At 44.2% G+C, this 144,179-nt stretch overlaps 3 long non-coding RNA genes across 5 annotated transcripts; 1 reads left to right on the forward strand and 2 right to left on the reverse strand.

Annotated features, from left to right (window-relative positions):
* Positions 1 to 22,574: 22,574 nt before the first annotated feature.
* LOC134483070 (uncharacterized) lies at positions 22,575 to 23,153 on the reverse strand. The gene is made up of 2 exons (XR_010059934.1): positions 22,977 to 23,153; positions 22,575 to 22,812 (listed from the first exon to the last, which is right to left on the reverse strand). It is a non-coding gene; the product is annotated as an uncharacterized LOC134483070 (long non-coding RNA).
* Positions 23,154 to 23,198: 45 nt separating this feature from the next.
* On the forward strand, positions 23,199 to 75,683 carry LOC102552707 (uncharacterized). Of its 3 annotated transcripts, none has more exons than XR_005496260.2 (5): positions 23,199 to 23,505; positions 30,006 to 30,149; positions 44,144 to 44,344; positions 72,166 to 72,263; positions 75,558 to 75,683. It is a non-coding gene; the product is annotated as an uncharacterized LOC102552707 (long non-coding RNA). The 3 variants fall into 3 exon arrangements; XR_005496258.2 differs by having other exon boundaries at positions 23,239 to 23,505; positions 75,357 to 75,683; XR_005496259.2 differs by lacking the exon at positions 30,006 to 30,149 and having other exon boundaries at positions 23,239 to 23,505; positions 75,357 to 75,683.
* On the reverse strand, positions 68,041 to 99,988 carry LOC120098191 (uncharacterized). Its single transcript, XR_005496262.2, has 5 exons — positions 99,928 to 99,988; positions 90,728 to 90,797; positions 84,151 to 84,286; positions 72,139 to 72,298; positions 68,041 to 69,970 (listed from the first exon to the last, which is right to left on the reverse strand). It is a non-coding gene; the product is annotated as an uncharacterized LOC120098191 (long non-coding RNA).
* Between the last annotated feature and the right edge of the window lie 44,191 nt (positions 99,989 to 144,179).

A 144,179-nucleotide genomic window follows, 5' to 3' on the forward strand; every position in this document is an offset into this window, starting at 1 on the left:
GTGTGTAGGGGGGGAGTGGGTTGGAGTGGGGAGCACCCTCACAGAAGCAGGGGGAAGGAGAATGGGATAGGGTGTTTCTGGAGGGGAAACAGGTAATGGAGATAACATTTGAAATGTAAATAAAGAAAATATTCAATAAAAAATGCCTTTGGCTAACCCATGGACAGCAGCAAGTTACACAGAGCACTGCAAGAACATCATTCAGGTAGAGGAAGCACAGCCTCTCTGCGTCCTGTGACTAGGTGTGGCGTTTTCACAGGGCTTTCTCTACTCTTTGTGCTTACGGTGTAAATGTTCCCTCTGAATTCAAACACAACTCTGGGTGCTTATGAAATTGCTAAGGCTCAGAAATTTGCAAGATCCACTAATCACCCCACCCTGCCTCCCACATACCCCTGAGTTAAGAAATTCATGAATGATTACCAGGAAGAAGAGAGGGCCTTGCAGAGCTGCCTTCTAGTTGTTCACAGAGCTCTAGGGAGCCAGCTGTCAATCACCACGAGCGCTGGGCTTCCTGATGATGCAGCTGCCTCTTCACAGATGCGTCAGTGAGGCATTTCAATAGACCGGCCATTTCACTACCCGGGGCTGGTTGGAACTGTTACATGGTCTGTAACTAGTGCGCTCTCTGCGTTGCAGGGACATATCTGTGGAACTGTGAAAGGCAGCCTGGTTCCTGGTTGAGCTAAGGCTAGAAACTCCAGTGACCCTGAAGGGATGGTAGGCGTTTCGCCTGTCTCCTGGGAAACCAGGCCCCATCACTAGCCGCAGCCCTCCATAGATTTGTGGCCATTACTCATGTAAGGGCAACACCCCAAGCCCCTCCACAGGTAGAGGACCGGACTACAGGTTGCATAGGCTCAAGACAGATCTCCAATATAATGAGGCACCTAAAAGCCTGGAGGCTTAGCCAATGACCTTTTCCTCCCAGACACTCCTCCGTGTAAAAGGTATTTAATTACCCTGAGAAGTGGGGTACAGTTTTACTCATCTACTTTCTGCCATGACAATGTATGTTTTAAAATCATGAACTGGTTCTTTTCATCGGGTTCTGCCATGGGGAGCCATAGAGAAAGCCTTCGCCTATAGAGCCGCCATCTTATCTCCCGTAGAAGACCTCTCCACGCTTCCAGCCACCTCCACCACCAAGCCTTCGGCCTACATTCATCAAGCCAAGGACTCCCCCGCTAATGGGACCAGCTGGAGATTCCCCTTTTCCCCCTTCACCCAGGGCTAGATCCCCACTCCTTTCTCAGTTCTTTCACGACTTCCCACAGCCCGACACCTGCCCGGCCAATGGTGTGGGGCAAGCGCGGTGAAACTTCCCGTGTCTGGCCTACAGTGGCCGTGTCCTGTGGCGGAGTGGACGTGGGACCCCAATCATCCTACACATATCCTCCCAGGAAAGGTAACACAACGGCGTTTGTTTCTGTGCTTTTCACAGTGATTCCTCATTACCTGGTCCCATGCCACTGCTTGGAGATTCGTCACTGGGGCTCACAGTGACTGTGACCTTAACCATACCAGGCGCTCTGGCTCTGTGACTGCTCCCCTTCAGCGGTCTTTAGAATCAGGTGAGCTGCCCTTCCCCACCATTGAGCTCTGACCTAAAAGTACACAGAGAAGGGTTACTCAGGAGGAAATAGAAAAGTGCTGTTTTCTCTCCTGCCTCAGTAAAAGTCACTATAAAAGCTTAGCTGCTTAACCCATCGCTCAGAATCCCACAGCTCCGACGGTCAGATGCCTAGGTGGGTGCTTCTCTCTGCACCCAGTCTTGCCAGGTACTGGCTAGCCAGGGCTCCAAGCTGAATCTTTGAAAATACACCTCAGGATCCTTTGGTTTGCCCCAGGGTGGAGACATCCGTCTCCTTGCCAGGTAGTTGTTGGAGCCACCTCTGTTGGTCAGTTGGCTGTCCCTTCAATAGCACTGTACCCTCTCAACCTACCAGGTTAACTTGTCTTTCCATTATCTCTGTGCCTCAAGATACTGAAACTTCATGTAGTTAAGAACTCACAATGGATAGATGGATGGATGGATGGATGGATGGATGAATGAATGAATGAATGAATGAGTAATAAATTTTAGTTAAAATAAAGCAGTTACATGGTTGGATACCTTGGATGATACAACACAGTATTTTTATTTTGGGGTATATCACCAAAATCATGTTTTATAAGCCCCTTCGCCGGACGAAACATTGAGTTTCCAGGGATTATGATGTGGAAATCTCCTGGGGATTGCTCTGCTTACTGCAGGATGCTCGAAGCAATAAACAGTATCCCCGAGAGACATTTAGGTTACTTATTTTAGGGAAGAATTATATATTAATGGAAAAGCTTGGTAACGTTCAAAGCTACTAAGTTACCTTGTACAAACAGCTTTCTAAGAATGGATACATAGAACACCCCCGTGGTAACACAGATAGGTCGATCTAAAGCAAGGGATTTGATAAGCTGTTTTTGATCCAGTGGTTGAGCATTACAGACCATGAATGAAGCCACATCTACTCAGGCACACTACAGGCCATGTAGTCTCTCTGAGACAGTTCCCATGAATTCTCAGACTTCCTCAGCTACCCTCTCCTTTATTTAACCCGGCTACGGCTGGTTTGAGGACACTGATATTGTTGTTGCCTATTCATTAGACTAAACGTTTTGACTTTCTCAGGAGTGTGTGTGTGTGTGTGTGTGTGTATGTGTGTCCTGTTGGTATGTAGTTGGTATATTATGCAGAATGTTGATACGTGGCCATTTTGGATGTGTCACTAGGGCCCAGACCTTCGAAGCCTGCTCTGTTGTTGGCTTGGGTGGTCATTCTGCACAATAAGGCATCTACGTCCATCTTCCTGGCTGCAGTCACTTATTTGCTTCCTCTTCAGTGGGTTGAGGAAAGTTCTCTTCAGAGTCTACCAGGGCTCCCAGAGGTCATCAGGGTATTCTGAGGTGTGCTTTACATGTTTCACAGGGAGCATCCTCAGGACTTCATAAACAGCAGGTGAGGTGCACACCTGCAGAGAGCTCTTGATATGCGTTTCCATATACATATTTATAAGAGCATCAGGAGGGAGGGATGAATACACAGCTCCTCTTCTTAAATGCAAAAATGTGGCACTCAATCTACATATGAAAAAAGTTCTAATTATAAAGCGCTACTAAGGTTTATATACTTTCCTAGGAGAAAATTTTCTTCATGGAAAGTAAATTAGGAGGAGACTTGGGGCATTTCAAACCTCACAGAACATGGCAACCATCACCTTGACAAGTGTGTAACTGATAACATTTTGCTGTTTTGGAAGAAATAGCTGGGCATAGGGGAAGGCATGATGAAATTGTTTGAAATCTTTGTAAGTTAATTAGTTTTATCACAAGGTACACATAGTGAGAGAGGCTCAGAACACAGCAGTCTTAGATTTCCATTCTGTGACATGATATATTTGAGGGCTTAGGACACAGCAATTTCATGTTACTCTGAACTGATTTTGATACAGCTATCCTGACAGCAAGTATTTATCAGGTTTTCAATTTAAAATGTCCAAAAAAAAAAAAACAACACAAAACATTATTTTGAGGGTGTGGATTTGACATGCTAAAACAGTCACAGACATTAATAGAATTATGGACTCAAAGAAGCCTGCCCAGACACCATTAGGGCAGTTAGGGACTTCAAGACCAGACACCACAGGGACAGAGAGAGCGGACAAGTTTCTCCCTGTTTCCCAAGCGTTCCTTACCAGGGGCCTTGACACCACGCTTCTTTCCAGACAATGATGGAAGAACGACAGAAACTCTTGACCACGCAAAAGCTAACCGTGTAAAAGAACATAGCAAACTTAAGGGATATTTGAGTCATACAACTTACGAAGAAAAGAAACACAGTTTCTCTGTCAATGCTGTTTGTCACAATGCGTCCGGTGCTCTGAGTTTTGATGGCTTCCAGTGCTGTTCTGTTTCTGAGATTTATACCTTTGAAATAAAATTTCAGTGTACTAAAGTACAGTAAGTTTCATGTCATGTGTGTGTGTGTGTGTGTGTATGTGTGTGTGTGTGTGTGTATGCTCACATGATGTGCTTATGTACTTATGTAATTATACAGATATATAGATGGTCTGAAAATAGGAGCAAAACTGTCTAGGGGAATAATAGACACAAGGTTGAGAGTGAGGAGCAAAAATGGAGAAGGTAGCAAGAGCAGTATAGTGTATTCTGTTCGAAGGACTTTAGTTACCTGCATGAACATGGCTTGATGCTTGTAACCCTGCTTAGTGAAACAGGAAAGTAATGGGATGGTAAGTATGCAACATGCAATAGCAAACACACACACATGCACACATACATGCACACACACATACATACATGTACACACACATATATATACATACACACATACACACATACACACACATATATACACATACACATACACAAACATATATATACACATACACACATATGTGCACACATACATACATGCACACGTATACACACATACACACATATATACACATACACATACATATACACACATACACACACGTACACACGTACACACATATACACACATCCACAGGCATATACACATACATATACAAACATACACACACATATACACATGCATATACAAACATACACACACATACATATACACATATACACACATACACATAAATATACATGCACACACACATACATATATACACACATATACACACATACACACATATACACATACATATACACACATCCACACATATACGCACATACACACATATACACACATCCACACATATACGCACATACACACATATACACACATCCATACACATACACACACACACACACACACACACACAGACACACACACACACATGCAATGCTATCTCAGCATTTAAAAGTAGATTGCTCCCTGCCTTGAAGAAAGGTGCACACATGACCGGGCCATCCGAGGATCTGCATTAGCTAATGCCCATGAAAAGTGATGGTGGCTCTATTGCACCCCTGCAGGACACATACAGCCCCAGCACACAGGTCCTGAGAACCTAGGTCTGTGCTCTCTCATACCGAGCTGCACTGTAGCATGGCTGTCACTGGGCATTTGTACTTTTGTGGAAATCGAGCAGCTAACGCTGAAGGATGAAGGAATTTGCTACCAGGCACAGGCCCTTTGCTTTGTTCTAACTTCAGGTTCCTTTCCGTGCTTAATTTATCCACTGACTCGTAGGATCATGTTTTCCTCTTCTCCTTTATCCTGTTTACCCTACCTCTGAAACACAGTTCCTTTTAAGTTTCCCTTCCCACATGCTGTAGATCAGCGATGACCAGGAAGACACTGTACTGATCTAGTCCTGGAACCCTGAGGTGGTCCATCCAGCCATCCCTGTTAACTAGTCGTACTGTCTGGTTTTGTGTCAACTTGACACAGGCTAGACTCATCTGAGAGGAAGGAGCCTCAGTCGAGGAAATGCCTCCATGAGATCCAGCTGTAAGGCATTTTTTTTTTCAATTAGTGATCACAATGGTCTCTGCATCAGCTCCTGCCTCCATGTTCCTGCCCTGTCTGAGTTCCTGTCCTGACTTCCTTCCTTTGAGGATGTGCTGTGGAAGTGTAAGCAAAATGAACTCTTTCCTCCCCAGGTTGCTTTTTCCTGGTATTAGTCACAGCAATAGAGCCCCTACCATGTACTACATGCAAACCTGGTCCCCCGAAATGTCATAAGAAGGCATCAGGTGCCAGGGACTGGAGTTTCAGATGGTTGTGTGCCACCACGTGGTTCTGGAGCTCAAAGAGGGCACCTCTGTAAGAATAAGTGTTCTTAAGCCAATACTCCAGCTGCGTGTGTAGATTTTGACACAGGTCTCCTTATGTCGGTTGGAACTCATGAAGCCAGGGCTAGTCTTGAACTTGCAATGATTCTCCTGCTTTTCTTCCTGAGTGCTAGGCTCTGGCCATTTTTGCTCATTTGGAACAACAGCTTATGTCACACAGCCCACCCGACTCCTGTCTTTGGCTCTGAACACCCTTTGCTCAGGTTGGGAAATCTCATGTTCCTTCAGATCAAACGACACCAAGACTGACTTGGCACAGCTGCAATCCACCCACGTGTTTTCTAGAGCAGGCTCTCCCTCTTCAGAAGGCACAGAATTGTGACAGCTGTCACTGACATACATACATAATGGCATTATTATATAAGGTGGAGAGTCACATTTATGTCCCCCCATACCTCCCCACAGCTCTGCCCAAGCCTGAGTCAGTTGGCACCAGTTGGTACCTCCTCAACACTGTTCCTCTTTACAGGAGACCTGCATGTCTTTTACCCTCTTCTCACGAGTCTAGTTCTCAAGGACTCTGATAAGATTGGTTCTGTGAATGTCTTCTTGAACTGCTCTGTAAATTATAAACAGAGATGAACAGAGTGAGAGTCAGGCCTTCTGAAAAACGTTTGCTTAAACGGCTTATGGGTGAATGACTCCCGCCACCCTAAATAAAACTCCTCAGTGTCACCAACATAGAATCCTCCACTGCCTAAGTTACTTTTCTAGTCACTGTGACTGAATACCTGACAAACACAGCTTAAGGAAGGAAGGTTTATCTGGACTCCCAGTTTGTAAGGGTACAGTCCCTCACCACAGGGAAGCATGGTGGCAGGGGCGTGTAGAGCGGTTAGTCACATTACATCTTCATTTAGGAACCAGAGAGAAGTGAAGGGCTCACCCGTCTTCCCTCTTTCCCTTCTCCATTGTATTCAACCTGGTCCACCTAGGGATGGAATGGTGCCAAGCATTTCAGCGTGGTCCTTCCCTCTGCCATTGATCTTCTTTGGTAACCTGTTACCTCAGACCCAGAGCTGTGTCTCCTAGGTGATTTTAAGTCTAACCGAGTGGAAAATGAGGACTAGCTGCCGTGCCCGTGCTGCTCACAGACGCTGGGTCAGAAAGGCTGTTTAAGAGCTGGATTGAGCCTCAGAGGAAAAAAATGTGTGGCAGGTGTTTTGTCTAAAATTGGTGTTCCAGAAACGGGGAAAGGAGATCCAACATTAGGAGCTAATATTCAAATAGATGTCTCTCTGCTTGGAGCACTGCTTGTTTGGGTTGTGGGGGAGGTGTTGGTTTTTCTTACTTATTTCAACTCTCTAAGGCTCATAATTGAGATTCTCTCTCTCTCTCTCTCTCTCTCTCTCTCTCTCTCTCTCTCCCTCCCTCCCTCCCTCCCTTCCCCCTCCCCCATCACATCATGCATATTCAGTTCAACATGAAGAAGCAAAGGGAAGCCAACTCTACCTCCTTTATTTCACTCATCTTCCCACAAAACACATACTCAGGAGGACACTAGAATGGGAAACAGATTCTTAGTGCTTCCTCTGCCCACACACATCAGATTTCCGTGTCTCTGCCTTCACGTTCTTATTTTTTAATTTCTACAAACTTATGCTCTTTCCCAGCCTGCTCCTTAATGATCTGGTCTGATTTCTAGTTCTTTATGGCCTCCTAATTTGCATTTCAGATCTCTGATGGGTCTACCCTAATTAAGAATCCTCTAAGGGAACTTAGCAACTCCTACTGTAAAAGTGTCCCAGGGTGAGCCGGGTCAGAGGCAGGCGCCTACGAGATGCCAATTACTTACTCCATGAGAATCTTTATTAGGCCCAGAAAGCAGCATTTGAGAAATCACAAAAACCTAAGCTCCTGGGATTAACGAGACTATAAAATGGGAATAAAGGCCGGGGATCACCCTTGGAATGGCTGGTGCTCTCTGTCCATTGGTCTGGTCATCAGGGCCAGCACTCCCTCCACCCTCAGGGGAAAGACTATCATCCGATGGGAGAGCCACTTGTTGCGGTGGACTCCCAGAAGCCTCTTGGCTCGCACCAAGGACTATGTCAGGAATAATGAGTCCCTTGGTGCCGACGAACAAAGTGACAGCAGCTAATGAGGCAGAACAGGGGATGTGATGAAGCAATGACATTTTTTTTGAAGTCAGCAATCTGAGGCGGGGGATCAATAAGTGCTTTCCAGGGTTAATTCACCGGCCACACCACTGACATGCTATTAGGGCTAGGGATGAGCTCGGGGCTCGAGATGGGGGCTTCATCTAGATAAGTGTCCAGAGTGTGAGATACTTATTTCAATAATCCCAAGCATCAAGGCATTCATCCTAACTGCCTCCACGGGGGACCCGGCACCCTTCCATCAATTAACTTTGCCCAGCCTGCAGCCACCTGAAACATCTCCCGGCTTGGATGCTTGGATTCTCTTCTCCCCGGCTGCAACGACAGCAGCTTTTATCCACCTGCGGTTATGCGGGCTTCAGGGTTGGGTGGTTTCTATTTCTATTTGTTTGGGGAAATGGCAGCCAGGAGACTCATTCAAGCCTATAATGGATATTGTATTATATCATAGGGTCGGGCCGAGAGCAAATCAGATAAAACTTAGAACAACTGGGCTTTTTCTTTTTTTTCTTTTCCAGAGAATCACATCCTCGTGACATTTAGTCTCTGACCCTTATTGTGCCTCAGTTTATCTATCCGTCATGGTCTCAGCGAAAGCTCTGACAGTCATCTTACTCACCGAACCCTGGACGCTAACGTAGGCGTCGTCAGTTAAAGCACATGACACCCAAGGTAATTGGGCTAGAGTAGATTGGGTTCTGTTTTCTGCTCAGACCCTTTGTAACCCCCCTACTCTTTGATCTCCTAATGATTCCTGTGGCCTCAGAGACTCATTGTAGTACTTGCTACAACATCTTTAAGTGTTGGGATAACCGGCGACATCCCCAACTATAACATACAGGTGGTGGGATGACTAATCTTAATCATAAACTTGATCACATCTGAAATCAACTACATCTAAGCAGCCAGGCACACCTCCGGCTATTCTTCAGCTGCTCATTTGAGGTCGGAAGAGCTACCAAGAGTCTGAGTCACACCTGCTGGTAGCAGCCCACGTAAAAGGTCTCGGAAGGAGGAAGTTGAATTTTGCCTGCTCACCTTCACTCTAACTGACAAGTTCATCTATCCTGCAGCTGGAGCACTCCTTCACTGGTGGTCCTGGACCTGCCTCTTTGTGATTCCAACTTATACTGAAGACGAGCTGAGACACGCGGCCTCACGTACTACTGAGCCACAATTAAATTCTTGGCTTTTCTGTCTGGAGAGCTATTGTTGGACTAACTGGATGACAGCCTATAAGTTGCTTTAATAAACAATATATATATATATATATATCTGTAAAATTATATTAAAAATGCTGTCTTTTACCCTGCACTATGTTTGGCATGGCAGTGCCCCAAGACATCTGTTGGAGTCTTCATCTCAGTCAGCAAAGCGTCTCACCCACTAAGCTCCAACTCATATCACACTGCCTATAGCTACTCTCTGAGCCTGGCAACAATCTCTCTACCCATCTAGTTCCCAAGGCAGGTTGCCACCATGCCAGACAAATACATCCTAATTCCGTGGCGGCCCAGTGTCTCCAACTACCACACACTCTCTTGAATTCAATTAAATCGCCACATGAAAGAACACACAACACAATAACCTCTGATCCAATTGATAAGATAGAATTGCCCACCTAGACATACAAAGCCCTGTACACATCCATCCCTTAAGAATATTCATAACAACCTGTAAATGTGCAGAGAGGAATCTTAACATCCACCTCCATGTTCTCTTGGCTGCTCCTCTCCCCTTTTGGTCCAATCTCCTCCTCCTCTCTAAAACTTTTCTCCCGCCCATCCTTCCTTCTCAACCAATGACAGACTTCATCCTATCTTGTACCTGCCTTCTCCTGTATAATGGCATCATCCTACATATATACATAATTTATATTCATTTTATGAGTTCTGTTTGCCTAAAGAACCCCAACTAATAACATAAGTGGCAACATAACATTGCATAGAGGAATCTAGGTTTAAATGGTTTAAAAATGGTTTAGATTTAGTCTTACAACACACACTGTGATCCTTCAAGCTTGTGAGACACCGGGGAAGGGTGAGGAGAGTTCTGTAAGAGAAAAATTAAACCTACCACCTGACTTCGAGAATAAGAGAAAAATACCTGGCATCCTACACAGACTTTCTGAGCCACTCAAGAGTAAGACGTATATTGAAAGCCGTCAAAAATGGAGATTAATAATAGGCATCTTTACTCCTTTAGAACAATAATTCACTGAACTTTAAGAGTAAAAAGAGAGGGGAAACACTCTGTCTCAAGCTAGCCAGCACTTTCAATGACTGTGACATTTCCTGCAAGCAAGCACTGAGAGGGGCCGGTGGAGAAGTCTGCTTGTCAACACAGGCAGACAAACAGGGAGGTTGTTCTAAACAGAGGGATTTTTAAAAGAAGCATCAAGTCTCTTATCCAAGTTTATTGAGTTAAAAAACCTTAAATATGTAATTTATATCTACATATATCTCTATCCCTATATAATTATAGGTATAGACATATGGAGAGAGAGAGACAGACAGACACACACACAGGGAGTGGGTAGAGAATAGCTTAGTTACAAATTAAACTATTTAAAGAACTATCAACTATTATTTTTATATCTTCACAGATGCATGGGAAGCCATTATGCTTGATCAGATAGTTGTACTGCTCCAGGATATGAATGAACACCCTGTGACAATTCTTTTGGAACTAAGGCTATGTTGGGCCCAAGTTAGATGATTCGTTTTCATCAGCTTTTCCCGAACATCCACAGTCAAATCGCTTTCAACTCATCAGAACTATCACTGGGTGGAGACGTAAGGCTTTGAGGGTGAGCAGGAGGTGAAAATTCGAGACTTCCCGACTTAGACTTGCAATAGGGTAACAGTTTTGTCTGGTCAGGCACAGAAGCGGACAGCCCTGATGACAACAGCTGGACTTTAAAGAATGGTTATGAACCCGTAGGGTCATAGACCTAAACAGCTATAACTAAAAACATTGCAAAACACTATTAGAATTGTTAGAAAAATAAGTACCTAGGAGAATTTAAAAAAAAAGGTAAAAATTATTTCATTACATAGCCTACCTATAAAGCAAGGTGGTTATAGTATACAAAGAATGGCCAGCAATGGAAGCTGGAGGGGTTATTAGTTATGGTACTTTTGTAAAAATGGATTAATGGAGCCAAAGTAGAGTCAAACACATTCATCCAATGGCCATGTTCAAATAAACATGAGGAAGACGAGTTGTCCTTTCTCGTGGGGTGTGTGTCAAAGGCTGTGATGGCCGTCTGGTGTCCTCCTGACCTTTAGTGTGTCTGCATGGTGGTGTATTTGCCAGGCAAGGCCAGCGTACGATGGTAATGCCATCTGGTGCCATGGAGCTACGAGTCAGAAGAATCCATTCGATAGATCATAAGGGAAAGGCTGTTGGAATTACACACCACTGCTGGGAGCCTTAAAACGAGCCTGAGCAGGACTGGGTTTGATAAAGAGCGAATTGTGCCTGGGAAAAGAGCATCGATGAGATTTGCAGAAACTGCTTCCATGGAAGCAAATCCACCAGACTCTTCTACAGGGTCACCTTTATAACCATGGGAAATAGACACAGTTCCTGGCTTTCAAGGGGCGGTGTGGTTATTATGGGATGGCCCGTACTGAAATCTGTTCAAAAGTCGGATGTCAGTCAGGACTCAGTGAGCCTGGATCCATGGCTGGGCTGAGTTAACCGAGAGTGTTCAGATCCGTAAGAGGGGGTCCCTGAGATGCTTCTTACTTGGGGTTACGAGGGCCTGGAAGGGTGGAGTGCTGCTTTCTATCTGTAACAAGTGTTAAGTCTTCTGACTGCATTCTGTGTAGAGGAATAAAGCGTTTAGAAATGCAGATTTAATGGCGCATTCCCAGGGACTTGGGGGAGGGGGTTATCTGAGCTGGTAAACAGACAAAAGGTCTCTGGCTTCGAGGTTGATAAGAAGGCTAAGCGTTGGGCCTGGTATTCACCCTCACACCCAGACCTCCTGCCATTCTGCTGAGGGGGGATCTGGCTGCACTGCAGACACAGCCTTCCAGACCCTTCCAAACATTCCTAAATCACTGCCTGCCACAGTTACCATCCTCAAGGGCCGAATTTCATCCTGAAAATTGGTACCAGGCCACCTTGGCTGATGAGCTTGAGGGGTATCCAGGCAACCATTGTATACTGTGATAGCACGGATACGCAGAAAGGATGTGCTCACACTGCCTAGAGCTCAGGGCCCTGCCATAGGCCAGAGTCCAGAAAAGTCTCACCTCAAATTGACAGATTCTATCTGAAGATAATCTCTCTCACCATGTCTGATTAGCACTGTTTGGTGGGACCTCATCTGATCTGCTGGATCGAGCTGGGCCTGCGATCTGTGAGCCCAGGCTTGGGGCAAGGAGCAGGGCTTGTCCGTACATTACAATGAAAACCATTCTTTCAGTCCAGTGTCTGCCAGCTCCTCTCCTGCTCCGGTCGCTTGTCCAAATGCTTGCTTCGTACCAGCAGAGCAGTGAGCTCAGCATCGATGTGAAGTGCACAGGCTGGCCTACTTCCTCCTGCCGGTGGGCGGTTGAGAGCGAGTCACGGCATTCATCGGGAATACCCTGGGTGGTGGCACTGAACTGGGGTCCTCTCGAAACTTTCGAGGTGGCATCCTAACCCGTGGTGGCCCTTCGATGGAGACAAGGTTGTTGTAGAGGAGAAGTTAAAAGGAAACGGCCCTCAAGGCCGTTGCGTTAGTAATGTGCCACAATGCTTAAAACAGATTTGGACATGACTCGTAGTAGAGACATGGAGACCAGGCAATCTGCAAGTCAGAATGCCCGAGAAAGCCTGTGACTCCTAAATGAAGGTGTAGCATTTCTTATTCACAGGCTCAGAGGGGTTTACTACACCCATACCTCAACAACAGACCAAGGCTCCAGGATCAGAACACGCACGGTCCTGATATTTAGGGGTTTCTGGGTATAGACTCAAGAAAGGGATATAACATAGCAAATGCTATGGGTGGGATTGTGGTTAGCAAAGTTCTAAGGCTGAAAACCTGGTTCCTAACGCTGCAGAAAGAGACCTGCTTTGGTTAAGCATAGGCTTCTACTTCAAGGGAAGACGGTGGGCACGCAGGTCTCGGGGGCCAGAAAAGAGACATCGCTTTGCCTTAAATTATGATTGTGTGCTGTGTTGTGGATGAGTTTTCAGAGAGAAGAGAGAGAGGGAGTAGAGGGAGAGAGGGGAGAGGGGGAGGGGGAGGGGCAGAAGGAGAGAGAGATAAGTTGGTAGCACAAAGGCTATGGCAAAGCTGGGTAGGTCAGATGGAGCTAACAGCTGTGGAAATGGTGGAAGGGGCTCTCGCTGTACATGAATGGACCAGAGAGTTTCCTAAGTCACACAGGGTCCTAGAGAGGAAAAGGTCCTAAGGTCTGAATCCAGATCATTTGACAGATGGGGGTGAGGGGGTGCCACTGTGGGAGCCAAGGAAGGCTGTGGGTGACAGTTTCCATGGGGAAACCTCCATGGCAGAGTCAGCAGTGCTGGGCCAGGGGCATCCGAGGAGGAGGAGGTGCTGACTGGAAGCTGCCCGTATAGGCTTAGAGCCAGAGAGAGAGGCTTGTGAGTCACCACACAGCGTCGGACAGAACGTTGTGGAGTGACAGGCAGAGAAGACAAGCTGTCTCTATCACTCTTGAGGGTTGAAGGGACTGTAGCAAGGCATATTAGGTCCCAGTCTCCTGTTCTTTTCCTACTTCAAATGCGAAGATTCTGCCTGACCGCCACTCCCAGTACTTACTAAGGCTCTGAGACTTTGGGGCCTCTTTGATAGATTCTGGGGTATTACCCAGTGGCAAGAGTGGCCCAAGCATTCCTTGATGTTCAGGAGCAACTCCAAACCCTTTTTAGAATACCAACTGGGCCTTCTAGACTCATACAATCTCAGTGGAATTTCCAAAAACAACCGTGCAGGCAGCCTGTGAATGCAGAACCACTTCTGGGTAGTTCCCATGGATGTGCCCGCTCCTGTCCATACAGCAAAGGGACTAGTCCCACACTGGCAGGGTCTCTACATGGCCTGGACTTCTACTGGTAGAAGGAGGTGCAAAGGCAGGTCAGGCTGTGCCTCTTGGGCTCTAGGGATCCTCCCTAGGGACACTCAAGGCCCTGCTTATTCAAATGCAGAGTTTCATTCCTGCAACTCCTGAGGGCTGTGCAACCTTGCAGAACCGGGGAGAAGGCACTTAGCATATTTCGTATTTATAGAGAGCCTCTCCACCAACAGGCTTGCTTCACGGGGTCTCATTTCATTAATCCTCACAGCAGGGTGTGGATGGTGGGTAAGAATTGTCAATTTTACCTAATGTGGGGGCAGAGCTGCAAGAGGCTAAAAGACTTGCCTAAGGCTGTTGGATGAGTCAGTTTCCCCATGCCTAGGCGGCCCTGATTTCCTGACTCCTGCCCACCACCTCACACTTCCCTTCAGAAATAACATCGTAAAAAGTGTACTAAATCTGAGCCGGAGATCAAATCGTCGTGATGCTCAGCACACCACTTAACCTTTCCCTGCCCCGATGTCTGAATCCATAAAATGGGGCTAATAATCCCTGCCTTCTACCTTGTCATCGGAATATTATGAATATTAATCTCAGTGATCAAAGTCCTTGGGAAGAGCTGCCACATAAATTCAAGGTTCGGGTTAAGATCAACTACTTGTATATTATTCAATGATTAGAGAAACACACCGGTTTCATATCACAGGAGAGAGCTCTGACAACAGGAGTAAGATTTTTTGTGTCTACATTTTATATATCCATGTGGAATTTTTTTCTTCTTATGTGCAAGTACATGTAAGTGTGTGTGTGTGTGTATGTGTGTATATGTGTATGTGTATATGTGTGTATGTATGTATGTGTGTATGTATGTGTATATGTATGTATGTGTGTACGTATGTATGTGTGTATGTAGGCATGCATGCATGTATGTGTATATGTATGTGTAATGTATGTATGTATGTGTGTGTACGTATGTATGTGTGTATGCATGCATGCATGCATGTATGTATGTGTGTATGTATGTGTGTATGTATGTGTATATGTATGTATGTGTGTGTACGTATGTATGCATGCATGTATGTATGTATGTGTGTATGTATGTGTATATGTATGTATGTGTGTATGTATGTGTATATGTATGTATGTGTGTATGTATGTGTGTATGTATGTGTATATGTATGTATGTGTGTACGTATGTATGTATGTATGCATGTATGTATGTGTATATGTATGTATGTGTGTATGTATGTGTATATGTATGTATGTACGTATGTATGTGTGTATGTATGCATGTATATATGTATGCGTGTATGTATGTGTGTATGTATGTGTATATGTATGTATGTATGTATGTATGTATGTATGTATGTGTATGCACCTGTGTGTGTGTGGGGCACTTGTGTATGTTAGAGGACAACTTACAGTGTGGTTTGTAGGCGCTGTTGATCTTGGTTTGTTTGTTTGGTTTTGGTTTTGGACAGGGTCTCTCACCAGGCTGGAACTTTAAAATAACCTAGGCCACCAGGCTTGTCTGATTGCAAGTGAGCTCCCACGCCTGTTTTTATTTTAGATTTTAACACGGACACTGAGGACAAGCACTTTACAGCTGAGCCTCCTCCCCGGGTGCGACATGGTGCTAACTTCCTATAATTGTATGTAGGCATGTTAAAACGTAAAAACGTATGTATTTATGTTTTTAAATGCCCAACAGTTTTCTAAAGGTGTCTTTCCAAGCCTTTTCTTTCCTGCAGATGATGGCAACTCTTTAAGATGCTCTCGCACTTATGAGAAGATGGAAAGGCCTTGCGGTTTCGTTCTCCTGTGCTTGGCATTTCTGTTCAAAGTCCAATATCCCCCGGACCCACAGAAATGGTGCTGAGACTCGGATTTATTTCCTCTTCCCAATCTGGTTTAGCTCTCCACATGACTAAGAACAGTATACCCCAGAGTTAATAGTGTCTGAGGTGGGGTGTTTGCCACTTCTGTTTGAAATCAAATGTCTGATCTTATCTGCTGTGACAGCTTTAGTGCCCCTCTTCTCTGACAAATTTTTCAGTTGGGAGGAATGCAAACACTGGCCTTGGTGCAGTTACAGGAAGGGCTAATCCAAGCAAGCTCATATTGGCAGCTTGATTTTTAACGAACTGCAGAGCCCTAAAGTAGCCACTTGCTAGGAGGAGGGGAAAAAAACAGAATAAACAAATCTCTATGGACTCTTCCAGCACTTCCTTATCTGTCCTGGGACCTGGCATAGGAGAGGCACAGAGAAATTTTAGTCTAGCAGCATCACCACTGACCTGGGCATTGAGCGTATGTGTGGCAGTGGGTAAGCAGGAGAGAGAGCTGAATTATAAGCATCCCTGCAACTTAATTTGAGTTACCTGGGCTGGAGATTATTTCCAGTATTTGCAAAGGCTGGATTCTATGCTCCTTTCTGGGAACACAGTGCTGTGAAGACATGTTTGCTTAGCATTTGTGTATAGGCCTTATGCACAATGATATTCATTGACTTGAGATGCACTGAGCACCTGACCATCCACTCTCTAAGACAGTGGTCGGTTCTCTCAACCTGTGAGTCAGGACTCCATTGGGGGTTGAATGACCCTTTCACAGGGTTTACGTGAGACCATCAGAAAACACAGATATTTATATTATGATATATAACAATAGCAAAATTACAGCTATGAAGTAGAAACGAAAATAATTTTACAGTTGGGGTCACCACAGCCTGAGGGACTGTGTTAAAGGGTCACCGCATTGGAGAGGTTAAGAACCAGTGCTCCAAGGAAAAGCAGAGCATAAATCACTGTAGAGTTAGAAGGAGTAGCCTACACAAAGACCAGACCTATATGGTAAAAAGTATGGGATTATATTGTATCTGTAGACTGGAATAGTTTAAACTGATTCCTTTAAAAGGTTATCATTATTCTATTTTATGTACATGAGTGTTTTGCCTGCATGCCTATCAGTGTGCTGTAGTGTCATAGAATCCAGATAGTGTGGCAGACTTACTAGAACTGGAGCTACATACTGTTGTGGTCTACCATGTAGGTGACAGACAGTTGTGAGCTACCATGTAGGTTCTGAGATCCAAACTTGGGTCCTCTGAGCAACAGCCTTGCTCATAACTACTGAGTCATCTGTCCAGCCCCTAAGCTGACTCTCTTTTGGTTGAGGTAAAAATTTGTATGTATAGAGAAAATTGGAAAAAAAAATACGTCACAGAAACTTCTGAGTGTGACTTATGCAGTAGGGAAAATTGAAATTCTCCCCAGATAGTATGAAAGTTTCTAGTTGAGCATAATCTTTAGTGAACTGTAAATACTGTAAATATTAAATGAAACTTTGAAAACAAAGTTGTCTGTGGGCTGAAATATTAAAGCTCCCTGATGACGTTCGCTCTCTTGGTAGTGTGATTTACTTCATGAGTGGCCAAATTACTGGCTCAGTACCTGCAAAGCCAACTGTTTGATTTCTTTGGGAAGGAGACACGGTAGGTGAGTCATGGGTGGCTCACTCTCTCTGTGGATCCCAGTCTCTAACTGACCTTCCTTTTCTTGGTAGGGACATCTGGTAGACCTGAGAGTCTTGAGATTTTATTTCCAACAGATAAGCTTTTTTCCTCCTTTTGTGTCAGTGACTTTGGCAGCTTGTCCCTTCTTGAAAACTCTTGGTTAAAGTAATGAGTAAATTCCAAAGTCCTTGATTATTTTTTAATGGCTGCAAAATGACTCTCTTCCTCTAATTGAATCACATCCCATGTCAGACTAATTGGGAACTAGTCCTCTCCCGCTTGTCATCCTTACCGGCCAGCAGAGTTAGGCTGCTGCAGCCTGCTCTGCCCTCTTTACTGCTCCCACTCAGACCCTCACTTCTGCCATCACTTAGAGTCCATTGCCTCAAACTCTGGGTCTGTGGTCTCTTTGGAAAGGTCAGGCATTGGCCTCAAAGGAGGCTCTCCCTGGCTCCTTTCACACGCAGCCAGCTCAGATGGACCTCCCTGAGAAGTACATCATGCTTAGTTGATCCTTGGTTTGCTAGTAAACAAATCCATTAAGCTACCCAATAGTTGGGAGTGTTTCAGGAGCCAAGAGGCTCCCTTCTTGTGTGTGTGTGTGTGTGTGTGTGTGTGTGTGTGTGTGTGTAAGAAACCATTGATTAGTGGGCTTTTAGATTTATACTTTTTATAAAATGGTGGCTTCATAGTGAGATTTTTTTAACTAGAACATGTACTCCAAACATGTTAACTCCCCTTTGACCATCTCCTGTTCCTCTCCCACCCCAAATATCCTCTCTTCATCCTAAATAGTCCCACTTTTATTTTCATTGCATTTACATGTGTGCGTGTGTACTCAGGCGTGTGTGTGTGTGTGTGTGTGTGTGTGTGTGTATGTGTGTACTCAGGTGTGTGTGTGTGTGTGTGTGTGTGTGTGTGTGTGTGTGTTATCTAGGTTTCCCATATGCAAATGTGTTTGCCTTTCCCAGTCTGGCTTATGTGTGTGATGCTCTCCAGTTCCATGCATTTCTGACTTAGTTTCACTCTTTGCTGCTGAATAAAACTCCGTTGTGTATAGAAGCAATATTTTTTTTATTCATTTGTTGTTGATAGTCACCTTCGGTGATTCCATAGCTTGCCTATTGTGGCCACTGATTAATAAATAAAGTAAACTGGTGTCCGGATGCCTCAGATTCTTTGGGTATTTTCCCAGGAATGGATTAGCCAGGTCATTCAGTGGAACTACTTTTAGCTTTCTGAAGAGCTTCCATTCTGATTTGCATATTGGCTTAACCCATTTACATTCCCACCAGCAACTTAGAAGCGTTCTCTTTCCCACGACCTCAGGAGCGGTTCTTAATGCCTTCCTCCCCCACCATAGGTAGAGCAGAAGGAGGGCTGTCCATCTGTTGAGAATTTCCAGTGTCTCCTGGTGCGGATCCACCCAAACTCCAAGATCTGGTGCTCCTACCATGCAGGTCCTGGGATGGATCTCAGGTCCCCAGGCCTGGCCGCATCGCAGAGGTAAATCACCACCAACCCTTTATATTGACTCTTTGCTCAACTATTAGTATCCTGATGGCTTCCTTGCCTTGACTAAGAGATTTTGTTTGGCAGGATCCTAGTTCTTAATGCCCCTCCTGAGATCTCCCCAGCACAACCCTCATCTCCACAGTCTTTTGCCAGCCTTGCACCAGGGTGTTTCATCCTTGACTTAGAGATTTTATTTGTCAGGATCCTAGTTCCCCAATGGCCCTCCTGAGATCTCCTCAGCACTACCCTTATCTCCACGGTCTCTCGCCAGCCTTGCACCAGGGTGTTTCATCCTCAATTCAACCTCTCCAAGCTTAGATGCCAAATATTTTGTAAGACTCATCAGTACCCTTGCTTCCTTTTCTCTCAGAAACCTGGTTAGCTTGAGCCTCTGTCACACTCATTCCTGGCGATGAGTCATCTGGCCACGCAAACTCTGGTTAAAGCCACAGCAAACTTGAGGGGAGGGCTCACAACTCCATATGATCCCTGTTCCCCAATGTCGCTTTCACAATTTAAACCTCCCTATATCTCTTGTACCCCACATCATGGCCCTGCCTCACAGATCAGAGAGAAAAGAGGGATTTTTGTGGGTAAGTGACTGGGTCTCCCTGTAACAAATGTTCATTCATTGCTGAGGTACTTTTTGCGTAAGAGGGGGCTGAACCGAGTCCATCTGCACCTGTGTTTTTCCTTCTCTCCCAAGACCTCTTTTCCTCTGTAGGTCCTCTTTTCTTCATTGCTATCTCCTTCTTCACAGGCAAGACTTCTTTACAAGGTAGAGCCTTCCCTTGACAACCTGTCTCCTTCACCCTTCCTCTGGCTCACATACCTCCCTAGTCAGTATCACTGCATCTGGTTCTAGACTCCACTTTCCCTTCAGCCTATACCATGAAGACTTTTATCCTCACACTGTGCAAACTCACCACCTTACAGAAAGCTTGAGCTCCTCTTTAGTTCTCAGAGCACATGGCCCTTCAGCCGTACTTAGTGGGGCTGACCATCTAGAGATGCCCATTCTTCCCTTGAGCTTCCAGACACCTCACTCTTTGGATCACCCCCATGTCTGTGATCTCAGCTCCTGCTATCACTATGCTTGGATCTCACTGCCTTGCAGACCGCTCACTCATACCACAGGTTCTCGGGTTTCTTTTGGATCACTTCTGCTTTTTCATCTGTGTACGTAGGATGGCATCCTAGTCCACCTTTAACTCCTGACTCCCAACATTATATCTCAAGCCACAGTGGCCGATCTGTTCTCCAAACAGTGGAGGGGCTCTGTAGCTTCACCAGAGCCTCTGTGTGATCCTTGCCTAAGCCCTCACCACACTCATATTCTGACTCCATCCATTCTGTGACTATATCTTCATCATCTTTTGTTTTTGACCAGCAGTCAAAGGATCAGTCATATGATAGCAGTGTCTATACCTTCAAGTGGCTCCCTAGGGTGAAGGGAACAACTGTGAGGCTTCATCTACCCCTCAGCGAGTCACTTGAGCTGTAATGTTCATGGATCTGTAGACACATGGCCTCTGGTATTTCTTTCCACTGTTTCAAATGGCTCCTCTACCAGCTGTGCTTGCTTGTTCGTTTTTCCTTCTCCTGAGGAGATCCTACCCCCAGGTCTTCCTTCTACAGGTGGTGCATGTAATGCCCCCAGCTTGAATTATCCACCACCTCCCATCCTATCAGTCCATTCTGTGTCTCCTTAGCCACTTTCTGAAGCTGTAGCTTGATTGGGTATCCATTAATCACCCCTTTCACTAATATGTAGCTTCTCGCAGGGTGGGTCTCTGTTGCTTTGCTCACTTGCAAACTACATCCTTGAAGCCTGATACAGTACCTGGCATTGGTTAGGGACACAACAGTACACATTAACCCATGCACCGTCTCCTCTTTCTGATGAGGACATTGGGTTTGGAGACACCTGGAAGGTTTTGTGTATTAATGGATCTTGTCTAATCATTAAACATGGGCATTCTTCTGAGGTCAGCAGAAATAACATCTTTAGGCGACAACACGAACAGCAGTTAAAACTTCCAAACAGAACTTAATCTAGAGACGGTGTTCAATTCCTCATATCTGTGCTGGAAATGTTTATATTTTGTATTTAGATAGCAGCTCTGCAATATAGATTAGGAGGACTAACATAGAGCTCTGGGAATACCACGTCTCCACAATCACTCCAGGTTTTGAAGTTAGTTTTGACTCTAGGTCTTATTTTGCTATTTTGGAAGCTGAACTAAGTCATGTCTTGTCAGTCTTTCCCCGACTGCCTTGTCCTATCAGCAACTGTATTATTTACTTACAAAAACAGCTTGCAACACTCTCCTGTCAGTCTAACACTATAGAGGGAACTCTGGAATTGAACAACAAATTCAGCAGAATGTTGCAAACTAAAGGCACTGACTTAGAAATGCCATTTTGTGGTAGGATTAGCCCTTCTGGTTTTAGCTAATTTTGTAACATTTGGTAAATTTCCAAGTTATTCTGTATCAGAACACCTACCTACAAACTGAAAAAGTATGTAAAAATAAATATTTATATACCAGAGAGGGCAGTGCTCTAATTGATCTGTAGAGTTGTAATACTACTTTGGTAATAATACTTTTGGTAACTATTGTTATCTTCATTGACTTTTATGTTTTGATAGGGCTTACTGCTGAATGAGTAGCATGATTCTTTCTTATGTTTTTTAAAAATATATTATAAGTTTAGATAGATTTGAATAGCTACTGAGTTTTCTAAAATAGGGTTTAGTTCCAGTGTGTGATATGTAGAAAAACCTTACAGGGTAAAAATTTGTCTGTGTTGAGATTTATGTGGTCAGACACTCCCAAGTGACTTCTGAGAAAGGGGTTGAGGGCAGCTTACGCAACGTATCTCATTCTTCTGAGCTCTTGGTATATGGCCATTTTTGTAGCCCCATCACTACCTATGTTTCTCTCTGCACCAAAAAGTAAAGTCTTTTGTAAAAATTTATTTTGTGTATGTGTGTATATCTGAAGTGTTTGCCATTTGGGTTCAGGTACCCATGGTTGGCAGAAGAGGGCATAGTACCCTCTGGAGCAAGAGTTGCAGGCTAAGGGCTGCTTTACTTGTGCTCAGAACTGAACTAAGTTCCTCTGTAAGAGCTGCAAGTGTTCTAACTGCTGAGGCTTTTCTCCAGCTCCAAACAGAAATCTTTTTAAGGTAGGCATATTGCTCTTGTTAAAATATACGTAAAACATATATTTTATTGTTTGCTTTATTTATATGATTGTTTTTAGCTGTAAGCGTAGTGGCCATTTAGAATTGTATACCCACCACTATCAACCAAGTGAGGAACTTCTTACCCCTGCAAACAGACACTCTATCCATTCCATACCAACCGCTTGCTGCCCCCGGCATCCTGCCTCCTCCCTCCATCTGGAGACCTCATGGTGATGGACTCTCACAGCACAGCTCAGTGTGTGGCTGACATCACTGGTGTCTTCCTGGCTGACCTGCTCTGTGGAGGTGTTTGTTTTTGTTGCTACATTAAGAAGATTACGAGTGAAAGGAGAACACAGAGTAAAGACTCACAGAGAACCCAAGTCCCCATAGGATTTGTTAAGGACTGTTCACAGTTCTTCCTTGTGTGAGACACACATCAGGACACACTCTAACTGAAGTCTCTGTTCCTCAGAACCTTCTTGAAAACTCCTGGATGCTGTCAAGTGGCTTCACACAGCCCTTCGGCCTGCAGGATTTCAAGTGCTGGCTACATCTGCTATGCTGTTTGAAGGCTGGCTGTGAGCGTGAGGTAGCCGCGGAGATCCTGGAAGCACAGCACCTTCAGGGCTTCTAGACTCCATACCAGTCGCAGAGGTGTATTGTAGAACTCTGTCCCTTCAGTAGGTGTCTTAGGGTTTTACTGCTGTGAGCAGACACCGTGACCAAGGCAACTCTTATAAGGACAACATTTAACTGGGGCTGGCTTACAGGATCAGAGGCTCAGTCCATTATCAGCAGGGCAGGAACATGGCAGCATCCAGACAGGCATGGTGCAGGAGGAGCTGAGAGTTCTACATCGTCATCTGAAGGCTGCTAGCAGGATACTGACTTCCAGGCAGCTAGGACTAGGATATTATAGCCCATGCCCACTGTGACACAGCTACTCCAAAGGGGCCACACCTTCTAATAGTGCCACTCCCTAGGTCAAGCATACATGAACCATCATAGTGGGTGATTGGACACACAGCTCAGAATGATCATGACCAAACTCCCTGCACCACCTCTGCGTGGTCAGCATGTACATGTCACTATCCTGAGCCAGCTGGCAGGGCCATTTTTGTTTTTTTTTTTTGGTTGTTTTTTGTTTTTGGGGTGTTTTTTTTTTGTTTTTTTTTTTTGTTTTGTTTTGTTTTTTTCTTTTGTTTTTTGCCTCTGCTGATACCAACTCTCCAGGTGAACCTTCTCTTACTTGGCTCCTCTGGAGGCAGGCATGCAGGACTCTGGACTTCTACCCTCTGTAAGTAACACATGCCTTTTCTTTCTGTGTGAGGCTCAAGTTCTTTATCCTTCCCCAGTTTCAAAACCTGGAGAAATGGGAGGTTTATATCAATCTGTTATTGTGATAAAGCATCAAGACCATGGCAACTTACAAAAGGGATTGTTTTCTTGGCTCACTGTCACGGTGGAGAGGCATGGCAGCAAGTGGCAGCAGGCAAGAGAGCCTGAGCAGAGAGTGGAGAGCCCACACATCTTGACTCCTAAGCAGGAACTGGAGAGAGCTGGTATGACATGAGTCTTAGTGTTCTCAAAGCTCTCTAGTGACAGGCTTCCTCCAGGAAGGACCTCAAACAACTGAGGACCAAATGTTCAAGGGCCAAGACTAGGGGATATTTTGCATCAGCACATTACAAGGCTCCTCCTTCCTTCCTTTAGTGAATGAGTCAGAAGCCACCTCCAGACTGTCTTCCATCTGTACTTTCTGAAGAGGACTACAGTCACTACAGGGTGACCAGATTTGTTGTTGAGGCTGACAGGATAGACTCCATTCCTCCGCGGTCTGCCAAGCCCTTGGGTTCCCATGTTCAGACTTTTTAAAAACTAAACCATGTCCAGACTGCCTGTAAGGGAACTCTCTAGAAATATCCCCTAGCATCACAGGCAGGGTAGATAAAGAAACCGGCTGACGGACGGATCAGACCCAGAAACATGGTCAGCAGCAGGCAGGTTGCGGGAGTGCTGGACCACAGGGTTCCAAACAATTCCTCTCTGTTGGTGAGTTTTCAGAATTGATCTACAGAGCAATGCTGACAGTAGATTTTCTGCCAGCAATAAAGGTGGCTTGATTCACAGAATAATTACTGTATGCAAATGAGTGTGATTCTCCTCTGCCCTTTTATGGATGACTCTGCCCTGCCATTCATCAGGGCCACAAATTTCACTTGGGAGGAGATGGATTTAAAGAGACAGGCGCCCCTGGAGCTTTGTGGTGAACTTACTAAATCCACGCTAAGTGTCTTCATAAATAGAAGCACATATGCCGAGACGAGCTCCTGGGCTTTGACATTTTTATCTACGTATTGTTGCTTGGAAAATGGGGAGGTACTCTCCCCTGAGCCCGATGCTGGAGCAGACTATCGGGTCCTATGAACCCAGGGGGCTTCACTCTTCAGGGGCACCTCTCGATAAAAGAAAGTCAAGAGAAAAGAGTTCTTTCTAACAGGACTGCGATCCGGACACAAAAGAATACAGGGAGTCTGAAATAAAGTGAGCTGTGCTTGAAGCTAAAATGTTGCGATGGAAAGCACAATGAAGCCAGGAGTGGAAACAAATCGTTAAAGCGCTGGCCTGACTGACAGGGCTGGGGAGATAGCTCAGCGGAGAGGATTACTCGCTGCCTTTGCGGAGAACCAGGGTTCAGTTCACAGCACCCACATCGATCAGTTTACTGATCGCTGCCCCTGTAGCTCCAGTCCCAAGAGATCCGGGGCCCTCTCTTGCAATTACTAGACACCCATGTGCAAGTGTGTATACTCACACACATAAATAATAAAAAAATTTTTTTTCTAAAACAAAACAGAAACTATCCCCTGTTTCATATAGTTGGCCTTGATGCTCCGAGACCTCGGGATGATGCACCAGGCAGATTTCCCACATGGGTAGGTCTGTGTGCCGTATGCCTTCTGCGTGCTTCGCCGTCCTTAGAAACCGAGCATACCGTTAGACCTGAGAGACTGCAGCATGAGAGCCCTTAAGAACCTGCAGTACACGGCATGTTGCTACTTCCCAGCAGCTTTTGCCTTTGCTCCCCACATGCAATGTTTATCCACACACATCTCTCATGAGGTGGGGGTGAAGAGGGAATGCAACAGCCTCATCTGTCGCTGCTGTCTTGTTACTCATGTTGTAACAGTGTATTGATGTCAGGACATGCCAAAGCCACGGTCTTTCCCTGTCAACCCCAGAATAAAGAAGACACAGCAATGCTCTCATGTCCACACAGAGCATACACCACTGGAGGCCCTCACTCCCTTTCTCAAACAAAGGCCAATTAGTATTTAAATGTTCTCAAAGTACCAAACTAGTGAGCTGGATTTCTAGGATTTCCTCATGTCCCTGATACTTCACTTCTTCCCAGCGACTGACTTGAAGAACTTGGGTTGCTTTGAGATCAAAGAAAACGTGACAATGTTTCAATCTGGCACAGTCCCCAGTTATATCCTTCAAAGTAAAAAGAGTCTTTCTATCCTTCAGAAATTAGAAGACTGAGTAACGTAACTAGGTGGCCATTTATTTTTATCTGCAACTTCTCAAACCCATTGTGATATGACACAAAAGCCAGAATGTTCAAAGGAGATGCATTGTATGACTCCAGGATCAGTGCAGTTTCAAGCTTGTGTGTGGCAATGGTCACCTATATGCACGGTGGATGGATGAGCGAATGAGTGAGCGCCCCATACTCCCTTTAAGAACTACCATCAAGGGGCTGGCAAGATGGTTCAGCAAGTAAAGGTGTCTGACCACCAGAGTGCGATCCCTGGGACCCACAGGCGGGAAGAAAGCATCAACTCTGTCAAGCCCTGCAACCTCCACACATGGCTGTGACACATGCATGTGCACACACAAACACAAATAAAAATGTAATAAACAAATTTAAGGAGGCATTCTCAAGAAAGCTCTTGTTCAGTGGCAGACATTCCAAATGGCATTTGCACGATGTTCTTCCTGTTCATCGTGAAAAGACAAATGTGTACTTCCTGTTTAGTTGCGAGAGACTAAATGAAGTCTAAGGCAGTAAAGGTGCAGTTGGCTGCAGGGGGTCGCAGGACTTCTGTCCAGATGACAGTCGTTACTCCAGCTGGCAAGAATGGTCTGTGAAGCATGAGGGTCAGAGCTCTGATCCCTGGAAGCCATGCAAACACAGAGAGGGTAGGGGTGGCTTACCTGTAATTCCAATCTCAGAAGGTGGAGAGAGAGGATCTCCAGGGCAAGCTGGCTAGCACGAGGAGCCATATCTGTGAGTTCTGGCTTTCACTGAGAGACCCTGACTCAATGCATAAGGTAGACAAGCAATCAAGGTTGTTTCCTGGAATCAGCCCCCAGTGTCCACAAATAGGCACACATATGTGCGTGTGCATTTAAAGTCATGTATGCCCGCACAACTGCACATATGCACAGATATATATATATATATGTATGTATATATATATATATATATATATATATATATATATATATCCTCTACACACATAAAGAAAATAAATCCTAAGAGTTAGCATTGCTAAAGTGCACAAGGACGTAACCCAAAGCAGTTGAAGAGGAGGCAGTGTCCAGGCAAGGTGACATAAACAGCATTAATTCTCCACGTGTCCATTATTTTAACTTTTGAAAATGTCTGCTTTGTTTTTTATGGGCTGAATTTTTCTTGTCTACCTTATCATATCACTAGAAAATTAATTTGATTTTTAGCGTTTCTGAGTAATAAAAGGGTATTTTGAGTGATGCCTGTTAAATCTCAACACTGTGAGGAGAAATAATGAATCCACAGTTGTCCAGTTAAAGCAAGTTTTATTTAATATTGGCTAAGTGGATGGACACTGGCCAGGTCCTTATGCAGGATTCCCAGAGAATGGCACCAAGCTAGGTCAGTCAGGTCTCTGTAAAGGCCAAACCCAGAAAGCTTCCCACCTTTCACATTCGTCCAGTTGGGGGCAATCCAGACCTCCTTCCTGCCTACACATCTCCTGCCTACCTGTGATCAAGCACATCCTATGCAACTGGGGATTAATTGCAGGGAAAACACACAGCTTGTTATCTTATGTGAACGATGGTCCCCAGCATGCCAGGAGGTTATCTGCCCTTGGGCTTGCAGGTTAACTTTAGCCTTTACACACCTAAGTCAACATCATAGACTGAAGAAGAGTCTGAGTGAGCACCTCAGGGATTGACAAGGGCATCCTGGGAAAGTTTTCACTAGACTGGAGAACAGCATGGTAGGGTTCAACAGGTGGCCAAAGACATAGGAATTCTACACTTTGTTTACTTTTATAAATATTTGTGTGAGAGAGCATGCATGCTCATGTGTCTGAATGTCATTATACACTTGTCACTGCGTGTGGACACCAGAGAACCACCTTACAGTTTATAAACGTTGAACTTGTGTTTGTTCTGGGGACTAGGTCTCCCACCAGCCTGGAAATCACCAAGTAGTCTAGGGTGACTGGCTAGAAATGTCCGCGAATCCTCACATCTCCATTTCCTTAGGCAGCTTTCTTAAAGGGATGCTTGGCTTTGTTGCAAAGCAAAAATGTTACCAACCGAGCCCTCTTCCTGGCTACAGTAACTTTTTAAAATACACTCACTGGAGCCTGTGACATTATTATCCTTCATGCTTGGTCAGAGTTGTTATGAGTACAAAGTCCGGCCTTTTGCTTGCTCACTTTCTCTTCTCTCACCCCCAAAGGTAGCCTTGCCTGTAGTGAGTGTTTGCAAACCAAGCTTACCACAGTATCCCTCAGCTAGCACAAGAAGCATACAGAGGCTCAACTTGAAGATTAAGCTGGCATTCATGGAGATGGCCAAAAATATGAGACTAAATTGCCACAACTTCTGCAGATATCAGGAGGAGGATTATAGCATGGAGGATATCTGGCTGGTGGCCTGGAGGATAGTTTCTAAGAAGCCAGCATGAATCAGTCCTAAGTCTGGTAAAGGTAGGCTTCCAGATGGGCTGGCAGCAAGAAGGAATGTGTAATTCTTTTCACCCTTGGAGAGCCAATCACATGACCTAATGACTTCATCTCACTGGTTCATGAGCCCACACCTAAGTCACCCCATTTAGGTTCTGTCAATCAGAGGATCTGATTAGAGACTCTAGGGAAGTTTTTAACTGTATGCTCTTCACAGTTAAAGATCCAAGAGCTCAGCTTCCTCTCTCAGACAACAGGTAGAGGTACCATCCATGTTGTTGCCCACCCTTCACATCCAACGATCACGTTTGACACTCTTGGGTGTATATGACCTAAGACCCCTGGCGGCATATGCAAGAGAATTCAGCTTAGCACAAAATCATAAATGTAGTTAAAGAATTATAGATGTGTATTTATATTTGTTTATTTAATCAACTGTATGATTCTACAGTGTACACTTTGCAGGTGACAGGATCAAATCACAAAGTCATGAGGTTAGACACTACTGTTAGATACCACATTCCCATCTACCTGGCTTCTCTGTTACTTCTTATAGAAAATAACAACACATGTCTATCTCTTGATAGTTGCTTTCACCAAGTGACTTGCTTTACCCAGTGAGCTGTGCAGAGGCAGTGGGCTTCATATTGTCCCAGCCCTTCAGCAGCCAGCTACATTGCAAACACCAGCACCTAATCCACTAGAAAGGCACCGTGAAGTCATTAAGGCAGTGCACTTGATAGTCTAGTGTGCACTAAATAACAGACTCCTCTGTCCCTCAGTGTCACCCACTTCCTGACAGGATCTGTTGACTTGAATCCAAAACCTGTCTAGACTCTACCTATCTCCCTTTATTACTCCCAGCTCAGCCAATATACCAGTATATCCCTCACTATACCAATGTATCTCTCAATATACCAGCATGTCCCTCAATATAGCAACGTATCTCTCAATATACCAGTGTATTCCTAATATCTAGTGTGTCCTCAATATACCAGTGTATTCCTCAATATTCCAGTGTATTCCTCAATATAGAATTGTATCCCTCAGTATATCAGTGTATCCCCCAATATACCAGTGTATCCCTCAACATACTAGTGTGTTCCTCAACATACCAGTATATTCCTCAGTATACCAATGTATCCTTGTACTATACAAGTAGCCCTTGCCCACAGCCCGCATCTTTGTTTTAGTTTGTGCCTCTTAATAATTTTATGCACATAGATGCTGGAATGATTATGTTAAAATTCAAATCAAGTCCAATCATCTTGGTGCCCTCCTGTGGTTTCCTATTAAACTTAGAAGAAGATTCAAACTTCTGCCCATGGTGCCTGCCACCCCACGTGATCCCTTCTGCCCACCTGTCTCAGCTTCCCATGTGCACTTTGACCTCACTCACTGCCCTCTAGAAATGCCAGCCTCGGTGTCAAGTCCCCAAGCTGTCACCTCAACCTTTCATCCTCTGGATCTGGAGGTTCAAATATCTCCTCCTCTGAGAGACTCTTTCTGACCAACTAGCTAAAGGGACTTCCTAGTCATCAACATACTGTCACTGTGTGCAGCGTCTCACCTGCTTTTGATCTTTCAAATATTGATGTTTTACTCACTTTTATACACACTTTTAGTCGCTAGCAAACATCCCAGTGAGGCAAAGAGGCCCAGGCCGTTGTTGGACAGCATCAAATCCTACAAACTCAAGTTCCTTTGGGTCAATTTAACATAGCATGAATTTAGTGTTTCCACCTTAAATTCACAGCTCCCTTTTCTTTACATTTGGAATGGCTTGATATTTCATAATATTTCTTATTGGCCTTGGATTTTGCCACCACAGGATTTTACCTGCTGTCGAAATTATGTCTAAAAAGAAGGCAAAGAAGTCACTCACTCTCTTACCAAGGCAAACCTTCCAGCAAGTTCCAGACAAGGGAGTCTACTGTAGAATGATCAGAAGTTTCCAGCTAGTCTGGGCTCCACAGTAAGTTTCAGGTCTGCTGGGAGAATAAAATAAGACAAATAAGATGGGAGAGGGGGGCTTTAAAATAAAATCTTTCAGTAAGTTTGAAATTGGAGGCTATTAGCATGGAGAAAGATACTGCCAACGATATCATAGGAGAAACTGGTTCATTGCCCCTCCGCCGTTCGTAGGCTGGCAATGCGTTTTACAAGCTACACAGAGACGGAAGGCTATGAGGTATGCACCGAGGTAATCATAAAACTTGCCAATTAAATGAAGCTTGATCCCTCTCAAGGTCATTAAAAGTGATCACTTCCTACCTTGACAGAAAACTGTCAGGAAATTTATTAGACCCCCGAGACTGTCAGCATTCTACAAAGGTGGCAGATCTAGGCATTGGAAGGGATGTGTCAGAAGTGAATGGGTGGGGCAGGCCCCGCTCTCACGTCCAGGTCCACAGGGCTGTGCTCACAGGCGGTCTTCTGGCCAGGTGGTCTAGCTTTTTAGCTTGTTTTGCTTTGTATTTTTGGTTTTGTTTTTAATAGCAATTTGAACTGGAATGGCTGCTGTTTGCCTGAAAGTTTCAGGCAAACTGCCAGTGTTTTTCTTCACAAATTAGAATTGGCAAAAGCCAGAAGCCTGCTGGTTCTGCTTGGTCCTGACTCATATCTCCTCTCACAGATCTACCGTTCTCCCTGCCTGATCTTTTGTCTTCATCCTGTATAGTGCATGTATTAAAGTCCCAGGACTTTGCACTATATACATAAGCAAGGACTTCTAGTAGTGATGCGATTCCAAAGAATTCCAGGAATCAGAGGTAGGAGATCCAGGATAACTCTGTACAATCCATGAAATTCCAGTGCTGGAGAACATCCCAGATAGAGGCTTTCTCCCTATCTCAGATCATCTGTCCACGCTGCCTCTGCCTTTGCCCCCTCCCAGTCAAGAAGCTTCAATTCTGAGCCAGAGATTCAGTGTTTCCAAAGATTCCCACTGTTCCTTAAAATGGTCAAAGGATTTCAAATAAACAAACTGAGACATAGCACCCGAGAAGAGCTAAAAGGAAACAGAATATCCCTTCAGTCAAAATCTCCTGCAGTATCTTGCACAAGGCTTCACGACACATGACAGGTAGGAGATGGCATGCCTTATAGCTAGTCAAAAATAAAATCTGCACTGTGTGAACCGCCTTTGGAGAGGAAGAGCGCGCGCGCGCGCACACACACACACACACACACACACACACACACACACACACACACACACAGACAATAGCAATGTCTGCTGCAGACCCACTGGATCTGGGATCCCTAAGACAGTACTGATTAGGAGTGGGAAGGGAGTGAGTCTTGGTGGCAGCAATTGCTATTAGAGATGTTAAAAAAGGGAAACGTTACAAAGGGGGACATATCTTTGTGCTAAACATAGTTTAGCACATTGTATCATTTGCTACATTGTAACTTCTCCTTGGTGGGGTTGGGGGGCGGATGCATGAGATTTCCATTGGACAGATTATTTTGCTTCATTAGGTAGATTACAGGAAGATGTTTATGAGTTGGATGACATTGATGAACGTATGCTAGCAGACAAATCATGTCCACTCAGCTAGTGGTGTCATCAGAGCAGGACATGAAGTTATCAGTAAAGAACACTATGTTGAAATGATGGCCACTGCTTGAAAGCAGGAAGTTCTAGGGATTGAAATAACCACTGCGTTCCTTAGTCCTCATCACTCCTTTAGTAATAATCTTAACGTGTCATTTTTCTGTTTGCTCCTTGACTTCCCTACACACACACACACACACACACACACACACACACACACACACACCACCTAATTTTTAGTTTTGCTTTTTTTTCTTTTGTAAAGAAGTTGCCCCGAAAGAAACAGTGTCAACTTGAGTTGGTGCCTGTCACTGCCTCCCCTCGCATGCCTGGTAATTAAACTGTGACTGATTTATTGACTGACAGCCAACAAATCCCAACCCGGTTTTTATGATATACACACTTCTTAGGGCTAAATTCACTCAACCAGCAACCCAGTCAGAAGGTGGGAACCAGCCATGAGGGGAGGGGAGCAGGGCAAAGCAGGATGAAAATACTCAGGGAGGTCATCCTTAGGAGAAGAGCACAGAAAGAAAAAGAGTGTGAAGGGCAGAAGGGACAGGAGAAAGGGAAGGGCGAGAGACGGGGGCAGGGTGGAAGCAGGGATGGGAAAAACTCAGGGCAACATCTTTTTCAGATCTAGAGTTCTGGGCAGGCAGTAGAGCTGGTAAACGTCATTTCTTCAGCTCTCCTCCCAGATTCATTGGAAGCGCCTCACGTACAAAAGCGCTCTGAAGGGGAACATGAGGCGATCTTGCAGCTAATATTACAGTCGAGTTGCAATTTTACCTAAGGGAAAGCAGCTTTATTAAAAGTCATGACTGAATTGCATGACAGGTGCCAATATTCTGCACCCTGACAGATGTGTCAGCTGGCGAATGCCGCTTCCTGTCAGCCGTCCCTGGATGGAGCTCCCAGCAGCACCATTTGTCTCTCTTCCAGGGAGATCACACATGCCCTCCGTTTGCCTCCAAGCTGCATCGAGCTGCTTGATATGTGGAATCTTCACAATGAGACTTATTAAAAGACAGTCCATTATTTTTATTTAGAGCATTTCCAAAACAAGCAGAGCGCGCACACAGATAATTTAAAAACCTCATGGCAGGTCATCTCCAGGCCAGTGTGGCTCAATTGGAAATGCATAAAACTGTGGCGTCTCCTGTCTTCTCACCCACAGATACCCACAGACACACACACACACACACACACACACACACACACACACACACAGAAACACACACACACACAGACACACACACAGACACAGACACAGGCACCCACAGACACAGACAAATATATACACACACAAACAGACACACACAGACACAAACAGACACAAATACACAGACAGACAGACATGCATACACACACATACAGTCACACAGAGACAGACAGATATACACACAGACACAGACACAGACAAACAGACACACACACATGCATAAACACACACAGAGACACAGACAGACAGACACAAATACACACAAACGCGCAGAGACAGACACATACATGCATACATACACATACGGACACACAAATACACACAGACACACATACATACACCCACAGACACAGACAGACAGACACAAATAGACAGACACAAATACACACAGAGAGAGACAGACACACACATGCATACACAGAGAGAGAGAGAGAGAGAGAGATGCATACACACACAGATACAGACAGACACAAATAGACAGACACAAATACACACAGAGAGAGACAGACACACACATGCATACACAGAGAGAGAGAGAGAGATGCATACACACACAGATACAGACAGACAGACACAGTGACAGACAGACACACACACGCATACAAGCATACACGCATACACACACACGCCACAGTGCATAGGGACAGGGTCTGAGTGCCATTTAACCCTTAACCAATAACCCTGACAGTCAGCACACTGGTGTTTCTATAAAACATGACTCTTTTCAACATGAAAGATTAACCCTGCTCCTTTCTCCCTAACTCTTTTTTCCTTTCTTCTCCTTCTCCCCACCTTATTTTTTGCATCCTTCTGTTTCCTTGCAGGTGGGCTTTCTCCCTGCAACCGTAGATGTAAACATGACTGGCTGTATTTATGGGGCCTTTTTTAGCCTCCTGTTGGTTTCAAATACAAAGAAAAATGGTCTCTCTTGCTTGTGCCTTGTCTGATCAGCCAGAGAAGCCATAGACTATCGCTGAACTCTGAGGGAAGATGATTTCCTGTGGATATAGGAGAGTTCTGGTTGAAAAGGGGTCTTGAGCGTTGTGACAGGTGGTGGTTTCTGTCAACAGGACCTGAGAGGCTCCAGGGAGGGCAGCACAGACAGGCCAGCACTTGGGTTGTCAGACTACACGCCATGGTGGTAGTGGTCTCCTGGTGTTCATGTGTTCAGGCAGGCCAGGAAGTTTTCCCCCTGTGGTTTTAGCATATAGAATGGTGTAACAGTGAAGTCCTACCATGGAGTTCCATGCCTTATCCCAGTGTACATGGAGGAGCTTATCCTTCCCAAGCCAGAGGTGATGTTCGGTAGGTAGACATAGCCAGTGTACTTGGTTCTGGAGAACACAGTGTATTGGAGAAATAATATTTCTAGTCAACCCAGACCTTGTACACACACCTCTGCAGAACCCAGCAGGGTGGCCAGAGAAAACTCCCCATGGCACGGAATTCTGTCTTTCTGGAGCCACTAGTCGGTTGCTCCACGGGCCTTCTATCAAGCTACCACATGACCGTAATATTATAGCAGTGAAGAACAGGAAGACCCTCTGGCCTAGGGCTCTCATCATAAAACAGCACATGACCCTGAGGGTAGCTGTCAGGAGCAGTAGTGAAGTAGCCCACCCCGTGACCAGGCGCCTCGCCGTACTGCGTACTTACTGAGTGTTTGCTGTGATGGAGCGCTAAGGCACTCGCAGCCTCCAAAAGGGCTCCAAGATTTTTAAACCAAATAAGTGTATTTTTTGACACAGGGACTAACCTTCATCATGAACTGGACACATACAGGAAGAGCAACTCTCATCTGAAGAACTGACCTTCATCGGGGAGGATGTCTGGGAGAGCATTTTCTCAATTGCTAATTGTCATCAAGGGCCCAGCCCAGTATTGGCACCCAGCCCTCTAGGCCTAGGTCTGTATAAGACATGTACCTGAACAGAAGTCCAAGAGCAAGTCGGCAAGCATTATTCCTGTATGGTTTCTGCTTCGGCTCTTGCTTGAGTGCCTGCCCTGACTTCCATCAGTGCTAGGGGGTAGCCTGGGATTATATGAGGCAAACAAACCCTTTCTTTCTTTCTTTCTTTTTTTTTTTTTTTTTTTTTTTTGGTCTGGTGTTTATGACAGCAACAGTGAGTAAGCTGAAATATCCTCCATTGTTTTTCTTAATAGTTACTCGATTTACATACAGCTTCTGCCAGGCCTGTTACATAACTGCTCCATATTTATTCTGCCAGGGAGTCTGTTCTGCAGCTCTTCTCATCGCTCTCCCTGCGCAGCCATGATGAATACGTTTGCTACTTTCGGTCTGGCCAATTACCGAAGCTTCTCGTTATCCCTCCACTCTCCCCTACCTGTTGCTTCAGTTTCGTGGACAGTTTATAGGAAGCGAGGCCACTCTGGGAGCTCTGCTGGCTGGGAATGGCGTCTTCGTTGTGTTTGGTGTAATGATGTGACCAGCTAGAGTGAGGTCATCCTGTGTGATGTCACCAGAGAAGGAAACAACACAAGCGCCGATGCCCATTCCCTCAGCCTTGTGAGGAACGACCACCATGTATATGTCCTCCTCACGATTGCGGCTCCCCTTGCCTGACTTTCCAGGTCACCACGCTGGCCTTTGCTGTGGTGACCTTCACCAGGTCTCTGCACCATGCTCTGTTATCCAATGTTCTGCCTTGCACACTAACTACACTGAATAGCTTTCTTCTGTTCTGCTCCAATAGAAAGCTCCCAGGGAAAGGCTCATATCTTCTTTTGTTATTTTTTAACATATTTTAAAAAATATGTTAAAGACCTTAGTGAACCTTTGTCAATATTCCCCAATACAGCAGACTCTCTTGCCTCCACACCCCTCCAAGCATAAAGTCCACAGTGACACAACGACGTCTGAGTGAACTCTCATACGCTGGAGGCATAATAGCAATTCTGTAGAACTTGTTCTCTGAGTGGAAAGCTCACTTGCTTTGGTAGACTCCCCGCTCCCCGCAGTCCTCTAAGTATATCCAAGCCTTTCTTCTTCTTTAAAAAGACATCTATTTTTACTTTATGTTATAAGTGTTTGTACATATGTATGTGCACCGGGTGCCTGTCTGATTCTTGTCAAGGTCAGAAGAGGGCATCAGTTACCTTCAAACTGGAGTTAAAGGTGGTTGGGACAGGTCCTGTAGGTGTTGGAAACCAAACCTGGCTTTTCTGTGAGAGCAGCCAGAGCTCTTGAGCTCTGAGTCATCTCTCTAACCCCAAGCCTTTTCTTCTTAAGATCTTTATTCCTCTTTTTACCACAGTGTTGCCTTCTTCATAATAAAGTTGAATGGGTACATTCTCCATTGTGCTACTAGATATGAAAGACTGGAAGGTACGAGCTGGCATTTCTAACTCTATCTCTCTTGGATCACATATCAGCAACACAAGGCCTAACTGAAGGTGGCTATACCACATATACTAACGGATGAGAAGACGTGTCAATCAACCATGCCATTGAAAACAGGCTTGTAGCATCCCACAGCAGGTAGGATTGCATTCCTCTCCAATTAAATCCAACTCTTGGAGAAAAGAGAAGCTAGAGGTAAAAGTTCTTAATTCATTCTTTGTAGCACCTTTCCTGGACTTTCAATAGATACAACATTTAATTACTCCCAAGTTCCTTCTTTGAGAGACCGTGAGCACCTGGACCATCAGAGCTTTTACAGCTGAACATTCTGTAAAACATCCAGTCCAGAAGAGTACTGAGGAAAAGAACCCCTGAGCAAACAGAGGTGGACACTGAGTGCAGCCCTGTGGGCTCATTACAAGGGGGTTGTCAAGCTAAGACTGTCTGAAAAGCGTGTGGGCCTCTGTGACAGGCAGGAAGTGTGTGAGGACTTATGCCCAGTTTAGCTTACTCAAGCCAACAGCACGATTTGTTAGACAGGCGCCGGGGACCCCAGAACACCGTGGCTCAAAGTGAATGATTAACACGTTTTTCTTGAGTTCCTTCAGGAAGTCATTTTATTCATATTTCAAGAACAACCAGGCGTTCCACAATCCACATTCTCTTCTTTCTCTAAGATTTATTCCTTGGCTCTATTTTTAAGTCACCTAAAATACTTTTAAGTGCTGAAAGCATTTCTTTTCGGGTCAGTCACAGAACCGCACTGATCCGAAGTTGCTTTGAGAGTGCCAGCATCTCCCACCCCTTCAACTGCATTTCCCTTCCACATCCTCCTTCAGAATTGTGAGGAGTCAGTTCTCTTTATTGTCTTAAAACTGAGAATCCCCATCTATGCCTCTGTCACAGATGGTCAGGAGGAAGAATCAGGAAATGGATAAACTTATCTTAAAAGGGAAAAGGTTCTTTCCCCTCTGATTAGGTGAGACTTGTATTCACACTCTAGTTCCTAGATATCTCACAGTGTTTATAACATCCTGTGTCAAAAGGTTGGACAAGAAAGAGGGCATGGGGGGAGGGCAGGAGAAAGAAGGGGAAGGGAGAGGGAGCAGAGGGGGAGGCAGAGAGAGGCAGAGAAAGAGCGTATCTTCCCAGACTCACAAGGCATTCTTGAGGTCAAGACCCTCCTACTGACTGGTGATCTAGGATCAGTGATGCAAATGCAGCTGTGTCTCCTAGGTCAGGCAAATGCAACTGTGTCTCCTAGGTCAGGCAAATGCAGCTGTGTCTCCTAGGTCAGGCAAATGCAACTATGTCTGCTAGGTCTAGTAGGAAATCCCCGCACAGTACAGCAAGTTCCTCAGCTATGCCTTTACAACAATGTATCAGCAGTTGTTGAAGAAGACACACCAGAGTACTAAGTTACGGCTAAGAGCAGACTCTACCACTCACTATCAACCAAACCATTCCATTGCTGAGCTGTTCGTTCTTAGAGGTCCTGGTTATGACCCCAAAGTCAGTGAAAAGAACCAGCTTTGGCCATATCATTATTCCCCTGAACTTCTGCACATGTTGGCAAACATCCTGTAGCATCAATACTGTAAAGCAAAGTTGCAACAGACCCGGCATTGTGTTTGCAAACAAAGTTGGAAAAAAAAATCTGAACCCTGAATAATTCTAACAGCTACTTTTCAAAGTGGAAAGTTTAATGCACACCCCTATCCCCGAAGGCCACAGTCCTGTGCTCACTGTGATTTATTCCTCTTTTGTTTGGAAAGTTTAGCTGATGTTCATGCCCCCACCTCCCCCATTCCTGGAGATTTCATAAAGGGCACAGCTTTGTAAACTGTGGATTGCAAAGGCCAAAGGGGTTACATAACCGAATATGGGGGTGTTTACACATTGGCAAACACTGAAAGATTTCTGAATTAATTCACATTCAAATGCATAATGAAGCTGATATCTATCAATCTATCTATCTATCTATCTATCTATCTATCTATCTATCTACCTATCATCTATCTAGATATATCACAACCTTACTGCTGCCTTGCGTCTAAACACTCAATGTGATCGTTTAGCACTGTGCGTGCCACTATAACAGTCAATGCCAGTAAAGCCTTCCTGAAATGCCTAGGCTCAGAATCAAGACTCCTGTGTGTCATGAATATGTGCCGTGCACACAGTTTCCTGTGCTTCTAGAAGCATGATGTTCTAGTTGCCAAAATGAAAACAATGACAATATTTTATCATTTCTCAGCACACTAGCATCAAATTGGACTGTGTTCAAATGTTTGATTTTTTAAGGGTTGCCGTTTCAATCTTTAATTTTATTTTTGAAAGTTAAGTGGAGTTAGCCTTGGGATTAGGCCAATATTTCCAACAGCTTCTGAAAGGATACTAAACATACTCCTGCCATTTCGTGAAGTGTCAATCCCAGCATCGAGACTTATAAGATAAAATATTGATCAAGAAGCTGGAGAGACGACTTCACTGCTCTTGCAAAGGACCTGGGGTCAGTTATCAGCACTTACACAAGTGTTCGCAGTCACCTATAACTTCCAACCCCCTCTTCTGTCCTCCTACGACTCGTGCACACATGTAGTTTAGATATACTTAATGCAGTTTCATATTCACATACATATAAATAAAAACATCAATAATAAAAAGAAAATACTGATTAACTCTGGGAAAGGGTGCGCTGCATTTTTCAGCATCAGATAGTCAGCCAAAACTTAATTCTTCGTAAGGAAATATACAAGTACGTCCATCTTTTTAATATGATTCTTAGTTTGATTTCTATCGCTGTGTTAAAGGCCATGACCAGAAGCATCCTGGGAAGGAAAGGCTCTACCTCACTTGACAGGTTACAGTCTCTCAGACCAGAACCTCAGAGTAGGAACCAAAGGCAGGAACTGAAGCAGAGACTAAGGCAGTGTGCTACTTACTGGCTCTTTTCCCATGGCTGGCTCAATGTGCTTCTCTATACAACAGGCTCTGGGTCGTATACTGAAGAAGAGGAAGTGTTTGTTGAGAGCTTGACCCTCCCACACCAGTTATTAATTAATAAAATGCCCCCACAGACTTGCCTACACGATAATCTGATGCACACTCTTTTTTAAGTTGAGGTTCCCTAATCTCAGATGGCCTTAGCTTGTGTCAAGTTGACAAAAAAACAAACAAAAAAAAAACAACAACAAAAAAAACCAAAACCAAAAACAAACAAACAAAAAAAAACCCCTAACCAACACAACATACAAATTAGGTTTTTTATTAGTAAGTGATGGAATTTAAGTGTATATTTGTGCTAGCTAGTTTAACAACTTGATACAAGCTAGAGTCATCTGAAAGAAGAGAATCTCAATTGAACAGTGCCTCTATAAGAGCCGGCTGCAGGGAATTTTATTAATTAGTAATCAATGGGGTGGGCCCAATCCATTGTGGGTGGTGTCATCTCTGGGCTGGAGGTCCTGGATTCTAAGAAAGCAGGCTGAGCAAGCCTTGGGGAATAAGCCAGTAGGTAGCACCCCTCCATAGTTTCTGCGTCAGCTCCTGTCTCCAGGTTTCTGTCCTGTTTGGGTTCCTGTCCTGACTTCCTCCAATGAAAAACAACAATGTGAAAGTGTATGCTGAATAAAATCCTACTTTTTTTGCAACCTGCTTTTGGTCATGGAATTTCATTAGAATAATAGTAACCCTAACTAGGACAGTGCCAAGGGATTACTTTAAAACACATTTCTTTACAATTTATTATCAGACGTTTTTATTTGCTTACCTAGTTTTTATACCTTTACTCCTGGGGTCATGTGAAATCCTCTGGGATGAATAGGAGTTGTGACTGAAAAGGACTATGACATCCAAGATTCTCAAGACAGGAATGGAGGGCTTCCGTGTGTGGTCTCAATCTGTCTTGTGGGTAAATCAAACGTTAAGTCTATGCTGAACTTCGCTACTTTTCCATCCCAGTAGAAACTAAGTCTGAGTCTATCATGAATACATGTGGTGGGGGAAATCCATATAGCTTCATGGTGCCTCCAATAGTAGAACAATTTTCCTATTTAATAATCATGGAGCCTACGTAAGCCAGTCCACATGGGTGTGTACTCAAATTCTGTCTCATGTGCACACATGTTTTGAAGCTGTGGTTTCTCCTGTGCATAGGAAACGCCGTCCGTCCATGTTATGGTGACTAACTCAGAGCCTAGCAGCATTGGCTGGTAGAGTGCAGTCACCATACCCTCAAATGAAGACACCTTCAGTTCACAGCTGTCTTAGGGTTTTACTGCTATGAGGAGACACCATGACCAAGGCAACTCTTATAAGGACAGCATGTAATTGGAGTTGGCTCACAGGTTCAGAGGTTCAATCCATAATCATCAAAGCAGGAGCATGGAAACATCCAGGCCGGCATGGTGTAGGCAGAGGTGAGAGTTCTACATCCTCATCTAAAGGCTGCTATGAGGAGGCTCACTTCTAGGCAGTCAGGATGAAGGTATTAAAGACCACACCCACAGTGACACACCTACTCCAACAAGGCTACACCTCCTAATAGTGCCACTTCCTGGGCCAAGCATATACAAACCATCACAACGGCCCCGCAAGGACAGGTGACCCCTCTGCAGTCCGACGTGAAGTGTTTTGCAGTTTCTTTTGGAAGAGCTCGTGGAGGGAGACTACATTTTCTTCTTTGATAGCTATTTCCCCTGAAAAGCCCATCGGAGAGGCTGTGAAGTCTACAGTGCAGAGTCCCAAGAAGGAAGTGGGACTGTTCACGTGTGGCAAAGTAGACAGTATAAGACCAATGTTCTTCCTAGGGGGTCATAGTCCCTGTAACTAAGTGTGATGCCCGGGTCTTCAGAGATGTGACACAATAGGATCTGAGAAGCCCTCAATCCTCCATGGAGACAGTGCAGAGCCAACTGAACTGCACAGTTAGCTCAGAGTCTAAGTTTCATTTGAGCTAAACTGATGCTCTCCAGGTACCCAAGAATGTCAGGGGTGGGTAGTATGTATGCTAAGGTTAAAAACGAACTGCGTTATTGGGTGAGGGCTCCTGTTACCCTTCCCAGCTGTATCTCTTATGGTCTTCCAGGCTATCGGAGTCCTAAGGCGCATGCAGAGATTATTATAAGACCACAGGTTCTATCTCACCGAGGGAAAACAATAAGCTTTTATTGCCTGGGCTACCGAATCTTGTTTAAATGGGATAATTAAAATGTATGCATGTTTCCATGTAGTTTGGAGCCTGGGAAAGAAGATATCTTTCTTTCTAGATCAATTTCCATAGATGGAACTGATTAGCGTGACCATAGTGACATTGACATTGTGGTCTGTTCCACTCTCTATCTCCCTCCCCTCGAAGCCCTTTAGAAAGGATCCTGTTTAGTGATACACACAGGCACCCATCGTACCCTCTCACACGTTCATTATGGTTTAGGGGTCTAACTCAGGCCATCTGCTCTTTCATGAAAAGTGATAGCTTTTAGATTCCTTTAATGTAGCTACTTATGAAGGATCATAGGTCTGTATAATAATTAGTCTTTTCCTACTAATTGGTGACAACTTGAATCCCCTTTTAACTGAGCATCAAAATGTTTTAAATATTAACTAGGCTTCACAGCCTCTCACTGTGATTTGTGCCATGTATTTGTGGAAGAAACGGGTCAACTGGTCAACCGAAGCAGAGCCCGAGAGGAGATTGTGCAGGATTATGGGACCTGTCACTGCCAGCCACGTACACAGGTCACCAGTGCCCAGACCCAAGGCCAATAGAAAGTGGCTGTTCCTAAACTTCAGTATTGTGTTCTATGGGAAAAACGCCTTGACTCTAAACACGGAGAGTGCTGCCTTTGATTCTTAAAAGTCAATTCATTTAAGCAGCTCGTTTGGCATTTTGCTGGTTGGATCCTCCAGTGGTCGGCAGTGAGTAAACCACTTCAGTGCTGGAACAGTGTTGAATACACCCACGTCATGTGCTTAGTTTAAATTTGAAATGAGGTACGTACCAGTTGGGGAAATTTGTCAATACATATATCCATCTCATTGCCTGTAGTAGTTATCGTCTTAATAGAACGTACCCATGTGCTTATTATTATATTTATACTTGATTACCGTAACAAGTTATATTAAAACAATTGTTTAAATTAGTGAAATTTAAATATTGTAATTATTAAAATCACATGCAATGAGCATGCAATTTCTATACAATTGTTAGTTGATATAACACAAATTTTAACATGAGGTCACTGTTAGCTTAGTGTTTTGTTACATTACTTGATTTCTCTCTGGCTCATGGACTTGGGTGAGTCAATGCTAATCATGAGCCACTTTAGGGAAACCCAGAAATCAGTCTGAGAGGCTCCACAGAGCTTACGGGTGACACGCAAAGACCCTGTGTCATGTGTAGTGGGAATGCTGCTGCTAACAGGCATGTCAGGACACTGTGCCCTTCTCTCTGTACCATTTCAAGGCAATGAAATGTTTGTCTAACTGGTCTTGGGGTAGCTATGGGATGGGTTGGGTAGTGCCCTGAGAGGTAGTGTTTCCTGCTTCTTCTTTTAGATAGATAGATAGATAGATAGATAGATAGATAGATAGATAGATAGATAGATAGATAGATAACAGTAGGTCTGCTTGCTGGTCACTTCCAAGGTGAAACTGGCCTTGAGTTGGGTTTTGAATAGATATGCAGGGATGTGCAAGTGTGGTGTGAGGGTTCAATCTGACCGACTGAATCATCCTCCTTGGTCCACACTCAGTCTGTGAGGTGAGCAAATCCCAGAGCACGACTGAAAGGAGCCAGGAGAAGCAAGCATTCCTGGGTAGCAGGGGTCAGGACAGACGAAAGCCTGAGTTTCCAAGGAGGAATGTCATAGTCAAATGCAGGGAGTCAAGAGACCTCAAAAAAGCAGGACCACAGTCAGCATAGAAAACAGCCCCCATTCCCCATGCTGTTGTTCTCACTGTGGAGTGACTGGGACACTGGGCTGCAGCCCGCCACTTCTTGAATACATACTTACAAAGCTGGACTCTGATATATTTCAAGGGGCAGGTGTCCTTAGCATTGTGTCAGTGGTTCAAGTCACCTGACCTGACCACTGGAAAACAGAATCTCCAGGTCTCTTACAACTGGCAAAGACAGGAAAGCAAAAGGCACTGACAGAGAACTCAGACCCATGAGTGACAGGAGTCCCCACCTGGTCAACATCACTGTCTTATGACACATTGGTCATGGATAAAGTCACTTGATGCCAATCCTGATAATATGAGTTTGGTTCCCAGGACCTACCTGATAAGAGGAGAAAACTGGATCCTGCAAATTGTCCTCTGACATGTATGTAAACTATGGTTCGCATGGATAAGCGCACAAAAGTGTATGCATGCACACATGCTCACACATAAGTAGATAGATAGACAGACAGACAGACAGACATTTCAAGATATTAGGGGGGGAGAGAGAGGAGACAGAGAGAGGGGAGAAGCCATGGCAGGTGATGTTAAGATTCTGCTCTGTGTATTTACAGGTTGTTATCAATGTTCCTAAGGGATGGATGGTACCGGGCTTTGTACATTTAAGTGGGCAATTATATCTTACCAATTGGGTCAAAAAAAAAGATATTAGGGAAAAGACCTCCCCTGCTCAGAGCACTCTAAATTTAGGTCACTTTGTCTATATTTTCATTTAAAAGCATATTTCCCTATGAAGCCTGCTCCTTTCTCTTTGTGGCTATCAGTTAAAATTTCTTTTTAAAAAGTTCCTTCCACCCTATAAGCCACCACTTCTGTCTGGCTACAGTTTGCCTTTTATGTCTTCTGTTTTGTATTTCTCAGGAGAGAGACATGTCTTCATGGGCAGTTCATCCTTAGCCATGAATTCTTTTAGCACTGCCAATTTACACCTAACTGAAGTCAGACAGCAAACAGTGGCAGCAGCGTGTCCAAGAGGAAGACTCCCAGGTCGAGACCTGTGGTTTTGGATTTCACCTCCCTGCCTATCTCTGGGCTTGGGTTTCTGCGGGCCTTACAGTAAAGGTAATAGTACTATTTACAGGCTTTATAAAATGTAAATCAGCAAATGTATCTAACATATCAGTGCCTGACTCCGATAACCACATAGTCAGAGAATCCTGAGCCTCAAAAAGATAATGGCTGAAAAGCTGGAGATAGTGTGAGATGGAAATGAGACATTTTTAGACTGAATAAGGGAGAATGCGTTGTTGAAGAAGCAAGTTATTATTGTTTTGAATGAGAATATATTTGTCCACATAACTGTATTCTTATCCAACTCCAAACTTTCATAGCTTTATTAAAATCTTTAAGACATCACTCCCAGACATGGCAGCAAAAACAGAAGGAGAGATGGACTCAGATAGGGCTTTGGCACAAGAAAAAGAAGATTCTTTTCAGCTCACAGGGGCCAAGAGGACTCTGATGGCTCCTCAAATATCTAAGGGAGAGAAAGACTTAGGAAAGCAAAGGTACAATGGTCAATTCTAAGTGTTGGTCATCACTGCCGCGATCTCCACAGTGATAAGGTACGGTCTGTGTGAGGTCCTTGCTGCAACTGTAACAAATTAACTGTGAATGCACTGGGTTAAGCAGTACATAGCCTATCTTAGTTAGGTTTCTACTGTGCTAAAACACCATGACCACCAGCGAGCTGGGGAAGAAATGGCTTATTTCACCTCAAAACACACAGGTCATATTCTATCACTGAGGAAAGTCAGGCCAGGAATTCAAGGCAGGAGCCTAGAGACAGGAACTGAAGCAAAGACCATGGGTAGGTTCTCTTACAGACTTACCAGCCTGCTTTCTTTCTTTTTTTTTTTTTTGAAAAGAGATTATAATATTTATTTCTTTTTTTTTTTTATTAACTTGAGTATTTCTTATATACATTTCGAGTGTTATTCCCTTTCCCGGTTTCCGGGCAAACATTACCCTCCCCCTTCCCCTTCCTTATGGGTGTTCCCCTCCCCACCCTCCCCCCATTGCCGCCCTCCCCCCAACAGTCTAGTTCACTGGGGGTTCAGTCTTAGCAGGACCCAGGGCTTCCCCCTACACTGGTGATCTTACTAGGATATTCATTGCAATCTATGAGGTCAGAGTCCAGGGTCAGTCCATGTATAGTCTTTAGGTAGTGGCTTAGTCCCTGGAAGCTCTGGTTGCTTGGCATTGTTGTACATATGGGGTCTCGAACCCCTTCAAGCTCTTCCAGTTCTTTCTCTGATTCCTTCACCGGGGGTCCTATTCTCAGTTCAGTAGTTTGCTGCTGGCATTCGCCTCTGTATTTGCTGTATTCTGGCTGTGTCTCTCAGGAGAGATCTACATCCGGCTCCTGTCGGTCTGCACTTCTTTGCTTCATCCATCTTGTCTAATTGGGTGGCTGTATATGTATGGGCCACATGTGGGGCAGGCTCTGAAGGTGTTCCTTCAGTCTCTGTTTTAATCTTTGCCTCTCTATTCCCTGCCAAGGGTATTCTTGTTCCCCTTTTAAAGAAGGAGTGAAGCATTCACATTTTGATCATCTGTCTTGAGTTTCATTTGTTCTAGGCATCTAGGGTAGTTCAAGCATTTGGGCTAATAGCCACTTATCAATGAGTGCATACCATGTGTGTCTTTCTGTGATTGGGTTAGCTCACTCAGGATGATATTTTCCAGTTCCAACCATTTGCCTACGAATTTCATAAAGTCATTGTTTTTGATAGCTGAGTAATATTCCATTGTGTAGATGTACCACATTTTCTGTATCCATTCCTCTGTTGAAGGGCATCTGGGTTATTTCCAGCTTCTGGCTATTATAAATAAGGCTGCGATGAACATAGTGGAGAACGTGTCTTTTTTATATGTTGGGGCATCTTTTGGGTATATGCCCAAGAGAGGTATAGCTGGATCCTCAGGCAGTTCAATGTCCAATTTTCTGAGGAACCTCCAGACTGATTTCCAGAATGGTTGTATCAGTCTGCAACCCTACCAAAAGTGGAGGAGTGTTCCTCGTTCTCCACATCCTCTCCAGCATCTGCTGTCACCTGAGTTTTTGATCTTAGCCATTCTCACTGGTGTGAGGTGAAATCTCAGGGTTGTTTTGATTTGCATTTCCCTTATGACTAAAGATGTTGAACATTTCTTTAGGTGTTTCTCAGCCATTCGGCATTCCTCAGCTGTGAATTCTTTGTTTAGCTCTGAGCCCCATTTTTTAATAGGGTTATTTGCCTCCCTGCGGTCTAACTTCTTGAGTTCTTTGTATATTTTGGATATAAGGCCTCTATCTGTTGTAGGATTGGTAAAGATCTTTTCCCAATCTGTTGGTTGCCGTTTTGTCCTAAGCAGTGTCCTTTGCCTTACAGAAGCTTTGCAGTTTTATGAGATTCCATTTGTCGATTCTTGATCTTAGAGCATAAGCCATTGGTGTTTCGTTCAGGAAATTTTTTCCAGTGCCCATGTGTTCCAGATGCTTCCCTAGTTTTTCTTCTATTAGTTTGAGTGTTTCTGGTTTGATGTGGAGGTCCTTGATCCACTTGGACTTAAGCTTTGTACAGGGTGATAAGCATGGATCGATCTGCATTCTTCTACATGTTGCCCTCCAGTTGAACCAGCACCACTTGCTGAAAATGCTATCTTTTTTCCATTGGATGGTTTTGGCTCCTTTGTCAAAAATCAAGTGACCATAGGTGTGTGGGTTCATTTCTGGGTCTTCAATTCTATTCCATTGGTCTATCTGTCTGTCTCTGTACCAATACCATGCAGTTTTTATCACTATTGTTCTGTAATACTGCTTGAGTTCAGGGATAGTGATTCCCCCTGAAGTCCTTTTATTGTTGAGGATAGTTTTAGCTATCCTGGGTTTTTTGTTATTCCAGATGAATTTGCAAATTGTTCTGTCTAACTCTTTGAAGAATTGGATTGGTATTTTGATGGGGATTGCATTGAATCTGTAGATCGCTTTTGGTAAAATGGCCATTTTTACTATATTAATCCTGCCAATCCATGAGCATGGGAGATCTTTCCATCTTCTGAGGTCTTCTTCAATTTCTTTCTTCAGCGTCTTGAAGTTCTTATTGTACAAATCTTTTACTTGCTTGGTTAAAGTCACACCGAGGTACTTTATATTATTTGGGTCTATTATGAAGGGTGTCGTTTCCCTAATTTCTTTCTCGGCTTGTTTCTCTTTTGTGTAGAGGAAGGCTACTGATTTATTTGAGTTAATTTTATACCCAGCCACTTTGCTGAAGTTGTTTATCAGCTTTAGTAGTTCTCTGGTGGAACTTTTGGGATCACTTAAATAAACTATCATATCATCTGCAAATAGTGATATTTTGACTTCTTCTTTTCCGATCTGTATCCCCTTGACCTCCTATTGTTGTCTGAGTGCTCTGGCTAGAACTTCAAGAACTATATTGAATAAGTAGGGAGAGAGTGGGCAGCCTTGTCTAGTCCCTGATTTTAGTGGGATTGCTTCAAGTTTCTCTCCATTTAGTTTAATGTTAGCAACTGGTTTGCTGTATATGGCTTTTACTATGTTTAGGTATGGGCCTTGAATTCCTATTCTTTCCAGGACTTTTATCATGAAGGGGTGTTGAATTTTATCAAATGCTTTCTCAGCATCTAATGAAATGATCATGTGGTTTTGTTCTTTCAGTTTGTTTATATAATGGATCACGTTGATGGTTTTCCGTATATTAAACCATCCCTGCATGCCTGGGATGAAGCCTACTTGATCATGGTGGATGATTGTTTTGATGTGCTCTTGGATTCGGTTTGCCAGAATTTTCTTGAGTATTTTTGCGTCGATATTCATAAGGGAAATTGGTCTGAAGTTCTCTTTCTTTGTTGGGTCTTTGTGTGGTTTAGGTATAAGAGTAATTGTGGCTTCATAGAAGGAATTCGGTAGTACCAGCCTGCTTTCTTATACTACCCAGGACCCACTTGTCCAGGGATGGCCAGCTGAGCCCTCCGATTAATCACGGAAATGCCTGTAGTTTAGCTACAGGTCAATTTGATAGAGGTGATTACTCAGTTGAGGTTCCCTCTTGACAGATGTGTTTCAGTTTCTGTCAACTTGAGAAAAGGCAGCCATTGACATACAGCTTTATGCTGCGAGGGCATAGATTCCTCTGTCATTGTCCTGATTCTTGAGCTTCTAAAACCACAGATACTCCTGATCCATGTCTCTCTTGCATCTTGAATGCCAGCAGAATAATTCCTCCAATTCTCTCTCTTTATTCTTTCTTCTTTATCCCTTGACTGACTGTCTGTCTGTCCTTCTGTTCCTCTGTCTGTCTTTCTGTCTGCTTGTCTGTCTGTCTCTGTCTCTCTCTCTCTCTACTTCTCTGTCTCTCTCTCCTTTGTGATGATAATGGTGCCATACACCTGATTCAGTGTGCTCTTCCCATCATGAAGTCTTAATCACTCTATATTCTTTGGCCACACGAGATGACGCGCAGGGGTCAAGGGGTCCTATGGTGCTCCTTGGGGTATTATTCTGACTACCACTTGGTAGATAACTTGGCATAGAGGTACAGTGTAAAAAGAGGGCACTCATGGAGCCTACAGGGAGCCAGTAAGACTCTGAGAAACCCATTAAAGCATTATACCATAGAGTAGGAATGTAGAAGGCAAAGAGGAGAGGGGAGAAGGACAAGAAGAAAGGGGAGGAGGAGTTGGAGTAGGTTCCTTTAAGAGTAGAGGCAACTTCCTGTCAAGGCTGCTGAACGTACTGCAAGACATACTGAGATGCCCCTATAGAGATAAGGTGATAAGAAGACTAATTTCAGGACTTACCTCGAACCTGGGGTCTCTTAGGCAGCCTCTAAGATGTCAGTATATGAGGATCTGAGACACAGTGCAGACGGTGGAAACATATTTCCATAGGTTTATTATACTTGTGTGTCTCTGTGTGTGTGTGTGTGTGTGTGTGTGTGTGTGTGTGTGTGTGCACGAATGCACTCTTATGTTCACGTGAACGTGGGTATCCTCAGAGGCCAAGAGAAAGCATTACTTTTCTGGGAACTGGTGATTTTAGCTGTGCACTGTAGGTCTAGAAACAGAAATGTGTCTTCCGAACTGTGTCTGGTGAAACAAGAAACAGTATGGTCTATAGTTTCCAATACACAGAACAGACCTCTCAGTTGCCTCCCAAGCTGCGGCATTTGGTGTGATAGCAAGAGGGGGTATAGGAGAGGTACACAAAGGAGCCAGCCATGGAAGGGAAGACTCTGCATGGCCTGGAGTAAGATATCTGCTGGAGGAGCTCACAGCTCACCGAAGGGGAGGATACCCTGTCTCATGAATGTCTCACAGCAGATTCCACTAGGACAAGTGTCTGACAGCCCAGGCCAAGGAGATAAGCTGTCAGTCCCGAACAAGCATGTTAGGGAGGCTGATGTAGGTGCTGGACCAACATGGAGACTTTGATGTACATTTGGCTTTCGCTGGCTCTCATACATAGAGAAATTCCTCTGCAAGAGAACCCATTTCCCTCTATGATTAACACAATGTTTCATATTGATAAAAATCCTTTGTAATAAAAACTAAAAGAAAAACAAGAAATTTAAATGTCCTTAATCAGGAATTAATATGACTAATCAGAAAATTACATGTAATGTGACATGAAAATTACAACAAAAATGTCTTTAAAATATAAAAGGCTATGGGGTGTGTGGCTTCAATCACAGTATTTGTGAGGCAGAGGCAGGTGGATCTCTGGGAGGTAAAGGGCAGCCTGGTCTACATCGGGGGTTATAGGTCAAGGGCTCTACAGGGAGACTCTGTCTCAAAATATAACGTGACAAAATAAAATAAAGGGAAAGTTTATGGGAAGACATGAGGGACACATGATGTGAAATTAAAACAGAAAGGAAGATCACATTTGCAGCTTTGCTGAAGCTTAGTGGGTTTGATACTCAATAATTCAGCATTTGCAGAACCTTAAAGACCGTGACTACTGCAAGAAGTGGAAGGTACTGTGTATATTTACATACATGTGTGCACATGCAAATGCATAGATGTGTAATGTATGTGCATATATTGTGAAGAGACAGATTTAAATACATGTCTATTCATAAGTATATGTGCCTCTATATTTATGTGTGTGTATATGTATGTACATAAACAAGTATATGCATATATATGTGCACATATTAAATGTGTCTTTGCCTGTTTCCCATCAAACCACTGTTGCCGACATGGTGGTGCATATTTAATGTATATGATTTCACGGCCCATCACTTGCTCTTGGGTAATGATTAGGTGGTTCTTCTCTCCTGTCATTAGCTTTACCTGTAACTCTTTGTCTAGAGTTGAGGCCTCCATGAAATGTTCCCCCCTCAACATTAGCATGCCTATTGGTATTGTCCTTGTTCACATCATGTTGATGAGGCTTCATGGAGACAGCTCCTCTGACATTTCTAGGGGTGCAGATTTACAGCACTTCCTGTCCCTCTGTCTCTCAGTTTTTCCACCTCTTCTCCCACGATGCTCCCTGAGGCGTAGAAGCAAGAATTGTGCAGTGAATGTTGAAATCGGGTACCACATGGTCGCCTGCTCTCTGCATTGGATCCGTTGTATCTTTCAGGTTTGTTCTCCGTCCGCTGCAGGGAGATGCTCCTTTGATGAAGGGCAAGACCTATACTTATCTATGGGTACAAGAATAAATATTTAGAGTGTATAGTTATGAATTATGCTGACTTAGTACAGCGGTGGCTGTAGATCCTCCAAGATTTGTAACTTCACTAGCCCCGTGTGTCAGTTAGGTTTCCAGAACCAGACACGAGTTCCCTCCTGTCGAGCAGGCTTTAAGTGAAAGCTGTTGGTCATTATCAAAGAATGCCTGCCACCTTTACACCCTTAGGGTTATCCTGCTATCCTGGCCTTCATTGTAGTTTATAAGAGCTACAGCTGAAGTTCATAGAGCTGTGTTGCCCTCCTCTGTTGATTGCTCAAATGGTGTCTTCTGTTTCCTTAAGAGCTAGTCCTTAGGGAGGAGATTTCAGGTCAGACCTGGATCGTGTCCTCTGAGTCTCGTGCCCTTAAGTGCATGGCATCTTGAGCAACGGATTTCCCAATTTGGTGGATTACAGGTTTTTAAATTATGCTTTTATGATTTTCTGGAATTCCTCAGTGTCTGTTGTCATGTCCCATATCTTGTTTCTAATTTTTAATAATTTTGACCTTTACTCTCTCTTCTTTTAGTTAATCTAGCTAAGGGCTTATCAATCTTACTGACATTCTTTTTTTCTCTCAAAGAACCAACTCTTTATTATATTTTTTTTTTGTATTTTTTGTTCCTATTTGATTGATTTCAGCCATGAGTTTGTTAACTTTTTTCTGTCTAAGCCTTTTGCTATTATGTCTTCTTTCTGATCTAGACCTTTCGGGTGTGTTGTTAGGACACTAATATGGGATCTTTCTAGATCTTTAGGTAGGCATTTAGTGCTATGAACTCTTCTGTTAGAACCACCGCCATTGTGTCCTATGAGTTCGGGTATGTTATGTTTTCACTCAGTTCTAAAAAGTCTTAATTTCTGTCACCCGTTTTCCACTCAGTGGTGTATTGTTCTGCTCCCATGAGTTTGTAAGCTTTCCATTGTTGATATCCAGCTTTAATACATCATGGTCAGTGGTCAGATAGATCACTGGGTGTTATTTTCTTGTATCTGTTGCGACTTGTTCTGTGTCTAAGTAGGTGGTCTGTTTTGGAGAAAGTTCCATGAGGTGCTGAGTTGAATTCTTTTGTGTTTTGATTTAGAACGTCATTTGGCTCCAGCATTTCTCTGTCAAATTTTTGTCTGTCTGATCTTTCTATTGGCAAGGTGAGGTACTGAAGTTGCCCACTATGTGTGTGGGCAAGCATGTGATTTTTAGCTGTCGTGGTGCTGTTTCTTTTATGAACTTGGATGTCCTTGTGTTTGGTACCGAGATGTTTAGAATTGTAATATCCTCTTGGATTTTTCTGTTGGTGATTATGCAGTATTCTGCCCCATATGTTCTGAATTGTTGAAATCTTTCTATTCGCTTGTTTTTTAGTTGTCTGTTTTGTTTTTTGTTTTTCTTTTGTTTTCGGTTTGTTTTGGTTTGGTTTTCAAACAGCATTTCTCTATGTAGCCTAGGTTATCCTGGAGCTTACTCTGTAGATCAGGCTGACTTTGAACTCAGAGATATGCCTCTTCTGCCTCCTGAGTGCTGTGATTAAAGACATATGCCAGCCCCACCTGGCTTGGTTTGAAATCTATTTTCTCAGATATTAAAACGGATACACCAACTTGTTTCTCGGGTGTATGAACTTGAAATATCTTGTTCCAGCTTTTACTCCGAGGTACTGTCCTCCCTTTATGTTAAGAAGTGGTTTGGGGGGTACAGTGGAAGGATGAATTGTGTTTTCAAATCTGATCTGTTTAGTCAGTGTTTTTGCTGGGTTATCGAGACCACAGATGCCAAGAGATATCAATGGGCAGTATTGACTGATTCCTGTTACTTTGTTGATGTGGTATGTGTACTGTGTGCAGGCTGGGCTGGCATCTGGCTAGAGTCTCCACTGAGAAGCTGGTTGTTGTTTAATGCCTCTGTGTTTAGCTATCTCTTGGTCTTTTTCCCTAGTTGGTTTTAATAGTCTTTCTTCGTTCTGTATGTTTAGTCGTTTGACTATTAGATGCTGAGCGGGCTTTCTTTTCTAGTCTAGTCAATTTGGTGTACTGTATGCCTCTTGTACCTTGATCGTCATCTCCTTCTTTAGGTGAGGGAGATTTTCTTCCTTCAATTTAGTTGAAAATATTTTCTGTACCTTTGACCTGGGTTTCTTCTCCTTTCTCTATTCCTATTATTTTTAGATCTGGTCTTGGTTTTTTGAAAGTTTAACATTTCTTTTGACCGAGATATCCATTTCCTCTGCTTTGTCTTTGATGCCAGAGATTCTGGCTCCCATGTTTGTGCCCTGTCGGCGAGGCTTACCTCTGAGGTTTTGTTTGACTTTTCTAAAGTTTCCTTTCTAGTTTTATCTCAGCTTGAGTTTTCTTTAGTGATTTCATTTCTTCTTTATGTCTTGAGCTTATTTTTTTTTAAATCATTCCACTCCACTGTTTGTTTGTGTTTTCCTAGAGACTATTATGGGGTCATTAGTGAATTGATTCACATCCCCTTTAAGGTCCTTGAGCATACGATATAGCTATTTCGAAGTCCTCGTCTCATGTTTTAGCTGTATCACACACCGTGGGGCCTGCTATGGTAGAGTTGATGGGTTTTGGTGTAGACATATTGACTTGGTGTTAATGATTATCTTCTCGAGCTTCTGCCTGGGCATCTGGGTTTGGGCTGCTTGTGATGGAAGTTTTGGCATCTGGCCCTATGTCTGTTGGGAGAGCCCTCTCTTTCTTGGTTTCTGTTGCCCTCTCTGGATATTAGGAATGCATGCTGGCTGTGGGTTGCCTGTAGAAAATGCTCTAAGTCCTTCGCCAGGTGTGGTCAGTCACTGGGGCTCCCAGGTAGAAGGTGTGGCTAGGTACTGGGGGCTGACAAGAAGGAAGAGGGGTGGACTAGAGGGGTGAAATGAGAAAATCATCAGGTGGGAGGTAAGCTGGTTCCACCGTCTGGTTTGACAGAGTTCCCAGGCAATGGAGGTGGGGGCGGGCATGGGACAGAGCCCTGCAATCGGTCTGCTGCTGACAGAACTGAGACTGGGAAATTCACGGAGGAAGACAGGAAGCAGAGTCAAGGATTCCTACCTGAGTCCCAGGCTGGCGTGGCCTGTGGAATGTGCCTCTGCGTGCTGGCAGCTGAGACCCAGGATGGAGTTGAGGAGGAGAGCTGGCCTTGCTGTGAGGTTTAGCAACGTCTTCAGGAATGGAACCAGAAAGGGAAGAGAGACCCTGAAAGTGGTCTCCTACACGGCTGAGGATGAGACGGGGGAATTTGGAGAGGATGGCAGGTGAGAGTGAAGACACCCCATCTGATTCTCAGGCCTGCACATCCAGTGGGTACCCAGGTAGAGAGCGCCTCTTGCTGTTGGCTACTAACAGGGTAGAAGAGGAATGGGCTTGGAGTCCGATGAGCGGGTCCTCAGGAAAGAGGAAACCCGGATCCGCCTGAAGGATAGGGAGACTTCCCAGGGAATGTAGGCAGACACAGGACAGGCACCTGCGGGTGGTCTGCTGCACAGCCAGGGGCGAGACTCGGGCTGTTTTTGTCTTTTCTGACTCTGTATGAATTTAAGGACAGTTTTTTTCCTATTTCTGCAAAGAATGTGACTGGGTATTTTGACTGGGGATTGCACTGCTAATTCTCCAAGCCACGAGCGTATGATGTCTTTCTATTTCCTTGTGCCTTTCTTCAGAGATGTGAAGCTTTCACTACAGAGGTCTTTCACCTCCTTGGTTAGGGCTCCTCCTAGCTATTTGTTTTCCTTGAGGCTGTTGTGAGTGGGAGTGTGTCCATCACCTCCTTCTCGGTGTTTGTTGGTGATCTGCAGCAAAGCTAGTGATTGGTGCAAGGTGACTCTGGGTCCTGCCATATTGGTTTTGCTGGAGTGGTTGGTCATCTCTAGCAAGCCTAGTAGAAGTTTTAGAATCTCTTATCTATAACATCGTGTCACCTGCAAATAGAGTTAGGTTGACGACGTCTTTTCCTCGTAGTGACCCTTTAACTTCCCTCTCCTGACATACTGTTCCAGCTACTGCTTCAAGCAAATGGTTTGAGAGGAATGGGATGGTCGACAGCCCTGCCTTGTTTCTGGTTTGAGGGAGATTGCTTCAAGTTCTTCCAGTTAGTAGGGTGTTGGCTGTGTGTTTCTTGTACATAGCTTTTATTAGTTAAGGCAGGTCCCCTCTAGACCTATTCTCTCTAGTACTTTTAGCATAGAGGCATGCTAGATTTTGTAAACGTTGTTTCTATGCATCTATTGAGATGACTGTTTTCTGTCTTTCAGTCCACTTATGTGATTTGCTATATTTACTGCCTTGTATATGTTGAACTATCCCTGCATTTCCAGTATAACCTCAACTTATTCATGGTGAATAATATTTTATACATGAATGTACTTGGTTTTCAATTATCTTATTGAGGGTTTAAAAAAAGATCTATGTTCATTGGTGATACTGACCTGTACCTTTCTATAGAACCAGTGGATTCTGGAGACAAATACTGCCTTGATCTTTCATGTTATTTGTATTTTTGTAATAGGATCTGGGTAGGTGAGATTTTGGTTCTATATCTGATATTAATACAGGAGGGTGGGGTAGAACACAGGATGTGTGGGCTAGGTTAGGCCTGAAGGCTGTATATGGCTTGGGTGGAATAAAGGCAGTTGGACACAAGGCCTGGGGTAGCCTGTAAGGCATGCATCCTGGTCCAAAGCTGTAGTCTAAGATGTACATGAAGGTCAAGGAGGCAGTGTGAGGGGCAGGTTAAGCAGAGTCACCTAGCTAGGTCCTAAAGGTGTCTTTGCAGGATATGGCTGTGCTGAGAGGTAGGATGGATGTGGCAAGGGGTAGGTTAGGAGTAGGCTCTGTTTGTGCTGGCTGGAACCTGGGTTGGCAGTGGAATAAACAGGGGTGGCAGGATGTGGTGAGGGCACTGGTCATGGAACCTGGTTTTAATGCAGAGGTTTGGTGAGTGTCTTAGTCAGGTTTCTATTCCTGCACAAAACATCATGACCAAGAAGCAAGTTGGGGAGGAAAGGGTTTATTCAGCTTACACTTCCACACTGCTGTTCATCACCAAAGGAAGTCAGGACTGGAACTCAAGCAGGTCTGGAAGCAGGAGCTGATGCAGAGGCCATGGAGGGTGTTACTTACTGGCTTGCTTCCCCTGGCTTGCTCAGCTTGCTCTCTTATAGAACCCAAGACCACCAGTCCAGGGATGGCCCTACCCACAATGAGCTGGGCCCTCCCCTCCCCTTGTCATTAATTGAGAAAATGCCTTATAGCTGAATCTCATGGAGGCATTTCCTCAAGGGAGGCTCCTTTCTCTGTGACAACTCCAGCTTGTATCAAGTTGACACACAAAACCAGCCAGGATGCATAGAAGAGTGGATTAGACAGATTCACTCAGCTATACCCCAGTGAAGGACTCCCAGGATCTACCTGGGTAGAAAAGTCAGATGTGGTATTGGCAGCCTTTTCAAAAAGAGTGTCTCACTCATCTCTTCAGAACACCATGGAGGGCTCATTTTCTACTGTTATACCTAATCAGAGTTTGAACAGAGGCTAAGTTAAATATAGTAGAAGTCCTCTTTATAAACTTTTGTTTCTTTATGAGATTTCACTTGAGAAACCTTGAGAGGTTTACTCAATGTAGTTTGCAATATATTAGTTTTACTCATGTGTATTTATCAACACATAACCTGCATGTCATACAAGTAAAAATCTCCAACATCTTAGCAGTAGGTGTTATAACCCATGAATCATTGTTCTATGCAGCCAAAGAGAAAGCAGATTCCAGCTCAGAAGAGGATGCAGGAAGAGGTGGTGAGATGGCTCAGCAGATGATGGTCACTGCCACCAACCATGGGGATCTGAGTTCAAATCCTGGGAATCACAAGTTGGAATGGGAAAACTGACTTCTGAAGGTTGTCCTCTGACTTTCAAACATACATGTGGCACACACATGCCCAGGCATGCACACGTGTACACGCAGGCACAAATGTAGATTAGGTAACATAATCAAGATTGCAAAGAGAAACAGGACGATCTTCCTACAGGGGAGGGTTAGTCTCACTGGAGGCTCTCCTTAATGTAGGCAGGACGGCCATGCTTTCCAAGATTAGTGCTAATGCTCTGCTTGCTGGAGTCGTGCCATTGCTAGCTGTGACACATGTGAAGGTTTGCCTGTCGAGCATTAGTCTGGGGTCCATCTTTCCTACCAGCTTGTGTCTTCATGGTCTTTTCCTTTCTACCCTCTGTCTCCAGGGCTTAGTTCCTTGCCAGTGCTCTTTGGGTTCTCTCTCTCTCTCTCTCTCTCTCTCTCTCTCTCTCTCTCTCTCTCTGAACAGTTGCTTACCACTCCCTAGGTATAGGAGCAATCTTGGGGCACAGGAGCAAACACCCAGGGCTCCCTCAATAGCAGTCCTCAATAGCAGAAGGGAGACCCTCAATAGCTGAGAGGACTAAGTCAACGTGAACTGTCAGCTGTAGCTGGAGTCTATGGAAAGAGTAAAGCCTGGTTATGTGGAGGATGGATGGGAGGGCTGTTTAGACCGAATGGGTATGACAGACCATGTAAAGACATGGCATTTACAGCCACTTGTTTTTTAAAAAAATGTTTAATTTTATCCACCTTGTGCTTTTCATGTTCATTTATTCTTAGAGCTGTATCTCATTTAGTTTACAGATACTTGGAGATTACGAATGCTTCCACAATACTGCTATGTCTTCCACATTTGGATAGCACTATATTTAGTGTGGATTGAACTACGGTAGACTTGCTAAGAATTTCAAAATAGAAATATCGTCTATCTTAGAAAATATTCTGCATGCAATTTAAAATAATGTATATTTTTCTGTTTGGAGGTAAAGTGTATAATAATCGTTAGTTTTCCTAGATGGGTCAATAGTGCTGTTCAAGAATTCTGTATTTTTACTGATTTTCAGACTCATTATATTAACTATTAATATATCTGTATATATTCAATATATATTTTATGTATTATATACATATATTTCAATGATATGTGTGTTTGTATATATTCTCTCTCTATATATGATATATGTGTGAGTGTGTTAAAATCTGTGCATGATTTTGAGTTGAGTATTTTCTTTAAATACTCTAAGCAAAATCAATCCCTTGTTATTACAAATTTCCCTTGTTCATTATTGGTGATATGCTTTGACTGAGATTGAATTTTTCTAATAATATGGCCTCAACTATTTTGTTTTCTTATTTTTTAAAGTGTTTTATTTTCTACCACATCTTTTTACTTTTAGCGTATTGGCACCTTTTTACATAAAGGGCACTTCAGTTTTAAAAACTGTATTTCTTTTAAGTAGCATGCAGTTAGGTCTTCTTTTTTAATTCAATATGATAGATAGCATCTGCTTTTTAAAAATGTATTTAGGGCAGCTCTCTGCTCCCAAACCCCGTGGGAGAGAGACCTCACCGCCTGATCAGGTGGGCACTCCTGAGGCTGCAGAGCGGAGGGGACCACCGACGCTGCCCACCCCTGCCCACATCCCTGGCCCAAGAGGCAGCTGTGTGGGGCCTCTGGGTTCCCGTAGGGGAGGGCCCGGGAGCGGCAGGACCCCTGCGCCTGGGACACTGCCGGAGCCTGAAGGAGGCAGACCGGGTGGACAGTTCTCTGCACCCGGATCCCGTGGGAGGGAGAGCTGAACCTTCAGGGAGGCGGACACGCCTGGGAGACCAGAAGAGACTGCACTCTGTGCACATCCAGGCGCCAGAGGAGGGCACCAAACGCCATCTGGAACCCTGGTGCACGGAGGCTCCTGGAAAGAGCGGCGCAGATCTTCCCGGTTGCTGCCACAGCGGAGAGGACTTAGGCAGTACCCCACGAGCAAACTTGAGCCTTGGAACTGCAGGTAGGACCAACTTTTCCCCTGCAAGAAACCTGCCTGGTGAACTCAGGACACACAGAGGCAAAATTCCTCTAAGGCCGGGCACTTCCTGTGTTTACCGGAAGTCCCACACCGGCGGATCCCGGACCGCAGCAGCTCCCTGCTCCCAAACCCCGTGGGAGAGAGACCTCACCGCCTGATCAGGTGGGCACTCCTGAGGCTGCAGAGCGGAGGAGACCACCAACACTGCCCACCCCTGCCCACATCCCTGGCCCAAGAGGCAACTGTATAAGGCCTCTGGGTTCCCGTAGGGGAGGGCCCGGGAGCGGCAGGACCCCTGCGCCTGAGACACCGCCAGAACCTGAAGGAAACAGACCGGATAAACAGTTCTCTGCACCCAAATCCCGTGGGAGGGAGAGCTGAACCTTCAGACAGGCAGACACGCCTGGGAGACCAGAGGAGACTGCGCTCTGTGCACATCCGGGCGCCAGAGGAGGACACCGGACGTCATCTGGAGCCCTGGTGCACGGAGGCTCCCGGAAAGAGCGGCGCAGATTTTCCCGGTTGCTGCCACAGCGGAGAGGACTTGGGCAGTGCCCCACGAGCAGGCTTGAGCCTTGGAGCCACAGGTGGGACCGGCTTTTCCCCTGCAGGAGACCTGCCTGGTGAACTCAAGACACAGGCCCACAGGAACAGCTGAAGACCTGTAGAGAGGAAAAACTACACGCCCGAAAGCAGAACACTCTGTCCCCATAACTGGCTGAAAGAAAACAGGAAAACAGGTCTACAGCACTCCTGACACACAGGTTATAGGACAGTCTAGCCACTGTCAGAAATAGCAGAACAAAGTAACACTAGAGATAATCTGATGGCGAGAGGCAAGCGCAGGAACCCAAGCAACAGAAACCAAGACTACATGGCATCATCGGAGCCCAATTCTCCCACCAAAGCAAACACGGAATATCCAAACACACCAGAAAAGCAAGACCTAGTTTCAAAATCATATTTGATCATGATGCTGGAGGACTTCAAGAAAGACATAAAGAACTCCCTTAGAGAACAAGTAGAAGCCTACAGAGAGGAATCGCAAAAATCCCTGAAAGAATTCCAGGAAAACACAATCAAACAGTTGAAGGAATTAAAAATGGAAATAGAAGCAATCAAGAAAGAACACATGGAAACAACCCTGGACATAGAAAATCAAAAGAAAAGACAAGGAGCTGTAGATACAAGCTTCACCAACAGAATTCAAGAGATGGAAGAGAGAATCTCGGGAGCAGAAGATTCCATAGAAATCATTGACTCAACTGTCAAAGATAATGTAAAGCGGAAAAAGCTACTGGTCCAAAACATACAGGAAATCCAGGACTCAATGAGAAGATCAAACCTAAGGATAATAGGTATAGAAGAGAGTGAAGACTCCCAGCTCAAAGGACCAGTAAATATCTTCAACAAAATCATAGAAGAAAACTTCCCTAACCTAAAAAAAGAGATACCCATAGGCATACAAGAAGCCTACAGAACTCCAAATAGATTGGACCAGAAAAGAAACACCTCCCGTCACATAATTGTCAAAACACCAAACGCACAAAATAAAGAAAGAATATTAAAAGCAGTAAGGGAAAAAGGTCAAGTAACATATAAAGGCAGACCTATCAGAATCACACCAGACTTTTCGCCAGAAACTATGAAGGCCAGAAGATCCTGGACAGATGTCATACAGACCCTAAGAGAACACAAATGCCAGCCCAGGTTACTGTATCCTGCAAAACTCTCAATTAACATAGATGGAGAAACCAAGATATTCCATGACAAAACCAAATTTACACAATATCTTTCTACAAGTCCAGCACTACAAAGGATAATAAAGGGTAAAGCCCAACATAAGGAGGCAAGCTATACCCTAGAAGCAAGAAACTAATCATCTTGGCAAGAAAACAAAGAGAATGAAAGCACACAAACATAACCTCACTTCCAAATATGAATATAACGGGAAGCAATAATCACTATTCCTTAATATCTCTCAATATCAATGGCCTCAACTCCCCAATAAAAAGACATAGATTAACAAACTGGATACGCAACGAGGACCCTGCATTCTGCTGCCTACAGGAAACACACCTCAGAGACAAAGACAGACATTACCTCAGAGTGAAAGGCTGGAAAACAATTTTCCAAGCAAATGGTCAGAAGAAGCAAGCTGGAGTAGCCATTCTAATATCAAATAAAATCAATTTTCAACTAAAAGTCATCAAAAAAGATAAGGAAGGACACTTCATATTCATCAAAGGAAAAATCCACCAAGATGAACTCTCAATCCTAAATATCTATGCCCCAAATACAAGGGCACCTACATATGTAAAAGAAACCTTACTAAAGCTCAAAACACACATTGCACCTCACACAATAATAGTGGGAGATTTCAACACCCCACTCTCATCAATGGACAGATCATGGAAACAGAAATTAAACAGAGATGTAGACAGACTAAGAGAAGTCATGAGCCAAATGGACTTAACGGATATTTATAGAACATTCTATCCTAAAGCAAAAGGATATACCTTCTTCTCAGCTCCTCATGGTACTTTCTCCAAAATTGACCATATAATTGGTCAAAAAACGGGCCTCAACAGGTACAGAAAGATAGAAATAATCCCATGCGTGCTATCGGACCACCACGGCCTAAAACTGGTCTTCAATAACAATAAGGGAAGAATGCCCACATATACGTGGAAATTGAACAATGCTCTACTCAATGATAACCTGGTCAAGGAAGAAATAAAGAAAGAAATTAAAAACTTTTTAGAATTTAATGAAAATGAAGGTACAACATACCCAAACTTATGGGACACAATGAAAGCTGTGCTAAGAGGAAAACTCATAGCGCTGAGTGCCTGCAGAAAGAAACAGGAAAGAGCATATGTCAGCAGCTTGACAGCACACCTAAAAGCTCTAGAACAAAAAGAAGCAAATACACCCAGGAGGAGTAGAAGGCAGGAAATAATCAAACTCAGAGCTGAAATCAACCAAGTAGAAACAAAAAGGACCATAGAAAGAATCAACAGAACCAAAAGTTGGTTCTTTGAGAAAATCAACAAGATAGATAAACCCTTAGCCAGACTAACGAGAGGGCACAGAGAGTGCGTCCAAATTAACAAAATCAGAAATGAAAAGGGAGACATAACTACAGATTCAGAGGAAATTCAAAAAATCATCAGATCTTACTATAAAAACCTATATTCAACAAAACTTGAAAATCTTCAAGAAATGGACAATTTCCTAGACAGATACCAGGTATCGAAGTTAAATCAGGAACAGATAAACCAGTTAAACAACCCCATAACTCCTAAGGAAATAGAAGCAGTCATTAAAGGTCTCCCAACCAAAAAGAGCCCAGGTCCAGACGGGTTTAGTGCAGTATTCTATCAAACCTTCATAGAAGACCTTATACCAATATTATCCAAACTATTCCACAAAATTGAAACAGATGGAGCCCTACCGAATTCCTTCTATGAAGCCACAATTATTCTTATACCTAAACCACACAAAGACCCAACAAAGAAAGAGAACTTCAGACCAATTTCCCTTATGAATATCGACGCAAAAATACTCAATAAAATTCTGGCAAACCGAATTCAAGAGCACATCAAAACAATCATCCACCATGATCAAGTAGGCTTCATCCCAGGCATGCAGGGATGGTTTAATATAAGGAAAACCATCAACGTGATCCATCATATAAACAAACTGAAAGAACAGAACCACATGATCATTTCATTAGATGCTGAGAAAGCATTTGACAAAATTCAACACCCCTTCATGATAAAAGTCCTGGAAAGAATAGGTATTCAAGGCCCATACCTAAACATAGTAAAAGCCATATACAGCAAACCAGTTGCTAACATTAAACTAAATGGAGAGAAACTTGAAGCAATCCCACTAAAATCAGGGACTAGACAAGGCTGCCCACTCTCTCCCTACTTATTCAATATAGTTCTTGAAGTTCTAGCCAGAGCAATCAGACAACAAAAAGAGATCAAGGGGATACAGATCGGAAAAGAAGAGGTCAAAATATCACTATTTGCAGACGACATGATAGTATATTTAAGTGATCCCAAAAGTTCCACCAGAGAACTACTAAAGCTGATAAACAACTTCAGCAAAGTGGCTGGGTATAAAATTAACTCAAATAAATCAGTTGCCTTCCTCTATACAAAAGAGAAACAAGCCGAGAAAGAAATTAGGGAAACGACACCCTTCATAATAGACCCAAATAATATAAAGTACCTCGGTGTGACTTTAACCAAGCAAGTAAAAGATCTGTACAATAAGAACTCCAAGACACTGAGGAAAGAAATTGAAGAAGACCTCAGAAGATGGAAAGATCTCCCATGCTCATGGATTGGCAGGATTAATATAGTAAAAATGGCCATTTTACCAAAAGCAATCTACAGATTCAATGCAATCCCCATCAAAATACCAATCCAATTCTTCAAAGAGTTAGACAGAACAATTTGCAAATTCATCTGGAATAACAAAAAACCCAGGATAGCTAAAGCTATCCTCAACAATAAGAGGACTTCAGGGGGAATCACTATCCCTGAACTCAAGCAGTATTACAGAGCAATAGTGATAAAAACTGCATGGTATTGGTACAGAGACAGACAGATAGACCAATGGAATAGAATTGAAGACCCAGAAATGAACCCACACACCTATGGTCACTTGATTTTTGACAAAGGAGCCAAAACCATCCAATGGAAAAAAGATAGCATTTTCAGCAAATGGTGCTGGTTCAACTGGAGGGCAACATGTAGAAGAATGCAGATCGATCCATGCTTATCACCCTGTACAAAGCTTAAGTCCAAGTGGATCAAGGACCTCCACATCAAACCAGACACACTCAAACTAATAGAAGAAAAACTAGGGAAGCATCTGGAACACATGGGCACTGGAAAAAATTTCCTGAACAAAACACCAATGGCTTATGCTCTAAGATCAAGAATCGACAAATGGGATCTCATAAAACTGCAAAGCTTCTGTAAGGCAAAGGACACTGTGGTTAGGACAAAACGACAACCAACAGATTGGGAAAAGATCTTTACCAATCCTATAACAGATAGAGGCCTTATATCCAAAATATACAAAGAACTCAAGAAGTTAGACCGCAGGGAAACAAATAACCCTATTAAAAAATGGGGTTCAGAGCTGAACAAAGAATTCACAGCTGAGGAATGCCGAATGGCTGAGAAACACCTAAAGAAATGTTCAACATCTTTAGTCATAAGGGAAATGCAAATCAAAACAACCCTGAGATTTCACCTCACACCAGTGAGAATGGCTAAGATCAAAAACTCAGGTGACAGCAGATGCTGGCGAGGATGTGGAGAAAGAGGAACACTCCTCCATTGTTGGTGGGATTGCAGACTGGTAAAACCATTCTGGAAATCAGTCTGGAGGTTCCTCAGAAAATTGGACATTGAACTGCCTGAGGATCCAGCCATACCTCTCTTGGGCATATACCCAAAAGATGCCTCAACATATAAAAGAGACACGTGCTCCCCTATGTTCATCGCAGCCTTATTTATAATAGCCAGAAACTGGAAAGAACCCAGATGCCCTTCAACAGAGGAATGGATACAGAAAATGTGGTACATCTACACAATGGAATATTACTCAGCTATCAAAAACAACGAGTTTATGAAATTCGTAGGCAAATGGTTGGAACTGGAAAATATCATCCTGAGTGAGCTAACCCACTCACAGAAAGACATACATGGTATGCACTCATTGATAAGTGGCTATTAGCCCAAATGCTTGAATTACCCTAGATCCCTAGAACAAAGGAAACTCAAGACAGATGATCAAAATGTGAATGCTTCACTCCTTCTTTAAATGAGGAAAAAGAATACCCTTGGCAGGGAAGGGAGAGGCAAAGATTAAAACAGAGACTGAAGGAACACCCATTCAGAGCCTGCCCCACAGGTGGCCCATACATATACAGCCACCCAATTAGACAAGATGGATGAAGCAAAGAAGTGCAGACCGACAGGAGCCGGATGTAGATCGCTCCTGAGAGACACAGCCAGAATACAGCAAATACAGAGGCGAATGCCAGCAGCAAACCACTGAACTGAGAATAGGTCCCCCGTTGAAGGAATCAGAGAAAGAACTGGAAGAGCTTGAAGGTGCTCGAGACCCCAAAAGTACAACAATGTCAAGCAACCAGAGCTTCCAGGGACTAAGCCACTACCTAAAGACTATACATGGACTGACCCTGGACTCTGTCCCCATAGGTAGCAATGAATATCCTAGTAAGAGCACCAGTGGAAGGGGAAGCCCTGGGTCCTGCTAAGACTGAACCCCCAGTGAACTAGACTATGCGGGGAGGGTGGCAATGGGGGGAGGTTTGGGAGGGGAACACCCACAAGGAAGGGGAGGGGGGAGGGTGATGTCTGTCCGGAAACCGGGAAAGGGAATAACACTTGAAATGTATATAAGAAATACTCAAGATAATAAAAAAAAATAAAATAAAATAAAAAAAATAAAAAAAAGAAATATATTTTAGGATCTTAGATGAATGGTCTCAGTGGAATAGTGAGTTTATATTTTCAATATGATTTATAAACTGCATAATGATAATGTTAGGATTTAACTTTTTTTTTCATTTCTTGACTAAGTAGGTGGCTGTAAGATATCCAAGTAGTGATGAAGAAAGAAGGGTTGAGCTAAATTCCCCCAAATAAACAAGCCAAAAATTTGTAAAAAAAAAAAATGTATTTAGGCCATCTATATTTATTTTTTATTAGAACAATTAGGCTTAAGTTAATCATCTTATAAGTTTTAAAAACTTAATTCTGTTTCTGTTTATATTTTTCTATCTTATTTGAAGTTAAGTATATTTTTAAAAAATTATTTATTATTTATTTAATGTATATGAGTACACCATAGCTGTCTTCAGACACACCAGAAGAGGGCATCAGATCCCATTACAGATGGTTGTGAGCCACCATGTAGTTGCTGGGAATTGAACTCAGGACCTCTGGAAGAGCAGTCAGTGCTCTTAACTGCTGAGCCATCTCTCCATTATATCCTTCTTGTTGTCTATCTTCCTTTGTCACCATTTGTCAAAATGACATTGCACTTTATGTCTCTCCATTCAAACTGTGCTAAGCTTTCCTCCTGGAAACCTCATTTCCTGCTCAGTTTTCCTAAAGTGGATCTACCCACGACACAGCACTCTGTCACAGTACTGGTGTTCTGTTGGAAACAGCCTTGGGCAGTCTGAAAAAACGTTTTCTTCTGTCTTCTCTTTGAAAGACATGTTATCACTGGCTATGAAAATCTTGGTTGATAATATGGAGTTTTTCTCTAGTGTCTCATTTGCATAATTTTGTGTATTTGTTTCTCACATGTCCTCTCCCTCTGGCTGGTTATAACATGCTCTACTAGGAAATGGTTTTGAGTAATGATGCTGTAACTTGGGGTAATTTTCTTCATGGTTCTTTGCTTGGAATTCTTTGAGTTCCTTATAATTGTAGATGGGTAGAGTTGCTTCGTTTACCTTTTGAAAAATTTCCACCAGCAAATTATTCCACAGTTCATGCATACATTTCCCTTTTGAACTAAATATATTTCCCCAATTTTTAAATTTTAATTTCCCTTTCCTTCCAGTTCCCATCCAGTTACTTTTCCATGCACAGAATGCTGTTGGCACACCCAGCGTATCTCCTTTTATCTTACACAGTAGCCTCCTTTTCTGAAAGCATCGCTTTTACATTCCTCATTCCTCTACTTTCAAAACTGAAGAATTTATTATTTTTATTTTTAAATTCTGTTTGTGCATTTGTGTGTAGCCATGTAAGAGAACGTCCCTGCAGAGGACAGAAGAAAGTGCTAGGTCAACTGGTGCTGTAATTACAGGAAATCGTAGACTGCTAGACATGGAAATAGAACTCTAATCCACTGTAAGAGCAACGTGAGCTCTTAGCCACCAAGTCACCTTAACCTCTTATTGTTTAGGTGTTGTTGCTGGGGCAGGGTATGTATTCAATGGTCTATATGTGGAGGTCAGAAGACAACTTTGTGGAGTCAGTTTTCCCCTTTCCCCTTACGTGGGCTCTCACAATCAAGCTCAGTTCACTGACTTCATGTAGTAAACACTTTACCCACTGACTCGTGCTTTTTTAACTTAAAATATATATAGAAAACATAGTTGGGGAGAAGGCTCTATAGTTAAGAATGTATACTGCTCTTGCAGAAGACCAGAATTCAGTTCTCAGCACCCACATTAGTAGACTTGAAACCTCCTGCTACTCCAGCTCCAATGGATCTGATACCTTGGCCTTTGTGGACACATGCCACCCACAGATGCATATATAAACACGTGGTTAAAATTAGAGTAAATCACAACCTCCTGTCTGAGGACTAGCTTTCAGGGTATCAAAAGGCGCCATGCAAGCTTCCAAAGGAAGGAAACAAACCACAGTCTTCCACAGTTCTGACACTTATGAAGCACAACAATAACATTATAACCCTAAAGGTGCAATGGTGGCACACATATGTTTGTGGTAACTGTCAGCTCTTTAATTGGACTTAAGACCTGCTTGACAAGAGGGAAATCATGGCTGGCTCTGGAAATTTAACCAACTACTTGGAACTAGTCATGGATCTTGAAAGAAGCAGTCACCACTTTACCTAGCCTGCATAATCCATAACTACAGTCTAAATAGTTATTTGTTGTTCTACCCACAGGTAAGTGTGGTCCTTACTCCTCATCAAGGAAACCTCTCTGTGCAATAAATGGAGATCATTACAGAAAACCCAAACCAGTCAAGGGATGTGAAGTCCATTTCCAGGGGATACATCTATAAAATGACTTCCACACTCAAAGCATGGGGATCATCTCAAAAGAGGAGGCAGTAAGACTGTAAGATCTAGAGGATTGGGAAGTTGGCTGGGATATTCTTATTTCCTGGTTATAGCAGAAACTCCATTCATAAACACTCACTAATAGAACTGTCTAAATTTGGACTGAACAAGAATAACAATAAACATACAACAGAGACAGGAGAAAGCCTAGGAGGCCTCAACCCTACACAAAGAACTACAGGCAACTAAAGACTGCTGAGAGTGGGAGAAATAGTCTTCCCCAGGAAAGAGCAGACCAATTGGTTCTCCAATACCAAAAGGTTTGCCCTTAAAACATACAAACAAGTAACAGTATACAAACTGAGATGGGTGTATTTGTGTATTTAGGTATATAGACACATATACATATAGGCATGTGACAGCATTAATCTAAAAAAGGTCACGAATTTGAAAGATAGCAAAGATACATATATGGGATGGTTTGAAGGGATAAAAAGGAAGGGGAAATTATTGTATTATAATCTCAAAAATTAAGAAAAAAATTAAAGAAATTATGCTGTGTTATAAAAAGCGATAATAAGCACTTAGTGTTGTCTGTATTCTACCATTTCTGGGTTTGTGTTGTTTTCAGGTAGCTGTTTTTAATCTTTATTTTATTGTGTGTATCCTACTTATTTTTCCTTTGGTGGTTTATTGATTGTCAAGGTAACAGGATCTAGGATCATTGAGGAGACTAGCGTATGGGCATGTAGTATATGGTGGGGGATTCTCTAGATTGAGTAGAGTGAAGGGAGGAGGCCCCTATATGTAGAGAGCATCATTCCACGGGCTGGGGTCATGCACTGGACAAGAAGGACCAAGCAGCCTGAACCTCAGCCTTTCTCCTCACTCTGCCTCTGACTGTGCAATCAGAGTGAGCAGCCACCTTACACCCCATCGTGATGTGCTGTACCATCCAGAGGGAGTAAGAACACTGCCTCCTGAATTGCCTGTGCCAGGCCTCTTGTCACAGCAACAGGAAAAGCAACAGGCACAGGCTGCTCATTGTTGACTGAGTTCTAGATACTATAGTGAATTTCGCCTTGTTTGGGGCTTTATGTCTTTCCACTTTTTAACATTTTTAAGCCTCCTCTTTCTGAGATGCAGTTAAGTTACATGTATCTTGAGTTTTTGGATGAAACTAGAGCGTCGTTTAAAATTGGACTAATTATCTCCATATTTCTGAGTCCAGACAATTGTGAATATCTCCCCTGTTCATGGGGCGGGGGGTGGTGCAGATAGGGGAAGGCTACCCTATTCTTCCTTGTATTATTGGAAGTGTTGTTGCCTAAATAATGTCCCAAGGTAGCAGGTATGGTCTGTCTGCTTTAACTGCAGAATGCAATGATATTTTGTGATTTTATCAGGTTCTGAAGTCATTCACATGTCAATTTTGGCCATTCCCTCAGAATATTTCCTTCTTATTTACCTGCTAAACGTCATTCTCCTGAGCCAGGCAGCTAATTAAATATTGCTAAGAACATTGGCTCATGCCTTTGCTGGAGTGTGTGATTCACAGCCCCTGGGTGAATACGGGTGGGTGGAATCAGTGTGTAGTGGTGCATGTCCTTGCTTCACTTTTAAAGAAACTGCCAAAGAGTTTCCCAGCGTGGAGTGAGTCTCACAGCACCACACGTGAGTCCTGCCTCTTTAGACCTTTGTCAGTGACTGTAGGCTTTGATTTTTAAACCTACTTAACTTATGGTTCCTACATGCTTCAACCTCCCTGCTAGCTCATCACCCACCAGTGGTAAGGGAAAGAAAGGTTACTAGGAATCGGGTTTAGTGAACCTGTTCAGAAATAAGTCTCTGGGTGATTCCAGTCTTCGTTGTCAGCAGTGCAATCCACTAGCAAAACACCAAACATGAATCGGTAGCAGTGGCTCCATCCAGAAGAAACTGCGAGGCTCCCTGGATTGGCATGAACCCGAGAAGTGGCAAGAAGCAGCGGGATACCACCAGAAGGTCTTTGGTGAATTTCTCTTTACAAAGCTAAAACAAGTGAAGATTAAGCAAGATGAGCTAATGCAAGAATGTTGTCGGCGAAGTACAGCCTCAGTGAGGCCAAGCGAAGACCAGTAAAGAGTGGCAAGTCAACCAAGGCAAGAGCATCATTCACTGTCAGTTGGGTTCTATTTATACTCTTTCCAAACATCACGTGACCTCTCAAGCATCTGCTCCAGCAAAACGTCACATGCCCTTTCACCAGGCAACTTCCAGAAAACAGCACATGTCGGCTTCAGCAAAAACATCCTCTCTGAAAAACATCACATGACAACTGAGTCTCCAATAAAACTAGAAATTCCCACTTCAAACGACTTTATCATAAGACTTCTGGTTGCAGCCCTTATAGAGGGTGTAATGTTTATATAGTGTGGTTTAGTTTGCATTTCCTTAATGCAACACTGATCACCTTTTCATACACCGATCAGCCTCTCACGCATCTATTCTGTGAAATATCCGTAGAAATCTATTGTCTGTTTATTAGTAGGCTCTTGGTCTGAATGTTGTTGATGAATAAGGGGCTTTGTCTGTGTAGCCTTCCTGCCAGCCTTTTTCTTATCACAGATGTATCTTGGACAGGCTTCCCCTTAGTCTCTTTCTTTTTTACACTGCAGCAATGGTGTCATATAAAGGAAAGAATGTTGAGATCTTTATGAGCTTCAATGTATGCACTATCATGTTTCCAATGACACGCACCTTCACCAAGCTCAACTTGTCTCCTCACCTGTACAGACTGACAAACACTTCAGAGGTCTCCAGGTCTTTCTACACTAAGCTTTAGTCTCCCCAAATCTGCTAGCAATTCTGGCTGCCTTTGCCCCACTGAACGTCATCTTGTGTCCCCCACCCAGGGCATTTCATTCTCTTGGTTTCTGCTCCTTATTATGTCCTGGAAACTCTCTCGGCAAAAATCCAGAGCTGCCCCAGAGAGATTGGTTCCCAGGTTTGTATCTCTCAGGGAACTGTTCTCAGAGATAGTCAGGTAGACCCTAATGTCTATTTTCTTTGAAGCTATTTTAGAGGTGTTCTATGACCTCTCATTGAATTTACTTTTTTCATTATTGCATGTGAGAAGACAAATCAGGTCTCTGTAACTTCATTGCAGGCTGAAGTGGAGTTGCCATCAAGGGCAGAGTGCTGGCTGAGAGCTAAAGACAGGAAGGAAGGTGTTACAGTCTGTGGAGCTCATGGGGGAGGCTTCTAAGAGGAGCTACCCTAGCTCCCCTATGCCTAGGAAGGCTTGACCTCTCTGAGGACCTGTGAGTTGTGCATAGTGTGCTGTGGTTCAGAAGCAGAGCAAAGCAATCCAGTCATGTGACCCTAGTGTGGAGGTTGTAAGAGTGGTGACGGCTGTGGTTGTGGTGGTGTTGGTGTGCTTAGGGCAAGAGAGCACACATTTCCGGATTGTGTGTTAAAGAGTTGGAACTTGCTGACTCTCTTAGATCGAAATGCTTGCATAGAACCCAGTGACTTGCTACCTGTTGCTTAACAAATCCCTGCGGCAGACAGGCTGCTTGTCCCCATATGAAGTACGAAGGGCACCATGACTCCTGCTCTCCAGCCATGCTTGACCTTGTTCTATTCCTGGTATTACAGGCCAATGGCTCCATCTTGGTCCTTTGACAATCTTCCCTAACCCTCAACCTCTCTCGCCTCACCTCTGTGTGTTGCTCCTACTCCCCAGATGACACAAGATTCTGTAATGCACAGGCATTAATAAACAAAGGGAGCCAGTGGGTAATAAAATATATATCATCTTCATCCACACCGTCAGCCAAATGCATAGTATATCCCATGATGGTGTGGGGCACACATATGCACACCAATACACACTGTAGGTCATCCTCACTCACAACCAGATACACTATGTACCAGTGATGGGGTGGACACACGAATGCACACCGATACACACTGATGGGAAATCTAGATGTGGGTTAAAGTAAAGGTCAAAATAATGTAGTAAATCTCTGCCCTCTCCAGAGAAACACTTCAATGGAGAGGCATAAATGCTGTGCTGATTGGGAGGTCCTAACAGGGACAGGGTTGCCTTTCCTCCCAGGACTTCCTAGAGCGCCACATGGCTAATTGGGCATTTGGAAATTTGTAAGAGGCTGAAAATATTTATAACCATAGGAATTATTATTATTGTTATTCTAATGCATGCCTTCTGTTACCTCTCCTGGGGAGAAAATTGGTAGGTACTCGGTCTGTGGAGCAGAAAGGAATGCACCCTGACAAGGTGTTTTTGTGAGTTTGTTTTCTTTGGTGTGCAATCACGAAGACTGCTCCTTAATGGTCTCCTGGTGGGTTACAAGATCCCAGGCTGTAATTGTGCCATTGCCGCTTGGAAAATTTTATCCCTGTCAATTTCGTCCCTTCGGTTATATTTTACTAATAAAAACGTCAATGCACAACACTCACTTTGCTGCCTTTTCCTTCTGTCCCTAGCTTGGATCTCATCACAGTTCACGATTGTCTGCTGGAGCTTTGAAACTTCCGGGCTGATCTCTGCTTCCCGTCTTCAGATGGGAATAGAAGCCAGTAAGGTAGGTCTTACTGATTAACAACTTCCTGGGGCTTACTGCAAGTCAAAGACAATGGAGACTTCTTACCTTCCCTACAACATCGCCAAACCCAAATGCCTGTCAATCTAGACATTGTTGGTTAGGTACCTAGTCTGCGGTAAACTCAGAAGGCTACAAGGTAATTTTTTCTTAGTCTGCGGTAAACTCAGAATGCTACAAGGTAATTTTTTCCAGCAGTGGGCAGGTCATGCTGAAGACCACCACATGCAGACCCACCTCCTTCTATGCCCTGTGCCTACTCTGCCCCTTAAGTTGGATGTACGATCAAGGGTTACACAGAGAAAGACCCAGCAGAGTCTGTGATTTAAGTGGTTCCATGAAACATGTTCATGAAGGCTGATGATGAGGTATGAGGGAAACAAAGAAAAGGAAAATGGAGGGAAAGAAAGGGAGAGAGAGAGAGAGAGAGAGAGAGAGAGAGAGAGAGAGAGAGAGAGAGAGAGATGATACTACAAACAGCGAGTCATCTAAACACTATGTAATCTAGTGGCTTGAGTTCACTGAGAGAAGCTGTAATTCTTATCTCTCTGGCCATGGGACACTCACTCCCTTTAGCAGTTTCTCTCCATTCAGTTTACCCAGGCTTGCCCATTTCAGTCCTTCCTCAATGACCAAGAGGAGTAGTGGGCAATTAAACAGTCATGAGCTGCCCCCCCCCCCCCCGTGGACCAAGTCTATGGGAAGCAAGTAGACACCTCTCAGGCTGAGGAACAAATGCTAATCTTGAAGGGGTCAGCATTACTCAAGGTGTTGAGTCCCACCTGGCCTTGTCAGCTATGGGCATGAAGTTCCCACACCTGCCTGTTCCATCCACACAGATTCAGCAATAAGGGCTTCCTTCAGGCTGAGCACACACTTTCCAACCTTCCTACCGGATGCCCGGAATTCTGCCCCTTGCTCTGTGTTGCCTGGACGCATCTCTTCCTACCTTAGATCTGTGCAAACCATATCCAGCCAGGCTTTCTCTGGCCCTGCCTGCCATTTATCCTCTTGGCTGTTATTCTGAAGTCTTCCTATACTACACAATACGTTGGTCAATGTCCCCCCACCCACCCAGTGACCAAAAGTGTCACTTCACCTATATAGAGCAAGGCGGACTTTGCAAATGTCCCGAAGGCCTTGAGATGGGGAGATTACTCTGGACCGTCTACACTGGCACCATCTAACCTTTATGTGAGGAAGGCAGGTTAAAGGTCAGGTCAAAGGTCCAGGTCAAAGTCAGGCATGTAACAATAGAAGCAAGAAAGGTGGGGGTGGGGTGCAGCCTCCAAGGAGGGGTGGGAGGAGGGAGGGAGAAGAGAAGATGTGGAGCTGCTGGCCTTGAAGACAATGGTTTCCAAGCAGCACTGCTAACAGCCTGAGCTTTGGTTCAGGACTCCAGCTCTTCAGCACAGCCTTGCAGTCCACGTGTGCATTTTTTGTCCATGGTAAGATTTACATTTGCCATAGAAAACAAGCTCAAACTTCACATTCTCTGTTCTCTGCTTTCATCCTGAGGAAAATCCCTGGTCTTCCTAGACCCAGCTTTTATCCGAAGTTCTAGTCTGGAGTGGCCGACTCCCCTCAGAAGCATGTACATCTGGTATCGACTGCTTCTGACTGGCTAATTGAGAGCTAACCCTGCCCTTTCTCAACGCTGGTCCCTGAGAATTCCTTAAATCCAAGTTCTTCCAGCTTTTCCATGGTTCTGTGCTCGTCACCTGATTTCTGCCTCTGGGGACAGGAAAGGATGGATTCATGCTCCTTCCGTGTCCTGGGTACATCTTTCCCACACCTTCCCTGGACACGTCATGAAGCATGTCCCCTCACACAGTGGGACTATCAGCCTGGTACCCGGGCTTTCTCCCCAAGGCAGCTGACCAGCGAGCAGGGTGGGATTCACCCTGCTTGCCATGGCCCTCCCTCTGCACACTCAGGATCACCAGCAGGATCTTAAAGGACCCAGTTCTGAGTTGAGTTTTCTAGCCCTGTTTCTTTATTCCAGTGATTAATATTAATAAATCCTTAGTTTCCTTTCTGAGAAATCCTTAGCACTTTATTTGAAAGATAAAAAAAGCCTATTTTGTATGAAAGCTTGAAGTATACAATTTTCCGACCTCTTTTCTTTACTAAGGCTATGTCTGTCTGTGTGTGTGTGTGTGTGTGAGAGAGAGAGAGAGAGAGAGAGAGAGAGAGAGAGAGAGAGAGAGAGGAGGGAGGGAGGGGGAAAAGGGAAGGAGAGGGAACAAGGGGAGGGGGAAGGAGGGAGAGAGAGGAGAGAGTGGAAGAGAGAGGGGGAGAGAGGGAGAGACAGGGAGGGAGGAAGAGAGGAAGAGGAAGAAGAAGGGGGGGAGAGAGAGAGACCATGAAAATGTCCAACACTTCAAGCAGAAATCGAGGAGGAAGGATCATACTCTCGTCTGCAAATGTATTAAGAACTGAGCAGTTTAACTGACACAGGTGTTGAGCAGCGAACTTCCCACAGAAAGACCACAAAACCAGAACCACAGTCAGTTTAAAATAATTCAATTAAGTGAAAAAAATCACTCTATAAATACTCATACTGGAATGTCCAATGGCACCCCAGGGCTGTGATGAATTGAGTGTTTCCATATCAAAATTAACCCAGTTTTTAACATGTGCATTTATAGTATGGGCATGTCTGGGGTTCATGACGCTCATTTTTTTAAAAAAAACATATTAAATATATGTTCCATTAAACCAACTACTATGCATACACAAGTCTCTGTAGTAATATAATTTATATAGGGGCGAGCATAAAAACACATGTCCTTTTAAGATTATGGTGATTTAAAAAACTGTGTCTCCCCATCTCTACTCTGGACACATCCGTGTATGGACATAGAGATTTTCTTTGCTGTTATGGTTTTCACAGGCCCTACAACCTGCACGGGGTTTTCTGGAAACCAAGTGCAGGGTTTTGTGTGTTGTTTTATTTTTTTAAACTTCTTTCTTTGGGGTGGGGGTGGGCAGCAGTGTAGCTTGGGCTCCTGGCTTTGACAAGTTGCCGCTCTTACCCTGCAGCAGCCAGGGCATCTCTTTTCTCTTTCCCAGCGGCTCTGAGGCTCCTCACTGGCCTTCAATAAGGACACTGTGTACCGTGGAGCAGCTGCGCAAGGCTTCGCAAATGCTGGCTGACAAGAAGTGACAGCCCTGTATATCTCTCACTGGCATTGACAGCTGACAGATGGATACCACTCACACACAGAAGAAAAGCCCCCGGGACGGTTCGCCAGCATTACTCTCTGTTCACAGGGCCACATGTGATGGAGTGCTGCTCGGAATAATAAACCCGGAGGATGGCTGCAGCGTGGGCTTCTCATACAGCACACAGGACTTGTCCCCGCTCTAAAACACGAACAAATAGATACACAGAAGCTCTGTCTTGTGGGTTATTTTGTCTGTTTTTGTTTAGAAATGAAAATGAAAAGCGACGAGAGGCAGAAGAAAGGAGGGAAGGCCAGCATTTGTGAGGAGACTTGTCCAGGGAGTGTGGGACACAATCCATGGAGCAGCCCACGCCCCGCGTGGGCTTTGCTCGATACCGCCAGCGCCCCTCCGATCTGTTTGTTATTATCCTTGCGCTGTTGTTATTTTCCTTCAGAAACCAGGCCATTTTTTAAAGTATGGCTGTTTGGTTTGTTGGAAGATGGTGTCATAAAACTGGATGGGAGGCTCCCTGATACAACGCAGGGAGGCGTGTGGGAGGGGAAAGAGGAAGGGGATGAGAAACCAGGATTGTCCATCTGAACAGAAAGGTGATGAGGACCAGGGGAAGAAGAGGAGAGGGCAGCCTGGGTACAGAACTGCAGACATCAGAAAATATCGGTAAGAGTTTCTGGGTTCGAAGTGGGCCATCGCTCAGTGTTTGCCGTGGCTGTCTGCTGCGCGGCCCCGCGGATGCATTTGCTCTGGAGTGTGGAGGTCTGCAGGAGCTGTTCCTCCAGTGTGAGGGCATCCCTTTCAACTGCCAGATCAGGTTGGCTCTAGAAGGATGGAGAATTTGAAGACAGCCCCAAGCACACAGCATCTGCCTTCACCTCTTACCTGAATGACCCAGAGCATGGGGCAAATTTGAACTTTGAGTTTTAGGCAAATTGAGCAGAAGCTTGCAAGAGTATTCAAGTGATTCAGTCCCACTGGCAGCATCACGTGGTAACCCTTGGTCCCTACTGAGGTTCAAGCACCATCTTAGCTAGCTCCCAGGGTCCCCGGCTGGCTTGGGAGAGATCCCGTCTCCCAGCATGTTGTCCTTGGTGATCATACAATTGCTCCATCTCTATGTTTGGCCACCTGAAGTTCTGATAGGGAATCAGCAGGGGTGCGGAAGATGACTTACAATAGTGCCTTCTGTGGTTACTATGGAAACCTCAGGTGAGGCTCCCCAGGACTCTGCCTTGCCCTAGTTCCTAGTTCCTGGGGATGAGGAAAACTGATGGGAAACCTTGTTTGTAGGTGAGTAGAGAAAGAGGCTGGCACCATGTCAGTCGTAGGCGACTGAGCATGATGGGAAAACTAGGAAAAGAGGGCTGCTCAGGTCAGGACAAATGAACGATCCCAACACAGATGGGGTTTTCTTCGGCCTCTCCACAGCTCGTCTCTCCTTCCTTGTGCTGGCCCTGCACACTGTGTCAGCTTGGAGGTCCTTAGTTGATGCAGTGGTCAGGGTGGCCAACTTTGCAAACATAAAGGAATGTTTATATTTTAAACCTCTGCAATCAGTTAGTTCAGCATGTCCTACAAGTGCCTAGGGGAAGGCTATGGAGTCACAAGCGTGATTGTGCAAGTGGGACACCAGGGACACCATCTTCTCCCATAATGCACCGCTTCCTTCCACTCTTGCAGCATGGAGCCTGGTGTCCCTACACAGACCAAGTTACGCTGTAACTTGAGTGGGTGTGTGTCTGCTGTCAGCTGCATGGGGGCCTCACCACACTGCCTGTTCTAGAATGACCCCTTTGATTGAGGATCTGTAAGCGTTTCCCAAAGTCCCGACTAAGGAAGTTTTGCAGCATTCATGAGTCATGGTATTTATTACTCAAGGTCTGTGTTATGCTCTTCAAAGCAGCAAATACAACATTCACTTATTCAAATCACCTCATTTGTCTCTTGCAACTTCATAAAATGTTCCTGGAATGGAAATTTCCCAAGTGGGTCTTGGCCAGAGGAAGTTTCCAGCAGGAATAAGCAAGGAAAACAAAGAAAGGGGGTGGGGGGCTCGCTCTCACTTTACGGCTTCTTTTCCTTTTAATTAAATAAAAGCAACGGACTGCACAGAGCTGGATTTCTGCCATGTTAATCAACCCGAGGAGAGAATGGCACAGAGCGGCAAAAATCCAAAACCACGAAGGGCGGATCATTTAGAAGCTGGGTCTGCGTCCTCATATATAGAATTTCATTTCTATAATTCCTCTGAATGGAGCTGTGAAACACACTCAGCCTGTGGAATGTGGACCCACACTGAAAATGGCTGACAAGGAAGCTCAGCTGAGCTGGGCCCATTGAGTGAGTACTAAAGCTGCTCAGCCCTCTAATAAGGTGTTTCCAGAAGGTTTCGTGTACAAAGATCTCTGCCCAAAGGCACGGCACTCTAGGACCGTTGTGAAGAGTATGAGTCACTCTGAGGGCCCACAAGGCAATGACTACTGTCGTCTCCTGGTTTGGAAATGATGAAACCGAGGCAAAGAGAAACTTCTTTCCCAGGACTAATGGGAAATAGAGAGGCATATAGAGTCTTTGTTTCTGTATTAGGCTGGGTTCTTAGTGGAACTGAATCAAAAGAGGAAAAGCAAAGCTATATGGTTCGGGAGGTTTTACTGTAATGGCTTGAAGCATGTAGGGGTTAAGTCATGCAGTGATGGCTGACAGCACGCTGGAGAGGCATCGAGGCAGCAGCAGAAGCAGCAACAGGGTAGATGCACTCAGAAGCAAAGAGAACAGACAGACAAGTACACAGCACTGCTCTCTCAAGCGTCTTTGTCTCTGGGCCATCCAAGAGAAGGTGCCACCCACTTGTACTTCCTGCCTTCCCAGACTCACTCGGAAGTATGTCTCTTGGTTTACTACCTGTCTTGTCAGGACAACAATGAAGACTAACCATGACAGTTCCCTGGCAGACAGCTCTGGGCCGCCATCAGAGCAGCTCCATCAAACAGAACAGATTTTTGAATATGATCATTCATTAGTTTTCCAAGTTCTTTTTCACTGCCAAGTCTTTACGTGTAGCCCAGGCTGGCCTGAAACTCATGATTGTCCTGCTTCAACCTTACAAGTACCAGGAATACAGCCGTGTGCCACTACCCTGGCCCTCACTGAAATACTTAAGGGAGTATATGGGTTTTTCTCAGCATAACGACTGGTAATAGAGTTCCAGGAGAAGACAGGACATGGAAGGGTACAGGGCAGAAGAGTTAAGCCTGGCCTTCACACAGAGAAAGCTTGAAAACAGAGGGACAAAATGATACAAGGTGGAAATGAGCCCCTTACTGGACTGAGGCTCAGGGAAAACCTCTGGGGAGAGAGAGGTTCCTGGTCATTAGAAGAAACTCTCCCACTGTACTGGCTCCTCTGGTCTTGTGGTGTGTCAACATGGGCCTTGTGGAAATCTGGGTGTCACTGGGATTCATCTTGGGAGAAGCAGAGGAGAGTCTTGGAGGCAGAACTTACTTCCCTAGGGAAGAGTAAGTGCATCCTGGGCAGGAATAGACCAAGATACATTTTCTACCTCACGCATGTGTCATCTCCACCCTATCCCAACAGTTCTAATGGTCACAGACAAGCCTTGAAGAGTGTGTTCAACTTAAGTTTATGGGAAGTGCAATTAAACCAAATTTCTTCAAGAAACGGCTGTGTTAGGAGGGCATATTGCTCTGAATTGAAGCAGCTAAGTAAAAACAAAATGGCTGTAGGGAAAGGGCATGTTTGTCTGTCAATCTCTGGGTACTGTAGAAATCACAGTTTTGTGTTTATAAGAGACCAGAGAAGAGAATACAGGGAAGAGGAATAGGAGTAATTTCTATTTATCAGGCAACTTTCTACTCAGTTCTCTGTAGAGATCCAATACTACTGAAGACACACACCATAGAGTTTTGATGAGTTGCATGCCCATTTTGCAGTTGGGATAATCAAGTTCAGACAGACACATGCCAGCAATCAGCTAATATGGGACTTTACCTGCTTCCCCTAAATGTGAGGACTTTGCTCGTCTCCCATGTGCTGCTCAGTGCAGTCAGGGATGCACTTGCCTCTGTGGATCACAAGCTGCCATCTCTGCTTGACCTCTTCTAACTGCCTCTTCCAGGAAAGACCTCTACGTCAGCCAGTGAGAAGTGCACAGAAAACCTATCCCCTATGCTGCTGCCACAGCAGATCAAAGCCTGAGACACCAGCCCCCCCAAATCTGGGGAAGCAAGAGGTCACCTAGTCCCCATCTTAAGAGTGGGGAACCTACGGCTGTTAGCAGTGTGAGTGAGACAGGGGATAGGTATTGGGGTGTGTCTGAAGACAGGGCCTCAGAAGCCAAGATGCAGGTCTTCTTCTTTGATACCACACTGCGAAACTTTGGAATTTTATAGACTAAAGGCGTGAGTATGAAATTGTGAGCACAAAACAAGAAAGGATGTCATGGTCTATTTTCCTTTTGCTGGGGTAAAAATTACTCTGATACAAGCAAACTAAAGGAGAAAGATTTGTTTCAGCCTACAGTGCATTCACACAGTAGATTGTGGTAGGGCAGTCAAGGTGTCAGGAAGTGGAAGCAACTGGTCACGTGGCACTTGCAACTTCATTTCTCCATTTACTGCTCCAGGATCCTAGCTAGGGAATGGTGCCGCCCAGAGTGGACTTACATTCTTAAGCACAATACAGTAAAGATAATCCCTCACAGAAGCCAGAAGCCTGTCTTCCACGTGATTCTAGATTCTGTCAGGTTGATAATATTTGCCACCATAGCAATGGGGTAATAACATGTAATTGGAGTTCATATACTTAAGTTCTGTGAAATAGTTTGCATTTTAAACTGAATGGCACGAGAAATTGAAATAAAGCGATACATACTTTGCATAATTTGTTCCTACTTAATATGGATTGAAATGCTCAAAGCAGCTTCCAAAAAGTAATGATGGCACCTGAGAAGGGAGACCTCTCGAGTTCCACATTCTAATGTCTTCTTGTGTGCCATATTGGATGGCACTGTATCCAAATTAAGGGCCACGCATCTCTGGTGTTTCCAATGGTCCCATCTTTGTTTCAGGCCCTCTGCTTGCAGGCAGTGGTGGCTCGAGAATTCGCCTCCAAAAGTTGGCACGAAAAATTTCAGTGACTAATTGTGTGTTCAACTTCCTCTTTGAATGGGGACTGTGTCATTCATGAGAGGAGAGAGGAGCATCCTGAAGCTTTTATCTCCCGTGTCTGTGGTGAAATTAAGTGAACTAAAATTAGGCTGTGTGTGGGAAAGTTCTTTGGAGATGGGAAGACTATGCAAATACCATTATAAGTGGTATTCGCTGTGTTTCTTTAAAAAGAATGCTCCAGAAAAGAAAAAGACCCTTGTTCTCTTCTGTGAGATCCCTAATGGCCAGAAGAGTGTTTGTAGATAATCATGGATTAATTGTAAACATAAAGAAAGATGTTTAAAAAATATATCAAAGCTGCTGCTGCAGGGCAAACTCAATACCATGAAAGCCGCGATGTTTTCTTTTATCTGAGATGCTTTCCTGGCACCTGAAATTATTTCTTTCATGTCTGATACAGGAGAGTGAAGAGGCAGGGCTCCCTGGAGAGGAGTCTTCTCTGCTGCAGTTCAAACCATTGGCAGCCAGTGCGGTTTCAGGTTACCTCTATCACTCACAAGGTGTGATGCTACCTGCAGATGCAATTGCCCAGCTCTGGCTCCTTCTTCCCTGTCTACTTGGCTCTGGATGTGTCCCTCCAACCATCCCAAAGCAGGTGGAGCCATACCTGCTGGGAGTTGTCCCTATCTAGGTGTGCAAGGCAAACTCCAGGGCAGATGGCAGCTTGGGAGAAAGGTAGCTGGTTATGTGGTTGCCCCTTGGAACACTTTCGGCTGCACAAACATCCTTTCTGCCAAAGTGAACTTCATTCTACTAGGTGGGAGATTGAGAAACAGATACTTTCTTGGATCTAGAGCATGCATACACCAAAGTTAGCCAAGAGACTGAGAAACCCGCCAGGCTTTCTGTTACTACAAAAGGATGTGTGTGGTGTACAGCAGGGTCCATGGGTAGGGACTAGAGTCTGCTTGGCCCTGTGCAGCAGAGGGAACATTCCAGAAGAGTCTGATCTTCCACCATAATTTGCTCCATCATCATTATTGGGATGGGGAGCAGGGGTGTGCTAGGTTAGAACTCTCCTGCTAAGCTGCATACTCAGACATGCCCAGCCTTCCCTTAATATGGTTATGAATTGATATGAAGTTATCATATCAATTTAACACAATCACTGCACTCTGACACTTCTAAGAGGTTTGTCCCATCCGAATCTTCTTCCTCATTCTACTTGAAGTGTAGGTCTGTCTGACTCCTAGATAGAGGCTCCTCACCGCTTAGGCTCAAACCATACCTCTCCTTCACCCTTGACCCAGGTCCTAGGGACTTGAGATTTATGTTCTCTGTGTACTGCCATTTTCCTGGAGACTGCAACTTCAGGGGTATCCCAACATCCAGTCTCTCTAAAATAGCTCATAGCTTATTTGGGATCCACAAAAAGGATGGTCAGTATGCAGTGAGTGCTACTGTTCACAAACTTGGTGTGTGTGTGTGTGTGTGTGTGTATGAGTGTGTGTGAGTGTGTGAGTGTGTGTGAGTATGATTGTATGTGAGTGTGTGTGTGAGTATGTGAGTGTGTGTGAGTGTAAGTGTGTGTGAGTGTGTGTGAGTGTGTGTGTGAGTGTGAGTGTGTGAGTGTGTGTGAGTGTAAGTGTGTGTGAGTGTGTGTGAGTGTGTGTGTGTGAGTGTGAGTGTGTGAGTGTGTGTGAGTATAAGTGTGTGTGAGTGTGTGTGAGTGTGTGTGTGTGAGTGTGTGTGAGTGTGTGAGTGTGTGTGAGTGTGTGAGTGTGTGAGTGTGTGAGTGTGTGTGAGTGTGTGAGTGTGTGAGTGTGTGTGAGTGTGTGAGTGTGTGTGAGTGTGTGTGAGTGTGAGTGTGTAAGTGTGTGTGAGTGTGTGTGAGTGTGTGTGTGAGTGTGTGAGTGTGTGTGAGTGTAAGTGTGTGTGAGTGTGTGTGAGTGTGTGTGTGTGAGTGTGAGTGTGAGTGTGTGTGAGTGTAAGTGTGTGTGAGTGTGTGTGAGTGTGTGTGTGTGAGTGTGTGTGAGTGTGTGAGTGTGTGTGAGTGTGTGTGAGTGTGTGTGAGTGTGTGTGAGTGTGTGTGAGTGTGTGAGTGTGTGTGAGTGTGTGTGAGTGTGTGTGAGTGTATGAGTGTGTGAGTGTGTGTGAGTGTGTGAGTGTGTGTGTGAGTGTGAGTGTGTGAGTGTGTGAGTGTGTGTGTGTGTGTGTGTGTGTGTGTTGGGGAAAAATCCAGTGTAGATACAAACAGGAGAGAAGGGCAGGAAGGAGGGAGAGATGAAGGAAAGGAGGGAAAGAGAAGGAAGGGAAGGATAAAAGGGAGAAACCACCTTTAAAAACAATTTTTAATTAAAATACAACCACATGCTTTTCCATCTTACCTTCTTCTCTTCAGCCCCTCCCAGCTCATCCCCCCGCATCGATAGCGTCCTCTTACTTAACCATTATTGTTCCATATGCATTCATATGAGTGTGCAAATCTACGACATGCTGAGTCCATTTGTTGTCTATAGGACTTCAGGGCTGACCACGGACACCATCTGTATTATATGTGACTAACCATATCAGTCATTCATAGTTTTCTCCATGGCTCCTTTAAGCTCCATGTTGATCCTGGAGAATGAGGTGTTTTTATTCCAAACTTATAGAAGAAAAGAGCTTTTCACATATCCAGTAAATAATAGAGTTGGTTTGTAGAAATGAAAGTCTTTAGTCCCAAAACTTAGGTCCCTTTGTCTTGCATCTGATTAGTGCGAGACCAGCCTACTTGGGGAGGTGAAACTTGGAAAGCAGCACACATTGCTGCCCTTCTTGGGTGGCTGTACACTACGGTGGCTCATAGGCCCCGTTTTTCCATGTCTCTCAATCACTTTGAACTGTCGGTCTTTCAAGGGCTGTAGTCTGGGCTGTAGTCTCACACCATCACTTCTGACAGGATGTTCCTAGAATGTCTATCCTGTTGACCTGGTTAGGCTGGACAGACACTCCTCCCTTACCCTGGTGCACTCCCGGAACATCAGTGCTCAGAGACCATGAGTTTGGTGGCTTGGACCCAGCTGATAAGTGTGTGCCCAGATCTGACCCAGGGATGGCTACTCCATCTCTTTCCTTTGCACTGGAGCTGTAGCTTTGGGCAGGCCATACTTAGAGGAAACAGAAAAGAATCTGTATTAGCTACATCCCTATTGCCTGACAAAACGCAATGACAGAGGCAAGCTGGAAAGAATTTGATTGGGCTTCCAGTTTCAGAGGTTGAGAGTTCACTGTGACAGAGCAAAGGCATGGGGTTAGGAGCAGCTGAAAACTTTCATCTTGATCTGCAGGCAGGAGGCCTCAATAACGCACTGAGGGTGGTGTGAGTCCTTTTGAAACCTTAATGACTGCTCCCAGTGACACACCACCTTCAACGTGGCCATGCCTCCTAATCCTTTCCATATAGTTCCACATCCTAGGAATGAACTATTCAAGCATGTGAGCCTATGGGGGTCATTCTCTTTCAAGCCACCATAGAAGTGATCACACAATGACCTCAAAGAGGTAGCTTTACTCACCCTTGTGCCTGCCCTGTGACTTTCACATCAGACCTTTGCTTTCCCTTGATAAGCATGTTGAATGTTGATATGGACAGGATTTTACCCCATATGGAGTTGAGTATTTCCCAGGGACTGGAAGGATACTCATCGTGTTCTATGGGACAGATAACAAAGAAGAAAAAACAGTAAGAACCCTGATACCAAAGGAGCTGTTGTTCTTGGCTGCTCTGTAATGGGTTGGATATTACAGCTTCTGCTGCAGGGGCCAGACCTGGAGCAGCTTTGCATGTGTAAAGTAAATCTGTGCCCATAGATGTTCTTGGGGCAAGGTTGAAGGTTGAGGTCCAGCCTCCAACAGATATGAACCAAATTCAGCATCTCTGGGCTAGGACATATGAGGAATTTCAGAAAGTTAATCATCAGGTTGAATTCCTGAGCTGATCTCAAAATAGTATTTCCTCAAAACAGTGTCTCCCTTCATCTCTAAGTGTGTAAATGAATCGCTTTATTGAAGCATGTGTCCATTTTTATAAGCTGATTTATGGTGACCGTAATGGGATTCACCCTGTCACCCTGTAAATAAAGGCACCACTTCATTAAACAAGGTAATCAAATTTAAGCAGCTCCACTTCCCTGTTAATAGCAGGGACTTTCGTGCCTATTGCTCTCGAGATCCGCCTACTATAATGAATGGGGATTCCAGGAGGGAAGTGGCCCACTACTAAGGATGGGTTGGGCGGAGGGGTGGTTGCTGCTTGTGCACGCAACCCACAGCCGCTTTAATAACAAGCAGCCATTTGCTGTAATGAAGTGTCTTAATGCATGGACTTTCTTGGGTAGGAGGAACATCACTTGGTTCAATAGATCCAGAGTGTTGGGGCATGCTGGGATATCAGTAACTAGGCGAACAGAACACTTCCAAAGGGTGCTTTCAAGAGGATATTTTTCATGCCATTTCTTTTTTTGTCTTTCCCATCTGGAGTGACACCAGATGCTGGCAAACAAAAGATGAATAAGGGATAGACATTTCCATCACATCATTTTAGTTATGGGCTCCTCTGGGAATGTGCATGGGCCTTGGAACATCACTCAGAGAGCTGTGGTTATCCCAGCCATGACCTCTTCAGCTGGTTCAAACACTTGCTGAGCTGTTGGGAGGCTGCTTGACTGTGGACCTAGGAAATGCCTCTGGGATAATGCCTATGGCAGGTACAAGCACCACTCAAGCTGTGTCCAGGAGTCACTCGAGGGAAGTTCACCTTCAGTGAACTACGGCAGGCAAGGTGATAGGTTTTGATCTGATGAGGTCTTGAGATCAAGTCTCCTTGCACCACAACATATGGGCAGCCACATCAGGGAGCTCACTGTCCCCTCCAACTAAAACTGCAGGAGATCCAACACTCTCTATTGGCTTCTGGTTTATTGCAGGTAACCTGTGTGTTTGACATAGCCTGTTGTACAGTGTGTAGCGCGAGCTGGTAAACCAGGGTAGTTTAGGATCCAGTGGTGGAGAGGAGGCATGAGGCACATAAGGGCGTGGCATCCACTGCCACCTTGGGTACTTGAGAAATTAGTATGGGGTGTCCAAGTTCTAAGTTCAACTCTCTCCCGTGATTACACACATGGTCCCTTAAGGAGTATCATCTGCACATCAGGATTTTAACAAGCATTTTTTATTATAAATGTCATGCATTATTTTAGAATATTACACAAAGATATGCTAAAATGAGAGCAAAGGACTCTAGGTTCTAGCATCCTGAGATCTGCTTTGCCAACTGTTTGGAGTTCTCTCTTTTTCTAGAAACATGCATGCACTGTCTACATTAACATATCGTGTACAGCTACTCACAGTGTTCAATTTTAATATTATTTTGTATTCAGAAGCATTGCTACTTCTTTTAGTCAGGTTTTACCATAACTTTTATTCATTAATCACCATTTGTGAAACACATTGAATGGGTAGACTTCTTGGACAACCACATCTTTGCACTGAAGATCCAAGTTAGAACCCATTATCTATATGGGGCTACAAGATTTGACCTTTCTCCTTTCCATTCAAAAAGCAATAGGGATTAATTTTATTCACAAATGCAAAGGCGTGAATATTGAATTTATCTTCAACCTTCATAGGCTCAATATCCTCTGACCCCCAGACCAGAATATATCCCTGGACAGGTGCTACAGTATTATAATTAGGAATTAAAAACAAACATTATTTGAATTGTTTTCTTTTTAAAATAAGATTTTTTAAAGTTGCAGTATCACAATGCACTTAACCAATTCTCTCTGGCTGAACCCTTAATCTCATTAAGGAACATGTTTTTGACAATTCCCAAGTAGACAGATTTGATACTGCCACAGGGGGAATTCTGCTTTTGCCCAGAGCAAAAGAGGCTGATGTGCTACAGCAAAAGTAGAAACGGTCACATTTCCTGTTTCCTGTCCCCAAAATCAAACTAGACTTGAAGCTGGGTGCGAATCACTGTCAAATCCCTTCTTGAACCCCTTTGATTAAGACTACGATTTGCTTACCCTTTCGGATCTATCTTAAATAGATTTGGTAGGTAGCAGTCTATTATATGCCCAGAATAAGATAAAGAAGAAATTGCGATTGTATGTAACAATGAATCTTTTAATTTTCCCCTGGGTAAATTAATAAAACGGATGGGAGCCCGCGATTCTAGCTGCGCGCACGCGCTTGCACTCCTCTCCTGGTGGTTGAATGCTCTTCCAGTTTCGCTAATTTGAGAAGCTATTTTTATCACACATCACTCTCCCTGCACTGTCGCATGTAGAATTGCTTGCATGGTTTCATCTATAGCCAGCTCTCCGAGCTGCTCTGAGTGCACACTGCCACCTACGCGGGAGCACAAGAAAATGGGGAGTGTGCCTGCCCGATCACTGTTTACTATAAAGGCCACGGGCTGAAGGGCTCTTTAGAGAGCAGTGGAAGCCTTTAGGGTCGTAACGGCTACCAGCCAGAGATATGTCGAAATGACAAACGCAAAGTCAAAGAAGAGAATCCTCTGAGGCGGGGTCTCTAGGCCCCTGATACGGGGTCTCTAGGCCCCTGACGCACGGTCTGTAGGCCTCTCAGGAGATTCTTACATACATGGGAATCTACAACAAGGGTGAAATCGTAGACATAAAAGAATAGGACACTGTTCAAAAAGAAACACACACACACACACACACACACACACACACACACACACACACACACATATGCAAACCGGAAGAAGCAACAACATCACTCTGCATGGGGCATTTTGCTGTAAACATGCAAGTTAAGGTTAAGAGTCTCGCTCAGGGAGTTAGTGTTCTGCGCTAGGTAGTTTTATGTCAACTTGACACAGACTAGAGTCATCGGGAAGAGGGGACTTCAACTGAGAAAATGCATCTACCAACCGAGAAATCTTAACCACCTGCTCAGGGCTTTTTCACCTCGGTAGTTCTAGATCCTGTGAAGATGATGATCATCTTTAACCACCACAGAGAACTGATAGATTGCTGTCTGGGGAACAGGAAGTCTGTCTGTCCAGTCCCCGCCACAACTTACTTCATGCGATAGTCTCTAAAGGCCAAGGAAATCACCAGCTTCGGGCACCTCACTTCCCTGATGTCCTGCGGATGCATCACAAACCTGGTTTTTAATTTCCCATTCAATGCCGTAGTCTCTGCTCCCTGACAGGAGCTCGAGAAGTGTCAGTTTGAGCCTTTGGGAATTTTAACTGTTCTACTTGAGTTCCCTGCGTTCTTTGAACGAACCCCGTTGCTTATGAGTCTTGCGGGTCGGGGTAAATATTTCTGTTGGTAAACTATTTGCTACACAGCAGGACCTGTGTCACTAATACCCGTCTGTGAAAGCTATGCCTACAGGTGTACGGCATTGATCCCAGAGCTGCAGAGACAGAGGCAAGAGGACCAGTGGGAGTTGCTAGTGAGTTCCAGGATCAGCGAGAGACTCTGTCTCAAGAAATGAGAAGGAGCTACTGAGGATGACTGTCATACACACACACACACACACACACATGTGCACATGTGCAGTTCATCTACATGTTGGCATACACATACATGTGTAGACACAGGCACATGCAAGAATGATTCTTTTTCTTTTTTCTTTTTTTTTTTCGGAGCTGGGGACCGAACCCAGGGCCTTGTGGTTGCTAAGCAACCGCTCTACCACTGAGCTAAATCCCCAACCCCAAGAATGATTCTTATAGAGGACTATTACTTGTTTCATATTGAAGGGTCAAGTGGGAAGTTCAGTCTGTATATATGAGTATGAAATTATTTCTTTCCCACTTTTAAATCTACAAACTGCTTGATTTGAATTATATTTCATATTTAGGAGAGAAATTGAGTATCTCTCCTGTTTACCTAGGATACATAAGAATAAACCATAGTTATTCGTTTATTAATGGCTTGAAAAGCCTTGCTGGTGAACCTTTGTGTGTAAAGCTTGACTTTGCTTAGCTAATATTTTAGCCCATGCTTTCAGAAACTTTGTTTTCCTTTTTAAGATTATAAGTCATTTAAAATGACTTGCGTTTCTCAAATATACTGCTGTACTTGGCGTGTGTGTGTGTGTGTGTGTGTGTGTGTGTGTGTGTGTGTGTGGTGGGTATTGGATGGTTTTTTTATTATTTATCTTTCTTGTTTTTCTCACACTTGGCTTATAGCCTGATAAGTTTAGAATCCTGGGTGGGAAGGACTTTCCCTCAGAAAAATTTGGAAATATTTGCTCGTTAGTTTTAGTGGCCTGAGACACTGCTGGATGCTTCCACTCTTAGCGTTCTGTGTGGTTGGCCTTCTGTGACTGAGTGGCGTTCTCCCATTGTGCCCATTTCTCTGAAAGCCAGGATACCTTATCTTGCCGTAATGTTACTTCTGTTCATTGTGGCGGGAAATAATGGGCCATTTAATCTTTGATCCATAGCAACAGCGAATTTTTTTTATTATATCTTTGCTTATTTTCTTCTCAGTGTTTAAGGGTTTTTTTTTATTATTATTTCCTCTTTTTTTTTTTATCTTTTGAACTTCCATTCAATAACCCAGGAAGATTTCTTGGGATATTGGAGCTTCTGAAATAGTCGTCTGTCTTCATGTTCCTTAATTAAAGGACTGCGTGTTTGTTCTGCTGCTTTCAGAATTCTGATGCTGTTTTAACCCGGTTGATAATTTCTGAATGATCACATTGCACTTTCGGCTGTCCATGGGCTGACCTCGGCACTCCCCATCCTCACTGCACCTGCTCAGGGTAAGACACAGCACCCTATTCCATCTCCAAGGACACCAATAAGTGTTTTAAACTTCTTTCAACCTTAATCTCCGTTTTCAGGGTTATTTTAGCCGTTTGCCCGTATCAGATGGTTTCCTTCCTACTGAATGCTTTCTTCGAGTTTTTGCTGATTATTGCCTTGATTGAAGAATGGAGACCCGGTGCCTTAGAGCCCTTCTGAGACCTGCAAACAGAGACAGTGTCTGCTCAGCAGGGTTTTCCCAGGCGTGTCCTTGCTGGTTCCTTGTTTAGTGCTTTTATTGTTATTTTAAATTATTCTTCTTTTCTGGCTTAGCTAGGCCTCTTATCGCCTCTGAGGCTTTTCCCATTCTTGGTTTCCCCCTATGACTTCCCTTCTTGAAGCATCTGGCTGTCAACTCTGACCTAATGTAGAACTGTCATCCTCACACTGAGATTCGGATGGACAAGAAGCCCAAAGGTCCTTACGTGTATTTGTTTTCCTGGTTAAAAAAAAAAATACCGTAGCACCTGCTGTTTCTCTTCCTATTCACGGCATTCCTCTTCTCTCCTGAAAGCGCGCAAGCCGGCGGCCACACACTTCCACAACACTCATCACAAAGCAATGAGCCCATTCTACTACATACCCCATTAGTACCTGTGACCATCTGGGTGTGAGTCCTTGTCCTTAGCTTTGGCACCGCCACTTGAAACTTTATCAATTGTGTTTACCCATCAGCGGGTCCTTTAACCCTGTTTCAATTCCGGAGCAGCCAGCAAAGTCCCACCGGACGCCTCCCAGGGAGCTGTGCAGAGAGGGCTCTGCTCCTGCGAAGAGTCTGAATGTTCACGCTGTTCCCATCTCCTTGGACCTTTAGTGGGAGCGTAGGGGCTGCTGTGCCAGGAAATTTTAACAGATGCCACTTGCAACCAATGCTGAGTAGGACTTTCCCTGCCACAAGTCTGCCTCTTAATTTTCCCAAAGTCCACTGTTTTGTAAGGTCTGCCGCAGTGCCCCTCAGTTCTCAATTTCTCAAGAAAACCACTTGTACATTTGCCCTTCTCCACCGATTAAACACATTCACGTGTGACTTCCACACTTGGCTTTGTGCTCGGTAATCCAGGGATTGGCTCTGTTCCACGTCTCCCTGATGATGAGAAATGCGGTCCTAAGCTGACGGAGTGCATGCTGCTGGGAGCCGCTCGGCGGCATTGGTACTGCCATTAGTTATTATTTACATATCTAACGACCTTATTGATATTATGTGCTGTTAGCACTACTAATTATAACACAATAAACATAATTTATAAACACGGCGCATGGCGAGGTACACAATCAAGTACGATCAACAGTACCTGGAGCAGCTGCGCTCTCCCCATCGGGGAGGATGGTCCTGTGAGGGCAAGCGATTGGCTCGCTGAAAGCCTTTAAAGCAAAATAAAAATATTTTAATGAATTAGAAACAGATTGTGGATAACATGTGTGGTGCTGCCTCGAAATAAATCCAAATGATCATTTTATGAGAGCGGCGTGCTTCCCTGTCCTTGGGACTTCACGAAACGTTCAGGGATCTCCCAGGCTAACTTTGCGTGAGATTTACCTTGCAGGTCACCTTAAGGGGACGGAGGATCGCAGGAAAATGGCACGGTCCTAAAGAAGAGGGTGAAACTTGTAACTCCACTTGTCCTTGAAATCTGGAAAGTGTGGCACTAGGACATAAGAACACGTTTGTCTAAATCTAGACACAGAGAATCCGGTCAAAGTTGGATGAGGAAAGAGACAAGCCTGCAAAGACCACATTTCAGGCCCTCCACGCAAAGGAGTGAAAGGATTTTGACCTGCTCCTCCTCAATCTCTAAGAATTCAGAGAGGTGACAGAATTTGTCAACAGAAGAAGATGCCCTGACTCTCTTTATTACAGATGCTCATGATGTGTGAAAAATATTCATAACTCAATAATATCACCAAGGTGTTGATGATATCAATAAAATGCTATTCATGTTTTCAACCTAGCAGGCTTTTAAGTAATGTTGATTCTCAATTGCTAATCAACCACTTTAATATAACTAATATTATTTTGCATATTATAGATATCATCTAGAATGATGTCTACTGTTCATCCAGTCACTTCATCTAATTAGGCCTCTTAATGGTTTCACCTCAGGGTACCTGTGTATCAAGAAGACAAACAGCTATGCCCACTCTTGCTCCAGCTGTTGTGATGGTTAATTATCATTGTCAACTTGACTAGATTTAGAACTCCTAGGAAAGACTCTGAGTGTGCCTTTCAGGTAGGATTAATAGACTCCGTGAATATGGGTGGCACCAGAGTCCTGGACTGAATAAAAAGGGAAAACAGAAAAATCCAACTGAACATTAGCATTCTCCTTTCGTTGCTTCCTGATGTACGCAGATGTAAGCAAGTACCTGCTGACACAGACCCAGACCCAGACCCAGACACAGACACAGCCATAGCCATAGCCATAGACACAGACACAGCCACAGCCATAGACACAGACACAGACACAGACACAGACACAACCATAGACACAGACACAACCATAGACACAGACACAGACACAGACACAACCATAGACACAGACACAACCATAGACACAGACCCAGACCCAGACCCAGACACAGACACAGACACAGCCATAGACACAGACACAGCCACAGCCATAGCCATAGACACAGACACAGACACAGCCACAGCCATAGCCATAGACACAGACACAGACACAGACACAGCCATAGCCATAGACACAGACACAGACACAGACACAGCCATAGCCATAGACACAGACACAGACACAGCCACAGCCATAGCCATAGACACAGACACAGACACAGCCACAGCCATAGCCATAGACACAGACACAGACACAGACACAGCCATAGCCATAGACACAGACACAGACACAGACACAACCATAGACACAGACACAACCATAGACACAGACACAGACACAGACAGACACAGACACAGACACAGCCATAGACACAGCCATAGACACAGACACAGCCACAGCCATAGCCATAGACACAGACACAGACACAGACACAACCATAGACACAGACACAACCATAGACACAGACACAGACACAGACACAACCATAGACACAGACACAACCATAGACACAGACCCAGACCCAGACCCAGACACAGACACAGACACAGCCATAGACACAGACACAGCCACAGCCATAGCCATAGCCATAGCCACAGACACAGCCACAGCCATAGCCATAGACACAGACACAGACACAGACACAACCATAGACACAGACACAACCATAGACACAGACACAGCCACAGCCATAGCCATAGCCATAGACACAGACACAGCCACAGCCATAGCCATAGCCATAGACACAGACACAGCCACAGCCATAGCCATAGCCATAGACACAGACACAGACACAGCCATAGACACAGACACAGACACAGACACAGACACAACCATAGACACAGACACAACCATAGACACAGACACAGACACAGACACAACCATAGACACAGACACAACCATAGACACAGACCCAGACCCAGACCCAGACCCAGACACAGACACAGCCATAGACACAGACACAGCCACAGCCATAGACACAGACACAGACACAGACACAACCATAGACACAGACACAACCATAGACACAGACACAACCATAGACACAGACCCAGACCCAGACCCAGACCCAGACACAGACACAGACACAGACACAGACACAGACACAACCATAGACACAGACACAGACACAGACACAACCATAGACACAGACACAACCATAGACACAGACCCAGACCCAGACCCAGACACAGACACAGACACAGCCATAGACACAGACACAGCCACAGCCATAGCCATAGACACAGACACAGACACAGACACAGCCATAGCCATAGACACAGACACAGACACAGCCACAGCCATAGCCATAGACACAGACACAGACACAGCCACAGCCATAGCCATAGACACAGACACAGACACAGACACAGCCATAGCCATAGACACAGACACAGACACAGACACAGCCATAGACACAGACACAACCATAGACACAGACACAGACACAGACAGACACAGACACAGACACAGCCATAGACACAGCCATAGACACAGACACAGCCACAGCCATAGCCATAGACACAGACACAGACACAGACACAACCATAGACACAGACACAACCATAGACACAGACACAGACACAGACACAACCATAGACACAGACACAACCATAGACACAGACCCAGACCCAGACCCAGACACAGACACAGACACAGCCATAGACACAGACACAGCCACAGCCATAGCCATAGCCATAGCCATAGCCACAGACACAGCCACAGCCATAGCCATAGACACAGACACAGACACAGACACAACCATAGACACAGACACAACCATAGACACAGACCCAGACCCAGACCCAGACACAGACACAGACACAGCCATAGACACAGACACAGCCACAGCCATAGACACAGACACAGACACAGACACAACCATAGACACAGACACAACCATAGACACAGACACAACCATAGACACAGACCCAGACCCAGACCCAGACCCAGACACAGACACAGACACAGACACAGACACAGCCATAGCCATAGACACAGACACAGACACAGACACAGCCATAGACACAGACACAGCCACAGCCATAGCCATAGACACAGACACAGACACAGACACAGCCATAGCCATAGACACAGACACAGACACAGCCACAGCCATAGCCATAGACACAGACACAGACACAGACACAGCCACAGCCATAGCCATAGACACAGACACAGACACAGACACAGCCATAGCCATAGACACAGACACAGACACAGACACAGCCATAGACACAGACACAACCATAGACACAGACACAGACACAGACAGACACAGACACAGACATAGCCATAGACACAGCCATAGACACAGACACAGCCACAGCCATAGCCATAGACACAGACACAGACACAGACACAACCATAGACACAGACACAACCATAGACACAGACACAGACACAGACACAACCATAGACACAGACACAACCATAGACACAGACCCAGACCCAGACCCAGACACAGACACAGACACAGCCATAGACACAGACACAGCCACAGCCATAGCCATAGCCATAGCCACAGACACAGCCACAGCCATAGCCATAGACACAGACACAGACACAGACACAACCATAGACACAGACACAACCATAGACACAGACACAGCCACAGCCATAGCCATAGCCATAGACACAGACACAGCCACAGCCATAGCCATAGCCATAGACACAGACACAGCCACAGCCATAGCCATAGACACAGACACAGACACAGACACAACCATAGACACAGACACAACCATAGACACAGACACAGCCACAGCCATAGCCATAGCCATAGACACAGACACAGCCACAGCCATAGCCATAGCCATAGACACAGACACAGCCACAGCCATAGCCATAGCCATAGACACAGACACAGCCACAGCCACAGCCATAGCCATAGACACAGACACAGCCACAGCCATAGCCATAGACACAGACACAGACACAGACACAACCATAGACACAGACACAACCATAGACACAGACACAGACACAGACAGACACAGACACAGACACAGCCATAGACACAGCCATAGACACAGACACAGCCACAGCCATAGCCATAGACACAGACACAGACACAGACACAACCATAGACACAGACACAACCATAGACACAGACACAGACACAGACAGACACAGACACAGACACAGCCATAGACACAGCCATAGACACAGACACAGCCACAGCCATAGCCATAGACACAGACACAGACACAACCATAGACACAGACACAACCATAGACACAGACACAGACACAGACAGACCCAGACCCAGACACAGACACAGCCATAGCCATAGACACAGACACAGCCACAGCCATAGCCATAGCCATAGACACAGACACAGCCACAGCCACAGCCATAGACACAGACACAGACACAGACACAGACACAGACACAGCCATAGCCATAGACACAGACACAGCCACAGCCATAGCCATAGCCATAGCCATAGACACAGACACAGCCACAGCCATAGACACAGACACAACCATAGACACAGACACAGACACAGACAGACACAGACACAGACACAGCCATAGACACAGCCATAGACACAGACACAGACACAGACAGACAGACACAGCCACAGCCATAGCCATAGACACAGACACAACCATAGACAGAGACACAGACACAGACAGACACAGCCACAGCCATAGACACAGACACAGACACAGCCACGGCCACAGCCATAGCCATAGACACAGACACAACCAGAGACACAGACACAGATGCAGACACAGACAGAAACAGACACAGTCATAGACACAGACACAGACACAGACACAGCCATAGACACAGCCATAGACACAGACACAGACATAGACACAGCCATAGACACAGCCACAGCCATAGCCATAGACACAGACACAGATACAGCCATAGACACAGACACAGACATAGACACAGTCACAGACACAGACAGACACAGACACAGACACAGATGACACAGACATAGACACAAACACAGACAGACACAGACAGACACAGACACAGACACAGACAGACACTGACAGACACAGACACAGATGACACAGACATAGACATAGACACAGCCACAGACAAAAATGCAGCCGCAGATGCAGCCACAACCACAGTGTTGCTGCCTGTGCCTTTCCCATCATGGGACTGCTTCCCCAAACTATGAGTTGCCACTCTCCCCCAAAGAAAACCACCACAAAACAAACAAAGCCCCCTCCATCCTTCCTTAAGAGGAAAATAACTAGCACAGCTGTCCGATGCTGTAAATTCCTGGTTGTGCTCTTCTAAGTCCTGTGCACACACACTAGACCGTCTTAGGTGTTTTTCTTTTTCCTCACCTCTAGGATCCTTCCTTTCCACCAGAGATCCCCTCTCCTCATTTGCTGCTCTCTCCCTTTACAACTCCTCACGATCACTTCTCAACGGCCTGAATAGCGTTAATGCGGTTTCTATCTGAGACCCATTTCTCTCCCAGAAAGCATTCTCTTGCTAGAAGAGTGTGACAGTTCCCTCAATCCACATATACCTGTGAGCTCGGCTCTCTGTTTACTAATCTTACAAATGCGTTCTTATTTTACTTTGTAATTCTCCACTCGAAGAGTATTTGCTCAGCTAAATTGCCTCTTTGCTAAGGAGAATGTCTGTTCTTTAAGGTTTCAAATCTCTATGTGTGTTTATCTCCATGTGTGTATGTGCACCCTATAAGCAGAGGCCTGTGGAAGCAGAAGAGAGTTTCTGATCTCCTAGAACACCCATGATGGGCTTAATCTTGCAATCCTCCTGCATCAGCTTCCTGAATGGCAGTGGGTGGGGGGGTCCTTAGATTAGTACAACTCAAACAGGTTTGAATTTGACTCCATTCATTTGTCAATTTGTACTCTTATTTCCTGAGCTGTTGGGATCTTATTCAGAAAATCAAATTACCTATGTTTATAGATTATATGATTCTGTACAGAAAAGACCTGAAAGAGTCTACTTGAAGAAGACTTTGTAATCTGATGAACATTTTCAGTCAAGTAGCAGGATAAACTATCAGCACACAAAAATCAGTAGCTTTTCTGTACACCCCTAACAAATCTGCTAGGAAAGAAATCAGGGAGAAAAAAAATCCCATTCCTAATAACTTCATTAAAAAAATAAAGTATCTAGCAAAAAAAAAAAACTAACCTAATTGAGTAGATTCAAGATCTGTACAGTGAAAATCACAGAACACTGAAGAAGGGATAATAGACTACACCACAATATACAAAGACCTAACATGGTCATAACTGGCAGAATGAGTGTAGCGAAATGTTCATAGCACTAGATATTACCATCTTGATGGGCCACTTTGATGTGATTCTGGTCCACATTCCAATGACACCCTTCACAGACAAACCAAAGCAACTCTGAGTGTGAGTACAAATGCTGGGGGGAATCACCACACCCAACCTCAAACTATACTGCAGAGCTATAATGAAGGAAACAGTTTGGTACAGGCACAACCAGTGGGATAGAACAGAGAGCACAGGAACACATCTATGTAGGTGCAGCTACCTAATCTTTGACAAAAGACTCCAAGCCTTCAGTGGGGGAGGGAGAAGACCCCTTCACAAGTGTCGCTGAGTATCCACGTGTAGAAGGGTAAAATTACATCCTTGTCTTTCACTCGGTACCTAAGTCAACTCGACATGCATCATAACTCTTAATGTAAGAGCTGAAACTTTGATGCTACCATAGGAAACCAGATATACCCCAAACACCCATTGAGTCCATCCAATACAACTTTACCCCACTAGGCCCTGGAATCTCTAGGATTCACCAACAGAATGAGAACACGACACCCCGATACAAACATCCTCACCCGACCTCGTCATGGGCTGTTACGACGTCACGACTCTTCCCAGAATCAGCAAGCAAACGTCATACAAGTATGCTTGCTTCTCCTCTCTACACTCTTCACATGTGCAGACACGAGCATGTGGAAGAATCCGTTCACCGCATTTCACTATTCTCTTAATTTGAAAAGGGGGAAAGATGTACTTTGTTTTAATGACTAAATCTTCATGAGCTGAATTAGACATCTGGGGTAAAAAAAAGTCTCTTAAGAAGCAACTTCCCGCTAGACTGGTCAAAATCTAAGATGCCAGTCTACAAAGTGCATGACGCTGGTGGTACTGCCCTCTCGTTGGCAGACATTTTCCGTAGTATCTGTGGAAAGTTCCCTATGGGTAAGGCACTAGCATGTTTCCAAGTAGCAGGCAGCACGGTGTAGAACTGCTAACATCGGGTAATATTGTTCACACACACACACACACACACACACACACACACACACACACAAAAGGCAGTTTTATATGGCTTCGTCTAATATCAAAACATTACTGGGGCTTTCTAGACACAGTAAATTTTATTGCACACACCTAAGCAAATAGGAAGTGGTGGATGACCAGTTAAGTGGTTTAAATAGCAGACCAGTTTTTTCTTTCTTCCTTTTGGCTCTCTGAAATACTGGTCTTCCTACCCAGAGAAGGGAATGCAGTTCCTGGCAGCAAAGCCAGGCAGCACTAAATAAGACACAGGCGGAAGAAGCCCAGTGCTTGTACTAAGCAGCTATTACTCACTGGCCCCATCTCTGAGCAGTGACCCGAAGACATTTGGAAGTTACAACGCAGCTCAGGATGTACTTTACACGCCTTTATTTCAGGTCACTTCCCATAGCTAAAAGCTGAAAGAGATGGCTGCTGCAGGATCAGGAAATGGAACCAACCAAATGTGCAGAAGATAGATTACTTTTTATGGACCCCAGAGAATCGCATTGACAATGTATTAAAATGAAATTATCTTTAAAATGAGCATGATTAATAACAATATGTAAAGTGAGCTAGGATGTCTATGGTGTAAGGAAACTGCCAAGACTCTGCCTGGGTTGGAGTTGGTCTCCTGATACCCACATGGTCAGATTATTACCTCCTGGGTGACCTGGTGAGGGAGAATAGAATTTGTCATGAGACTGGCTCAAGTTCCTCAAGTATAGTTCAGTAAGCAGTGCAATGAGAGAGTTGAAATATTCGTGGGATAATGTTTCTTATTCCTTGTCTTTATGGATTGTCATGCCCAGGGCATAATGACGTGTTTTCTTGGATTCAGAACTGGAGGTCTGTGTGGTTGGGCATGTGAATGGCTGTGTGCTGACACAGAAAGGCTCACCAACACCAGAACCTTCTGTGTTCTTGGATTTCCTTCACACACTAAAGTATCTTAAAACATGAACTTTCACCTAAGCCACACTTTCTCCAGATATAACCGCAGAGCACCAACTAACGCTCACACTGATTTATGGTAAGAACATGCAGAGATGCATCTCCATGGGTGGAAGGTGACAGCTGACAGGGTACTTACTTAAGGCCAAAGATCTGAATAACTGAAAATTGCTGTTTTGGCATCGTGTAGGTCTAGCACTTTTGTGAAACAAAATTGAGGCTATGAGAAGCAAGTTGTTCCTCTAAGCACAGCATCCTGGTGGTTGTGTAACTTACAGCTGCAGACCCTTCATTTTCCTAGATTAAGTCTATGTACAAATTGTACTTGGTGCCAGAGCTACAATCACAGAGAGAGGGATCCAGTGAAATGAGACAGTGCATGGTATAGCAGTGGGTGAACCCAAGAGCTGGTCTCTCAGCAGATTTTCAACATCTTATTGTCTATACCCAAAGTAAGGAAACTGCCTAATATTATTTGTGATAAATTTAACAGAATATGTGATCCCTAAAAAGGTAGGCATTCAAACAACCATGTTGGATATGAGGACTTAACACTTGCCCTACGTGAGAGGAAGCAGATGCAGAGGCTGTGAGTAGACACATCTTCAGAGTAGGCACAGCAATGGGCAGCCTGGATAGACAAAGATGCTCTAGTCAGTGATAATAAGGGAAACACAGATCAAAGCTATTACACAGGCTCACCACTTAACGATGAGGATGGCTGGATCCAAAAGGTCAGCAGATTACATGTTGTCAAAGGCCTGGGAAGAAAAAATCATTGCAAGCCATCAGTGTGAATGTGAATTGGAACAGTCATTTTGAAAAACTATGAGAAATTTAAAGCAAAAATACACACATACATGTCTGTGCACACAAGTATGTATGTATATATTCATATACATAAATACATGTATACATAAATACATACACATATATATTTGATTTCATTAACATGAAATAGATAGAGAAGAGAAAGAGGAGACAAAATATGAAATAACAACTTAAAGCACAGGAAAGGAAGAAGAGACCCCACAAATAAAAGGAAATGAGCCAAACATTGTTTAAAGAATGTTTGGAAAGAGAAACAGGGAGAAGGCGCACAGGAAGGGAGAGGCAGACATCCAAGTCAAGCTGATACAGCTCCCTGGGACTCAGAGGACCCAGCCTTGCCCTTTCTGTGAGCAGAGGCAGCCAGCAGAGTCTCACAGCACCTTGTATAGCCGCTCACAGCTCTAAGTGGCCGTTAGAATGGCCTGAGACTGAGCCTACAACTGTCATCCAACACTTATCTCAGGTCATCTGACTGAAGCAAAGCAAATGACCTGTGTTGCCTCGTCCCTTGAAAGAGTGTGTCCTGTCCAGCACTGTCTGTATGGGGCTTGGCACGTTTGCCTCCCCCTCTTTTGTCAGTCTTATATTTTGCCCTCTTCACCCTTTAGATACATGGGTCATTTGTGACTCTACGTGGAGCTTTCTTCCTGGATCACTCCAGACCTGGCGTCACTTCCTTGATATCCACCACAGTCACTAAGTGTCCAGCTTTGTGTAACAATGAGAGTACTGAAACATTGTAGCACATAGACCTCAGCTTGCTCAGTCCAATGTGCAAACAAACCAGTGTGAGAGGTTCATTTCTGTGGCGTAAAAAGTCAAAGAATTAGATCAAAAATTAATTGTCAGAGACAAAAATTACTGAGACGTGATGGAGTTAGAATCAGATGGTTTCTCTGAACTAGTGTAGTTCCAGTATCCTAACTCTTCCCGGCATAATTTTAAAGATTAACACTCTTGCCCCTCCCCGCCCCCAACGAGAGCTGATCACTTACAGAGATTTATGTCCATCATCTTCAGGAGCAGCTCCGAGTCAGGGTGGATATTTTTTACATAAGTGTAATTATATGTAAGTGCTATAATTTAATTACCACGATTCCATCCCTATTGATTTCAGATACTCACTTAGAGCCCACAGACATGGCTGTGTGGGGCTGACAGACAGGATCATCTGTTCCAAGGCTCCCAGTTGCAGATGGGAAATGGGAAAGACCACTGGTTAAAGAACCTCGGTGGGGGGTGGTTCACTCAGGAGATGCTAAGGTAGCGTATTTTAAATTAAGGGCTGGTTTTCAGGTAAAGAGGACAAAATGTAGAACAATTGCAGAAGGTCGAAGGCAACGTTTGAGCCAAATAGAAGTAGAAAGTTAAATACACTGATACAAATTAAATATCAAGATGCAATAAACACAAAAACCCTTAGCACTGGAGAAAAGCATTCTAGGAGTAGCCTCTCAAGACTACAGGTATTGGTGTGGAAGAAATGAAGACTGGGAATTTCAGGGTGAGCTTACAGGTTCCTCCTGCCTCCAAAGGCAGGTCCTTGGAGAGGAGCTGAACCTCACATTGTCTTTCAGTTGGAGAAAGTGGCCCTGGGAGCAACTCCTCCAAGAGAAAGTCCTCCTCCACAACTGTGGGGTGTTCTTGAGACCTAGATGGCATCTGAAAGGGCATCTCTCAGGTTCTGCATGCTTTGAGACCATTCTTGTTTTGCTTGGAATGTATCCCAGCCTTGGGCAGGCTCTTGTACAAGATACAAACACTGCTTGTGTAGGGTGCACTGAGTGCAATGATTCTGTCTGCCATTTCCATTGCTGAAGCCACAAGGTCAAAATAAAATATATTGCTGGGTATGGTGGCACATGCCTTTAATCTTAACACTTGTGAGGCAGAACTTGTAGGCTTGAGGGCAGCCTGCTCTACACAGTGAGCTCCATGACAACCAGAGCGTACCCCTCAATAGATAGATAGATAGATGGATAGATAGATAGATAGATAGATAGATAGATAGATAGATAGATAGACAGACAAATGTATAGACAGAGAGAAGACATACACACACACATACAGACACACACACAGGCTAATACTGGTACTACTATTTAATCACTTTCTGAAAAAGCATATAAAACTTATGATAAAGGTACAGATGGGAAAAACATTTCAAAAATTGCTACAAATATCTTTATATACTCCTTAATATAGAAGATTTAATAGAATAGGAATTCCATATAGAAAAATCAAAAGGTGAGTTGATAAAAGAAAATTAGAGGCACAACATATAGCCCTTGGTCAGCATTTCTGTATCTATGCTGGAACTGTAAGTGTAATACAAAATGGTTTTCTATACATTGTCCACCAACTCACACCAGTTCTATCCAGTCAACAGCTGTTCAGGCTTCGGATTGATTAATAGCAATGAATTTTGGTGTGTGTGTGTGTGTGTGTGTGTGTGTGTGTGTGTGTGTGTGTGTGTGTTGGAAGATGTTCTCAAAAGTGTAATATTAATTAAAGTAGTAAAACATTCGTTCAAAATTGATGGCTTTATTGTTAGACTACTGGTGGGGTTTTTAATTCATATTTATTAATTATATCTTGAACTCCCCCACGAGGCATCCTGGACCCTGGACAGATTTCTGATTAAACGTTTCGAGTAAGTAATGAATGTGTTCCACCCCTTCCCTCTAGTGTTTCCTGCCAGGTTGACATGATGGGAAACCATGGAGTCATTCCTGTACACAGTCCAATACCCGCAAGCCGTGTGTGGGTAAGTTCTATGCACTGACTGGGCTACTGCATCAGGCAGTATAAACAGGAGTGTTGCTTCCTGTGGGTCTGATGGCACCTCTGAGCCACTGACTCCAATAACAAGAGCGCCCTGTGTGATCCAGGTGGGCTCCGTGGAATCAGAAATGAGCTTCACAGGGGAAGAGGGGATTCCACACAAGTGGACTGCAATGTCAGCTAGTGGTGTTTAGCACTAGCCTCTTGTCTAGCTCTGATGGACGTGAATTCTCTCACTGAGCATGGAGTGAGAGAGTAGCAAATGTCAGAAGACATTAAGCATCTGTGGAGCTGAGTGGCCGTAGATGCTAGAAGCATTATTATTAAGGAACATTCAGAAAAGCCGAATGACCTGAACAGGTGACTGGTAGAAAGGAGGTCTTAATGATTCTTTTCTTGAGTGCTGGGGGAGAAATGGGAACCTCGTCTTAGTTACTGTTCTATTTCTGTGAAGAGATGCCATGGCCAAGGCAACAGTTATAAAAGAAAGCATTTACTTGGGAGCTGAGCTGTGTTATAGTTTGAGAGGGTGAGTCATCAGGAAGCAGACAGGCATGGTGCTGGAGCAGTAGTCCACAGGCAGCAGGCAGAGAGGAGAGAACAGTACGGGATTTGAAACCTCAAAGGCCCCTCCTCCAACAAGGACATGCCTGTTAATGCTTCCCAAACAGTTCACCAAGAAGGGACCAAGAATGCAAACATTAAAACCTATGGGGCATTGCCATCCACAACGTCACAGATGTAATGCAGAAAAGTGCCTCTGCCTTCTCTTCCAGTCTGTTCTTTGTGCCCTCCATCCTTTCTTCCTTCCTGCCCTCTGTCCCTCCCTCTTTTCTTTTCCTCCTCCCCTTTCCCTTCTCTTCCTTCCTTTCTTCATTACATTCTTCCGTTCTTCCCCTTTTCTTTTCTACTCTTCTCCCTGACTTCTAACCTTCCTTCCTCACTTTCCTCCCTCCCCTCCATCTTCTCATTCTTCTTTCTTTCCACCTGCTTTCACTCCTCATCCCCAGCTATTGTTTCTCCTTTTCATCTTCCTTTCTTCCTTTCTTCCTTCTATGTTTTCTGTGATGCATCCCAGTTGGCCATGAACTGGCCATCTTTATCGTCTTGCCTTGTTCTTCAGAGTGCTAGAACCACAAGCTGGGCATGTCTATGATCAGATTTCCTTCTCAAAGCTTAGGACCAGATGGCATCATCTCTCTGCACCACCCTCAACACCCATCTCCTAGTAGCTGCTTGCCCCTCTGGAGAAAAGCCCGGGTCCTTCTCCTGGCCTGACGAGCCCACAAGAACTCCCCTTTGCAAGTTAAACCTCACGTATCCCCTTCTTACTCTTCCTCCATTTTCAAATTACAGATGGATAGAGATAAGAACCAGAACCAGAAAATATTCTGCATGCTACTCATCCTATCAGCCAGGTCCCCTAAATCCAGACCGAATGATTCGTCTAGAAGGCCACACAAATTTTGGATTTTATGACCTTCAGATGTGTCCAATACCCTGGGTGTTATTCACCCTTCTAGACCCTAGAGCACTAACTCTTGGTCTCCTCTAAGGACATTAGAGGCAATTTACTGTTTTTTATAGACAAAGCCCTTAATGAGACAAATGCCAATGGATCAGATGCTCCTGGTAGGTAAACAGTGTTAGAAGGCCAGGAGTTTCCAGGGATAGGGAATGCAGGCATGAGTTACTTTCTTAAATTACTAAACACTCATATGGGTAATAAAACATTAGGTGATTTTTTTTATAAAACTGAAATCATACAAAATGTTTTCTCTGGTTACTTTGAGCCAGACTGAAAAATTAATAACAACAATTTACACGAAAATCCCTAAGCATTTGAAAATTAAGTAATATACATCAGAATAATGTAGAGACCAAAGAATAAGATATAAAGTAAATTAGGGAAATACTTTAACCAAGCTGAATAAAATCCAGTTTTTCAAAAATCTGTGGGATGTATTCAAAATAGTGTTTTGAGTAAATTTCCTCTCATTAAATACTTAACATTAGTAAATAAATTCTCAGCCCTGGCAGCAGCAGCACACATCTTTAATCCTAGCACTTGGGCGTCAAAGGCAGGTGGATCTCTGAGTTTGAGGCCAGCCTGGTCTACAGAGTGAATTATAGGACAGCCAAGGCTACACAGAGAAACCTTGTCGCACAAAACTCAAATCAATCAATCAATCAATGAATAAAATAAAGCCTCAAATCAATTATCTAAATATTAAAGGTGTGAAAGAGTCAAAGAGGAGGTGACTCGTTCCTATTACTGGAAGTTTTGTTTGCTAGAGTCTAGAGTCTGATGTCAAGTTGGGTCACTGTCTCTCCCATCATGTGGTGACTCCTTTAATATCCCTATAGGGATATTTTAGGAAGCTTCTACCGTAGAAGGTTTCTAAAAGGCCTTCGTTTAGTTATCACTCCCTCTAGTTACTCCTCTACCCCACTGTCCCATCACATCCCCATTTAACCCTTCATCCCACTCCCCTGTATTACTTTATAAGAGTATATTCTATTTTCTCTTGTATATAAGATCCTCTCCTCCATCCTGGTCCCTTACTAGCTACCTAACCTCTGTGGTTACTTGAACTGTAACATACACATTTAAAACTTAAAAGATAACGTGCTCTTAGATAACTCTTGTTGTCTCTCTGGTCATGGGTTACCTTACTCGGTATGACGGTTTCTGGCTTTATCCACGAATCCTACACATTGCCTTTTTTAACAGCTGATTGACATTCCACTGTGTAAATGTACCACATTCTCACTGCCCGGTCATTGGGTGATGCTCATTTGGACTGTTTTTAATTTCTGGCTGTGGAATAGAGCGCATGAACCATGGAAGAGCAAGTGCCTCTGCAGTAAGATGGAGAGCCCTTGATGCGTAATGCTGGGTCTTACGGTAGATTTAGCTTCAGCTGTTTTGAGGATCAGTCACAGTGATTTCAACAGTGGCCGTGCCAGTTTGCACTCCCAACACCAAGGAGTAACTATTCCCCTCTCCTTACACCCTGGCCAGAATCTGCTGTCATCTGTTTTATTAATCTTGTCTCTTCTGACTGGATGCAAGATGGGATCTCAAGTTAGTTTTAATTTGCATTTCTCTAATGGCTAACGAATTGAATATCTTTTGGAGTCATTAACCAAAGGGGGTCCTGTAGAGCCCGTGCTCACCACCAAACGTTGCTATTGTATTGACAATGACATTGCATACCCTCCATAGCCTGAAGGTAAGACACCATTGCTAAAGATACCACATACTTATGCCATCAAACATGGAGAAATGGAGCCGGTGCTCACCTGGACCTATGCTCCTATTCACAATGTGAGAAGTTACTGTACTATGTACCTTACTGAGGGAACAAAGTAGTCGTTTGCCCAGTTACGAATAAAAGCTACAACAGTGACTTGCTTGCAAGACATAAACACTAGTCAAACGGTGGCACAAATGTTAGGAGAGTATCAACCGCTTTTTGATTGAATTTAAGACTCACTCTATGAGATAGACACATGGTCCAGTAGCAGGTCTCTGTGTGACATAAAGCTTCTCTAATGAGGGCTGGATGATCTATGGGTAAATGACAATATGTCATTTAGAATTGTTTTGTATGTGAGATGAGCAGATAATAGTAGCAGAGTTCCTTCCGGGGTCAATGACCTCTCTACTCTCAGGTTCTTGACTTCATTGCTAAGTACAGGTCTATCTCACAGAGTGAGGCATTCCATTTAGAACTGAGTGTTCTGTAGTCTCTCATGTCTTCACCATACTCATCCTCCTCAAGGCTCACGGATCTCTGTGGAAGACGAGGCAAAGAAGACCACAGAAGCCAAGGGTGATGAATGACTCCCAGAAGTCTGCACATAACACTGCTGATACATACATGAACCTCCAGAGACTGTGACAGTTGTGTGAAGGACCCATGCAGGTCTGAGCCAGAAGCGATCCCGGTAGGGAGGAGGGGAATCCACACAGAATCTAGCCACTAACCAAGAAGCTATTTTCATTGCTAGATGCTGGGAGACGGAAGATTAGTTTTCTTCAACAGAGTGATACCAGGAATATCAACTGCACTCTGCAGTGGGCCACAGACTCAGGAATAGTAGGTCAACACAATACAAAATGGACTACATGGTGTGTCTGTCTGTCTGTCTGTGTGTGTATATGTCTGTCTCTGTGTATATTGTTGTTGTAGTTTGGTTTGGTTTTCCTGTTTTTTAAGAGAGAGAAAGAACGTGGAATAGGAAGGGTGTGAGGGAGGAGAAAGACTTAGGTCAAAATATATTGTATGAAAAGTTATATATAAAAGGCATGTTGGCTCACTTCTAGAATAGCAGCACTTGGGTGACTGAGTTTAGGCCAATGAGTATTTGCAAGATAAAAACAAACCAACCCAAAGCAGCTGGCAAGCCAGGTGTGAGGGCTACGAGTTTAATTCCAACACTTGGGAGACAGGGGCAAGTGAATCTCTGCGAGTTTGAAGCTAGTTTGCTCTTCATAACCAGTTCCATGCCAGCCGGAACTACGTAATCAGAGTCTGTTTCATAAAACGAAAACCATACAAATGAACAAAAACATAAAAAAGCACCTCCCCAAACCAACAATCACGACGACCAAAAACCCCATCAAGAGAAAAGATACTGTGTGTGAGATGCTCCTGAGATAAGCATGAGTTCAAGTTCTGAGCAGCGTGCAAAAGCTGGGCATATTGACCACGTATTTGTCCCTGACCAGGTTTGTGTCAGGGACAAGCAGATCCCCAAATCTCACTGTCAGCTAGGCTAGCAGAAATGGCCACTGATGGTTCAGAGAGATACTCTGTCTCAAGGCAGTAAGGTGGGGGAAGATAGAGAAGAGACAGTGGATGTGTCCTGCATGTACACTTGGGTACACACACCCACACACTCACTTTCCACACAGTCCTCTAGTCAGCTTGACACAAATGCCTGAGAGTCAGCAGTGGAGGATTGCAACTCCGTATAACATAATCCCAGAAGAAGAGGAGAGAGAATGGGGAGGAAACGTAGCTAAGGAAAAATTGGCCAAGAATTCTCAAGGATTAATGTAGACACTAAACCAGAAATGCTGATGACATTAAACATAACTGCCCCAAGTCATTCACAGTAAAACTCACACGCACATGCACACACACATGCACACACACAAATAAATAAATAAATAAATGAAAGGTAAATATGAATAGAAATATTAAAGGATGTTTTTCTGATCAAATAAATATATTTCATGAAAACAAACCAACAAACCTGGGCCTTAGAAAGAGGAGAATTAGGAATGAATTTTTCTGTTGCTAGATTTTTTATAATGGATCATGGCTATACAAAGCAGAAAGCAATGGACTTATAACATAAATAATAATCAGGAGGTCTGACCAATACCGCAAATATGGCGGAGGTGACCTGAAACACACTGTTGTGAGGGTGTCGCACTTCAGATGAAGTGATGAAATATTTGAAAATACAAGCTGATAAAGTGAGCACTTCCTAAGAAAAAAATGAGACATAAAAATAAATCAACATGGAAAGCTAAAAATAAAAAGTCATGAGATCTGTATTTAACCTATGAATAGGATCATACCCATGGACAGCATCAAGTGAAGACAGGAAAACAGCCGGGGCGGACAGCCTCTGACTCGGTATCAACCCTTGGGTTTAATGTCTAGCATAGACAAGATGGCAGACCTGGCTTTGTTCTCTGCCCAGCAGAAACAAGAGGAGGTTGGAAACTGTGCGAGATACAACAAAGGCCCCTGAAATGGGGGAAGCAAAGATAGTCAGTCAGGGGCCTGTGACCTGTGTAAGCTGTGTGTCAGCAGGATCTCTCCAAGTCCTCTCACCAAGCAGATGATCACCCAAGACCAGCACTTCCCACATCCAATATGGCAAAAGAAGGTATCCAAAGTAAGTCTTCCCACTTCTGCTCAAGTGGGAGTCCTTGATAGACGTTGATCAGGAGGCTGAACTGTGGACACAGAAGTGAAGACTCCATTGTATCCTGTAAGACAGAGACATGGAATGGATAGAGGACTCTTAGAACACACCATTCTAAAAACCAAACGGATAAACAAAACAAAAGGATTAGGAAATGGGCAAGGCGCTCGTGAAGATTTTATGGAGAAGGGTGTGCAGATGGTAAAAAAGCGTGTGGAAAGATGTTCAGCGTCATTAGCCGTTAGGGAGAGGCAAATCGAAAGGACAGTGAGCTAGCTCTCCACACCTATCAAAATGAGTTCCACAAGAGGTTGTGACATTTCCAACTGTTGGCAAGGCTGCAAGGAGACCAAATCGCTCCATGCCGCGGCGGAAGGTATAAAAATGGTGTGACCGCCGTTGAGAAGAGGTTTGGCCATTTCTCATGAGACTCAAAAGTTTTTGCCGCACCACACAGAAATTGAACTCTTGGTGATGAATTTCAGAAAACGAAAACCCACATTCCTGCAAAAAGAAAAAAAAAATCTGCACGGGTTTGTGCCTTAAAGCTGTGACATTCAGTGGGAGAGTGTACACAGGAGTGTGGCTTACGGCTAGGACGTTCCAAGGGACAGTGTGCACAGCAGTGTGGCTTACGGCTAGGACATTCCATGGGACAGTGTGCACAGCAGTGTGGCTTATAGCTGTCGCATTTTACAGATGTGACACTCAGTGGGAGAGAGCTAAGCGGGACCAGCATAGAGCATTGTCGAGTGATCAGGTGGAAGGAGCTTTTGATACCCATAAAGCAGACCCCAGAAGAGTCTACCTAGGGTAGAAAACCGTCATGTGACCTGTAAGTGTCTGTGTCTGTGGGCAGTGCTTCCCACCAGTTCATAGCGTCAGTCAGGCAAATGTTCATGTGCTAAGGCTTATGACTTGTGGACAATTCAGGCTTAAATTAGGATTCATTTTTTTTCCTCAGGAACCAAAGGGATTCGTGAGTCAGTCACCATTGACCTCTGAAGTTCATCGGTTAGGAATTGTGAGTGTTTCAGGTTGTCGTGAAGATACTATGGGACGGGGGAGGGGGGGGAAGCAAGGAGTGTACCGTAAACCAACCGCCCTGTCATGGGCTTCGGTACAGCTTTGTCTAGAAGCCAAAAGGGGCTGGAGAGCTAGAGACGTCGGAAGAGCTGTACAGGGGTCGGTCCAGACTGACACAACACCTCACACATTCTGGGCCTTGCTTTGTGAATGAGACAAGTAGACATCTTGCTGTGGTTCTGGGGAACAATTTTTCAGAAATGGATGCAGGCACCTATATTTAGGACAATCTGAAATTTTATTTGTTCGCTTCCCGCTTTCCAGGAGTTTCCCTCGCCTTTTCCTTCATTCACGTATCTTGCTTTGGGTCTGTACGTTGTTGTCAGCCATCTCAACAAAGATCAAAATAAATCTCCTTAGCTTCTCAAGGACCCCGATATAACATAAGGGACTCTAGGTTGCGAAATCAACCATGATTATGGACAAGAGCTAAGGGTATCATTTTATAAAACGATTTACAGTAGACCTTAACTCCAAAGCAAAATGCAGCGAGCTTTCACACAGACATTTCAAACTTGGCCATTCTGCTTGTCTTTCCGACATTGCAGTGTGCTTATGGCCAGTGACTTGCAATGGCTTACACGTGTGTATCTAAGTGAATATCGGAAACATGAGGGAAGTTCCAAAATGTCATCACCAAAGCAATTCTGTCATAATCAGCCTCGTCCTCACAAGCATTGGCATTCTCGGACCACTGCGACTGCTTACATGAACTCACACAGAGTCAGTTGTATAATTATTAGATTTAATGACAAATATAAAACACATGGTTGGTAAACTTATATAAATAAAAATAATTGGTGGAAAGGACTTGGGACTGAGATTCAGGACATTTGCTCTTTTTTCAGAAGAGTCAATGACCAACAAGTAAGTAAAATAGTTATTTACTTCTGTTCCCTCCCTGGTAAAAATGCTTATAAAAGTCATGATAAGGGTCTGCTGGTAGATATCAAATCCTGATTGCTTGGAGTTTTTCCCCCCTTAGAGATACACAGAAATGAAAATAAGGTGATTGCTTTTTGCAAATATTTTATTACATCCATTTGCTGTATGTGTGAACATCGAGTAAGAGGACAATGCCCTAGAGCTGGTTCTCTCCTTCCACCACGCTGGTTCCAGGGACCTGACCCAAGCTGTCTTCACCTGATGAGCCGTCTTCACGAGCTTGAGTACAGCAGGCTTTGTCTTGAAGACACTATATGACCAGGGAGGAAGCAAAACAACCGCCGGACATGGGCTTCGGTTCAGCTTTGTCTAGAAGCCAAGAGGGGCAGGAGAGCTGGAGACGTCGGAAGAGCTGTTCAGGGGTCGGTCCAGACTGACACAACACCTCACACAGTTCTGTGCCTTGCTTTGTGAATGAGAAAAGTAGATTCAGGAAAGTGAAACTGGACAGTCACAGCCACTCAGACCCTAACGTTGAAGAGTGGAAACCGGAAGATTTCTGTGTCAGGACCGCTGAGCCTCCCACTCTCTCAGACGGTGGAACGCCCTCCCCATTCTTTGACCTCATGCTTTGTAGGGGGTGCCGTGTGAGCTGAACCCCAAAGATAGTAAAGCCACGAAGACTTTAAGAGTCCCTGGAGTTCAGGGACTCAAAACTCAGTGGAGGCTGGAGTAGGGGTGGGTGGAAACTGGGAATCTCCAGGAAGATGTGGGGAAGACTGGACAACAGGGGTGGGAGAGGGGATCAGGAGAGGAGGAGGCATTTTTGATGTCTTGGTAAGAAAGCCCTGTGGAGTCCTAAAGCCATTCATTTGTGCGAACAGCTTAATCTGAGTGTTGCAGACAGGTCTATTGCTGCACCTCCTCGAGTGCAAGCGATCTGGTCCACCTGTCCTGGCTGGAATTTCTAAAGTAGAGTTCGGGAACACCTTGCAGCCTGGGCACTGGCGCCCAGGGTGTGTTTCCTCAGATTTTGTGGTTTTCTAGTGCAACAGGCTGAAGCTGTTTACACTGGAGATCGTTTCCTTCGCCGCCTGTCTGAATCGCGCTACCGCCATCTTCTCACGCGAGTCTTCGGAGCCAGTTTCAGACGGCAGAAATCATGGCTTTATTTTATGTTTTAAATTGCATCTAGCCCTTCGGAGTCCATCGAAGTGATAAAACTGAAATAGAATGTGCCCCGCTGATGGCCCTTTGTCGCTAATGCAGTGGGGAATGGCCAGGAAGAATAAGCCCCATCCGAGACAGATGCATTCGTGTTCTGAGGCAATAAAGTGTAGCAAAAACCGGAAATGGACAGCCTGTAATAAAACCTGAGGGAATCCCAGCAATTTGGTCCTTTTCTTGTACTAAGAAATCACTTTAGCTCACGGTTGTTTTTTTGAAGCTGTGTAGTTTTTCCCCCCACCCCCTTCAATTTGATTTGCTTGTAGCTACTGCAGTGTTTTACCACGTGAAGTATGGGCATTTCAAGAAATGACCCACCTCGGTATTATATTTATTACCTCATAATGTGGCTATTGAAGTTCTGATGTTTGCACTCTAAAGAGCTCTCTGGGAAGATTTCTGCCTGCACTAGAAATACGCCCTGACCAAAGCTATCCACAGGAACCCAGCCAAGGCAGGCTCCAAGACTCAGCACATGGTACAACAGATGTCTTTGGATCTTATGAAATTCCTTAAGCCAGGTCTGGAATACTTTTACAATGTGATGCTTTGTCCACAAACTTTCTTTAGCCCGTGGCTGGTGGTTCTAGGAGTGACATGGGCAGCTCAGCTTGGGAGTGCTTAGTACCCTGGGTAGCTGAAGTCTTGCAGGCTGTCTCCGAGTCCTCGCTAGAGGCAGGAGCTGGTTACTTGATTGCTAGTCCCACTCTGCATTGGTCCAAGCCCTGAGGTGAGAACCCAGTGCAATCCAGCTCCATGAAGCTCTTGTGGATTTAGAACTATGAACAAAAGTCCCTAATCGAGTTGTTGACAAAGGGACCCATGGGAACCCATGCTATGGCCAAGATTATTGGTTGCTCCCCTTGATAGTAAGGCCCTATGGCTGAAGACAATACCTGCTCAACTCCGTGAACATGGAGAAGTTGAGCTAGTGCCTACCTAGAGCCTTCACCCTACTCACAGTTCGTGGAACCAGAAGGTGCTCCCCACATTAAAAAGAAAAAGAAAGATAAACAACAGCCCAGCTACGAACCTTTAGTCTACAAGGGTGACATCCTGTATTCAATAGTGGCACAGAGCTTGTGGGACTAACCAAGCAATGTCCAACTGGGTTTAAGGCCCAATCTATTTGATGGAACACATACATCCCTGATACTTTGGAGGCCAAGAGCCTGAGATTAAAGAGGCCAGCGACATGGCAAAAGAACTGAAGATTACTGTTCTGTTAAAGTAATGAAGCAACAACGAGATTCCTGGTGACATGGTGCTATACTCATAGATCAGCGTCTTGCTCAGCCATCATCAGAGAAGCTTCCTCTCACAGTAGGTAAAAATAAACACAGAGACTCACATCAGCACACCGTGCAGAGAGTGAGAGACCTGGAACACTCAGTCCTAAACGGGAGGTCCCTACTAATCCCCTCCCTTCCCAGTTCAGGTCATCTTGCGGAAAATAAGGCAGAAAGATTGCACGAGCCAGAGGGTGTGGTGAACACCAGGGAGACTGGAGCTTTGATACAGAGCAGAACCAGTGCACATAAAAACCCACGGAGACTGCACAGCAGGACCAGTGCACATAAAAACCCACGGAGACTGCACAGCAGGACCAGTGCACACATGAACCCAGAGACTCTGCACAGCAGAACCAGTGCACATAAAAACTCACAGAGACTGCACAGCAGGACCAGTGCACACACGGAAACCCACAGAGACTGCGCAGGTCTGGGCCTGATGGGGTCCCAGTACTGAGAGTGGAAGTGGACACATGCCTGCATCCTTGACTGAAGCTCTCTCCAATTAATAACCACTCACAAATGAAATACTAGTTTTCTCCAGAGGAGTCTCACTGGGTATTCAAACCAGGCCCCATGCCCAGCAATAGATGCCAACATGAACTCAACGGCATTTGGGGAGGTCTTTCCTTCCTTCCTTCCTTCCTTCCTTCCTTCCTTCCTTCCTTCCTTCCTTCCTTTCTTGTTTTGCACTTTGCTTTTTTTCTTATAATTTATGCCTTCCGACTTTGTGATTTTAGGGGAGTTCTATTTGTGCCGATAGGCATGTACCTATGAACGTATTTCTCGTACTTTTTCTTTTGCTCTTTCTTTTTCGGCTTGTTTGTTTTGTCCTATTCAGGTTTCGTTTTACTTTTGTTTGTTTTTTTTTAATCTTATTTTATTATTTTCCCCTGTCTTTCTTAGATGCCCGTCAGCTTTCTAATGAGCAAAAGCAAAGGAGGACGTAGATTTGGTAGATCCTATTTTCAATTAAAGAGAAGAAAGAGTGAAAAAGGCGAAATCTGGGACAAGAAAAAAAATTTCCTGGAAAGCACTCCCTTTCTCTGTTCTGCCAGGCTGATTAGCTGATAGAATCTTAATGGTAGGGAAGAGGCTGGAATACCACAAATCCAGAGCCAGATTCTTGGATCAATCTTAAGCCCCCTTAATAGCCATTTATTATCCCTTCTGTATGTGAGCTAGCATCTTTGTGACCATTAGGTAAATCCTTTGGAATGTACAAACAGACCCCCTAGTTCCCGTCACCCTAAAGACTCAGAATGCTGGTCAGATAGCATCTGAGGTCTGTAGCTGAGATTTCCCAGGCCTCATACGACCTGTCTACTTCATGTTTCCACCGATGTATTTGCAAAGGGCCTTGACTCATGATTTTCTTTGTTCTGTTCTTAGGAAGTTCTGGTCGGAACGTGGAATGTGAGGCCACCTGAGTCTGAGTTCCGGGCCACAGGGACTCAGATTGCCCAGGAAAGCCTCTAGATAGTTCCTGAGGCGAAGATTGTGTCTTTCCATTAAGCAAACAAACCATGGCATCAACGGGTTGATGGTAAGGTGCTCACCTGGAAATGCCTGGTACAAACGGCTAACTTCAAGTTGGCTGAAAAGTGAGATTTTAAAATGGTGGCCCTTGCAAGTAGACCCTGCCTGTGTTCAAGTGCATGAAAGTGGCAGCCTGTGTTGAATAGCCTTCGGCAGTCATCTGTACAGACACTGGTTTTCTTGGTCATTCATTTTCTACTGTGCCCACTGAGAGGGAGAGAGCAAGAACTGAGGGAAAATGTCATTTGCAGCCAGAGTCCCCAGCAGGAGCCTGGGGCCCTTGCAAATGCTGAGTTGAGAGAAAGTCCACACAAGCCATTTCCCCTCTTGTTTATATCCATTGCCCTCCCTGGCAATGTTTGACCTTGGCCCCTTTCTCCTTATGCTTTTAAAGAACTGCTCCTGTTTTCCCCAGTAAGAAGGACAGGAAGCTCTCATATGGAGACAGTTTAAAGATCTCCTGGCTTCAAGCATCAAACATATATATGTTAAATTATGAATTCCAGAATTAGCTTGCTCCAGAACCGACTGGTTGAATAAGAAGCCTACAGACCCCAGAGCCCTCTCTGGAACCCACATGCTTCTGGAAATAGGTGGCCGTGCCAGTATCTGGGGCAGGGGCATAGTGCCATTCTTCTGGACCTTCACAGTTTGGCTCATTTCAGATTGTGCAGACACCTGATCTTGACCCAAAGTTGTCCTTGTTGTTTGGAAGTCAAAAAAGCTATTTACCTTACAAAGAAGTGAAGAGTTATTGGCTTAAAGGCCAACAAATTATTTTTAAAGCTATGCAACCCATCATGATTATTCAGATCCTGAATCGAAACAGCTACCAGATTTCCCCCTTAGGAATCATAAAAAACAACCTCTGTGTTTAAAGTTTTCTTATGTCTTAATTATGGTGATATTCTTATTTCTTTTTCTTTGTAAAGAGCTAAAGAGGTCTTTTTTATTTTTTTTTAAAGCTTTAAGATAAAAACACTTGTTTGGAAACAAATGAAAATAACTTTTAAAATTGCATTTCCCAGTGGAAAGGCATAAAGGTCTTTTCTCCTTTTTGACCCGTCTAAGAGGCATGGAAACAGCCAGCTCAGCCATTTCCCGTCTTATCTCCTACCACCCGCATCACCCAGCCCCAGTCTAAAACAGCGCATGATCTTGGAGCAGAGGGCGTTACCTGCTCAGCGCAGGCAGGGTTCACAAAGCAGTGCGTTGGAAGCCCCTTTTGCTTGGCCTCCCACATAGACTAAAACCAAGACGAAAGTTGCCATCTCTGCCTACATTTTGTTAATTCTGCGTTTACGGCAAAGGCTAAGTCCTCACCCTTAACCTTTCCTCTTGAGTCATCTTGGCTCCCAGGAATAGACAACCCTATAGGTGGGGGAATTCTCCAAGGTCTATATCCTGGAGCCGGAGTGACCATCTCTCTAGAAGCACTCCCGTATCTCCAGAGAGGCCTGTGAAACTGTAGAACCCAGACTGACAACAACCACCAAGCAGAACACACAGTACCGAGACTTTTAAAGACGCAGACCTCTTGGCCTTTCCTTCGCCTGCACTTTCTCTAACGGAACACTAAGTTTGTGTGAGTGACTCAGAGATGGGACTCTTACTTGTTTATCTTCCCAACAAGACCACACTTAAGTCTCTTTCTCGCCGTTACTTTGATTGACATATCCGGTGCCTGAGCCTAGTCTGTTAAGGAGTCCTGGCGTTTATCCCCCAAACCCCCTTGCGTGCGGATGCTTAAACTAAAGCACTTTCTTAGGGTAACATATGAATACAGTAAAATAATTTCAACAATATGTTAATGTTACTCTATCCCTTGTCCCCAACTCTCGGGATAGTCCTTGAGGTTAGGAGGTAGGAAGGCTCAGAATCAACTACACAGACTCTGGGAGTTCAGTGAGAAGCAGCAGCAGACTTGTTTATTGCAGGATTGGGACATGCCTTAATACCCTCTACCTGTGCCCCATTGGTCCATAACTGCTCGCTCCATGTAGTTGGCACCGTCTGATTGGTTGTTTTGGTTACATGCTCTGTCGTCATTTGTCTCCGGGCGTCAGGCAGGTTTTAAGCTTGCAAATCGCGGATGCAGCTGTTGTGCATGCGTGGGCCATGCTGGGCCGCCCGTCAGGGGTATGCTGACTCATTCCTCCCACACATTAGTCATTTAGCTTTTAAAGATGGATATCTTCCCTTCGCTTCTCCCCATTCCCATTCAAAACCTCTTCTCTTCAGTTATATTGAATTTAATACTGCAATTTAAATCAGATATTGTTATAGAATTTGTGCTTGGATCTTATTCGCTGCTAATCCCTGAATCTGCTGTGTGTGGAGAGGGGATCCTTGAATGTAAATGAGGTCCAAAGCCGTGTGTGACCCGACGAAAGGATGACACATACATGGCGTTCATGCACAGCTTCCTTCCTTCCGTTTTGTTCGTCTAACTTATTTCTGCTTATTCTCCACAGGATGGAGTATAAGAAATATATATCAGAATCTGTCCCTCATGCCATCAACAACAGGAACTACCGACTTCTCACCAAGGGCCTGGAGAACAGAAGTTCTAAGTAACCCTGATTCTTTCTCTCCCAAAGCTGGCTCCCTCTGACCATATACTATTGGCTGTTGCAAAAAAAACCAAGCCACGTTTCATTTCGTGGACATATGTCTAAGACACCAAACGCATGTCATTTAAAGAAATACAGATATGTTAACCCATTGGGTAATGCTGCTACCCTGACTTACAAAACAAACCACCATCAACAAAAGGACTTGAAGAGGGGAGCAACTGAGTTATGGTTGCTTAGCTAAACAGGACAGCTCCAGTCCACTCGCAGGGCTTTAAATCTGTGCCTTTAAGCACGTGATAATATTGGTGCCATGGTTTTCTTGAATAGCCATTATTATTCCAGAGGTCAAGTTCTTTTAGATACTTTGGACAAAGGTAATACAATCAATTCTCTATTACTTCAGTAAGATCTTTGCAGACTCCTATATATGTGTATACAATTTATTTTAAATTTTATGTCTGTTGCTGTTACAGTGTCAGATCCTCTGAAACTGGAGTTACAGAGAGCTGTGAACTGGCATGATGGTGCTGGGAATTGAACCTGGGTCCTCAGCAAGAGCAGCCAGTGCTCTTAACTCTCCAGGCCCTCCTTTACAGATTTTAAATAGCTTCTTCTTTGACATTTTTACAATTATAAATAGCATTCTAATTACTCTTGCTTCCCACCCCTGGTGGTCCCTCTACCCCCTACCCCTCTCTTCCTTGCCAACTCCTTTCCCACACCCATGTCTTTTTAAATTTTCTTGTTCACTGAGCTTAATCAAGGCCACATGACCATTTGGTCTGGAACTATACGAAGGAGTTTAGAGTTTCACCAGTAGGTACACACACAGCTGAAGACAGTAGCTGCCTATTCTCCGAATCTCTCAGTAGCTCATTCTGGAGGAGTAGGGACCCTTAAACACCTCCTCCATCCACATGTGGCTACTCACAAGCCCAGTGCAACTATCCACGGCTGGTGAGAATCAACAGTTGCCTGGGTGTGTCTTGCCAAGAAGTTGGCACTGTAAATCCCACTGCCTACCTTCCAGCTTTTGGCGTTCTTTCAACCCTCTCATCCCTTCATATTCTCTTAGCTTTAATGGGCGACACAAATGTTCTGTTAGGGCTGAGATCTCAACTAACAAGTCTTGGAATCTTGGGCAGTTACATGTCTGTTTGCACTGTAAAGACAAGGTTCTTTACATAAGGCCGCGAGTGGCATTTGTCTGTCTGTCTAAACACAGGCATTTAGAAAGCAATTTGACACTGTGTCAATTAAGCTAAGCAGTGGTAAGTTTTTCCAAGAAAACCTATGACTTCCCAAGCCATATGTTTTGGTCCCAGTTTACAGTACTGCACATGAGTTCCTTCCTAGGGAGAGGGCCTCAGATCCAATCAGAGAGCAGTTGGAATCCCTATCATGGTCACGTCGTGAGTCGCACATCCTGCCTGGCTTGTTGGTATCGAAGTTGGTAGGGGTCACAGCTGCATCAGACTATTGATGTCTTGATGATGCCATCCTCTCTCCCAGCAGGCTGCCTGGCACCTTCTGCCACTGTGAGGCCCTGGGGAACAGGGAGAAAGTTTCCAACTCAGCTCCCATAGGTTTTGTTTTGTTTTGTTTTCTGGAGCCAACCATGATGTCCAGCGTCTTAGGCAATAGTTTCTTATCCTCCAGTTCTGGAGCAACTATGAGAAATGGCCAGAGCCTTTATTTTGGAGGGCCTCTGAGGTCTTCCTGGCCAACATCTTAGAGAGAGGTACCTGACAATTTTGTTTATTCTAGAAGCAACATTATCTAGCAATAGAGAGTACCTCACTTCTAACTCCTTTTAAGAACAACGCATTTTAAACTGGGTTACCAGATGTAGATTTTCATAGGCTGTCTCATAAACCCTTTGTTCAGGTGAATCTCTTTCCACCCTTATCTCCTCCATTTTTACGGTTCCGTTCCCTGCCTTGCATAAACCTCTGATCTCCCAGCATTCTCCTCTCTATTTCCATTGTTATCTGCGTTCTATTCTTCCTTCCGTAGGGAAATCGCCTTCCTCTGGTGGTGGACCATTTCTAGTTCCTGGCGCTACAGGTAGTCTGCGTAAACCCATGTAACTCGGGTAAAGTACAGGCAGTGTTCTTCTTTCGAGATCTAAGTTACCTCACTTGGTAAAAAAATTTTTTTCTAACTTTCAACCATTTGTTTGCAAATTTCCTAATTTCATTTTTCTTCTCTATCAATTCCACAATTGTATACAAATGTTCACAGTTGTGTGTGTGTGAACCGTGTTTTGATTATCCAGTCATCAGTTGGTAGATGTAAGCTGGTCCCATTTCCTATATACCTCGAATAAATAATAAACAGCGGCAGTCAACGCAGATGTGCACACATCCCTACAGGAAAGTATAGACCTCTGGGTACCTGCCTGAGAGTGCTACAGCTGGGTCATACGGAGTTCTAGTCCTAATTTTTGGAGGAACCTCCAGATTATTTTCCAAAGTAACTGAGTTAGTTTTCGCTTCCAGCAGCCATGTTTAAGGCCCTTTACTTCCCCACTGTCACACCAGCATTTACTGTCATGAGCTTTGATGATGGATGAAATGGGATCTTAAAGTTCTTTTATAAGGTTACTTAGGTTTATGGGTTTACTCTGAAGAAATTTCCATCAGCTCCGCAAGACTCCCTCCTCTAGTTTGTACTGAAAGCTAACCGGGTTAAGGAAAGAAGGGGAATGTCTGCCAGGAAGATGGTCCAGCGAGAAGAGGCACCCTCACAGCAGCCTGCTGACGTGCATTCAAGTCCCAGATCCCAGGCGTGGTGGACCACAGGCTGCTGTTGGGAGAGAGAAGGAAAGCGGAACCCCCACTGCAGTAGGTGCTTCAGGCCAAACAGAAAGGCGTTTCTGAATATACAGCTGCCTCGTTTTCAGCATGGTGTATGTAGAAGTGAAAATTTTCCCTTCCAAGAGACACCCTAGTGGTTAATGTCACTTCTTTCAACCGCCATCTTCCCACAGAAACAAAGAAGCTCTGCTTTGTAGAGGATGAGGGAGCCAAGGTGGTGGAGAGTAACTATGTATCCACTTAACTTAGATACAAAGAAGTGAGTAGAAGGAGTTTCACTCGTCAAGGAATTTCACCGGTCTAAGGACTAAACCCTCTGCACTGTTACATTGAAACCCTCTGCACTGTTACATCGCTTCCTAAATTAGAAGTAGAAAGTTTAAACTTATTACCAATCTAGAGATGAGAGCAGACCTAACATATTTGGCAAACAAGCTGTCTCACATTCATTTATTTAGCCTATAGTTACATTTGATTTTTAGATGCTAGATTTATATCTATGTTTTCAGTAGCAAAACATACCGTTCATTGCTCAGAAACAAATAGAATGCATGTTTGTTAGTCAGCCTTATAATTTATACTTATTAATTTTGGCCACCATTTTAGTATGTTGGGATTTTCTAACTAGGCTACCATCCGTTAATATAGAACACCTATGCAGTCATTCAATGTGTTCTATTTTTTGTTGTATTATCTTTTTCATTGTATTACCTCAGTGTAATGCTGACTGAAATGGTGGAAGTGGTCCTCTTGCTTGTGCACACACTTGAGGGAAATGGTCCTTTCCATCCTTACGATTTTACGTGTGGCTTTTTGTCCGTGGCCTTCAACAAGCTGAACTCCCTGTCCTGGTGGAGACTGACCTTGTCAGGAATGGGATGCTATGATTTAACTATGATGCTCTGTCATTTCTTCCTCATCTGATAAATGGTACCCCCTGGATTTTGATTGTTGCCATTAAATATGCCCAGATTGAACCCCTTTATTAGTCACGAGGTATAATCTCTGTGTCTTGCTGGATTCAGCGTGTTGATCTTTCTTATTAGAGATTTCCCGTGTGTGTTCATGAGGTTATTGGACTACAGTTTTGTTTTAATTGCTTTTCAACCTTTGATACCAGGATAATGCGGGTCTCAAAAGGTAAATTGGAAAGTAATTCTGGATTTTTCTAGTTAGAATTTCTGAGGGACTTTTTTGTGCAATTGGTATTTTTCCCCTTAAGTGATTATTAGAATTTGCTAGTAAGAACACCTTTATTTGAGATTTTCTTTATGAGTTTAATTTCTTTGTAGCTTGCTTGATACAGAGCAACTGGTTTGCCATTGTTTCCTTGACCAGCCACGACTAGTTTACATCTTTGAAAGGATTCTCTTGCTTCTAACTCATTGAACCCTTGAAACAACTTGTCTTTTCTGCACATTTACTAATTATTAAATATTTGTGCATGTGTGAGTGTTTTTCTTTGATGTGTCTGAGTGTTTTATCTGCTTGTATGTGGGTGCTTCTTGTGCATGCCTGGTTCCCACATAGATTAGAAGAGGGGGCAGATCCCCTGGGCCTGGAGTTCCACATCGTCACTAGCTACCACATGGGTGCCAAGAACAGAACAAACTCGGATTCTCTGCGAGCACAGCAACGACACAGCTGCTGATCCTCTCTCCAGTCCCACATTTATTTCAGTGACGCTCTGTGGATAGTGAATAATACTTCTTCCTGACATTAGGATAGTTTCCTTCCCACATTTTCCTCATGCTAAGCCCAACGAAAAGAGTGCCACTATTACAGATCCCCCCATCATCTTTTAGTTTTGATTATTTTCTTTACTGTTTCTAAACCTTCGATTCCGTACTTTCTCTTCTCAGTTTTGTAGCGTCCCTCATTATTGTTAAGTTTTAAAATGCCTGACTTAAAATTTCCTTCTCCTTCTATTTTCTAAACTGTGACCATAATCTGTGAACAAGTGGTAGGATTCTTATTTTAAAAGGCTTATCTGCTGTGATTTTCCTGGATTCCTTGGGAATTTGGCTTGACTCATTTTATAAGCACTGGGAAGTTCTTTTCAAATATCAAGAGGGTGAAAGGATCCTGACTCCAGCCTCTGGGGTCTCTTGTGTTCACACAGAACACTAGAAGCTTCCAGACACCGGCCACGACTTTCCAGCCGTGAGCTGACCTCACCATCCATGCCATCCAGTGGCTTCTTCTACAGGCAAGTCCGGGAGCTGGACTCACTTGCACAGAGTTTGGAAACTGAATTTTTACTGCTTTTTTTTTTTTTTACATAATCAGTCCAAAAGAAAAAATGGACTCTCAGTTTGTTCGGCTTTTTGGCGCCGTAAAGTTGAGGGCAATGTCTATAAAGTCCCTAACCTGGCATCGAAAGCAGACGCTTAAGTTACGGTTTGGGGTTTTCTATGTCCGTGTTTATACTTTGGCCTCTAAACTTTTTTCAAATATTCATGATGAAGACCCTTTATGATATGCATACATTTTCTAGCTTGTTAGGTTTTTGATATTGCCTCTTTCATTATGAAATATTATATTCTATCCCAGCTCTGTTCCTATTTTGAGGTTTACTTAATTTGATAGTGTTACAGCCATGTTTCCGTCACATCAGACTGGAATGTTTCCTTACATTACTCTATCCTGTGTACCTCTATGTCACACAGAACACCTTGGAGTGTCTCATGGGGTCAAGGAAGATGATTCTCTCCTTTTACCCAGCTTGAGGATTTCTATCTCTGACTAGTGTTTGTGTTGGGTCCGCTCACATTTTATATGGTGTTAACATAATTGCTTCTGCTCACTTGGGGACTGAACTTGAAGCTCCTGCAGGAGGAGGCAATTCCTTTAACCACTGAGCCCTGGCTTCCATGCACCCCATGAAGGATCCAGTACCTTCCCTTCACTATCTCTACAATCCACCTTAAGCCTTGCATCCACATACACACAATCGTTTACCCTACCAATATTTAGGAAGAGAACATTCTAGCACCCTACATAGGCCCCTAATGTCCTGTTCCCATCAGTATCCCCTAAATTGACTTCTACTTAAATTTCTAGTGTCCTATTAATTTTATTTGCTACTAAACTCTATAAAGTTCCACTGTGTTGTGTTCACGACACAATGCGATAGTCTCTCATGTGTGCGCCTATCCCTCAGCCCCCCCATCTGTGATGTCAGCAGTGTTGTGACGTCAGCAGTGTTGTGACGTCAGCAGTGTCATGATCAATATCGCAGGGGTGCTTTATATTACTGCATGCTGCTTCTTTGTGTACCACATCCTGGTTCTCTGGAAACCTTTGTAAATTTATTAGCAGACACTGTTACCTGCATCCCTGAGTTACAGCCACAAGAATGAACTTCCTGGGTGGGAGTGTAGGTCCATGTTTAATTTAGTGGATGTTGTCCAACAGCTCCCCAGAGTTGTCAAAATGATTTATATTCCCGAAGAAATACGTCAGAGCTTCACTTACCTGGCTTGGGTCTCCAGTGGTATCTCGTGGTTTGTTTGGGTTATTCCAATCAGGAAGCTTCTCGTAGGCTAATTTCAATGGCTCTATTGTGAAAGACCACTTGGCGGTTTTTTGGGTTTTTGTTTGTTTGGTTTTTTTTTTCCCTTTTAAAAACCGTGTTCTTTCACATGTGCATCGATTTTCTCTGTTCTAGATGTGTCCCCTTTTTGGAAACATGCATTACAAACATGGTTCCTCAGTCTCTGGCTTGCTTCATGGCTATAGAAACAACATTTGTTGCTCAATAGAAGTATTACCGTGAATTAACTTCCATTCATTGATCTTTTCCACTGATCTTGTGTCTGAAAAGATCATTGCTTTCCTCAAAAACATTGGACGAGGCCTCTTGCTTCCTTCTAGAAGTTGTATTTATACACCTCAGGCCCTGAAGTGGCTCGCTCCCTTTTCCATTTCTCACTGTTTTAAATGTCCTGATGAGCAAACAGGATTGTAGCATCTCTGCGAGTGTCCTTTGAATTGCGTAACGCATTACTTTTGCAAAAAGATATTTGCTTCGAGATTAGCTACATATTTTATGACAGGGAGTTCAGGCTACGGTTTCAGACAACATGGAAACTGCATGGCTTCACTCCACCACCAGCACTTTTTAGAGTCGAAGCTTATTTTCTAATTCAATGCACATTAATTGCTTTTAGAGACCAAATCTTTAAATTTTCACACTTCCAAATTATTGCAAACTACTGGGGAAACTAACATGACTAAAATTCTGAATCAAATAGAAAATTAATTTCACACATTTGTAAGGCTTGAATATATGCTGTTTAATACAGAATGTCTAAATGACTTAAGTCTTTACTTTCCCAGTAGATATTGTGTAGGTATCCTGTGTCACCATTAAGCAAACAAATGTGATCCAATGGTGTATTGGATTAAAAACATAGCTGAGATTAAAAAAAACAAACAAGCCCAGAAGCAAGCTATGAACTACAATTTAGAATTCACAAGCCAGATAGGTTATGAAGGGAACAAGGTAGAAAGTCAATGTGCGTCTCTCTGTTGATCTATGCCCACAGCATTGTGCTTCACTCTGGAAAGCTCTTCTTAGGAAGGTGCCTGATGGACAGAGGGCATTTTCAATACCAGGAAGACAACGGGAGACTAAGTAGAGCTGTCATCACGAAATAAGGTTACTGAGGAAGACCTGACAGAGAAGACATACATGGTTATCCACAATAGCAGAAAAATGTGGGTGGTGACCCAGGCTGTGGGGGGCAGGACCTCAAAGTTCATTTCTGCTGCTTCTCATTGAAGATGATGGGGCTGGACCAGTGGCCCCACAGAGCACGCTGGTAAAGAATTCCTATGTGGTGAATGCCCCTCCTTTTTCCAGAGCATAGACAAAGATACAAAGAAAACAGCTTAAGATATTTCTCTCAAAGGAGGGTGGAAATGCCCAAGATAGTATAGGTGGGAGGAAGGGAAGTGAGGAGAATATAGACCTGAGAAGTGACTTAGGCTCCCTGTCCTGTGAGCTGCCCGGCCCTTTCCCTCCTCTCGGTAGAAACCGGGTCAGGGAGACAGAGCATTTCTCCTTTCCATCGGTGCCATCGAAGCTCTCTGCACAGAACAGAGCAGGAAAAATGAGACCCAGAGCTGGAGATGTGGAACCGTGGGTTCGGAACACTCACTGACAGCTGCTATGACATCCCTGTTGTCTGAATCCTTTAAAGCCACACGGGAGATTTCCAGGGAGAACTGGAATGAAAAAAAAATGCCACCACAATTAAGTCTCAGTAGACACCTAGTGCTTGGGCTCTGGGAATAGGAGGCCTTCCACCAGGCGAGTGAAAGACAAGCGGGGATCAGCTTACCAGCCTGCCACCCCCCATGGCTAATGAAGGCTCTGTCAGGGAGTGTGTTCAGAGGAGCCAGGCTCTTCCTGCATTCAGAGAACTGTGCTTTGGGCAATGTCAGAAGAAGCAACTTGAGAATTGTGGATGGGAATATTCCTGAGACTGATCTGAACTCTATACCACATCTCAAACTCCAAGAAGAGTATTTGTTCCACTCCAAAAAAAAAAATCTAAGATATTTCAGCAATTAATTTTCAAGGATAAAGATGGAGTATGAAATTTTGGCTAAACTTTCACCTAACCCCTCTGCCCCTCCAAGTTAAGCAAACAAACATCAGGACAACTGTAGGCCTTCTTACTTTCCCCTCCCTTCGTCATGAATCAACTCCCTTGTATGAAACAAATCGCTACAACAACAAGGAGTGACAACCTGACAGCTTGGCTGGTTATTAATGGGAGTGACAGCCAGCAAATCAGAAATCATGGCAGTGCGTGTATGGGAACGACAATTTGTGCTTAGTTGAATAACCTGCAAACCCAGGATATCCGAGAGAAAGAGCAAGAGTAAAATCAAACAGAGACATTTCTATCCATCCCACACTACCCTCCCGTAATTGACAAGTTGAAGGACAGCGGCTTCCGGAACACTTACTGTGCTAACTTCTGTTCCGTGCTTGACACACCCAAGGGTTTAAAAATCAAACCAATAGAAAAGGCTTTCTAGTTCCCTCTCACAAGACTTGGTACATGGTGTGCTGCCCAGCTAATTATGTTCTGCCTGATTTCCTGGGAATTCCTGACTGCATATTATCCAGAGGATGAAAGAGAATTCAGATCAACTGGAAACACAACTTCTTAAAGTTTCGATATGATTCATATAAGCTGGGACATCCTGTTCTGTATACCTCAAGGGCTCGTTATCAATTCTCTTGTTCATTTTTATTATTTCAAAAAAAAAAAAAACCATAGCCTACATATCCTAGAGGAGAGTTGTCAGAGTAGGTATGCCCCTAAAACTAGCATATTCCCAGTCTCAGAAAGGAAATGTTGATGACCGAGTGATTAGTACGTGAGGCCTTGCTCACTGGATGCAGAACTTGACGTTGGGACTGCTTATGACTTCTGGGGGAGTCTGAGGTGACCTGTAAGGAAGCCTGAGACAGTTGGGAAGAGACACCAGCTCGTCTGTGCTGCTGTGTGGCTGAGGGGACCACAGAGTTAAACGGCAAACACGGTTTCTGTGAATCGCCTCTCACTGACGTGTCTCAGTCTGGGAAGGACACACACTGAAGTGAGGGGCTGAGGGACACAGACTTAAGAGAGGTACAGGCTCAGCTCTAGCAGGTAGCCCTGAAAGCCAGGTGTGTGCGGACATGACGGACGAGACCTGAAGAACCGATTCCATTTGCTTCTAGATTCTTCATGATGCTATTGATAAGTTTCCATGGACCAGAGGGCTACACTCACCTTCTGCTGAGCCCTGCCCTCAATGGGATGCAGGGCAGCATAAGAGGATGGGATGACTGGAGTCCTCTTCCTTTCCTAGCCCTTGCTCTCCTCCAGCCTCGTCTATCAGAGCTAGAAGAAAAGGTTTGACTTAGATGGAGAGAAAAAAAGAAGTCCATTAAAAAGGCAATGTGGATGAGAGAGGTGGTTCTGTTGGTACAATGTTTGTCCCTCATGCACAAGAACCTCCAATATCCAGATCTCATTTTAACCTTTTATTTATTTTTTAAGCCAGGTGTGGTAGCCACCAATTGTAACCAAAGCACTGAGGCTGCAGAGGCAAGGCAGTCAGACCTGGGGTAAGAGAGCACAGCCTGACCTGCTGCTCAAGTGCTAGGCCAGTGAGAGGCTTGAGTAAGAAGGTGGTGGTGTCTGAGGAAGAAGGCGCCAAAGGCACTGCTTCCATCAGGTCCCCACATGCACACATCCACGTGTACTCAAGCGCACACAGACAGGGACCCACAAACGTGTGAACCTTCGCACGCTCATGGCAACCGTGTGGCCGCCGTGAGCATGTTACCCTCCTGTCAAAAGGGGAAGTAACGGTGTCAGTGAAAATGGCGCATTCCATTTTGCAAGGAGGAATGGTTCTTCTGCGGCAAACGTAACACCCTGCACATTCAGGTTTCCCGTGAGTTCGGGACAGAGACAAGGAGCTCCCAGACTTTCTTTGAGGGGCTGAGGGCAGACACAACTCTGGCTTGAGGTGGTGCTTCCTTCGGTGGTGATGGAAGCTTTGCCAACACCCACCGAACCCAGAACTACTAATCATTTATGCTGACCAGAAGAAGGACAAAGGAGAGATATTTTAGGAACCTGGAACGTATTTTTGTTGACACTGCACGAGGGGTAAAAGATGTAAAAACCGCATGCTGCTATACTGGAAATGAAAGCCAGAGAGGGCACTTGCAGATCATTGTGGACACGTGTGAATGACAGATCCTGAGGCATCTGGCACTAGTGTGCCAGAGACTTCCCTTGGGGCAGTGATGGGGAATAGTATTTGCAGGAAGTAATAGCAAAGCTAAGGAAGGGCTAGGAGCGCACAGGCATAAAATGTAAGTTAAGCACATTTCGGCACAGGCTCACACGGCCGCTTATGGATTTTACATAAGCTGCTTCTGGTAACAGACTCATAATTTGAGGAAAACTAGTCACAGGAGAAGTTCCAGTCAAAGGGAAAGACCAGACTGCCATTGTGTCAATGCAGAAGCTCAGAGATGTGAGAAGTAGACAGGCTGATTGGCTTCCTAAGGTAACTCTTGGAGAGAGCTTGAGAGAAGGCTAGAGCTCTTCTTGACCCATTGTATATCAAGAGAAAGGTTCCATCGTCTCTGTGAGGCCATCACAGAACTGGTGCCTCTGATCCACACAGTTCTTGTGAGCAATAAAGTTATTAATGATCTCTAGCAACTGCAATGCCATCCTTCCAAACGTTTACAACCTGTGAAGGCTCACCCACAAGATCTCCTGAGACTAGCTAACCCCTCCTCCCAGGCTTTATACAATGAATATCCAGATTGTGGTGGTGGTTGGGGAGGCTCCTTTAGAGCTCACACAGCCCAGCGACCCCAGCTTTTCTGTCTGGGTATCTGTGTTTGTCTTTTCTTCATCACCTCATTGTCCCCAGGTGGGTTTCCAGGACTGAGCCATGCTGAGTATGTCCGTTGGATAGTAGGGACTTCCCATTTATCCAAGAAGGTAAGTCGCCAGTGAATGCCGGGATGATGCTCAACATCTATCCTTGCTTACACTCACTTGGAACTCAACTCTAAGATACTGAGGAACCGGTGGCAGCGTATATTGTTTTGAAAAATGTCTCTGAGACTGGACTCCAAGACCTGCCTTTCTGAAACCAGACTATATGTCACCCCTAATCACGGTGACTTCGCAGAGCACTTGGAGAACTTGGACACAGCAGCCCTTCTCAGGTCTAAGAATGTAGTGTGCCCCCCTGAGGACAGTTTGGTCTCAGGGTATTGCCAGCATTCAGTGGGTCGTGGCATCATCTTTACTATAGCTGGGTACAAGAAGCACATGTACTGTCTTGAGCACTGGCCAGGATCTTCATAGAATCCCCTCCCTTGTCTGAATTACTCCCCCATATTCCTATCAGGATATTGGTCACCTTGATATTCAAATTTCCCAAATTCAAGATAGTTTGTTCAGATCATTAGTCTAAACTGGAAAGGTAGAAGGATAATCCCGGGAAATCTCATCGGCGTCTGTGGGACCCTTATTTACAAAATGTGACAGACCACTGGAGTGGGATGTCTAGGTATGGTGACTATTAGGTTTCAAGTCATTCCCCACACCTACCTGGAATGAGACCTTATTCGGATATAAGGTCTTCAGAAATGCAATTAATGTGCGTATCAAAATGGAGTCACTCTGCACTGGAGTGAGTTCTAAATCCAATGAGAATATGCAGAGGAGGACAGAAAAAGGACACAAGAGACAAAAACCAACAATTCTCTGACAGCAGAGGCAGAGATTGGAGCTCCTAAAAGCTGGACAGATGCTCCCAGGAGCCTTCAGAGAGAATGTACTCCTGACCACATCTTGATTTTGGTCTTCTGACTTCTAGACCTGTCAGACTTCTCGTCCACTGTTTCAGCCACATAATCTGTGATGCTTCGAGATGACAGCCCCAGGAAACATAGCCAGGGGCCAACTTGCTCTGGGAGTATTGTGTATAGGATGTCCAAGGCTGCCCGGTATTCTTTCACCCAAAATGCTCAAGACCAGGAGACTCTACAAGCGATCCCAATGTATCACTGCACCCCCACCCGACCCCATGCTCCCCCCTGCCTCCGCCGCCAGTTCCCAGCTGGCCAGACTCCCCCCAATGGATCTCTATTATCTATCAACCTTTTATCATTTTCTTTTTCCCTTCTGAGGTTATCGACCACATTGAACTTTTCTCAGTTTCCCATTTTTTTTTCCAGAGCTGGGGACCAAACCCAGGGCCTTGCGCTTGCTAGGCAAGCGCTCTACCACTGAGCTAAATCCCCAAACCCTCAGTTTCCCATTTTAACAGGTGTCCCCACCAAGAAGATAGAAACACGAAGCTGGTATAACGATAGTTATTTTATTCTGCTGAGGGTCATCACGCAAAGATCACACTCTAATTTCCTAACTATGGTCCTAAGCCATTCCCCCCTCACACCCTCGGGATGCTCACCCGTGTGACATATCTTAGCTGAAGTTCAGTCAGGTCCAACAGCCATCTCTGAGATCCAGAGTAGACTCTCCGGCCACAGGACAGATCAAAGTCTCTCTAGATCTGCAGAGCAGAGCGTTGATTGCTCTTGGACAGTTTGTGCACTGTCCAGTGGGTGTCCTGGGGCACTGGGTTCTGCTTACCCAGTGCAGCCTTGGGTATAGGGAAGTTCCTGACTAAGCTACTCTCACATGTCTGACAGGCATCCTTTAACTGTGTCTATTACAGCAGGCTTCTGTGTCCCCAAGTGTCTCAGTCAGCCATTCTCAGGCACTTTATTCTTCTTGTCACTTGGTTATGAATCCTAGACATCCTCTATATCTAGACTTATTTATTATCCAAGAAAGGCATTGTTGGGCCCTATACATGGTAGGTATAGCGTAAGGCACCCAACTTCACTGTATTCCTTTCCATTCTTCTTCCAACACTCTCAGCATTCCACCATGAGAGGCTCGCTGTCACTTTACGAGCATCCAGCTCCTTAGCTCAGAGGGGCTGTGTCTGGGTCTTTAAGAAGGGATGGATGGGTCTGTCAGAGTTACTGCCTTGTCCCCAAGTTTATACTAAAGTCTTGTCTAATTCTCTGGCTCACCACCTGATTCTTACACCTTCTCTCAAACTAAACAGTAGTACTCTGCCTTCCAGCACAGCAGAGACACCAACCACGTTCAAAAGAATCTGAAGGTTCAAGGGTTCGTCCTCAGCAAGTGGACAAGCAGAAGCCAAAGAGCTCTGGTCTGACCCAGAACAAGGTCTCTTCATCCCAAAAAAGCAAAAGTTGACTCCAAAGATACTTACAGCTGAGGAAGAACAAGATGACTGGAGCTGGAGAGTTCAGGACCCCATAACTCAGGGTAGCTTCAGTGTTCTGTTCATGGCTAACAGACACAGAATCATATAGGAAGACCACTGAGTGAGTTCTAAGTGCTTCCCCAAGGTGTTGGACAAAATCAGTCCCAGAGGTCACAGAGAGTTTTAGAGCAAAAATGGCTCCTCTCTTACAAAGAGTTTCTGAGTGGACACTTTTTGTCCTCGTTACAAAAGGAGACTCAGGAAACAGAGTTGACTTGCATCAGTCCATGGGACAAACCTTTCAGGAGATGATGGTTGATTTGTTTTTTTAAGATACAAAAGCCAAAGAATTTTGAGACAAGTTCACAAAGAGGCAATGTGCTGCTCATGACAAAGCTCATGGCTCCGTAGTGTAGAGCTATCAGAAATGTCAAAAGGGAACACACTATGTGACCGTACCAAAATATAGTGCTGAAAAGGTTAGAGGTGTCCACGAGTTAGCATAGGGGTCAGAGGGAGACACAACGTAAGTGTCCTTGTCCCTTGACAAAAAAAAATTGTGGACCATGTTTTGACCACACAAATCTACACATGGAAACAAACTACCCAGGACTTGGTGCTTGTCTGTGCATCCACTCCAGCTATCAAAGCTAAACCAGTGGAATCTGAATCCAGCTGGTGGGTTAGATGGATGTTAATTTCCTCAAAATATTGTGCTATAGATTTGCAAGATGTTAGCACAGGGAGAACAGAGGTGACTATACCCAGAGTCTCTCTGTTTTATTTCTTAAACTTGCATATGATTTCATAAATAATTCAAAATAGAAAGTTTTTAAAATTAAAATTTAAAAACCTGGTGTTTGGGTGAAGAAAATAAAGGGGGGGGGGTGTTGCTAGGGAAGAAGGCAGATAGAGAGACTGAAGACCCATGGACACCAGCCAACTCTTTACCCCAGTCATGGAGCCACAGCTAAAAGGCATGAAAGAACATGTTTGGTACACACAAAACATCTTTGCTGTGGGTATGAGAGGGCAATTCTTCTTTTTATTCCAGGATTAAGATGGGGAAAAAAATCACCCTGTTGACAAACCAAACACATTTTGCTCAGGAGGCTGACTGTTGTCTCTCGAGAGGTGAAAACTGAAGGAAAGCTTAAAGATTTAATTCTGCATATAAGTAAATAAAACACAAAAGTAGATGGAGCCTCAGGAAATACTTACTCAACTTGCCAATGAACAAGAACCTGGGAAGAGAAGGAAATCACCTTCACATTATATCCAAACCTTACGAAGGTCTACATCTCCGCTATAAGAAACAGAACTGAAGTTCTAAATTCAAAAATTTTGATACAATTGAAAATGATGCAAATTTAAAAGAAATAGAATAAGAATTGGGCTGTAATTTGTACTCTTTATAATAACAATTACACATAAAAATTGGAAATTGGGGTCGAAGAGCAGGCACGTGGTTAAGAACAGATGATGCTCTTTCAAGAGACCCACGTTCAGTTCCTTGAACCCACATCAGGTGACTGACAACTGCCTGTAAGTCCAGCTCCAGGACATAAGCTCCCCTTCCTACATTCCATGCACCTACATACACAGCTCTTGGTTTCCTTCTCCCTCTCCCTCCTCCTTTCCCTCCCCCTTCTTCTTCGTCTCCCTCTCTCTGTCTCTGTCTCTGTCTTTCTCTCTGTCTCTGTCTCTGTCTCTCTCTGTCTGTCTGTATCTCTCTCTGTCTCTCTCTGTCTCTCTCTGTCTCTCTGTCTCTCTCTCTCTCTCTCTCTCTCTCTCTCTCACACACACACACACACACACACACACACACACACACACACACAGTTCTTCTTTTAAAATGAATTATACCTCAGATGATGTGTTAGGTATCTTTGCTGTTCAATATGCCTCAGTCTTCCAAGCTCCTTCTCAACACCCTGATGCTTCACGTAAACTTAGTCTTGTCCGCTGAACCTGAAAATGCTTTTTCCCTTGGCAATCACAATTTGGCAAGGAAAAATTCATGACACACTGGGCAACGAGGCCAAAAAGACTTTGTCTGAGTCCGGCCACGTGAAGATTCCTCTTTGTTTCTTGCTAAAAGTATATGGTTTGTGTCTTAATTTTTAAAGCAGTTTTCCTCCTGGCAGCATATAAAACCGTATTTGTAAATATCACTTTAGGCTTTTCTGAGGCTGAGGGAATATGGCTTCCCTCTCCCTTAGTCTGGGGTGCCTTACATCCCTTGCCAGACTGCATCGTGAAGTTGCCTCAGGCACTGTTACCCTCCACTGCTGAAGTGAAGGCCATCTTGTGCCTCTCAGGCATCCTGTGAAATACAACAAACACCTCCTTGTTTCCAAGAAATCTTTTCTTTCTTTCTTACTTAAAAATTCCTTTTTGTCAACATAAATTCTAGACCAAACAGACTAAAACTGTAGTTACAGTGGCCCATCTGTCACAATGAGAGGCTGTTTCCATCCTGCCAGCCAATCCTAGAAGAGGCCACATGGATCCCAGGCAATGTTTGCAAATAGTTGTTCTGAGGACTAACTTTCTCAACACTGGGACTTTGCCTGGGGTGTGTGGTTTTAAGATGTGATTGGGCTTTGGGGTAGAAGCCGATTATTGGCTCTCTGACAACTACAGACCCTCAGTGTACCCGTGCACTGAGACACTCCACTGAAGCCACTGAGTGGCAGGCTCTGCAGCTTCTAGTGCCTTCTGCAACCTTGTTTCTCAGAGGATTTGATGACTGGGCCTTCCAAACCTTAACCAGGCCCTTTGTTACTGTAGCAATTCCTGAGATAAGTCACCATTTGCATAAAAATAGCTTATTTTGGCTGTGGCATTCCAGGTTTCAACCCGTGATAAACCACCTTTGGGCGTGTGTTAAGGCACACACCATGAGGGAAGCTTATAGAGCAAAATCCACACCCTTTATGGCCAGAAAGAGAGGAATAGAGACGCTGTGATTCACAACTTCCTCAGAAACAAACACTCTGGAACTTCATCTATTAAACTTCCCACCATCTCTCAGCATCCCGGAGCAGGGATCAAGGTCCTAACATGTGGCCTCTGGGGACGTGCTAGAACTGTACTAGAGCACTGGAGCTGGAGAACCTCCAGAAGTGAGATTACATCCAAAGACAGAAACCCCAAAGCTACTGCCTCTTAAATGTTGTTGGCGACAACTTACTAACCAATATACACAGTTCCTCAGGTGAAGATACCAAGTCTGTCTGGAGACTCTGTATGCGTTAGGGAAGCGTTCCTCAACAGCTCTGCATTTCCCCAGTGCTAGCCACTCCTCTGTGTTTTGAGTAATGTATCGTTCACAGCTAGAACGATACAATGTTTCAAACAAAAGCAGCAGACAGCCTGCACATCTTAGCAGGTGGCTGGCATCTAAGCTTGGGAAGCATCTAGGAGAGTAGAGACCGCCCCACTCTGTATACATGTTGCCTTCTTCTCTTTGTATTCCACTCCCCTTCCCCATTTTATCTCTACCACTATCCCTCCAAAGAGCAAGTCTATAGAGTAAAGCAATCAGCTCGGTTTATGATTGATGACGTTGTCAACTCTCCTATACTTACATAATCTTGGCAATTAAGAAAGGAGACAAGAGGCCCAAATGAGAGGCAAGCTCCCTCCAGTGAAACAAGTGCCAGCATTCTGGCTTGGGATGCTTATGGCTTGAGGAAGATGGCGGATCAGTGGGCCTGGTCCACTTGGAAGGAAATGACTGTAAATCGTAGCTTCCTGGTGGTCATTTCTGTAGATATAAGTTGCTTGTCTAAGGGTCAGCTCTGTTTGCTATCAACCCTGGTCTTTTGGAAAGTTAAGACAGGAATGTCTATGTTACTGCATCTGTCGTCTCTTAAAGACTCCCAATCACAGGATTGGGAGTTTTGATGTAAAGAACTATATATATCACAATGTTCACATTAAATGGATATCAAAGAATGAAAAGATAAAACCTGAGGCCGAGAGGGAAATTTTTGATTTAAAACAAATGAAGAAAATGGAACTTGGCATAGGACTAATTGTCTGGAAAATTAAAAGTCACTATGAAAGATTCAGAATGGGAAGAAAAACCCTCCACATACCTGGCTGCTTAGAACATTCCATGTCTCTGTTTGACTACAGCTTCTTAGACACCCATAACCCCAGCTCCAAGAAAGTCATTGGAAAAACCCGTAAGAATTAATTCCCTTGAGGCACTTCTAGTGCCAGAGAAGGAAAGCAATGAAGTCAAGTACTAAGGTGGCCAGCACTATTACTTCTGCCCTGCTGCCTGGGCACTCTCTACCTGACCAAAACAGGTTGCTGGACCCACACAATGAGTCAGAGTATAGTAGAGTTAAGCTTAATTAGCAAACCCATCTGTACTGACTGGGTTTTTGTGTCAACTTGACCCAAGCTGGAGTTATCATAGAGAAAGGAGCCTCCCTTGAGGAAATGCCTCCATGAGACCCAGCTGTAAGGCATTTTCTCAATTAGTGATTAAGGATGGGAGGGCCCATTGTAGGGGGAGCCATCCCTGGGCTGGTAGTCCTGGGTTCTGTAAGAAAGCAAGCTGAGCAAGCCGGGGGGAAGCAAGTCAGTAAGCAACATCCCTCCATGGCCTCTGCATCAGCTCCTGCTTCCTGACCTGCTTGAGTTCCAGTCCTGACTTCCTTTGATGATGAACAGCAATGTGGAAGCGTAAGCTGAATAAACCCTTTCCTCCCCATCTTGCTTCTTGGTCATGATGTTTATGCAGGAATAGAAACTCTAAGATACCATCTAACCTGATGTTGCAGGTTAAGAATGAGATGCCTTTCCTTATTCCCATTCGGAATGTGAGTGAGGTATATGTGGGAGGCCCACCTTTGCATGCATGTTTGCAAACATATCTAACATATTTAAAGTCATTTAAATAACCAAGGGTAGAGGTGGTGACTCTGTGATAAAATGGGTAGTTTACTAGCCTTTAAAAGTGCAGGAATATTACAAAAAGAAATAGAAAAATAGAAAAATATTTCCTAAAGAATCACTTTTATTAAAAATAAACCTCTGTAGGAAAAAGGAGAAGCAGGATTGGGGGATAAGTATGATAGAACATAAATTAAATGAAAACACATCAAGGGTCATGGAGTTGATTAAAGATGGGGCTAAAGCAAGTCATGTGTCACATTTGTAAAATGAACTGAGCTGGGAGACAACACAGACAAGGATGCAGAGAACAGCCTAAGCCATAAACAGTGGGGTACACCTGTTACCCCAACACACTTATGAGTGCATCCCTGCTCTACTAGGCAAGACCGTGACCCTACTCCCCAAATCCAAGGAATAAGATACAATAATGACATATAATGAACGAGAGAAAAGCGAAAATCTCAACCCACCCTCATAGGTGAAAAATGACCACTTACTCTGTCACAAGAAAGAGTGGGATGCACAAAATCAATTATGAATACCTACAATGAAATACAATGATCAACATCAAGACAGATACAGAAATTAAGTTGATGCTGGAACATGTAACTATGTGTCCTGAAAAGCACATGCGATAGTAACATCTGTCTGAAAGCTGAAACTGTATCTGCATCGATGGAAAAGCTGTTGGGAATATGATACGCATGAGAACAGTAAAGTCACTTGTAATTAGCCATGCAACACCAAAGGCAAAAAAATCGGATAACCAAGAAGGGATAATTTAGCATCTATACAAACATATTGCTCAAATTGTACATGATAATACTGTACCATAAAATTATTCACGTTAAAATTAATTATCTGGGCAGTAGTGAATGATTACCTTTCTCTGACCATAATAACATGCTAGGTACTCTACTGGATGCTATAACAGTATTGATTGAGTGACTGTCCACAAAATGTGACAGTACTATTATCTCAAAATGTCTGCCATCTGTGCAGATTCTCATGCTACGGAAGCTATGTCCTGTGTGTCTTTCTCTATCCCAAGCCAGTAACTGAGCGTGTTGCACAGTAGTTAAATTTTGTTGAAGGGCTGATGGAAGGAGAGAAGTATGTGTATGGTCCCACAGAGGGATGGATATGAACACAGATGAAGATGGACGGAAGGAAGGAATGAAATATGGAGGTGAATGGAAAGACAGAGGAAGTGGATGAATAGATAGATGGAAGGATGGATGGGTGAATAGATGGATAGATAAATGGGTGGGTACATGAATAGATAGATGATGGTTGGATGGGTGAATAGATGGATGGATTAATGATGAACGGATGGGAGAGAAGATGGATGGGTGGATATGAACAGATGGATGGATATGGAATTATGAACAGACTACTCTGGCCAGTAAATAGAAGAGAAAGCACTTGGCACACATCTTCTTCTCTTGCAAATATATCACAGATGATTACAAGAGGAAAGCATGAGAAGTAAAGCGCACCTGAAAACAGAAATGTTAGAGGTGACAGAATTCACTGTAGACAGTGATACGAAATGACTTGAATGGTGGGTCTGGAAGCTTGGCAGATCGCATTCAGTCCGTGCTCAGAGTTAATTCCAAGGCACACTTCAAGGGCATGTACTGTTGTATCATTTGCTGTGAGTAGTCTCATAATTGAAACAACCTACTTCCTGTCTGTGGCATCCAATGTCCATGACTCAGGTTGTACATGGACCAGAGAATGAGGGGGACTATAGTGTTGCTCAAACGGCACCACTGCAAAAGATCTAATGGTTGGAAAAGGGAGTCACTGTGTCATACATTCTGGAGATGGAGAGAATTTTTAAAAGCACAAAAATACTGCAGTAGAAGTAGACTAGCACTAGAACTTTGTCACAAAACCTATTAATCAGGGATGCAACTTTAATCATAAGTATATGTAACAACTCGACCGCTGGTCTGTGATATTTAGCTTTTAGTAACATCCAGCGGCTTTGTCTACTCATAAAAAGGGCTCCGAGCCCTGAGTGTTCATACCTCTGCAGATACTGCAGCAACACCCAAAACGGCACCTGTCAGGGAAGCAGAACAGATAGTGTTAGAACTGCCAAACTTTACGCTGCTTATAATAGCTAAAAACGTAAAATAATCTCACTTTGCTAGATGGAGAAAGACCAGGCAACATTTCCTAGGATTCAGTCCTGTTTACCAGGTTTGCATGTTAAAGGGTTACTTGTACCTGGAGGAGAAAGCTTACGTGTAGTTTTAGCCAAGCCTCCATATGCTAACTGTTTTCTCAGAAATAACAACACCTATATTCATTCATATCAAAAGCTAAGGAAGCTTTTAAGGCAAGCACACGTGCTATGCACACACACGGACCTGAATTTAGAAGCTGGCATTGATGTAGACAGCCGGGTGTGGCTGTTGGGTATGTTTGACCCTAACTCTAGAGAGAGCAGAGACAGGAAGATCACTGGGCTGTCTGGCCACCAGTTTGTTGGAAACTAGTGAGTTTTAGGTTCAGTGAGAGCCTTTGGCTCAAGTAATTAGGTGGAAAGCAGTAGAGGAATGCACGAGACATCCTCCACTGAAGTCACAAGTGTACACACAGGTTTGTGTATCTATACACACACACACACACACACACACACACACACACACACTACACCATGTCTATCTTTACCTTAACAATATATCCAAGCCCTTACTCTATTTAGACTCTTCCTGTTTTCTCTAATCTTGGTGACTTTTTAACCAAACGAGGAAACGAATTACTTTGTGTGCCTCTCCATTGTTTTCCCAGATTATGTCAGATCTTCCCGATCACACTTACTGAATCAGGAGTGACACAGAGAAGCCTCTACATGCTGTAGATCAAAGCGCGGAAGTGGCAAAACCAATTTTTCTCTCCCGGCATGCCACATCCAATTATGGACGTGGCTTGTCATTTGCCCGCACTGATAAGCCACTCACATCTCATTACCGGTGAGACGGGAGATAAACGCCAAACAGAGACGGATCCACGGACTCGCAAAGCTAGTGACTTCTCAGTGGTGATTTCTGCCTCAGTGGTCTCGGTATCTGCCCACCCAAAGTGTCCACACAATGCTCCGATGACTTCTAAACCAAATCTCAACTCCAATTTTGCCTCCATTTCCCCACATTCTTCTTCCAAATAAATTTCAAATACTCTCTCTGCCCAGACCAGAATCCTGGCACCCAGCATTGTCTTTCTCTCTCTGGGTTCAGTGTCACTTTGTTGGCACTGGATTTGGGGCCCTGCAGTTCACAGTCCAAGTCTCCATCATCTCCTGCCCAAGGATTACTGAATGACACCACCATTTTACATCTCTTCGTGTCCCTGAGGAGGGGACAGTCATGGTCCGCCATTTGGAACTGAAGCCAGAGTTCTTTGAGGAAAAATTCCTCATGCTTTCTCTTCGTCTATCCATATGAGAGGGAAGAAAGTTATACATATTCTAGTTCAGGGGAGATGGTCAGAACCCGGAGGCACAGCCACCCCACTCTCGCCCTCCCCTCCCCTCTCTTCTGTCTCTGTCTCTCTGTCTCTGTCTCTGTCTCTGTCTCTCTCTGTCTCTCTCTGTCTCTGTCTCTCTCTCTCTCTCTCTCACACACACACACACACACACACACACACACACACACACACTTCTGCCTGCCTTGCTGACAGTCCTGACTTCTTTTGTTTTGCTTTTAACACAATAAACTCTTTCCCAACTCAAGGCTTTGGGCTTGGTGATCACAAATATCCCCAAGGCTTCTCTTGCAAGTTTAATCCAGATCGGTGAGCAAATGTCAGTGGCTTGAAGAGCTGTTTCTCGACTGCGAGGTAACAAGTCTTCCACCATGGCACCATGGCTGCTTGGCATAGACGTCTCTGGCATTGACCTGATCTCAGAGAACATCTTAGGCGAGCATCCTGCGAGGTAGCGTTTGTCTGCGTCTGTATCCTCCATGGCTGAGGTTCTCAGGTGGATAAGACAAACAAAGAGACTTTCCTGAACAAAGAGACTCTGTGTCTGGTTACCATTCTTCGCATGGTGCTGGGGTCGGCTGCTCCCAGTGTCTCCAGCCTGCGTGTATTGTATGTATAATAAGTGAAAGTGTTTGGTGGCGTGGTATGGTCCTTATCTCTTCTGCTCCAGGAACTTCTGTGCCTGTGTGCTGAGGCTCTAGAAATAAACCTTGTCTGTGATCAATGTCAGGGGCTTCCCCTAGAGACAGGGGCTGAGGTTCTTAGAGACTTTGTCCTCTAATATTGGACATTTGGCGGATACACAGATGGCTACCAAATCTTGCCTATCTTAACATAAAGAAGCCTTGATTTAATTTTAACAGGAAACTAAAGGGAGCCTTTCGATTCGCTGTGAGCAGGCAAGGTGGTGTTGGCTTCACTTCATTCTGACGGCACTAGATTTTTCAGTCCTGCCTCCGTCTTATGGGATCCACCTTAGAGAAGACTTCGCTTTTGGTTTTATGTATAATAGGGATGTGTGTGTGTGTGTGTGTGTGTGTCTGTGTGAGAGAGGGGGGAGACAGAGGGAGACAGAGAGAGAGGGAGAGGGGGAGGGAGGGGGAGGGGGAGGAGGATCGAGAGAGGGGAGGGGGAAAGGGAGAGAGGGAGAGAGGGGGAGGGAGGGGGAGGGGGAGCGGGAGAGAGGGAGAGAGGGGAGAGCTTGTTTATGACACAGAAAACGATGTGAGCTTTCTGACTTGACGTCACAGTGCACACAGAATCAAAATAGCAGCTCCCTCTGTGTACTTTGGGTTGGGGCATCAACCTTCCGTGGGGGTGTAGGCAAAGAGAGCGGTGAGTCCAAAGAGGCAACAGCTCACTGGGTACAGAGATTTCTTTGCTAGCAACAAATTATTAACTGAAATGAAGGTAAAAACGGGGAAAACAATGATAACTATAGACTCATTTATTCTTATATAAATTTATCTACAAAAAAGGATGCCTTTGTAGAAGACAGGGTGTGAAATCAGGTCCCTGATTATAGAAGAGGGAGCAAAAGCAGGACATAAAAACTCACTGGAAACCTAAAATTTTAATGTGTGTGTGTGTGTGTGTGTGTGTGTGTGTGTGTGTGTGTGTGTGTGATGCATATCTGCAAGTGTATGTGCCTTTTGTGTGTTGAGGTCAGAAGTCAAAGTGGGTGTCTTTATAATTGTTCTTGGTTTTTTTTTGTTTTTGTTTTTGTTTTTGTTTTTTTTTTTTTTTTTTTTTTTTGAGAGTGCCTTCTTTCATTGAACCTGGAGGTCATCTCTAGGCTGGTTTTGTTTGTTAACTTGACACAGCTGGAATTATCACAGAGAAAGGAGCCTTCCTTGAGGAAATGCCTCCATGAGATCCAGCCGTAAGGCATTTTCTCATTAGTGATCATTGGGTAAGAAGACCCACCCACTGTGGGTGGAGCCCTCCCTGGGCTGGTGATCCTGAATTCTATAAGAAAGCAAGTTGAGCAAGCCAGGGGAAGCAATCCAGTAAGTAACATCCCTCCATTGCCTCTGCATCAGTTCTTGCCTCCAAGTTCCTGCCCTGTGTGAGTTCTAGTCATGACTTCCTTTGGTTATGAACAGCAATGTGGAAGTGTAAGCTGAGTAAACCTTTTCCTCCCCAACTTGCTTCTTGGTCATGATGTTTTATGCAGGAATACAGACCCTGACTAAGACATCATCCATTCAACAAGACCAACTAACTGGTCAACAAGCAAAAGGGTCCTCCCGTCCCCACCTTCCCTGCACAGGATTGCAGGGTGGACTATTGTGTCCAGCTTTAAATATGCATCCTGGGGATCTGAACTCAGGTTCCCATGCTTGTGTGGCAGGCATTTCACTGACAGCCATTCTCTGTCTCTACTGTGTCTTTTTTGGAGAAAAGTCCAATCAGGTTTTTCAAGCTGGCCCCACATTCCTGGTTCAATGGTCTTCTTTCCCCTTTTATCCTTCATAGTAGCTTAGCCTGTGCAAATAAACTACTGTACCTGGCTAAAAGATTCTAATTTAATAAATAAATACATGAAAAGAAATATTTCAAACAGAAGACATTTGCACAATGTTTTCAGAAAAATCACTTTTTTTGTACAGTGAGAGTCACAACATAGTTCAGAGATTTTTGAATTTCAGGGAACTCGAAGTTGACCTCTGACATCAGAGCAGTGTGAAAGGTTGACCTGAGAGGACAAGAAACAGAAGAATACCATCAGGATACATGTTACAAAGCCACCTGTGTTCCTTAACGTGAGAAGCAATGTACAAGTATGAAAATGCCAGGACAGGAGGGAGGCAGTCCTTAGCCTCCTTGATGCTACCACTGGAAAGTCACCCATAGATCCACATCAGGCTGACTGAAGAGGCTCGTGAAACACAGCACACCATAAACATAGTGGGTCACACAGCAAAACAAGGCAGATAGCCATGAAAGTGGGTAAGAACTGGGTGGACAGGTAGGGGAAGAGGATGAGCCAGAGGATGGATAGGAGGATATACCAGAAGATGGTCCAAAGGATAGATCAGAGGACAGACCAGAAGATGGACCAGAGGTTGGACAAGAGGATACACCAGAGGATGGATTAGAGGACGGACCAAAAGATAGAGCAGGGGATGGATCAGATGATACACCAGAATATGAACCAGAGGATGGACCAAAATTCATTATATACATGTGCAAAATTGCCACTGGATAATTTTTTTTTTACAAAAAAGCAATTTATAAATTCAATACAAAAATGACATGATGATGACAGTGAAATGTTGTGCCTTACCTTGGGGCTAGCCTCAGCACACAACAGTGACAAGTTCAGACAAGACTGTACCTTACCTAAGGGCTATCCCTCAACACACAATAGTGACAATTCTGACAAGACTGTGCCTTACCTAAAGCCTAGCCTTAGCATACAATATTGACAAGTTCAGACAAGACTGTCTCTTACCTAAGGGCTATTCCACATCATAGTGACAAGTTCAGACAGGACTGTGCCTTTACCTTAGGGCTAGCCTCAGCACATGGACACTTCAGATTGTCTACTTCACCTCTTTATGGGGTTTATTGGTCTTACTGATTTGGAAGAATATTTTGTTTCATCAATGTTCTCTGTCATTGTTTAATTTCACATAGTTCCTCTGAGTCGTTTTGTGTCAATACTTGTATTTGAGGCTTGCATTCTTACAAAATTAATGAATTATAAATATAGAAAATTATCATTTCTTGCCATCTACATGGTTGGTTTTAGTTTGTTCTTGTTTTTCCGAAATTCTAAGTTGCATCATTAAGTCATTTATTTGTCATTTATTTGCTACTTCTAAGTTTTCAATGGAGGCACTTTGGATTTCAAGCTGCCCTCTTAGAACTATTTTAATGTGTCCCAGGGGTTTTGTTTTGTTGGTTTTTCTTTCTCATTTATTTCCAGGAATATTTTGATTTTTCTTTGGCCCAATACATCATTCAGTAAGGAGTTGTTGAGTCTTCATGGGTTTATACAAGTCAGTACATTCTAAATCTCATCCTGATACCCACAGATAAGTATAGCTACCATCCCTCATCAATGACACACCCCTTTTTACAGTAAATAGAGAGCACCTCTCTCTCTCTCTCTCTCTCTCTCTCTCTCTCTCTCTCTCTTCTCCTCTCCCTCTCCCTCTCTCCTGAACATAATGCAGAAATGACAGATCATGGGGGGACCCAGACTCAAGATACATCTATAACACAGTTTCTATGTCTTTGGCTCAGGGAACATCACAGAAGAGGGGCCAAAAAGGATTGTAAGACCAGAATACCAAGACGTCCACTGTGAAACAGTTTCTACTAGAACGGCCTCCATAAACCAGACCAGAACAATGGCAGTATCAATGGGCATGCTCACACGTGGGATGGGGAAATTTTCAAAAGGCCCCACCCCTAGGTGAAGAACTAACAAACAGCTAACAACTTTTGAGAGAAGAGAATTAGCCTCTCTCATGAGTGAGCCCTTATTGTTTGCCCAGTGCAGAGGGTTCAGCTTTGAAAGCATATAAACACAGACAACAAAAGTAGACTCAACAGGTGACAGCTGTATGTACTCATGCACACACATATGTGCACACACCCATATGAAGGTAACAGTAATCAAAGGGAAGGAGAAGGCAAACTTCAGAGTGGAAGTGTGCATGGGAGGGGCTTGAGGGTGTGGAGCT

The sequence above is a fragment of the Rattus norvegicus genome, chromosome 18 (assembly GCF_036323735.1).
Source record: "Rattus norvegicus strain BN/NHsdMcwi chromosome 18, GRCr8, whole genome shotgun sequence".
Lineage (NCBI taxonomy): Eukaryota > Metazoa > Chordata > Mammalia > Rodentia > Muridae > Rattus > Rattus norvegicus.